The sequence below is a fragment of the Cottoperca gobio genome, chromosome 5 (genome assembly GCF_900634415.1).
Source record: "Cottoperca gobio chromosome 5, fCotGob3.1, whole genome shotgun sequence".
NCBI classification, from domain to species: domain Eukaryota; kingdom Metazoa; phylum Chordata; class Actinopteri; order Perciformes; family Bovichtidae; genus Cottoperca; species Cottoperca gobio.
This window is the reverse complement of record NC_041359.1, coordinates 18050379-18185112: the sequence shown is the minus strand read 5'-3', so window position 1 is coordinate 18185112 and position 134734 is coordinate 18050379. Positions and strand designations below refer to the sequence as shown.

The following is a 134734-nucleotide window of genomic DNA, read 5'->3' as shown; positions in this document are numbered from 1 at the left end:
TAAACTAGAGGTTAAGCAGCATTTCCAAACACACACATTTCTCCACAGATGGATTTCCAACAGCTATTTCTATTTTGGCTCTGGTTTCAATGTGCAACATGTCATAAGCTCAGAGTCTAAAGAAAGTCTTATAACATCTTAGTCACTAGTCACTCGTCATTAAAGAGTAAGGTACTCCAACAAGATGACTCAAACTGAAAAGGATAATAAACCTGAACATATAAAGCCTCGCAGTTGGAGCTCATAAATCTTCAGTCGTGTGTGTATCCAAGCCATACGCTCTGTTTCTATAGTAGCATCACAAAAAGTGTATTCATTTACCTTAACAAACCTGAAGGTGCTGACTCAAAAAGCAGACTCGAACTTCCCCGCAGCGCGAGTCAATCTTTGCAAATTAAATGAGGCCTAAAACAGCGCTGCTATGAAGTGGAAAGAGTGCCACTTAGGGCCTTATTTAAAATAGAAGTGTTAAGAAATGTGGACTGAATGTAATGACCGCACGCTAGTAGAACAGGTGTCACAATCTTCCCTAACTTTCCAATCACTTGCCGTTCCATCTACAAACTGTGTGATGTTGATCAATAACGCATTAGGCTAGTTTGTTTTAATCAATCTGTATGGAACAGATCCCTGAGGCAGGTTGATTGATTCGTGACATTGTGACGTCTGTTTTGTGGTGCTTGGCCCCGAGTGTGTTTCCGTGTGACAATACAGGATAATTAGGTATAATTCAATTGGCTATTATCAATATTTTTTATAATAACAATGTATCAAATCGCAATGTGAAAAACAATCTATACCCCCTCTCCCTTTACATATCTTTATTGTAAGTTTCAACTAATTGTTTAGCTTTCCGGCCCACAACTTTACTGCTTCGGTTCACTCTCTCGGCTCTCATAGTGTTGTTTTCAGAATTTTTAGCTGTTTTCTGGGGGAAAAAAACCTTTAAATCCACTTTACACTACCTGCTCAACAGACAGACAAAGTTAGCATTTAGCTGCCAAAGTGCCAGATATTTTCTTAGGAGACCAAACACAAAGGTAAAAGAGAGTGAATACTGGACGTGTATTCACCAGGTGCCAAGAAACATGACTCTGCATGAATGATAATGATACTCTGTAACTGCTGGATGTGTAAATAAGCAATTGTTTGCTAACAAGTTTGCTATATCAGCTTAACTGGTGACAATACGTCAATGTTGTGTTCACAACTTGTTTCTGCTGACCTATGTGGTCAAAATATAAGTTATTGCATGTTTAAGTTTCTATATTAATGTCAATCCAAAAATGTATACAATGCATTGAAAAACAACCTGTGCCAAGTAGATCTAGCTTATAATACAATAATCTATTATTCAATAAATGTACCTGCTGCATTATTGTTCTAACTTACTGACACAAGAAAGTAAAAGGCATGCATCTATACATCTGTGTGAGTAAGTAGTTTTAGCATTTGTATTTTAAAGCAGTAGGCCTATGGGATTAAAGCTGCAGCTCTGAGTTTGTGTTTGTGGTAGCCAGCTTTAAGCAGTTGTATCGGGGTACTGCAATGCTTTTCTGCTCATTACCAGAGCATGTGGTGATGGATGCACAAATCTGCAGAGGTTACTTTGACCCAAAGTGCTGCACGCCTCCATCCCTCCGTCCCTCCGTCCCTCCGTCCCTCCCTCCCTCACTTCTCCCCATCTCTCTGCATAAATACCGCTCACCCTCCTTCCTCTTCAAACATATTTACATAGCTTATATTAAATATATGTTAAATAGCACATCACTATTTATATCTCCTCTAAATTATATCTCATAATTATTTTGATTATTTTTGGAAAAATCTTTAAAAAATAATTAATGCATCAGTCCCATGTAATGTTTAACTGTCTCTCTTATCTGACATATAATAATAATAATAATAATAATAATAATAATAATAATAATAATAATAATAATAATAATAATAATAATAATAATAATAATAATAATACATTTTATTCAGAGGCGCCTTTCAGGACACCCAAGGTCGCCTTACAATGCATTTAAAAGAAACACAATCAAACAGTTAAAAAAAGACAGAAAACAAATTATATATATATTTAATTATATATATAACATATATTACTTGCAGTGTTTGCATCAATAAAGTGTAAAGGTGACATCGATTATTTCTTGCGAGTAAATTCTCACCCCTTCTGTTCATCATTCCACCTGCGTCTCTCTCTCTCTCTGTCTCTGTCTCTCTCTCTGTCTCTGTCTCTCTCTCTCTCTCTCTCTCTCGGTCTCTGTCTCTCTCTCTCTCTCTCTCTCTCTCTCTCTCTCTCTCTCTCTCTCTCTCTCTCTCTCTCTCTCTCTCTCTCTCTCTCTCTCTCTCTCTTTGCTGCAGTGTGGAATTTTTCGAGCCCAGCGAGCGCTGCAGTGTGCGATGGCGTAAAGGAAAATGAAAAGGAAGGAGGAAGGATGCAGGATGAAGGGTAAGTGCTACTTAACTCAAATCACAAATAAACCTGAGCCATTGGGATGAAGGACCCACCAGCTCATCTAAACTCAACAAATCCAGAGGAAAACCCCCCAGACAGGCTTAATGATACCGAGGCAGCTGAGGTGGAGAGCCCCCAAAACATCCTGAGGAGGTGGAAGTGTTCAAGTCATTTTAAACTGGATAACATTGAATTGTACAGCATCTTTTGGTAATTTACACATTGCTATTAGCATTAGCACATTCATGTTGCCTAAGTCCTAATGGTATCAAGAATTCAAACATTAAACATAACAAAATACACAGAAGATGAAATTTGGGATGCACAATATATATCAGGCCGATCAATCATCGGCTGATAATGGGAACTTGATATTAATATGTAATATTCAGATAATGAAATTATAGCCAATAATACAAAACACAGCGTCTACACACTCCCATACAGTACGTGGCGGTATGCACCTTTACAGTTGACTGGAATCTGCCAATAAACACAAAGAAGAAGACAAACAAGCACAGCACTCTGACTACAGAGACAAACATGTTGTTGTCGTTGTGGATGTTTTTCACAGCTTCAGAGGGAGACAAAGTTTTTGGCAGTTCTTTATGGACTTTACTAGAAAACATTATTGAACATTGAACTGAGTCAGAACTGTTGTGAAGTCAGTTAGATTTAGTTAGGGCAGAGATGTGGAATATTAAATCCTCCATCACTTTAACTTAGCCAAGTTATGAACTTCTTTTTAAAATATAGAAATGATCAGTTATCTTATCTTTATCGGCCACGAGGAACATGCAAATGATCGTTTATCGGTATCAGCTGAAGAAAGTCACATCTTGCATCCTTAGCTGAAATACCTTTTTGCTTACTGAATGTGATAAAACAATATACGAAGCAAAAGTAATGAACACAGTCAGTACATAATGAATGAATGAATGAATTATGAGTCTTCATACAGTACATCAGGTGCATTTAGTTATGGATTTGTCCTTAGCATTAGTTCATCACAATTTAAATATCTTCTTGCTAAATTACCACCAATGGAAAACTTATTACTGCTCTAAATGAATCTGACCAGTGACAGTTTATTCTTTTGTTCATTCACTTACTCACATCACATCATTTCCTAAATTCCAAGAAAGTGGGCCCACATGTTCCCAAGTGAATAGAGTGAGAAATAGTATACACATAGTTTTCCTTTCTTTTTAAGGATTTGCATAAGTAAGTAGTCTCTGAGGGCCAGTACAAAAAAAAGTCAAGGCCCGATTGTAAGTACAGTTAGTTTGACCATTTACAGATTACTGATACACAGAGTGCAACTGGAGGATGTGTCTTAATTCTCAGCAGTAGATAGTTTGTTAAGGACGAATGCTTCCCAGCAGTTAATCTGACAGAAAATCCGTCATGACACATCCGACTGCAACATTTTTGGTGTGAAAGTGGAGGAGGTGATTGTAAATGATATTCTGTGATTGTGACGACTAAATGGAAATGTCTGTAGTTTGAGGGCAGTTTGTGCGTAGATGTCTGGGTAAGGTTATTGCTGCAGTGTGTTGTTGCGTGAGAATGATGAGGCTGTAAATTGTGGTGAGAGAGAGGGAGGGTGGAGATACACCACAGATCATTGTCCTGCGTCACCAGTGTCATATACTTACGGTATGTACGCTCAGTATAATTGTATACAGCTGAACTATAACTACAAATAACACTTTTCTTTGATGACAAACGACACTTAACATGTTGTAAAATGGACTGTAGTTTGAATGGATCGTGTACAGGTAGATGGATTACACTAATATACAGAGAATAATTGTGGGAAGTCTTTAAATCGGTAAAACAGTTTCACTCTACTGGCTGATTTCTTTCACAGATTGACTTGATACCCAGCCCAGGCTGTGGATATATCAGGGAATGGGGTTAGAAGTGATGGTCAACACATTCATTGAGCAGGTTTGACATTAATGGCTATATGAGCTATTTCCAGGGTAACAAAAAACAATCAGCAGGGATGTGCGTGAGAGAAACCTTAGCCACTCCTCCCTGAATCCCCCAATCGCTCTGTCGCCTTCTAGTGCCAAAGGAAACTAGATCCAGTGAGCCTTAGTGACAGAGGGGGGTTTATGGGAATCCCGGCGGGCTTGGGACCTGGGCCAAAGTAGGCCAATGCCACAGGTGCCACTCATCTGTTCTTGTGTGCACAAGCCGAGGGACACTTTCAAAGCAAACTTTACTAAAAGAGAAGAGAAACAAGGTCTAGAAAGGTTGTAGTTAGGCAAACATTTCAAAACACAGTTATTAGGTAAATAATTTACGAGGACCAAATAAAGTATTCGTACATGGGACACTTTCTTAAACCCAGCCTTGATTTTACAGCTTCAAATATGAAGTGTATTCTTTCCTCTAACCAGCTCTATAGGAATGTGTCTGAACCTCTGGCCTATGTACAGTAGTTTCAGCCTGTCTGACTCAATTTGTCCCATGTGATAATCCCAGGGTTGCATAACCCTGACACCCAGAGCCCATCACCACTACCAGCGGTAAATCCCAGAGATCAAGAAAGGGATCAGACAAAAGGAGGACAGAACGAACAATGAAAAGACAGAATGACATAGAAGGGGCCGTGGTTGGAAAGTTGTCTGACTGGCAGGCAGCAAAGGGCATTTGGCCCTCTCCTCTGAGAACGCAGACTGGGCGAGAACACTGTGGCAGCAGACAGAGGACACTGCCAGAGAAGAGAGTGGCTTACTCCGTGAAAAGATATTTGAGCACAAACTCCCAAAGTACTTTGTGTCCATTTGTGCTGTTAGGAACACGAAGGTGGCAGGGCTTAAAGGAATATTGCACCCACAAAAGGATCATTTGTATATCAATTCCTCCCACACTAAAACCTTACAATTAAAAACACTTCTGCATAAACTGTACTTAACAGTGCAAGTTTTAGATTCTTTGTTCACAATGGAGGTTAGCAAGAAAAACAAAGTAACACTGGGTGAGTCATCGATTACAAATTATTTTTTTGTGGTCGAAGGAAGTGAAGAGTTAATTATGCCAGCAGGAGCTGTGCTAGTACGAGATAATGAAGAGAGGCTGATAAGAAGTCAGGAGATGTTCTAACCTAATCCGTATTTCCCACCTATTCTCCCAGTCTTCAAAAAGAAGTTGTGCGGAGAAAAAAAAGAGCTGGAAACTAGGACAGGCCTCCCTGGGCGAAAGGTTAAGTGTCTGAGAAAGTTAGAAAAGGAAATGATTCAAAAGGAGCAACCCAGAATTCTACTTAGGTGTTGCAAGATGGAGCGAGGGACGGTGGAAATAACCTTCAGAGACAATGCTAACAGCTCTTCAGTACGAGAAAAAGGGAAGTAAATTACAGCCTGTGCTAATGGATAAGAGCACACATTTGCACTTAACAGCTTAAATACAGCCAGCAAGGAGAGGGACGTTGAGACAGAACGTTAAGATACCTCATATCCTATGTATCAACCTGTCAAGGTTCATTTTGCAGTAATGACCTCCTTGCTGTACATTATCCCTCATGTAGAACAAATGTAAAAAGGCAGTTGGCCACCTTGTAGGTAGCAGTATAGATGTGCATGTATGCTGCGACAGAAGTGCTTTTTGGATGGTCGAATTCCCCCCCAATATGGTCAGCTTTTAATCTCACCTTCCGAGTGTGGCTGTTTGAATCGGATATCAGCTAGTACAAACTTGTTTTTCTTTTTTTTTAAAGTGTTACCCCAGCCTTAAGTTAGAGAGATCAGCAGAAGTTGAGGTATTTACACATGCAAGACTCCTTGTCTTCTTTCCAATCTTTACGTCAGTGTCTCTTGTTACTCTTACGCTCTCCCTGTGCCAAACAATTTGTCTCCAAGGAGCGCGCTCAGACTCACAGAGGCCCACGGAGAATTCCCTCGAGGCTGTCTTGCATATGACGGAGGTGAAAAGTGAGATGTCAGAAATCAGCCAAAGTCAACGCTCAACTTCCCCTTGCTTTAGAAGACACAGAAACGCGGTATATGTGTGTGTGTGTGTGTGTTTGTGTGCGTGCGTGCATAGACAGCTCTCTCAGGCATTTATCTTCTGTGGCGAGCCGGTGTGTCAGCAGAGTTTAGTTGACCTAGAACCCCTGCAAGCATCACCACAAGGAGACGTAACAAAAGTAAGCACATTCAAAGGGGTCAGAGACACCGTTGGCATTTGCTGCTAGAGATCTCTTGCTTACATAACATTCAGCGAATCTGATCTACGTCTGCACGGTGGAGCTGCACAGCTCCCAGCAAACACGCAGAGGGACACCATTGATTCTTTACAGGGTTGGCTCGAGAGAGAAGAATGAAGACAGAGCTCTTGCAGAGGCTGAGTAATATTTATTCTTTCTACAGTGGAGGGTGAGAAGTTCTTTGAATGGGATAATTATGTGTAAGATATGTAAGGCTGTCTAATGCTGAAATACTTGATTATAATGATTATGAACAGAGCTTATGAAAAAAGCTATATTAGTACACCTATTGTGCTTCAGTGTAATGCACATATAAAGAGCACATCACATTATACATGCTATTCTGTGACCCTGTCACATCTCCCTCCTCGTTGTCTTCACTGTGAGCTCTCTAACAAAGGCAGGTGGGTTCAGGCAGCTGTTCCCACAGGAGGGTTGTTTCCCCCCCTATTACGTAAAGATCATTTCTTCTGTGCCGGCACATTCCTCAAGGGACATCATTATAATTGTGCTTCTGAACGAGATATTATAATCTAAAACGTATACATATAATATGAAACGATTATTGTTTTAGTTTAGAAAATGCAATTTAAGTTTGTATTACTTGAGACAGTTCATACACTACAGCTACACTATTCATTTTTTATTTTCTTTACTCTGTTTGGCATGCTATGTAATGATATTCAAACTAAACAAGCTCATGCAGTAATTTGTGAATCATGTTATTAATACACATATGATAATATTGATTACATAATCCACCGCCTCTTAAATATTTCCCATTTCTTGCGTTCTGTCTCCCTCCCCCAACGCCCCACACTCAGATGTGTGTAATTTATTTGCCAAAGAAGACAAAAAAATGCACAATAAACAAAGTTAAAGAGGAATAAGACTGATAGAATTATTGTTTAAAAATGTGATATTGCGACAGCCCTACTCCATCCATATGTTTACCTATAAGATGTTTTATCTCTTTATTTACTTTACAGACATCTGAAAATGACTCATTTCTATAAAAATGTTTCCTCAATCGGGTCAAATTTTCTTCAGATATTCAATTAAACACATTTTGGAGCTTTACCTGAAGCTCTTACCTGCGAGTAGCTCCCAATGTGTTTATGTCAAACTTTAAATCACAACTGGATACATGCAGCACACAGCACAAAGGCTTTTTAGACTGACATAGTAGTGCTGCAGGTGTCACATGATAGTGTGTGTCTCTGTGTCAGGGCCTGAGCGCTTCACTTATTCATCCTAACCCCTTCAGCCTCTGGGACGCAGACACATGGTAAACTTACACCAGGTAACCTCTGACGTGCGATGGCTCAAGGGATCAAGTGGGTTACCTAACACTGCAGAGCGCCTCGCACGTTTAATATGCCCGTACATTACTATGTGCGTGTGCGTCTGTTAGTGAGTGAAAGATAAAATGAGTTCAGTGAGATAATAATACCGACCCGAAAGGTCCCGAGAGAAACGGTAAGAATAGAGTAAAATGATCTCATCTCACACTGACCTCCGCTATGTTCCAACACGTGTGACAGACGAGAAGACTCGACCTCGATTACTCTGATAATTGGGGCATCACTGCTGTCAATTATCACTGCTGTTAATTAGTAATCTTAGCAGAGGATACTCATTTCAAAGGAGATGGATCAAGATCAAGTCCTCAATCAAGATGTTGATTGAAGCGAATGGAGAAGGAATTTTACTGGCAGGAGTTTTTGTTTTGCCAGCTTCAAAATAGAAGCATAAATTCTAACAATGTTTACAGGGGGCCTATTGGGACTATTGCCTGTTGCTTGTTGTTTCATTGGATGCAATAATAGCTGTCTACTGCAGCAGTGTAGTCAAGTACCTTTTGGCAAACTTAACCAAACATAACTAAGCTAACTCTTTCTTTCTTTCCCTGGCTCACGAAACTGTCTGATCTGTGTAAACAGCGGTCAGGGCCGGTGAATGCATGACATTAGGTCTACATAAACACACACAGCGAGGAGGATGATTGGTATTCTTGCAAATATGCGGTTGCTTCACCTGGTGTTTATAAAACCTCCTATCTGCTGATCTGACAGTCCTACCACACTTAATGTCACCTGGCAAAGATGCCGAACGCTGCCAGTGACTCCCTGCTGGCCACAGGTATTTAACAGATGACACCCCTGTCTCTGTGAGTATCATTGGGCTTTGGCTGGACCAGGTTCCCTATCATCAGAGGACTTATAGGAAACATGAACTGTTTATCTATGTTCTGTCAGTTGATATGCAGCACTGTGAGGGCTTGGAAAATAATTGTCTTTTTGCTGGAGTCAATGCTGAGTAAGACTCTTTCTGTGGCCGTCTCACAAAGATGTGCAAATGCACACTGCCAACACCCCTGTGTCTTCTTGATCTGCACAACAGGAAACAAGAGGAACACGTTGATCTGGGGGTCACAGCAACAGAAACCTCCGACACATTGCAGCAACCCCTCGTGCCGGCATCTTTAAAGGTCCATTCCCATGCTATGAATAGAGACTTTCCAAGATACAGGTCGATGGGAATTCTTACCCTCATATAGAACTAGTACTGCAGGGCCTTTTCAGTAAAATGTCTCCTCCACTGTGGCATGCGGCACACTGGATCGCGTTACATTGCTGTGTTGAGAACAGGACAACCTCGTTAAATATTTTCTACCAAATTACATCTTTACAATTCCAAGAGCAGAAGCTGACAGGAGATCAGCTGCTGGACTTGCTGGATAACAAACAAGAGAAAGTTCTGACCAATTTTCATCTCCCCAGCTTTCCAGAGGTATTTCAGTTTTATACACTGAATTCTTAAAATGATATCTATAAACTTAAACTAAATCCTCGTCTCGCGCAGAACAATTCGATGTCAACAGGAGACAGGAGCTGCAGCTATACTGCAAACAGAACTTGACTATAGCCTTCACGTCATTGTTTTTTGCTGACAGGAAACATTTGAGCTAATCTATAACTGCAATCATGAATGCTGTTTTAAACATTTTGGGCATGTTTCCAAAGACACAGGTCAAACGCTGAAATAATGGAAAGAACTGCACTCTACTGATAACTAGACTGAAACGAGTTCCTTCGTGGGAAATGAAAAGGAAAGCGAACCGAAAGGGGAAACTTCAATGTTTTGCCCTTATGCACCTGATCGGAAACAGAGTACAGACAGATTTTGTGTTATCTTAGATGAGTCACAGACAAGAATGGTTGGAAGAACACCAAGACCTCACCATGCCATCTCCTGCCTTCTTATCTACCACATATTATGAGAAAGAAACAAGTATTTTAACAATGGACCAAATGTACCCACTGTTACATTTCACAGCCCTGAAGGAACTCTAAAATAAACTGTAAAATAAACCAATTTGAGTTGAGTCAAACTCTTAACCTGTTACTGTCATTTTATATACCATACAATAGCCATAATCACTCAACCTTTACACTAGTGTCTGGCTACTAAAGCATGAAATGTTTAAGAATCTGCATGACTGGAGTAAATTAACGTTGGCATTTGTTTATTTAACTGAAGCTGGCAATGAAATGAACCAGCTTCAGGTAAATAAACAAAACAAGTCCTTCTGATACAACTTATCAGATCAGTCTAAAATACAGGTTTTCCAAGATGGAGTGCAGAATAAACCAAGTTTAAAAACAAAGTCTACATAGATTTTAACTCATCAAAAACCAAGGTGGAACGGCTTCCCTAATGAGTCAGTAACACCACAAAGAAAAAGGGATGGGAGCTGTTGCACAGCACATTTGAAAGAAAGCACTTTTTGTGTATCCGTCTGTCACTTTCTTTGACTTCCGTTCATGAGTTCAATGGCCCCGTGACTTCTCTAGGGCAGCACACTGAGGACAATCTAAGGTCTGAAAAGAGGAAGTGCACTTGGGAGGGGTGCTCATCCTGTTCTTTTTCGGCAGTGCTGACGAACAAACTCGACATAACTGCTGAGTCTACAACTGTAGTACAACTTCTTGTGTATTAATCACAACACTGGACACACAGAGGAGTCCACAGCTGAAACAAGTGAACACAAAAGGCCTTTTTCACAGCCAATATGCTAATAATTACATTAATTAACAGTCGCCTTGATTCAAATTCTCCACGTTGTTTAGACATTCATTATGAAACAGGCGCAAGTTTGCAATAGCTGCGACCACGTACGCGCATGCATCCAAGCGTTCATGCATTCACACACACACAACCTCACAAACACTTGACCCACTTGCTGAATTTCAGCCGCCAAATGGTGGGGACATTTTTACAGACCGATGGACCGACAGAGCGAGCTATAGAGCTACTGGTTGCACCAAAAAATCTGTGTGTGTGTGTGTGTGTAGCTTCACATATAAACGGATATATTTTCACACAAACACAACATTGCCAAAAGCTTCTTAAATCTCTGCCTGACCACAAATCATCAAAATGATGTGAAACTGGTGAGTTGTATGTGAATCATGAACCCCACAACTGTGTCATTACTGTAAACTCGCAAAGGATTTGTAAGACAACTTTACCACTAAATCCAGGTAATGCAGTTAGCAAAGATCAGATCACATGACTTCTTCCTTAATTGTCAATGCAACAGTCAAATAATTATGGGTTACAGTACCACAACACATGTTTTTGTTTTGCTGGTTTGTTAAGAAATGTTCTGCCAGATTTCTGCAACCACTGCCTTGTATCATGGTCACAGTCTGTTACATAATAAACCCACAGTGAGAAGTTATATTTTGACTCATGGCAAAAATGTTGTGTACAGATAATCTCGTCCTTCAACTTTTTCCTGTATCCTTTTTCTGCTGAACGTTAGCAAATTATTAACACTGAACGTGATATGCTAGTCAACATTCAATCTGCATAAAACAAAGAACATTACATTTTTTACAGGATACTACTTCAACAGGTTTTTCTGACTAATTATAATTGTTTTGAGTTATGACTAAAAGTTCAGTTAAGATTCCTTAACCTTTTATCTTTCCAAGTTTAGTCTTCCATGAGATAGGTGTGTATAAATAAACTAAGGAGTGGTGTCTTAGCTACGGGACCGTCAGAGACAAAGAAACTGGTCTGGTGAAATACCAAAAAGGGAAATGATGGTGAATAATAGACATCAGAGATAGATACAACTTGTGGAATTAGACTCTGTAAGACTTTCTTTGCAGAACCTGCAATCTCAACGAAACTCTCTGGAATTCACAATTTTAAAATTTAAATGTAAAATGAATCATGACACCAGCTAGTAATTGTTTGTGTACTTGAGTCGATAGAAATGTGTCTATAAATGTATAAAATTTGTTTTGTTTATTTAATTTGCTTGCTATATACAGTGTACATACAGTACGTCGGACACTGCTTCTGCAACTGTCAATGTTTCTCTGTCCTTGTCCCTTACAAAATAAACAAACAAATAAACAAAATATAATGACGCAATGTCACATACTTACAGCTTGTAGCCGAAGCTAATTTGCAATGCCCGCCCCTACATGGGCCTTTAAAATATTAGAAACTCAACAATAAAAGACATGATGTCACAGTTCCCTCTTGAGTTTCAATCATATGATTCTAACATAATATATGTTTCAACATAAATCAGTATCTAAGATAGCTCCAGAAACTATAGTCAGGAATTAACTCTTAAACTGTATTTCTTTTTAACACATTTGTTACTACCATAGACACACACACTCACACTCACACTCACACACACACACACACACACACACTATACTACTCCACTACTCTATCTATCTATCTATCTATCTATCTATCTATCTATCTATCTATCTATCTATCTATCTATCTATCAATCTATCTCTCTATCTATCAATCTATCTATCTATCTCTATATATCTATCTCTCTCTATCAATCTATCTATCAATCTATCTCTCTATCTATCACTCTATCTATCTATCTATCTATCTATCTACCTATATCTATCTATCTATCTATCTATCTATCTATCTATCTATCTATCTATCTATCTATCTATCAATCTATCTATCTATCTCTATATATCTATCTCTCTCTATCAATCTATCTATCTATCTCTCTATCTATCTATCTATCATCTATCTATCATCTATCTATCTATCTATCTATCTATCATCTATCTATCATCTATCTATCATCTATCATCTATCTATCTATCTATCTATCTATCTATCTATCTATCTATCATCTATCTATCTATCTATCTATCTATCTATCCATCTATCATCTATCATCTATCTATCTATCATCTATCATCTATCTATCTATCTATCTATCTATCTATCTATCTCTCTCTCTATCTATCTATCTATCTATCTATCTATCTATCTATCTATCTATCTATCTATCTATCTATCTATATATCTATCTATCTATTTATCTATCTATCTATCTATCTATCTATCTATCTATCTATCTATCTATCTATCATCTATCTATCATCTATCTATCTATCTATCTATCTATCTATCTATCTATCTATCTATTTATCTATCTATCTATCTATCTATCTATCTATCTATCTATCTATCTATCTATCTATCTATCTATCTATCTATCTATCTATATTGTTGACATGTAAATCCAGGAATAGTTAACTGCCCTGAGATGAACTGCAGACTGCACTTGTTTTTAAACTTTAACGAAGCGCTCAAGATCAACAATTTATTAGACAACATCGCCATCTGGTGCACGTTCATGTTAACTGGTTTTCTGTTGGTGGTAAGCGCTGTAAGAACATGTATGTCGCTGAAAAACATCCATGTTCATTGTAGTATCAGGCCTACCGCTATACACACAAGGAACAAGAAACAGTGAACTTTAAACCCAAATATTTGACAGATTAGGCAAGTGACAAGGTACATTAGATTATTAAATTACATTGGCTTTACTTGAATATTTCCTGATGGAAATGCTGTAGGCTACTTTCTATTACCCTATTTCTGTAATAGTTTTTTAAGCTGTGTTACTTCACAAATACAAATATTGCATACAGAACCTGATGTGACACAATGTGATGTAATTAAAAAAATGACCTAACCAATTACCTAACCATAATTTAAAAACACCTTTGTGAAACTTGAATATGCTTTTAATATTTTGTCCCGAATTATATATACTGCAATCTAATACATATTCATGAGAAGAAGCATGCTGACATGCTTTTTTTAAACCCAGTGGGTCAGCCTTTAAGGTAGAAGTCAAACATATTCCTATCAGATGTGCTTATTAGCAATATTGTTTTATTTATATAATTCATACAAATTCAGGTATACACAATAGCAGCACATACAGAATAGATATAAGTGATACAAATTACATATTAAGAACTGAGCATAGGATGAGAATATTAAAAGACAAAAAGGATACAGATATAAACATATTCAGTCAGAGGTTTCAGGGAAAACAGCACCATTGTTTTTTTTAAGCTTATTATTTTTTTGTTATTTAATAGGCCTAAACTAAGTGATTAAATCAGAGAAAACTGTACAGACATAACTCATTCATAGGAAAACACATCACCAAATTCATTAAAGAGATTGAGAATATGATTTATAGTCTCTTCAGAACCATTATGAATAAACTCTCTAAACTGTTTTTTGAGAAGTGTGTCATAGTTGTTCCAGAGAAATGTTTTGTGAAGTGAGAAATTGTGAACAAAGCATAAGAAGGCTTATTAGCAATGGTACCTAGTTGGAAATAGAAAAATAAAGAATGCCTGCCGAAACCCGGGATCGAACCAGGGACCTTTAGATCTTCAGTCTAACGCTCTCCCAACTGAGCTATTTCGGCGCACATAGTAGAGCACATTTAAAATCCTTGATATACCTCACACCTGTATACGTATGTATATAAATCATTATTATTTTTGGAGCGTCGAATACATGTTTTCTTTCAAACAGCCAACGCCATTCTAGCTAGCCGTAACACTACCTAGCTAACGTTAGCTACACAGTTCAGGTAACGATCATCTTGACGTGAGTGTGGAGAAAGCCAAAGGCTTCTTATCCAACAGGACTCTGGCTTTCGAAGAAAAAGCGATACCGAAACGAAAAAATACAAACAGCAACGCCAGTGGGGAATAAGCGTGAATGAACAAACTCTTACATTTAGCCGTGTTCAGCTAACGTCCGAGTTGTTCTAGCTAACGTTTGAACACAAGATGGCGCCATCGGTAACCATACCGACCCACTATGAAGTGTCCATTCCGTGGAAAGGAATCGCATACATTGTACATTCTTACGGATTTAGTTGTATAATCGATCGAGTTGTTAACATAACGTTAACCTCTGTCCTCTAAATAACACTTGATTAATGATGAAACCCACGAGGCTTATGCGTAGCCTCATAAGATTTTTGTTTTCGTTTTCTGTCTCGCTTCCTGTCATCATCTTTCCATAGTTGTGATGCATTTTCAATGTATAACGTTATAGCTTGCTATATAAGACTCTTACTGTAGATACTCTCGACATGCATTTAAAATGTTGCCTTTTAATTTAATTCACAATGATAGTTAAGAGAGACAGGTAAATGCAGGGCACAATGTAGCACAATGACATGCAGCACATGGTCCGGTCAGTCGGATTGACCCCCTGGACTCACTGTCAAAACATTTAGTTATATATTTATTTAACTCATTTAGTAGGCTACTATTATTTACCATATGCGGTGTTCCATTTGTTCACACACTTAGTCAACGTTATAGGCCTATTTAGCCTTTTCTGTATAGATTCAACATCTCGGCAACAGATAATATCAAAATCTGTTAAATATTGGTCAAATCAGAAGGCCTGCACAAGAACTGGGACAAGCAGGTACAGTAAAGCCTGAAGCTCTGCCAGTCTATTGTTCTTTATTCCCAACCATTAGGCTACTGAGTCACCGGTTGAATGTCCATTAATCACAAAAGATGGGGAGACTATAGACCTATTTAATTGTTGGCTATCCTGTGTGTTTTTTGAGTATAATGGGCAGGGGAAATATTGTAAGACTACTGGGCCAACAGTGGTAGAACACAGTAAAACGCTTGCTAATGGTATCATCCTGCAATTTGTTTTTCTCTTTTTTTTTCTAATGGGGCTCTGCAGTGATGCAGTGTTGTCCCTTTATTAGTCATATGTCCTGGTTCCAGCTTCTATGCCTCCCTTCTCTTCTGTTTCCCCCCTAATCTCCCCTCAATGCTCTCTTCCTCGCTCTCTCTCTCTCTCTCTCGCTCTCTCTCACGTTTTTGTTCCTGTCATCCCCCAAGGTGACTTTCCTTCCTTCACAGACACTGCAGCTGTTCCTTGCTTTGTTCTGGAAGGCCTGACTGTGGATAAGAGATGAGAGAGATGCAGACTGACAGAATAAAGAGAAGGAGGACCAAGGGAGGAAATGAGGGTATGAAAGAGAAGGGCAATGGCGAGATTATGAAGTAGAATGGAGGAATCTAGGCGGTTGACTCAGTACAATAATCAGTAAGGCAACAAACACACAAACACAGGCCTCATGAGCAGATCAATTTGTTCTGGTAAGATAAAATACAAAGTGTCAACATCAAGAGATTGAGCTGCCTCGACAGATGCTTACCTGACTAACAAGTTTCATCTTCATTAGTGCTGGTGATTAGCACAGTTGTCACATCCCAGCGAGAGTTCGATACAGTCAAATACTGCAAGTATCTGGGACGGAGTTTCTAAAATTAGGGATCAGAGAAACAGGGATTGGAAACAGGAGATGTGGAAAGGGAGGGGCGGCTGGAAAAGGAGTGAGAGATTTGGGCCATATAGTCCAGAGGAAAAGGGATGGAGGACTGAGGAGGATGAATTCAAACAGTTCTTTGTTAAGACTGTAGAAATACAGCTGCAGCTACAGCAGTGACAGCCGTCTATTTAAAAAGATCTCTTACTCGTGAAATAAGAGTAACAAAATTGTCATATTTCATTCTTCAATCTACAAAAGTTCTTCCTCTGTATTACTTTTGTTACGTGTCTAAAATCTCATGATAAAAGACGACACCCATATGTTTCTTTCCAGTATCTTAGCAGATAAAATGCATCTTCACAGGCATGTATTAAATACATGTTATGTCATAGATTAAACATAAATCGTGTATGAACTGACACAGAGATGGATCGATTCTTAGATAGATCATCTTTTTAATACAGATTCTGTTCTGTTCTATACAATAACACATAATATAAATCTTATACAATACTAATATTTCTCTATACACGTGGTCATAAATGTACAGTACAGTGTACACACATACAGTATTAACACAAATACACTTACATGTATCTTCTCTTTACAGTAACTTTCCAACTCACTCAGAGTTTATCACAATGGCTGATTTTCTGTCCGGCAGATGATTGTGACCAAATGAAAAACAATTTTCTTTGACTAAAACCCAAAACAGACACTTCAATATTTACATCCCTGAAAAATGTACATGAATACACAATAATTATTGTCTTCTGTCTGGCTCGCAATGTGTAAAAGAGGTGAGGATGAAGGAGATAGCCCAAATCCCAAAGACGCTCTCCAAGAGCCCATATAAAGTTGAAAGTGTACTCTATCTACTTACTGACATAAATCTTTACACTCTGTAACACCCATTATACAACGGCTGATTGAGGGCTGGTTTATTGTTTTATGTCCAGCAGGTTGGGAAATGGAAACATGAAGCCCTGAGGAGAAAGAGAGACACGGATATCGTGTAACATGTCCAGGACTCCAGACAGAGGCCTTTCTGCCTCTGCAGTCATTCAAAGTGTTGTCCAAAAGCAGTGACTCTGCCCTCCAAGCAACAAGCAGCTAACACGAGGAGATGTCCCATGTCAGAAGTTGTTTTGCTCCACGTTGGGATTTCTCTGGTATAACATGCTATTTTACCTGCAGTGACTACAAACAGTTTTAATTAAGTTACCACAAAATGTTGCCCTTTGATTTTCACTTTAAAACTGAACTGATACAATGTCAGTAGTATTACAGTGGCCTGTGTAGTTACAATTGCTCCAAGTATTCTGCTTTTATATTTTGCCCAGTGGCCTCTTGCTGTTAATCTGAAGATTAAGTCCCCTTTCTTCTCTCTTCCCCCAGTAATCTAAACCATTAATAGAAAACCAACAATTCTGTGTTCACATTCTCTTTGCTCACATCCTAGGGGTCATTGCTTTTTCTCATTATTTATTGCACAAATTCACGGACACACACGCTCATTTATTCCTTATACATCGCACACACAAACACACATGCGTACATGCACACATGCAGACACAATCACTCATCCTCTCTTACGTCAATCATGACTGTTGCTCACAAAGTTTATTTAAAAAAATAAATAATAAAGTCATGCCTTTTAGCTTTAACTTGCACACATTCTTCTAAAAGTCTTCTAAAAGATGGTGCTTACTGGAAACGAAATTGGAATTTTTTTTTTTTGCAGTTTCCTGGTAGTTTCATATAAGCCTGTAAACTTTAATCTGAATGCTTGTATTTACCTGCCATTAATTTGCTATACCATATACAGTATGTGCAAACACTCCAATACATTGTTGTAAACATACAGAAGGACAATCAGCACCACAAGAATATATTAATAACTCAATTAAGGCATGAAAAAATGAGGGAACGAGGGAGAAATATAGACTTCCATTATTATTTTTCTCACTGAGAATATCTGTGCAGGTAGATATTGGTGTGCTTTCACAGATAATGACTAAATATAGGTCAGTGTGCATTTTAAATGTGTGTGTGTGTGTGTGTGTGTGTGTGTGTGTGTGTGTGTGTGTGTGCATATGTACATGCACATGCAAGTTGAAAGTGCACGCCAGAGCAGTAATCTATGCATTTTCTGTTGTCTAACCCTTATCCTACAAGTGGCGTGCACGCTAGTATTTTCACTAGCCATGGCTATGGTGTTGTCATAATGCTTGACCAGTGTTGTCATGGAGACACAGTGGCCACGTTGTCTGTCAAACAGTGGATTAATGAGGGCCTGTATGAGGAGAGCAGAAAGCAAGGCTCTAATTAGAGCTCAGGGCTCACCTGTCTCCACATATGCATGGAACCAGTGGTCATGGGATTTGTCCTGACCTTTGTAAACTAACTGGTTTTACTCACACCCATGCACACAAACCATCTCTCGCAAATTGGTAAGACACATACAATTCTTCAAATTCACACACACACACACACACACACACACACACACACACACACACACACACACACACACACACACTCCCACATGCAAACACACTGAAGACCAGCCTCATTCCCTCACTGCCTCTGTGAGGCATCGATCAGTGCAGTCACTGGCCTCCACCCGTGGCTTGCGACTCTTCCTTTGGCCTCCCCCCTCCACCCAAGAGTTATGAATAACTGTCCCCCCGCTGGGAGCCGGGTCCACCTGTAGAAGGGACACTACCCTTTTCTTGACACGTGTTTTGAGAGCACGGCGCAGCTTCTGCCTGGTGAAAGCGTAGAGCAGAGGATGAAAAATAGTGGTTCCATACGCCATTGCCAAGAAGCAGAGGCGCAGCCGCACCAGGCTGTCGCTGGGACCCATACACAGGATCAGAACATTGACTGCGGACAGAGGGGCCCAGCAGCCCATGAAGGTGGATATGATGAGTAGGGACATTTTTAGGACACGACGTTGCCGTTCTCGACGGTCCCTGTGTCGGCGCACTGCCCGCCTCAAGGCGATGATGGCAGAAACCGAGGCCTGTACACCCATGGTGGAGGCAGGCAGTGGTGTGGTGGCATGGGTCTGGGTTGAGGCTGAAGCTGGGGTTGGAGAAGCAAGGGAGGCCGGTGTCGTGGCGATGGGGGTGGTGGCAGCAGTACTGACAGTAGTGACTGTTGCTCCACTGTCAGACATCACCTGGGGCATGGAGGGGAGTGGTGGGGGTGAAGTTGGTGTAGGGGTGGGGGAGGGCATGAGAGGAGGATGGGTGAGGTTCTGGTTCTGGTTGGAGGACACAACCTCTGTGGGCAGGCTCAGGTCCTTCTTCTTCCGTCTCCTGCAGCGTATCCTGCAGGTGGAGTCCTTTGCACGCTTGCCCCTCATTATGTGGGAGCCTATGCGAATGTTGAGGGCCCGCAGGATCCTGGAGTAGGTGAACAACATGACGGCCACAGCGATGAAGAAGCATGGCACTTGGAGTAACAAGTGGTAATACATAGCCAGGCCTGTGTAATATCCCTGCCCTCCTACACACAGCAGTGTCCTGTTCTGCCATACTGGAGTCAGGTGGTGTGAAGGGGAGGAAGGATGAGTTGAGGGAAAAGAGGAAGGAGAGATGGAAGAAAAAAAGGGCGTCGGTCCAGTGGTCTGAGAGTTATTGTACTGTCCTTCCGGCTCCTCATCCTCACTGTCCTCAACCCCCGAAGAGAAGAAATCCCCCTCAAGAAAGGGCAGGAAGAAGACGGCCTAGGGACACGGCCCACACTGCTGCCAGGAGCAGTGCTGCACGCCTGGGGGTAAGTAGACGACTGGCTGGACGCACTGAGATGTCGTATCGGTCCAAACTGATCACCAGCACATTGACTGCTGTGGCCACACTGGTGAATGTGACACAGGCCTCATGAAAGCAGCACAGCGTAGCCAGGCTTCCGACTCCACTTTCATTAGCTGGTAGCAGGATCACAGCCACAGTCAGTGGCAGACACAGCAGACAGACCAGTATGTCCAGCACATGGAGGTTGACTGTGACAAGGTTGCTGACTGAATCCACCAGGTTGGACTGAGCACAGTAGAGCACAAGTACTGTCAGGTTGCTGCTGAAGCCCAACACCAGCTCCAGCAGCAGCACAGTGGTTAAAGACACCTGGAAGCCCAGAGGGTAGGGTGTGCTCCAGCCTTCCTCCACCCCCACTTCACCCCTTCCATCCAGCAGGCCTACCCCCTGACCATCGCTGGTCTCTAGGAGGTCACGATAGCCTTCGGTCTCCATTGACGCCACAGCACTCCCTCACACATAGCAACAGCGGCCGCCACGCCAGACCATGCTCTGTCTTTCTTTTTCTTCTGGCTCAAACGAGACAGTGATGAGGATAATGGCCAGATCTGTGGTTGATTCTGTGAAAAAAGAAAAATAGAAAAGAGACATAGAAAGGAGAAGAGGAGTAGAAAGACAGAGGACAGAGAAAGATCAAGCCGTTATTAGTCAGCCTGTCTCATATTTACTCAAAAATAACACTGCACAGCAAGTACAAGTCAAACTTGTCAGATTTCACAAGTGGAGAGAAGCTATGAGTTGACACAACGAGGTGAAAGGGATCTTGGCACGCGATTAGAGTCGTGGGGTGCAGTTCAAGCTGCTGCTGATGACCCACAATGTCTCTCTGGGCTCAGGCAGTTAAACAACAACATGCTTCGCATAGACAATGGTAACAGCTCAGACAGGAATTGGAGCAGGAAGTCTCCTGGGGGACATTTGCAAGTATGAGCGCATTAGGCAAGGACTCAGCGGAGGATGTCCGAACAGTCTACACATTTTAACAAACCAATGAGGATTTATTTCCTGACAGTTCATATACTGTGCTAAATTGTCTTACGAAGACGTAACTATGCCTCTCATGAGCAGGAGTGGGTGGATGTTTAACTCATTATTACACAACACACATTATATGGGTCAGAAACAAAGCTTGCAGTATAAGGAAACATATAGAAACCAACTAGACCTGCACTGTTAAGGAGGCAGTGACACAGTACATGTTGTCTAAAGTAGTGAGATACTGTACCTGTACCTGCTCCTCCATCGACAGCCCACCGTGTGAAGACAATAAATACCTGTACTAATCCAATAATTGCCAATTTGAAAAATCCTCCTGTGAAGTCTTGTTTTTTTCTTCCCACAAGCAGAATAAAACTGTCAACTTCTACCTCCAAGAGGTGGCAGGGACATTGGTGGGCTGGTAGAGAGGCTGTGCAGTGCATGTCAACATAACAGGCCCCCAACTGAGGGTGGCAGCAGTTAATAGTTCTCACAGGGAGACGTAATGAAGACGAATGGATCAATGATCCACAGACAGTGGCACATAAACAATGCTATCAGAGCAAGACCAGCTCCCCTGGCATCATCTCTCCACACCCCCTCTGTTTCATCTGCTGTCCTACATCCCTCACATCACTTCCTACTCTGTTCCCTTTTCAGTTTACTGGCTGAGAGTGACTACTTTGCATGTAGAGCATGTTAATAATGGCTGACTGGAAGCTCTCCTGTGCGTGGGAATCATATAAAGTGTTGGTTGATTATATGAAAACACTTTTCCTTGAGTCTCTGAACCAGGAGCCACAGGTGTGTCCTTACAGGCAGAGTTGACCTCAGCCTTTGCTGTCAACATTTTCTCTCCCACAGCTTCTGTTCTCACCCTCTCATTTGCCCTTTTCCTTTTGTTTTATTTCACAGTTTTCTCTCCCATTTGTCATGTTGAAAGGAACCGCAGGCAGAACAGGACTCAGTGTGAAACAGTGGTCTATCTTAATCCACTAATGGCTTCCATGGGGTTTTCGGTATTGCTGGAACATTGATTTAAAGCATCATCGATCTGCCAATTTAACAAGCCTAAGGCAAGGGAGCACAAAAACACACTCTCTATTTCCTCCTCTCACGGGTAGGCTATCTTTGGTCACATTTTGAGCGATGCATAAAATAGTTGTGAGCTAATTTGTTTTATTCCTTCCTTTAACACCAACCGCAGTTAAAGAGTTGGTTTCATTCATTTACTTAAACACAGGTCAGAGTATCATGCCGTACAAGACTTTATTGAACAAATATAGTGTGCTTAACATGTTGTAAGTAGCTTCAGTATTTGTAGTATCACAAATACAGTCAAAACAACTATTGAACAGACGGATAGATGGAAATGTGCCATAATCACAGACATGGTTACAATGTAATCAAAATCCATTGTGTTGACAGTCTTATGCAATAAGGTGGACATGAAGGTGCTACAGAGAATCAAGGAGCAAACAAATGAACAATTTATGTTTGACAGTTAATCCCTTATACCAATCACAGAGGCAATATACATGTCAATACTGCATTGACCAAGCAGTGTGTTCCATCTCATGCGAGTGTGTTTGTGGCGTGTGTTTGAAGCACTGCAGTAAATTATTGTCAGGACAAGAATTTAATTGTGTGCTACCACATAAGTAACACTAAAGAAATTATGTTGAAAGTGTGCCGCGAGGAAACATTTTCATATTTTACACAAAAATCAACCGTGATCTGATTTTTAAATACGTGAAAACCAAACGGAGACATTTGTTTTTTTTGAGAAAAGTAAAATGGTATTCTGCAGTCACTGATTTGATCCATCTCATCAAACATCAGGCCATCATCCGTTTCTCTCAACAGTCCTGCCAGTAATTACAAAGGGATGATTGTGTACTGGTGAAATGAGCAGGCTGAATCGCTTTCAACAAGAGTCATTTATGTTACTCTATGACTAAGAGAAACAATGAGCCACAATCAGTCATGTGATAATGGATACTCTGTACTGTGTGATGAACTAGTAAGAGAATCAAAGGGCCACAAACAAAAGAGTAGAAAAAGAAGTCTGTGTTAGCGTGCTGTTTGGGGGCAAGACAAAATGTCATAAGCCCTTAATATGAACAGCTGTGACTCTGACCTGCAGGCAGCCACAATATTCTAGTATTTACAGGTTGAGAGGGAAGAAGACAATTAAAATGTGTAGACAGGATGGTGAACTCAGGGGTGCTTTTATAATGATCACCACCACTGTTGATGTCTTTCAGTGGGAATTGTAAATACTCAGGCTGCAGATCAGTTTTAGACAATTTATGCTTCTGTTAACTGAACAGCAAGGTACAGAGGACTCAGTTTATAATGCTTTGGTTGTATTTCTTTTTTTTAAAAACCTGTATTTATACGGGAAATGAGAGAGATACCATAATAAGTGCATTATGGTCTATGGTTGCAACCAACCAAAGTGTTGCATGTGGGCACGTTGGTGCACTTTTGAGTGAATAGTGGCAACAGAAAATAGCTGGAAACAAGGTGAAACTTCAGCCCCATGAATATCAGCCTGTGATTGACAAGTCAGACAGAAGGGAAGAGGCAGAGCAAGCTTAAGGCATGTACTACAACACATGTTATATTAAGAAATGACCCATGCAAACATGCATTCAAATCTAAATAGTTTTCTGACAGCTCCGCTTCGGTAGTTAATCCTGAAGACTAACAAAGCCTCAGCTCTGTTGAGTTCTGGGAGTGATTGTCATATAGGATGGCTTCATTTCAGTCACAGAGTCTTAAATTGGTTTTGGTAAACCCATGCGCCCTCTCTTCGGTCATCAATCAACAGCATCATTCGCAATCACGTATTGAAAGCTACATAATGTGTCTGGTTGGCTCAGTGTGGAATTCAAAGAGAAACTGTCATCAACAGATTTTACTTGGGCTTTATGATTTCATCAAATCTGGTGTCTCAATGACTGTAGATTATGTGCTCCAACACAACAACAAATAACTGGCAGTGTCCTAGTCTGCACAACTTCCTGCAGCCTGTCTATGTTATTATAGGTGTTGTCGGGTAGTAGATGACAGGTTGTCAAGCCCCTTTCCGTAATATCAGAGGGTAAGTGCTCAAGATCCTGTTATTAGAGTGAAAAGTTTAGTTCCTCTCTTTCAATTCTATTTTTTCCTTTGCTTGTGTAATCTTGCATGCGCTCCAAGCTATCCCTGTATTTAGCTTTCTCTCCTGACAACACGTTTCTTGCCAGAGGCTAAATTACTTCTTCCCAACACAAAGACAAACAGTAGCTTTCGGCCCAGACGGCGTTAAAAACAACACAGTGTAAGGCATTTTATTATCTTTGCATAATTGTTAGGTGTGTCTTGGTGAAATAACACAACATTACTACAATGAGAGGAAATGTCAGAGGAAGAGGATGGACAACATCCAACAGTGTGTATTCTATAGTCCATGAGCAAGGCTGAAATACAGCTGATATGCCCTGGACTCCCAAGATAACTGCAGCAAAACACTGCAACAGTTTTATCAAAAGGGTGCAATCAACATAGTGCCGCAGCAGCTAGGTGGTTGCCAAGATTAATTCAAGCCACAACTTGTCCGGTATTACGTTTTTGAAAATGAGTATTACTGCTCTCTTTTGCTCGTTCTTGTTCCACACTATAATCTTCTGTTAAACACACCTGCACAAAATTGCCCCTGCCTTTTAGAGCCAGAGATTATTCCACACAAAACGGACTCTCAAAAGCCAATTGGACTCGTAAATACTCAACAATGTCACTTCTGTAATCCTACCTCAATGGTTAGAGACACTTCACACACTTCACTTGTTTCACACAAGATTCACCTCAGATGACAACTGTACTTCCAGGCCAGTGCACCTGTCTGATAAACAACACACACAAGGGTTCCTAAGGGATGTCGGAGATGAGGCAGAAAGGGTTTATTAAAGCTGTCACGTTGTGTCATGCTACTGTCCGTTGTGCTGTTGCATGCCGGGTTCTCAATCAGCTGCTGTAGAAAGTGCTGATCCAGCACCGGAACTGAGGGCGCTCTCCCATTTTCCTCTCAGTCCTCTGCAATCTAGATGTGACAATGGGGGTCACTACATGTCAGACTTCAGTTTGCTAATTATTTAAATGTAAGCACCGGCTGTGCCCTCTATAAAATGTTGTGCTCAGTTTGCATATGTCTGAGGCTGTAACAACTTTCCACAACTTGTCTCTATCTGTTATAAATCATTCATGTGGTGATTAGTATATGGTGACCGTCTTGGTATAACTGTAAATAAATAAATACACTTTAAGTGCAATAGCTTAAAGAGGAAGCAGGACCACTTAAGAATGACAGATAAGCAGCTCACACTTCTATAAGCTGATATTTCGGCTAACTAATGTTATCTGAAAAGCCTGGTTTAGTAGAGCAAACTGGATTGCTTTAAGTAAGTATAGTCTGTCCTGTTTGCAGGAGTTCTTATTTTTAATCAGTATACCTGCTGCTGTGGTTTGTATTCAGCAGTTGGAAATGATCTCCAACTCTGCTTGCGCTTGCGTCCACCTCAGGGACGGAGATTGTCAGTGCTGTTTACATGAGGACAACAATGACCAAAGTAGATGCATGTCATTTTTTCTTTTTTGTCTTTCAAAAATGAGATTGGAAAGAGAAAATGCTGGCAGTGCCTGGTTGTTCAGATAAGGGAAAAAGGCGTTTACAAGAGGACATTGTATCTAACTACAGATGCACAAAGCTGTTAGTGTCGCTGCATTGTATTGTATGTTTATTGAGGTTACTGTCCAAGGAGAACTTGTTATCGGTTTCTTCTTTGATGGATTTTTTCTTGTAAAACTGGAAAATGTCAGTACAAAATGGTGAAAACGAGAAAAAAGCCTTTGCTCTTTGATTTTATGGAACTGACACCCAAAGTTGACATTTAGAGAAGAAAGGGAAACAACAGGAGAGAAACAGGTGAGTGAAGGAGAAACGAGAGAAAGCAAACAGGATGATGGCGCATGCAGCACGCTGACTCATGGCTGTCTTAGGTATTCCTAATGTCCGCAGTGAGACAATCGATCAAAGGCTTAATTTTTCCACTCGATTCATCCAGCAGCGCTAACAGCAAGCAGCCACCAGCTGGGCAGCAGCATCCCTGGCAGGCTCCCAATAAACCAGCCTGGACAGGCCAACAACACAACCCGCTCAGTGAGAGCAACAACACCCCACCCTATTGCAGCTTCAGGAACTTCAGGTGAGAAACAGTTTGAATGTGCAACAATTGCAATATAGTTTGTTTATTACAGGCGTACAAGTGTAACTCCTACTCTTTAAATGAGGCCAAGCAACACTTAACACTGTACAATGAAGAAAATGGGTTATCATAACTCCTGCTAAGCTCGCCGAAGACACACAAGCACAACATGTAGTCCACAATGTACGGCTAACTGCCATCCGCCCACACAGCCACCCACCAACCAGCCCATGTCTCTGCACGCGTTCCCTGCCGATATAGCGAAGATGGATTGCCATCTGAGGTGAATGACATCTTGTGTGCTTAAGAAACTGCTGAATCCCATCCACACTTATGCCTGAGATGAGTTAGGGAGAAAGGGACGGGGGCAACGGGAAGGTAAGATGAAAACGGGGGGTAAGTGCAGTGAGGGAGTGATGGATGGGAGGGAGGCTTAGGGGTGTGCAGATGGATGCTGAGCTGTGTGCTCGCTGGAGGGGAATGTTTGTTCCGTGGTCACAACCTCTATCCATCTCTCTTTTCAATAGTCCCAATTGCGCTGCCTCGCCTCATCATCCATTTTACAGCCAGCACATGGCTCTTTTCTTTTACACAGTGCAATATCTTTGTGTAATCCTGCCAGATCGTTTGGACAGACTATTCTGTGATTTTGAATAATAAATTGCAGAGACTTAGTAGGTAAAATAAATCTCACATGTCCAGTCACTTTGTATCGCACCATTCTGACAGGCTGCTACAAGAACATCAATAAGAAAGCTGCAGGTTAATTATCACAGCCTGTAATCTGTAGCAACATCTACGTTTGTACAGGAAGATCTTGGTCTTTAGACAGCTCTGGTCCACAGGGTGCAAGGCGTCATTATCACCTGACAGCGTGTTCGATGGATTTCATTTGCCTCCACACATTCATTAAAGACACTCCTTGGTATCCTATATCCAGCTATGACGCCCCAAGCCTGTAATTTTGCTATTAAAAGCACCACCCATCGATGAGCACTAATCAAGGCTACCTTGCAATCACAGTTCTTTAAAACAAGAAGAAATCAAAATCAAATGTGAAAGCTGGCGAAACGAAGCAAAACTGAGTTAGAACAAGTGGAGACTGTTATGTAAATCAGTGGTTTGGAAGGCTTTTCACATATAACATCCAACATAATAGCAATGATTAGTAAGAATGATGTAAGAGGGAAAAAAAAGGATCAATTGGTGAGATATAAGAGCGTAATTACTGGTATACCAGTAATTACTCGTACATTTCTCATGTGTTCTGCAGTGATTGGATATGATTTGCAAAGTATCTCTCCACCTCAACAGCCCTCGTCATCAGGAGTAAATGGATTGTCCCAATGCAGACGTCAAACAGAAGTAGTCAGTATGCTGCAGCCACCTGTGTTGATTTGTGTTGTGATGGAGTGTTGTGACAAGTCAAGTCACAATGGCTTTAACGCTGCTCTAGTGACAAAGCAACAGCTGATTGTGTGACAAAAGACCCGACTCTGTCCCAGTTTAGCCAGAAAAAGCTTCACATGCGTTCATTGCCGTGCCGAACTTATCCATACACAAACAATGAAAATCCCTCAAAATCAGGAGATGTTGTCAGTAGAGTTGTTTCAAATTAGGCTTGAGACTTTGAACAGAAAGCCTTTGCTACAACGTTAGGGCGAAGCAAATAAATCAAATTGAATTGCATTATGGGAAGAGTAGGATCCAGTGTTTTCTGGAACTTGACTATTTCTCGGATCTAAAAGTCAAGATATCTTGGACTCGGCTGCTTAGATTTTAAAAATCTGTCAACTTTAGCAAAAGTGCGATGCTGAATCACTGGACTGTCCCTTTAAGGCGTCCAAAAACTCTCTACTACATATATGGACAAGTCTAAACGCTACACAGTGTAAATAGTGTAAAAGAAAATAAATCTTATCTCTATTGCATGCACAAAATGTATCGTCAAAGCTCTCAGTTCAAGATACTCTGTCTGTTTACAGAATGTGTAGACAATAATCTGGGTGTGTGCAGTGGAGACAAGTGTGCAGCTGCTTTGATTTATTTTATTTGACTTTATAGAAAGATGAAAACATTACATTTTTTAAGGTGCCCTTTGGATTTTTCAAGAAAACAAAGATTCAGTTTTGACCTAATTACTGAAATGCATTGTTTGTATTCTGGAGGCCTAACAGACGTGTTGAATGCATTTCCTTCCTCATAAAACGTTGGGTGTAAAACACCAACAGGGATCCACTCATAAAGACATTGCTCCATAGTGCTGGTAGTGGTCAAATACTCCAAAGGACAACTTTTACAAGACATTGCAGTGAAACACAGATGAGGAATGTTCATCCTAATCAAACTTTGCTTGGATCAGTGTCTGCAGAGAGAAGAATGTCTCTATGTACCAGAAGTGTAAGAGTTCAGAAAACCCCCAAAAACGAATTTGAATGCAATGGAAAAGGACCAAAGGAGTAAGTGGAACTGATGGGGTACTCGAAAAACAAAAGACGGAAGTTATCTGTGACAGGTTAAAGTGATTAAGCAATTTCACTCCAGAAGGCAATTAGTGCTCAATTAATGCCATTTATCTTCTGCAGACAGGACATCATTGGCCAAGAGGGGAGAACATCACTGCAGGCATCTCTCACACCATAATGACAGACAGGGATCTAACCAGAGGGAGGGAAGACCCACACACACACACACACACACACGCACACACACACACACATACACGCACACACACACACACACACATAACCTTAAACAAAAATTAGGGATTCATTTTCCATTCCCACATGAAGAGGATACATAGGAACACCAGGAGGGCCAAAGTACATGAGATGCATACTAAATACTTAGTGGTGTCAATTAAATCTCATTTACACATACACCTAATGTCTGTCGGCTTCCAAGTAATCAAGCATGTAATAAGTCATATAAAACATACCTAAATACCCAATAAATATGCAATAAAGCAGCTGTATTCCTGTTTATTTATCTATGGGTGGCCACACTGAGTCTATAAAGTCTTTGTGTATGGCTCTTCTCTTCCATTTCACTCTGGTCACTCCACTCTGCTCTGCCAATGATTTATCGGTCCATCTCTTCTCTCTATTTGCTCGTCATGCATCTCACTTTTTCACAATTCTCCTCCTCCTCCTGTCGTCCTATCTGGTGCTGAGATCGGCGTCACCTCTATGTTTCCCTGCACTCATGCACTTCGAGGAACATTGTTATTTCTTGTATTAGGTAAGAGAATTAAGTGCACCATGCTTTTAATTTCACACGGGGAACATGAGCACGCTGACAAGAAAGATGAGCAACTTCAGCCGTCAGTAATCAATACACAGTTAGTGGTGTTTATCATGTTTCGACTTTTTTTCTGTTGTTATAGTCCAGAGGTGTGACAACTTGTTTGTATGGCCTCGATCAACTAAGACGTAAGGACGTGGCCCATCCAGTCAAAAATATTGTTCTAAATAGGAAAATAGAAATATAGTCCTTAAATACACCTGTCCTTTAATGCTGCTGTTTAATGCTTTTACGACATTAAATGAGATTACTTTTAGTTACCGCAGTGACATTTTGCACATGCTCATTCTATATCTGTCATGTTTACAGTCCAGCCAGTTAAAAATACAGTAAATAAAAATGAATTAACAGTTGTATTGTTAGTGAAACAAAGGCTAAGGTTTAGTTTCGGGGGACGCATATTAAGTGGGTGGGTTGGAGATCATCCCCCAGGAAATTATGAGCGCGAAACACTTCGATCCCGGCATTCTGGTGAATTTATATGCATGAATATATAGTGGAAAAGTCTTTAGGCGGCAGGTGACAATTCAATATATAATATATAATGGAATATAATGCAGGCATACTGTATTGCTGTATTGCACACAGCTGTACTCCTGTACATCAACTTTTCTCATTTATCCCTGCTGAGTTATCATACATGTAGCATGTGGCACCTGTTCACTTCAATGATACAATAATTCATTTGACTAATTTATAAACCCTGGACTTTAAAAGCTCAGATGTGTTTCAGCAATATTTCCGTTTTCTGTGTGTGTGTGTGTGTGTGTGTGTGTGTGTGTGTGTGTGTGTGTGTGTGTGCGTGTGTGTGCGTGCGTATACCCCCCCCCCCCCCCCCCCCCCTGATATATCATGATTATGGCCTTGCAGTAAAAGAAAAGCACTTTTGGGACTATTTGTGTAACAACGCAACTATTCTCAGACCTTCAAAATGAGTGTGAATCAGCAGTGTAGCTGTGCTGTCCTTTATATAAACATATCACAATCATTTTTCACAAGCTAAAAGTCTATAAGCCATTAAATTATATTCAAAATAAATCCAGCACAGACATAAACTATATTGGAGCTTTTTATGACAATAGAGCAGCTCTTACATAAATCTTGTGTGCTTCTTCCTCACCGTTGTTGTCCCATAATAACCTCAGCAAGACTTTGACCATCTCCATTTTTAGCACCGTTATATATGAAAGGTAAATAAGACTCATCAGATCAGAGGTACAGTGTTCCTTTGCTCATCGCGCAACAAAATATGAAAGCTTTCTCAAACTAAGCTACGGCATCTTGCTGGAGAGTGACACGTGTGGTGGAATATTTCCCTACCAGCAGCATCAAAGCTTCTCTATAAATACACGCACAGACACAAACACACAATGACCCACATGCAAAGCAAACACACGGGCTGCAACCATGAGAGTGAGTGGAATTGGGAATGTGTTAAAACAATTATCCCTTTGGGATTCTACATGGAAAAGAGAAGTAAACACACACACACACGCACATGCACACACACACACACACACACACACACACACACACACACACACACACACACGGACAAACACAGACAAACACACCCAGCCAGAAAACATCACTAAGAAGATGGGCTTTAACTCACTCTTTTTAATCTTCTGCATGTTTGTACTCAGTCTCATCAAAAAAGTTAATTTGGAGGTGAGTTTCATAATATGTGCTACTTAAGATCAAGATGAGCCAATTAACTGCAGTGTCCGTTCAAAAGACTGATGGTTTGATAAGATTAAGAAGAGAATAATGATGTTTGTAAAATATGGTCACATAACCTTGCATCCCAGAATGCCTTACAAGCTGCAATCTCATTTAGTTTTTAATTCTACCTCCTAGGCTAGGCCTACACCCTGCAGATTATAGTATTTCTTTTTTTTTTTAGAAAGTCTAAATAATCTGCCAGTTGTTCACAAATTACATAACCACACTTATGAAACAATAACACTGCACCAGTATTTCAGGTCAAGTCGAAAGTAGAAATCAATACGTTGCCCCATGTTGTGGGGTATAGCACTGGGTGTTACAAGAGAATACGATGAATTAGAGAATTCAGAAAGTATGTGAAAGTGGGAAAGCAATAACGTGAGAGAACGTAATAATTGTTGCAGGGGGGGACACAGTGAGTGGGGACACAAAAGTAAATATAAGCAAACAATTATAATATTAGCAAAGTAATGTTTAAAAAAAACCTCATGGAAGCAAAACATTTCATGATTTGTAATTTGGTAACGAAAAGCACTGGCGATAATGTAAACAGACAAGAGTTTGACATTGAACTAATTGGAGAATATGTTGCTTTAGTGTTCAGCAGATAGAAAGCCATCTCCACCACCTTCCAGCCACACGTTTCCATTTCATACCTCATCAACAAGAGAGCAGTGCAGGAAACATGCTTTGCCACTGCTCCATATTCAAACACAAGATACGGCTGGATTACAAATAACACTAGATTTTGTAGATTTTAAAACCATTACTACGATTATATTGGAAGAAACAATGAAAAGAGATCTTAATGAACACTTTGCTACAATATAACTCCAATGATATTTTAGATTTAAAATTCACTGCAGAAGTCAGGCGGAGGAAATGCAAATTTTAATTTCCATTTTTAACAGTTTTTTTGTCTTCTTTCTAATGAGGATAAATAAATGCAGAGGCTGCCTGATAAACAATCCTTTGAAATCATGGTCTCGTGGGGTTATGCCAGTTCAAGACCAAGATCAACTCATCACGTGCACTGTGGAAAAATGTTACCTTATTAAAGCATTAAATGTCAAAACATAATGGTGAACTCAGCCGTTGCTCTTAAAAACGATCAGCCGGGCCACCTTCGTGTCAAGCGTGGCGCATGCATGCAGCTGAAGCATATCCACAATCCCTGTGGGTCCCTGGGGAAATGGGAGACTTGGAGGATCAAAATGACTCGAAGTCAACTTGGATCGAAACACATTTTTTTCCTAATCAATAGATTAGATTTTATTTCCCTCTCGTGTTATCTTATTGTTGCTGCACAAGAACAAAAAAGCCCAAATGGTCAGAAGGTTTTTTTTTTTTTTTTTATCCCACAGGTATTCACATCATGCCTGAATATGCAAAGAAGCAATTCAAATGAGCTGGGGACATGTCCCGAGGATGTTTTGAGGCCCCTCATAAGTGCTGGTCTGACAATGAGGTGATTTGTTATTGTCGCCTCCAGTCCGGAATCAAAACAGGTTTGGACTGTCTTGTCCCTCCACGTGACAGCCCACCATTTAATTCGTTTTTGCAAAAGACTGTATCCATCCCCTTTGATCCCCTTAAGTCTCATTTTAAATACATCCTCACATATTGTATTTGTAAAGACAAAATATGATGATTTTTACTTGGAATTAAAATATGAGTCTTATTAGAAGAAGTGCTATAGTCGAGTGTTAAACTTACCAGTTTGGTGAGTGGGAATTCCCTTTACATCCTACTGCAGGTGTTGGTGCGCTGCGCTATCTCCAACACTGGACCCCGATTCACTCCAGAGCTCTCCAGGACAGCCGACTGTCAGCCAAAAACGTGACTAGAATAATTTGCCTCCGTTTTGTCATAAATATTACAGCGGGAGGGGGGAGAACCCTCCACGGCAGCAGATGAAGAGCGCAGCAGTGGCTCACAAATCAGGCAATATCACAGTGTTTCGCTGTTTTTCTTTTAATTCCCCACTCAACACGGCGCGCTACACCTGTCCACTTTTATGCAGCAGACTTGTGCAGCATCCCACACACGGACCGGCCAAACGCACGATAATGCGCTAACCGCTCGCTGGAGCGCAGTCGCTCCATCCCATCGACCAATACGGTGATCTGCAAGCGCAGGGGGAGGGAGGGAGGGAGGATGGAGAGGGGGCTTTTGTTGGAAGGGGGAGGAGACAGGGATGCAGGAGGAGTGGGGGGCTGGGGAGTGTGTGTGATGGGTAGCCTTCCTTCCACAAGGACGACCTGAGATTCCTCAAGGGTGAACGCTACTCCGTAGTAATTCAAAGAGATCTCCCAATTACTTGCCTCTCCCTCCCTCTCCCTCATCTCAAAAAACATATTACACACACTTCACCTTAACTCGCTCAAAGGAAAATTAATGGATTCAGGCTTGATTCGATAATATCAGTCTCCCCCCAGTGTGGAGGAGGCTTTTGAAGGCTTATGTCCACGGTGTGCTGCACACTGGAGGCTGTACAGTGATTGTCTCACATCAGACTCTAAATTTCCATGTGGCGACTTCACCGCTGGTGGAGGATGAGCTAGATAAAGAGCAGCTTCATGAGGCTTAAAGCCATATTTCACCTGAGATTATCATCTCATTGTAAGGTGCATCCTTGCATCTGCTGTACTACGAGCACTCAGTCACTAAGAGCTGCGTGCAGGCATCAAGGTCACTGACTAAATTTGTGACCTTGGGCACGCGATAAATATGAGGTCGCTGTCACTGCAGTTCTCACGCTGAATCACAGACGTTTGTTTTAGCAAGGGTCTTAAATTACTGTGCTAGTGAATGTGGGAGATAAACTGTGCAGAGAGAGATTTATATAAATGGTGTGAACACCTGGAGTCTCTGAGGAGAGCAGGGTCAGCAGATGTCAGCTGTTAACTGTTCAGAAACTCCCATAGTGCAATGTGTGCTAAAATCCTCCATTAACATTATTTAACACAGTTTATGTTTGTTATTTTCAAATGGATGTATTACAAAACCGGACTCTGAATTGGTAAATGGTTCCTAGAACCTGTTACACTTGCATTTGAAATGTCCATGTTTGACCCTTGTATGTTAATAAACAGATGGTGGAATAAATGCTGTTTATATAACCTTGAACAAGAAACATGTCATGCCTCTAAAACTAAATAAAATCAGTGTTTGCCCTCACGCACCTCCACCCACCATCCACCCCCTAGCTTTTTATATTCCATCCGATTCTTAACTGTGCATTTCTCTCGTTTGTATCAGTATTATTATCATCATGATCTTTAGAAGTTGTATGCACTCCAGTTTTTATCTGTAGAGTGTTATGTTTAAAGCAATAGTTTGACATTTTTGGAACAACGCTTATTAGCTTGCAGTGAGTTAGATGAGAAGCTAGATACCACTCTCATATCTGTCCGGTAAATACACGGCTAGTCAGCAGACGGTTAGCATAAAGACTGGAAACAGGGTAACAGCTAGCCTCGCTCTTACTGAAGATGCCTCCCAGCACCTCTAAAGCTCGCACATTAACATATAATACCTTGTTTTATTAATCCATATAAAAAAAAGGAAAGGAAGTGCTGCAGGAGTCCTAAAACACGGAAATGAGTTAGCACTTCCATCCCCTCGCCTCAACGTCAAAGGGTTTTTAGTTAGATGCCTGAGATAAGGTCTGTGGTTAACACACGTTTAGGAGATGGTTGCTAACGAGTGGCTAAATGAGACTACAGAGGTTGTCGGGGACATTTAACACGGGGACACTCATCTGCTCAGTGGCGGTGACGTTGAAGTCATGCGACCGTGGTTCGTTTATAGCCGAACTCTCGCTTTTTACTTCTACCAATTGTATTTATGCTTCAAAAATCATAAAGGTGTTTGCCACAGAGCTTATTTTCTGCAACACAAATTCCCATGTAAAAATCCTGTTGGCTTTTTATTGAGGGAACAAGCGCGATGCTAACTTCCAGTGTTGGACTTCAAAAATGAAGAGGGGGTTATGCACCGGACTATTTCTTGGCTGGGAGCATTCATTTCCAAAGGTATCTGAGGATCTACAGAAAAGATCTCTGGTACAAATAGGTGGAACCCAAAAGCACGACACGGATACGGACATGTTGTGTGATGAGAACAGTTCAAGGTCAAAACCGGGAGATCAGTCATACAGGCAAACAAATCCGACAAGGAGCAGGCGGGTAATCCAAGGTCCAAAAACAGGCAGAGTCAAAACCGATCAATAATACAGGCGAAAATCAAGACAGGAAACACTGGAGCGCTTGGCAAAAACACAAGACAATCTGGCAGCAACCAAAGGGAAGGGAGCCGGTATAAATGCTGAGGGGCTGATGATGAGGGAATGAGCTGCGGGTGAGGAGATGGGCGAGGAAACCCAGGTGAAGGGAATGAGGTAATTGCAGGGCAGGAGACTGAATCTGAAATGACACGAGAGTTAGTGATACAACAAGAAACAAAAACCAGGAGTCAGTAGTATTCGTGACCACCACTGGTTGCCTAGCAGGCAAAAGACTACACGAGTATAGCCACATACATCCAGCTAAAACATAACACTCCACTGTGTCGAGTTTACAGATTCATTTTTTCGAGAAATGTAATGTGTTCATTTGTAAACTTTAGAACCGATTTTCCAGTTACTTCCTGTCATTATGCTAAGCTAAGCTAAGTGAGCTGTAGCCATATACACCACACAGACATGAGAGTGGTATCTAACTTCTCATCCGACTCACGGCAAGGCTTTAAAAACTGAGGATTGTAACAGTAAATTGTATTCTCCAGGCCCAGGTTTGGATCAGGGTCGACTGATCTATTGCTGTGCTTCATGTGTGTGTGTGTGTGTGTGTGACTTTGTGTGATCACAGTTTGCACTGAACACCTCATGGTCTCAGTCTAAAGAGTTTAGCAGTTTTTCTGTCCCCGCCCCCCCAAACCCACTTCACACCCCACCACCTCCGTCACCATGTTTTCTCTTTTCCCTTACACATTTTACGGGACAACAAGGTCCCCCGTTAGCCCACAGTCGCCTATTTCTTTCCCGATGAACACAAAAACACAGTGAATTGCCCTTGCTACTGATCTGAATCTCTTGTGAAAATAGTCACACACAAATGCAAAGCTAGCCAGTGATAAGGAGCATCTGCCAAACACCCACATACCATATGTCCGTGTCACTCAGCCAAGGAAGAATACTGAAAAATACATCTAAACACGCACACACAATACTAGAAAATAAAGAAACATGTACACGAAAACACATACAAACTATCAAAAATATTTATACATAGTACATAGTGACATAGTGAAAAAACTGCGGTACAAGCACCAATCAGAGCAAGACTCTGTGCAACCTGACGTTACATTCTCTCTATTGTAATGTATCTATGTGCAAATGTATGTATTTGTAGCTGCTTATAATAAATGCTGTGTATTTAGTGTTTTAATGTATACACCTTCTCTTGCCTCCATCACCTTATCTATTTTGCTTATTTCCTATTTTTCCCAAAATGCTTTTCAGCAACATGAAGACAAGAAACATGAACTTGTTAAAAACTCTGAGTCTAGCGAGAATCTTATATATCTACTTCCTCTACAGAGGTTTCCCATATGGTTGTTAAATGTCAGTGCAAAATGTTGAGGCTAAAAAGAAACATTCGCTTTTTGATTTTTCAATATCAAAATGAGTTTTCTGTGAAGCTGCATTGTATTTTAGCTGCAACGGAAACATCTCAACTTGATTCCTACAGGAATGAAAAAAAAACATAGCTCCAAACCACAAGATGCTTGTTAATTTTTGTCTTTAGTATGTAAAGTAGAAACAGAATCCCTACAAGCTCTAAGGATGTTTGTTCCTGTAGCCGGTAATGTACAGTACTGTGTACGTCCCCGTTTCATCCCTGGAGAGAGAGATTTTCCCTACAGGCATCAATAACGCTACAGATCAATTTTCTCCCTGTGGCTTTAGTTTTGTACTTTCTTTTACAGTGTAGTGAATCAGTTCAGTAATCAGTCTGTGGTCATGTTTGGTGGAAATTAAACCTTTATTTAGTGATAATGTGCAATGTTTAATTGTAGACTCTGTGGTGTGGGTTATTAAGTACATCCCTGTCCGACAGCATGTCTGGCAGTGAGGCGCGGCATCAAATACCCGAGCATAGCTTCTTGTAAACATGGACACATGTCAAGACCTGGGGCCCAGTATGGCTTCAGCCCCACTGACCGCTCGATCGAGAGAGAGAGAGAGATGGCCTGGTCACACCAACGCCACCACTCACAAACTCACACACATGCACGCCAGATCTTAACCCACTGGTTTCCCAATTGTGGTGCACACACAGGTGTAACTAATAACATGTAAATTGCCGCATCACAACTTCTGAGAACCAAGCCATCGTTAATGTTATTCATTACACCTGGGCTTTTACTATATGACACGTTAAAAGGTGTGAAAAGGGTCAATGGCTCTGATTAATTTAGCGTGTAATTGCATGCTTGAATGTGCCTATTAGCATTCGACACAAAGTAGCCTGCAGCTGAGGCTGACGAGGATACCATTAGTTTTGCAAATATTTGGTCCTAAACCAAAGTTTTTGATAAACACAACTTTAGACCAGATGGTGGCACTAGATGAAGGATCAGTGGATCAAAAATGTTTAGAACTCAAAGTCCGGGGACCATGAACATCTATGCAGAATTACATGGCAATCCCATCTGATGGTTTGAGATATTTCAGTCTGGACCAAAGTGATGAACCAATCCACATCGCTATCCCTAGAGCCATACCACTCTAAACTGTTGATGCTCATCGTGCTCACATGTCAGTCAAATCCAACATTTATATAGTCTATTTACATTCAAAAACTTTTCAAAAACTTTTTAAAATGCACACCAGAAACTGACAAATATTTGTGAAAAGAGACAATCTGTTTATGTTCTTGATGGTGTTATTTAAATTAGATTCAATTAGGCTACTTTTGTTACCCCAGTATTAACATTTTCCTGTATTTCCAATTCAAAACTTCTACCAAAAACGTAACGGTGTAACAGGTATTAAATATGTTGAGAAATATAATTGGGATATGTTTATATTCAGACACAACTAGGCATTTCCCTTAAACGTGACAGAAACATGCGGTGGACACATAATTATAGTTGACCTTATTATAGTTATAGACAGCATAATGGCCAGCTGGAGAGTCCCATACAAGAGGGGGAAAGAAATGTGGAAAAGAGAGTTAAAATGCCACGATGCCTCACCGTGTCATTCACTGACTCAGTTAAACTTCCTGCTCAAATGAAAGGCACTCCAACATAAGAGGCAAGATTGATTAGATAGACCTGAAGAGGCCAACATGAACAAGGAGTTCGCTTTCACTGAATTCCAACTGATACAGAAGAGCGGACTGAAGTGCTTTGATGTAAGTGAAAAGTTGACACAAGAGAAGAGAAAATTAATTATCAAACTGTGTGACCTGATAACCGTATGCATGAGATGGTATGAGGAAGAAGAAGGCAAAAAGGAAGGAAAAATAAAAATCTTTGTGGAGCCATCGTGGCTTGACAAAATGACCTTGAGCTGAGGTTTGAGGGAGGCAAGCGCTGAGCCAGGGGCATGGGGCAGACAGAGAGGATTATGGGTGAGGTGGAGTGAGCCAATAAAAGAGAGCTGAAGAGAGAAAGAGACAATAGATAAAGTGAGTGAGGGAAAGAAAGAGATGAGAAAAGGAAAAGAAGATCTGCAGCAGCTGTTTGATCAGAATCTAACCAATTACACTCGTGCATTATGAATAAGGAGAGACAAATTTACCTTTTTCCAGCATAAAGAAGGGGAAGCAGGGCACACAAAGGCCGGCTCACTAAATGCCACCTCTGAAGTGTATTTGTATAAGCTCATAGTGTCCTGCCTACGGAGGGGGTAGACTGACATCCTCTCAGTAGTGTACCCAGGAAGTAGCCGTGGACCTGCATAGGGGGTCTAGTATTGACTGTGTCACCATGACTGTGTGACCCGCCACGGCTGGCCAGTCACCTTTAGCTGCTCTTTTGTGGCCACTGTAAACTTGAATTTCTTTGACGCTGCATCCCCCACTGTGAGTCTACCGTCTGTTGCTTTTCAAATAAGTGTAATGGGCTGTGAAATTAGTTTTATCTCTGCGCACAATGTGGCTACACAACACTTCTGGACTCTCTAGTTTCCCTAAAGGCCGGGTTTGGGAAATGCATTTTCACTTTAAATGACATACAGTTTAGCCACTACAAAAATGTTCAGACCCTCAATTTACATAAACATGCTTTAGTTAAGAAATAACACATTTGACCAGAGTGTATAGGTTTCCATAAACATTTATTTTCATTTGATTGGATGATATTTTTGTCTGGTACGGACAAGTGGGCACAGGTGTCTGCATGACTAGGCATTCACCTGTGTTCCTCCAGTCAAATCCAGTCAAGACATTTCTAGTTTGATTGAACCACAAAGGGACTGTGTGATGGACGGAAGATGAGCCGCGCACTGACCTGTCACTTCAACCCCCACTGCTTCCACTCTCGGCCCCTTCCTTATTGACCCCTGCCTGTGCAGTGGGCTCTCCCTGGGCGGCATCTGACATCCACAGCCCTCCTGTTTCTCGTCCACACGTACAGCCTGTCACTTACCCTCCCATTCCCACTCAGCCTCACTTCACTTCTCCAGCACGGCAACAGTAGGACCTGCCTGTACCCCTCCTGCATGCATAAACCCGATAATGGCTTGTGGTCATCCTCCTCAAACATTTCAACCAAGCCACTACTTCTACAAACTGGTATCTGTGTTTTTTTTAGGGTGCCATTTTATTCAGAGTGAAGATATTACTTGAAGCCTGCCAGAGATAATATTCTGAATAAGAGAGACAGCGCCCTGGAGCCCAGAAATCCAAACTGATACATCGCCACAGACAGCTTTCATATATCCATCTACAGAGACAAGCGGGAAATAATCTTCTGTCTCACCTCGCCAGTCTTTCTTCCATCTCCACTAAACTACATGTTTCTGCCTCCGTGTCATCCCTTCCTCTGTGTGTTTTAAAGTTGAGTCGTTGCAACATATTCATTTAAAGGGAGCCTTACTTTACACAACTGTTAATGAATCAATAGGCAATCACTTAGGGAAGCTGAAGTGGTCGCATGAGGTTGGTTAGGGAGCAGAGACCAGAAAAGTCATTCAGGTAATGATCCCAGGGGTCCACAGCATCAGCACGGTTTGAGTCATTAATGGGATGAATGGTTAAATTGAAGATCAAAGTGTTTCAAAGCCATTAACCCCAAATGGAAATAGAAGTGAAGTAAAGTTAAAAGCTGAGCACAAACTTCACTTATACAAAATTTAAAACTGAAATATGAGCTGGAAACTGCAGAAGGATCACACTGACAAGGACGTCTGGCAGCTCAGTCTACTGGCTAAGTGGGGCCAGAGGTCAACAGACTGCGCTGCAAAACCATGTGGGAGTAGGGTGACATTGCTGGTAACACAAACAAAGTGAGAAGATTAAGGTTTGTGGAAATATGAGTAAATGTGGCAGCGATAACATGCTGATGTTTAGTATGCACCTTGTTAACCATCATAGTTTAGCGTGTTAGTGTAACAGAGGTTTGAAAACGTGTGATTCAGTAGTGGAGGTTCAGAAACTCACAGGTAACCTCCCTCAGTCATGAGAGTTATGTCCAAGGCTGGTCGTTTATCTCAGGGATCAGCACAAATGTACCAAATTCATATCGATATGTCCTCTACTGAATATAATATCCATTATTATGTTTTCATTAATTACCTAAAACTAAGAATCATGTTTTCAGTTAGCTTAGAATGAGCCCTTTATAGCAAACAGGGGGAGCGGGTCCTCTTCCACGGAGCCAACCATGTTGCACTACTATGTTTCTACAGTAGCCCAGGAAGGACAAACCAAACATTGGCTCTAGAGAGGCCCTTTCAAGTTTTTACATTGAAGTGGCAGCTTCCACATACAGTATGTTCTTCTGCACGCTTGGAAAGGGAGCACAGTGCTGTCGCGTTACATTAGCATGCTAACATTTGCTAATTAGGATTAAACACAGTAGCCTATAGTTTAGACTGTCATTAGTTCTGTAGTTATTTGGTCAACATAAAGTGTTGGACAAAGAGAAATGTTGACCTCATGATGGCGCTAGATGAAAAGTGAGAGGATCACCGACGTCATAAGGATCCATCGCTGGAGGCACGCAGAGCAGAGCACTGAAATTGCCTTTGCATTAGCTGTCATGCTTCACAATCACAAGCTTGGCCACCAGCTGAATAGTTACATCCAATCATACAGGTGTACAGCGTGACCATTGCAACCTGACACTTCTCACCATCTATCTGCGAATGTGCTGATGTGCCATTTGCTGCTGCAGCTCCCTGCACCGACTCAGCCACCTCCTTGTGCTACTGTTGATTTAACTAAGATTTAATGTTCATGACTGTGTGTGTTTATTCAAGGAAGATTAGTTTTCCCATTAATGCTCTGACTCTTTGAGAGCCTCCTCAAAGTAGGGGCATTTTCAGGAAAAAGTTTAATTAGTGTTTTTAACTGAAACGAGACAAACACATGAAACATATCATCAGAGGGATCAAGCTGCATTGACAACCAGGACATCCAGGTCCATCTTACCATTCTGCTGGACCGCACTATCTACGTGTTGCGCTAGTTCCAACGAGCAGGAAGTGCTTTACAGGATCCAATCTCTTTGCCATCTCCCCCTCTCCCAATAACCAACAATTTCCACCACTTTCTGCTTCCTAGTCAGCTGCAAAATTGCAGATTACAGATTTACTTACAGTCAAGAGAGGGAAGTGGATCACTGGAGGGGGAAGATTGAAGGAGAGCGAGGGAAAGATGAGAGGGAGAGCTGAGAAAACTAAAACAATCTCAGGCCATCAGTAGTTTGAGCATATATTGAAATAGAGCAGCTGAATGACAGCAAGGAGCGATGAGAAATGGCATATGCTAATTTCGGTTTATGTGCCTGAAATGTCCCATGAGAGGCTTATAATAATGCTGAGGCATTGTGACACTCATGTGGCCTGTGCTCATTACCGCCATAATGAAGAGAATATGTTAATAGCTGAATCATCTGCTAACAAAGTAAACAACACCTTCACTGAGGAGATGGACAGGATAAGAGTTGTCCTATTCAAACATCTGGAACATTTGAAACCGTCAGTTTCTATTTTTAAAGGTCTCTTTAAATATAGAATTATTTTTTTAAACACACCATTAAGCACAAATCTGCCATGCATAAACATCTGGACTTAAAGTCAGGGAGATATAAGGTGAGCGGAGGTAGGCTGGTGTGTAATACCCATTTCTAATTGAAACTGCTTTGTGTGAAAGTGCTCAGTACAGCCAGGAGTCTGGAGAGGTTAACCAAAATGCTCAGATCAATAAACTGAATAAATGCTTAGACTGGCACAACTCTGAGTGCTCAAATAAAAGACTCACAGGACAGGAGGAACTTCTGATCCCCCATCTAGACTCACAAACTCCAGGAGATAAACGAGAGAATACACGGGGGTCAAAGCATTGAGGGGAATCTGCTGTGAACAGCACACACAAGCTTTACAGTAATCCCTCAGTTTTCTTTCTTCATTTTTCTCCTGACATTCACATTTGCGCGTATACATGAGCAAGTGCATGTGCACCTTAAAAGGACACACACACACACACACACACACACACACACACACACACACACACACACACACACACACACACACACACACACACACACACACACAAACAAATAGTTCCTAATGTTTTGCTTAATGAGCAATACGTTTGAATAAGTAGGACAGAAATAAAGATAGAAGTGATACGGATCATATGCTAATATGGCTGAAAGGATAAAAGTGAGATTGAGCACATTTCTAGCATGTTTCATTGCTATAGCAACAGCCTTTGTACTTGCAGAGGAAAGTGGGTGGCAGAAAAAAAGAGCAAGATGGAGAGTGAGAGGAGTGACGGAGAGAGAGAGGGAGACTTTGGCTTGCTTCTCTCTCTTGGCGAGCTTCTACCAATCCAGCTCTGTGCCAACGCCAAGACCCTTGGGCTTTCAACAGTCAAGGTCACTGAAGAGGAAAAATGAACAACTCCTAAACGTGTTTCTGCATACTCCACATCTGAGGGAGGTGATGATGAGCAGTTCTGGTTCACACAGACAGGGGGAGCCACCATTGTACTCATGGCATGTGCATGATTGTCCTCCACAAGACCCACTACATACCAGCAGAAGGATCATGGTGGCTGTGAAATACCCTTGAAGGGTCACCAATGATAATCCTTATTGTGTCTTATTGTTAATCTTCCAGAGAAAAACGCCACATAATATCCATTTGTCTGTATTTGAAAAATATATATACAAATAACCCTGAACATGCTTCCTGTTGCAAAAACTCATCATGCTAATAACAAGAATTATTCTGATTTCAACGTTGATGGCAGCAGAACTGCTGTTATGGTGGGAATTACAAAAACACCACTATAGTTCAGCACATAAATGCAGTCAGGGGGGGGGACTTAGTTCATATTAAATTACAATTCAGTTGTAGGCAACATGCACAGATACATTAGCATACGTCTGTGAAGGACAACCTTGAGTCACGAAATCAGAGACTGTGTGTGTTTAGAGAGAAAGAGCCTAGCAGAGTGAATATCAAATTAGTTAAGGTTATTAAAGCTCCTCTTCTTACATAGAGACCTAAGTTTGCAGTCTTAAACACACACACGCACACGTCCTTTGAAAGACTTGCGGGACTCCACTGAAGTCTTTTGGTGTCTTGTGTAAAGCCGACTAGTTACGCTGCTGACTTCAGTGACGGCTGCTATTTTTAGGACATGTGAAATATATCTCCAAGACACGAATCATGATGAAATATGCTTGTGTGTCATTGCTCCCCCCACCCACTCTCACACACACACACACACACGCACACACACACACACACACACACACACACACACACACACACACACACACACACATTCGTAACAGATGAGAGAAATCAATCATGCTGAGGGAAAGGCGTGGAGCGTGTGGAACATACTTAAATTCATACATGTAGGCCCACAGTATGTTCGGCACAAGCATGGTTGTTTTTCCAGTGTTTGAGTTAAACAAAGCATTTCCCAAAAACAGTGTGGGTTATATGAAGTGTATGAGCTTATAGATTCATAAAAACAGCTCATTACATAAGTGGCTGATGAAGCTTCAGTGCTTAGGCTCAGCAGGTAACTGTTACTGAGAGAAGGCGGCCCTCACGCTGTGGTATCACAGCTTGCTGTTGCTTTGAAATTCAACAGTGCTTAAGTACATTTGAAACTAAAACACAATACACATTTAGTGAGACGGTGACACTGCTCTTATGCGTTTTCTGGTCCACTTTGCTCACAGCAGTCCTCTATACAATCTATTTAAAATAGTCTTGATCAAATCAAATGTATTTATATAAAACCATTATCACAAATTGCACATTTGTCTCAGTGTGCTTTACAGACTGTACAGGTTACGACACCCTCTGTCCTTAGACCCTCGCACCGCACAAGGAAAAACTTCCTAAAAGAAACCCCATAATTAAAGGGGGAACAATGGAAGAGACCTCAGGGAGAGCAGCTGAGCAGGGATCCCTCTCCCAGGTCTTAAAAAATGTATATACATAATTTCTTTGTATTGTTTGTTTCTACTGTAGCTGTAAATACATTATATTGTCAAGAATATGTGGAATATGCATATTTTGGACCCTTAATTCCAACTAACTACTGTATTTAGGTGCAATTTTGAGGTACTTTTGTATTTCCTATTTTCCATTTCTTATGCAACTTTATATTTCGCTCCACTACAGTGGGATTAACTGTACCCTTTTCTTCACTAGCTATGGTTGGTAGTTTTATTTTATTTTTACGATTTCACCCAAAGAATATACTCTAATATACCAGCTTCTTAAATATGACATTTAAATGCTGCTTACACTTCATTGCATCATTAATAGTTATATTTTAATTGAAATGGAGTATTTTTATATTGTATTATTGTGCTTCCAGCTTTGAATAAGCCGTTTGGGGAAGGTCCTTTCCTGTTACAACATGACAATGAATCTGTGCATAAAGAAATGATTTCTTGAGTTTGGTGTGGAAGAACTTCACTGGCACTGGAGATGTAAACCTCCAACAGAGACCAGGCCATATCACCCAGCATCAGTGGCTGACCTCACTAATGCTGTTGTGGCTGAATGGGATGTAAACAACGTCTTGTGGAAAGCCTTCCCAGTAGAGTAGTTGCCATTATAGCAGCACATTAATGCAGCAGAGTCCTGTCTTTGTCTCTCACCTGCAATTTGAGGCCTTTTCCACCTATATACCTTTACCTCCACAATCACTGTCAGCTTGTTGCGACTTTGACCTTGTCACAGTGTGCATAATCTGTTAAAGCTGTCAGCTGTCTTGCCAACACATGCCAACCCCCAGCATGATAGAGGTGCTGACTGACATAACTTTTGAAATTAAGTCAGGTAAAGGAAGAGCATGAGGTGACGACGCAGCTGCGCGAGGCCTGTTGGTGTGTGATGAAGTGGATATGGAGTCGCCGTCTTCCACCAGGGGAAATCAACCGAGGGCAGAGAGCATGAAAAACCAAGGGGGAGAGAGGGGGGAGTCGTGGCCAACAAGCAGAAAATCCTCTCATTAATAAAATCAGCTGATGAAATTAGAACATCTTGATCAGTCACACACACACACGCACACACACACACACGCACACACACACACGCACGCACGCACACACACACACACGACGATTTCTTATCTCCTAATTCTTCTTTAACCCCTACATTGACAAGTTATGTAATGTATTTGGAAATATTCAGTTTTGTGTTATGCAGATAAATGAGGCTGTAACATTTTATTTTGTTGTCAAACAGACTGTCAGCGAATGAGAAGGACACAGGTTCGTGATCAATAGCTAAAATCAGAAAATTCACCAAACTTGATTTTACTCAAACATTTAGTTTATTAGAAAGGCCTTTTAAAAAGTTATATAAGACTAAAGAAAGGTTTGCACCACAAAAACACATCTTCAAAACACAGTATAAAAATACCTTTAACAAATAGCACCTTCTCTCTGGCAGGTAAACATGCAATCTTGATCAGAAACACAACTTCCCCCAAACAATAAAATACATTATGTACAAAATATGGGCATAATATTGTGCATGATTCTTCATATTTAATACAAATGATAAAATTATATCCATAATAATAACCCAATATAGATGAGCTGCATAGCTATCATGTAGAGAAGTGTGAGGAGTTATTTCCAAGGGTTCTGGAAGTAAAAGTCCTTTTCATTTACTGCATATACAATATTAGGTGACTTGCCGTTAGAGCACTTTCAAGGCTTGGAGGGGGGTGGAAATCTTCTTCTTTGATAAAAGATCAAGTACATCAATTTTTGAAGGCAACATTTTTTAGGAGGCTCAGAGGTAGAAAACAGGCCTAGATTGTTGCAGCTTGCAATGATGGTGCATCAGAATCAAATCAAAAAGACATAAGACCTAACGTAAGAAACCTTCATTAGCAAAGGGGAACGCTGGTCACATGTAGACCTTTTTTTCTTTCTTAATGTAATCAAGCCGATCAATAACTGCACAAATAAAATGAACCTGCCTCAAGTGCTTTGCTTACAGCTGTGGATTTGTAATACTCTTTGTATTCTATATCAGAAAATACTCCGAAAAATATATGCATCTTTTGAAAAAGTGGAACAAAGTGCTGGTGAATACCAAACAATGGGAAACAGTAGTGTAGAACGTGTGGAAAGAGTGTTTTCGTTTGTAAAATATGCAATTATTGTGACAGATTTAACAATAATTTCCACACAGAAAGACATTTCTTTGACTTTTCTTTTTCCAATGATAAGCGGAGTGACAGGCTCCATGTAAACACACATAGTGAGTGAGCAACACTACAAACCACAGCCTCAAAAAAGACCATTGAGCTAAAGAAACTTCACCACATTGGCACTTACTTAAGGATTATTGCATTAAACTGAGAGGTGAGTCAGGTCATTTGTCCACTCTTCTGTATGCAGACATAAGTCTTATTATGTATGCGCAACATGAAATGGATAAAAGTACTGAAAGTATTTAAACTGAGAAATCAGGATGAAAGCAAAGACACTCTTCTTCAGTGTACAAATGTACTACTGCATAAAAAGAAAAGTATTTTTTAACCTAATAAACACTATTTTGGCTTTGTTTGTTGTTGCATGGTTTGGAGAACATAAAGCAGGGTGGCACTCTGGTATCCTCTATTAAATCTTAGGTTTGGTTGGGTTTCCAGAAACAATAAATAAACAAAAACAAATCTTGAACATTGACATTTGACAAAATAATGATCTATAAAAGCTATATAAAAGGCTAACATTCCAGTGGCTGAGGAGGATTTGTCCTCAATCATCGTGCTGTCTTCAAGGGACGAGGACCTGCAACAGATCACTCGTTAGTCAGCCTACGTTCAATACCTTACATTAACTAGTGTGTGTGTGTGTGTGTGTGTGTGTGTGTGAGTCTGTTTGTGTACCTTCGGCCTCCCCAGAGCAGAGCTCCTCACACTCCTCTAGATGGAGGAAACGGTTGTCGTTTCCTTCACATCCACTGTAGATGAAGGGCCTGCAGGCCTGAACCTGACTGTTAAAGTAATACCGCAGAGTGTATCGTCCACAGCTCCCCTCCTCCATGGGCAGCAGGCACAGGTCTGCTGGAGCTGCAGAACACACGCACACGCGCACACGCACACACACACACACACACCCACATATGAAGAGTGTGCACAAAGAGGCACACACAGTGATTAAAGGGCAGGCCAGGCAGAAAAGAGCAGAGGCAGAGCAGCATTAAAAAGAGCAACAGGGGACCCAAAACAAGCATTCATAACCACGGAGATCAAAACTCAATCAAAACCAACCCGTTTATTCCAACAATTTGACATTTTCAGATGCAAAGTAAGTCATTAGCACAAATGCATTATTCTTTGTTTTTGTATTTCATTTTTACTGGATGCATTTATGCCTTTAATTCAACAGCAAAACAGCCTGAGACATGCAGAGAGGGCCAGACACCAGGCAGGCAGGATGGCAGAATTAACCCTTAATGAATCCCAAAACATACAACAGCAGATAAGCTGGTTTACCTTCCCCTTTGACACTCCTCTTGGACCTGACTGATCTGGAATTGACTGCTTTCAGAAGTGTAACTTTGGCTTTTTTCTGACCATCAACTCTTGCTGTTTTCTTAACGTCAGATGTGGCTGATTTGTTTGGTTCAACTTTGACTGTTTCGTCAGTTTTATCCTTGACAACCTCACCTGTCAACATACACACAGAAAACGCACAGGCGCACACACACAAACAGACACACAGCAATCGAGACATTCAGTATAAATAGAAAAAAAAAAAGAGAAAGAAATACATCAATGTGATAACGGGTTTAAAGATCATGATCTGAAATCATGAATCATGAAAGTTCACAGTCAGTCAGGATGGTGTGTGCTTGCAGCTGGCGTGTGTGAGAAAATATGCAAGGCCAACACGGTCTCGTAATGTCATGAAATGAGCACAAAGTGAAAACACATACACTTAATATGAGACACGCTCCCCCAGCGCAAATTGGATTATGTTGCCGATTGAATAAACCAAATTATGGGACATGAGAAAAAATTTCATATGCCATCTTCTGTTTTGTCTGTGGATTCCATACGTCCGCAAGGACACACATGCATGCGAGCGTGCACGTTGGAAAATAGCAAACGTGGATTTCAAATTCACATTTGTTAGCCCTTAAAATGCCAGTATGCTTCTTCAAAACTGCTTGTCGGATGATCATATATCTTCAGATTAAAAATAAACATCACAAGGCACCTTGTGGCTTTTATTTCGGGATTTTCTTTTTCACTTTCGAGCAGGAAGCAATGTGCTCATGTCACAAATTTAAACATGAGACAAAGTTGGTTAAGGGGCTTCTCAGTGTGTGGGAAAGTGTTATTTCACTGCATGATAAAGTCGGTCACAGTCTGAAACACAGTACCATCGCTCTGGTTGGCAGAGGGAGTGAAGTAGAGCAGCTCGTCCAAGGGGTCGTCGTAGGACTCGATGGAGTAGATGTGCTCATAGTCCGGGTCATTGGTGTTCACCACCACGCGCAGCTCACGGCCTGAGAGAAATGCAACGTCACACAGGTTAGAGATCCTTCCCCTGCGTCTGACAAGCTTCAGACAGGGGGAAGGCTCTCAACCATATCAACTCAACTCAAGAAGTATCTAAAAACAGGTGTATGGCAATAGAGCCTATTTGCTAATGTCTGAATAAGCTTAGAGACATATAATACATTATGTACATGACATAAACAATCATGGAGTTCTCTGTTTTCTCGCGAGAAAACCACCCAATGGTCAGAGATCTCCAGACGCAGCGCCACCAAGTTAAACCTGTTTGTTAGGGACGGACACACAGACAGACACACAGATGGAGGCCGACAGGCAGAGCGATGGACGGACACACTCACCCTCCTCACCCTTCAGGACCAGTTGCTGCTCTGGTGCAGGCCGAGCCCTGACCGGGGGCTGGGACCGATTTACTGGGCCTGAACCTGAGAGAGCCAGATAGGACAAGGAGGAGCGAACAGGGACACCGAGGGAGCAGAGACAGGATTCAGGGGGGGACCAGGTAAGTGTTACACAAGAGGGAGAAAAGAGGAACATTCTGGTAGTAAAACCTTCAGACACATGAGCCGACAACAACAACCCCAAAGCCCCACAAAAATCATTCCAGCGTTCCAACATACACACCAGCTAAAAGGATTTACAGAGTTTTTGTAAGATCAACATGGGGCAATCTTTCAAAGACCGGTTGTAATCCTTTAAGGACTCAAGGACGCTGCTGTATGGACTTGTGTCGCACTCAACTTGAGTCCAAGTCAAATCAATGCTGATTCAACTAAAGACCGCAGACTCAAACCATTACTGATTTGTACAACACATAACTATTTCTTAGGTAATAATTGATAAATAAAACATGAAATGTTTGTTTTGGCCTCATTCTCATTAACACTGCATATTTATTAACTGCTGCTTCACAACACTGATGAAGTTTTGAATTAATTAACACATTACTTAAAACTTTAGTAAAGCTGATCATTTTGAGGTTTTTACTTATTTTCTTTTAATCAATTTACTTTTAAATGTTTAATCTGTATCCTTCTCTCTGATTGGAGAAATGTGTTGTTCAGTCTTGCATGTTTGTATAATATATACAATAAAATGTAAAGAGTGTCACAAAACATCTTTACGCAGAGAAATAGTATTGCAGGCCATTTGTCAGATTTTTTAAAGATTTATCTTAAAAGATCCTGAACAATAAGCGCATTACACACCTTGTTACTTTGATCAAACAAATGCCACCAAATAGCTAAAGTGACTATGTTATCTTTGTGTGCATGAGGTTAAATGAACATTTAAACCACACACAAATGCTTAATGAGGGCAAATGCCAAAAGCAATCTAAAAATATATAATATATGAGTCTGACTGCTCCCAGTACAGACTCTGCAGCAGCATATGTGGTATAGCATACCGCTGTGACTCATGCTAAATCACAGCCCTTCTGTCTTCTGCTGTAGTCGAATGGCTCACTTACCTCCACACGCTGAGGATCAGACAGATGGACAGGAAGGAAGCAGAAAGAGAGGGAATAAAAAAAGGTCAGCCTAAAGAGCTATGTCATTGTTGCAGTTCTCTGCAGCTCCTTTCGTATCATAATATACTATATGTACAGAGTTAAGCAGCGGCTGTGACTCATATGCTGTGATCACTATCTGAAGTTCAACTCGGGGACAGCTGTGTTATAAATAAGCAATGCAAGCTGCATGAAAAGACTCACCACAGTGCTGACTCATCTCTGAGCGAACGTACTCTCTGACCTCATACTCCTGAATTCAAAGTAAAGAGTGAGAACAGACCCAAAAAAAACACACTTCCAAACACAACTCTAATATCAACTCTGTGTAAGTGTATGAGTGTGCCGTTTGAGTCTTTAGATTGAGCCCCGAGGTAAAAGGTTCAAGCACTGACCGTCATGCCTGGCTCTCCTCTGTCTCCCTTGGCTCCATCTGGGCCCAACTCTCCCTGCAACATGGACAGGTATTAGGACACACACGACCCACAGAGAGGCTTGCAGCACATTAATTCATTAGGCTGAGGCCAGGTGCAGCGCATGACCTACATGCAAAGTCAAAGCGAAAAGTTAAATCAGCTATTGCCACTTATACAGATACATAAAAAATGTCATTACATTTTGGTTTCTCAGTCTCTACGTCCTGTGTCCATGTATGGGATCCCTTTGAGGAACCATAAATTACAAATAAATATAGAAGAGGTCGAATAATATGTGGTTGTCATTTCAAATAACCCGTTATTGATCCATACAAATTTAACTGTCAAAACGATGAAGTGGCATCGAGGAGCTCACATGAACAGGGGAATTCAGTGTCCCTGAAGAATGGTTATTTTGGCACACTGTGGAATGTGTGGTACTGAAGTTCAACAAGTACTTCAGCGCTGTGTGACGGTAAGTTCTTTCAAATATTTTTGATTAGGGTCCCAAGAATGCCCTGACCTTGGCAAGTGGTTTACTATCAAAGATGGTTGCCAAGAAAATAAGCAGGAGAAAAGTGTTACACTGACCGACTCTCCTCGCTCCCCCGGGATCCCTGGGATACCACGTGGACCAACCATGGAGGGCCCGATTGGACCTCTCTCTCCCTGACACACAGGTAAAAGAACATTTCAACAAACAACATGGGAGCAGTAGACTTACATTACAAGTAAAAAGATAAAAAGTTTAAGAATTGTCCCACTGCCTCTGTATACACATTCTCAGGACATGTGGTATTTTGCACGTGTCAGTGAAAACAAAGAAAGATAAGCGTTTATGTTGCACTTTATTTCCACTGTTACTGTACTAACGCTGCTTCAATCCACACACACAGTTCATTTCACAGTGATGCAGACATCAAAGCTACAGCTACAACTTTCATACTGTCATAATGCAGTCCTGGGACATTGCGTAACTGCAGCTTTACAGTTTTTTTTTGTCCAAGTGTTTACTGATTTTTCATCCTATTAACAGATCAGATGCTTAGCTTTCCTTTCAGGCTGCACCAAAGCAAAAATATTTGTTTAGGAAAATAATGCAACTAGGTTGACTCAGTTTGGAAGAAAAAAAAGGTGCACCTATTAAAGAGACTCGATATAACCCTGCTCTCCTGTCACCAGCTTTCTTTAAATACTTGATATACAGCAGACAAGCCAGTCAAACACTGGGCCCATCAAACTGTCAATCATCATGAAACAATACACAGCAATCAAACAAAACCAGCTATCAGGTAAGGAAGAAAAAGGAGAACAAACCAAGGAGAAATACATAAAGAGAGCATTCTTTTTATAGCAGTCTTACATCATATTCTTAATGTCACAACTGTCAAAAACAAAAGTGTTATCTTTGTTGCCACTCACACACTTCTGACTGCTGCTATGTCTATTCTTGCTTCAATTAGAAATAAAAATATTTCCTAGATCACCATTAAATGTGTGCAGTCATAATTGATGATGCACCTAATTTCCTTATACCTCATTTCATTAAAGGAACACTTCACCCCTGAAATGATCGTTTGTAAATCAATTACTCACCCTGTGTTACCCTACATTCTTAATAAGCAGTAGACGAAGAATGAGTTGAAGAGAAGAAGTCAATTGCAACAGCAACACTATATCAAAACATCTTCTTACAAACTCTCACACAACTCGTAAAGCGTAATCCAAGTGTCACAGTTTCTCTCAATGCTTGGATTCTGTGTTCACCGTGGAGTCGTCCCCGGTAACACGGGGTGAGTACTGATATACATGATCATTTTGTGGGTAAAGTATTCCTTTAATAGACCTCTGTCTCCATTGATGTGACGGGTAGAATTTGCCACCATCAAGCCAAAGTAAAGATAGTCACCTTCTGTCCCTGAAGCCCCTCTGGGCCTTTAGCACCAGATGTTCCCTGAGCGCCAGTCAGTCCAAGGACCCCATCCACTCCTCTGGGCCCAGGGGGACCAGGTACGCCGGACGGACCCTAAATGAAGCAGAGAGACAGGTAGTAAAGGATCACGAGAAATGCTGTAGTTGTGAGGATGAGCGATGTTGTGCTTCTTATAGTACATACATACTAATATTGAGATTAGATCACTGCACTGCTGAAGTTGAAGTTAGAAACTCACCCTTTCACCTTTCTCTCCCTGAGTTCCTTTGGGTCCTGCAAGCCCGTCAAAACCACGGTCGCCCTAAAAACAGAAAAGAAAAAGTGGTTACACTTTATGTTTGGAGACATTTATAGTTTGTTAGAGAGAATATAGTAAAGCACATACCTTGGGGCCGACTATTCCCTCTTTTCCAGGACCGCCTGAAGCCCCAGAAGGTCCGAGTTCCCCCTGGAAAACACAGAGAGTATTCCCAATCTTAAGGAACACACAGAGGCACATAATTATCTGTTTTTCTACCACCGATATTACACATACCTGTTCTCCTTTTCTTCCTGGTAAGCCTGATCGTCCATGAATACCAGCATCCCCCTGAACTCAAACAGTCAGATTCATTCAGTTTTCAAGTACTTACCACACAGTATATGACTCATAAATGTCTGACTCATTCAATTTATTTACGTTTCACATATAATCTCAACAAAAGGACACTGTATCTAGCTTCACACACCACTAGCTATTAGTGAAATGTTAAAATGCTTCCGTCTCTTTGTTCATTATTTGGACAGAATAAAAACCTTGTGTCAAAATCCCAATTGGTGTGAACTTAGCACTTTACAATGTCTTCATTCATGCTATTTCTTTCTCTTTTCTCTTTACTCTTTTATCTCTTTCTCAATCCCACCTTGACTCCTTTGGGTCCATCGCTTCCACAAGCCCCCTTGGGTCCTCGGTCACCCTGGAAACACATACGTTCATCATTGACAGAGACACATGAAGAGGCTCGTGAGTCACAAAAGGGGATACGATGTTCCAAACACACATACACACATACATTCTTCTCACCTGCTAATCAATCTGAATCATTGTGCGCGTGCACGTAAGCACATAATGAACATGACTCAAAACAGTGACACATGAGGCAGAACTAGGTGCTTTCATTCTCCTTAAAATGGGTGTTGAGACAAGTGGCAATACAGCTGCAGAGAACTGTTGTCTGGTGCAGTCGTGCTAAATCCACACGTACAAGTGATAGAACACTGGTATTATCTTCAAATGCACCCCGTGACCTTTTTTCATCACGGTTTTTCTTTTGTAGCCTTTAAAGTTGGCTAGTGATTTCATCGTACACACCTAGCGGCAGCCTCCGGGTCTGAAAAGTGAAGCTAATGCAAAGTGCATTAAACTTGCATTCTCTCAAATGGCCCGCAGGGGGCGACTCCACCGCGAAAAGATGTCCGATTGTATCAAAGTCTATGACCCTATACTTCTTACTCGATTTATTACCTCAGTAAACAAGTTTATGGTCTTAATCGCTAGTCTAACCCTTTCACAGTGTGTTTTCAGTTTATGAAAGTTAAATGTAACACTTTGCCTAGATATGTCTTTTTCGGCATTCGGTTGTGCTTTGCTCCACCATCTCATGTCACTGCTGGTTACAATAAAACAAGATGGCAAAGGGTCAAAATGCCAACTCAAGGCTTCAAAATCGTAGTCCATGAGCCAATGGGTGACAGCAGGGTGACTACATCCATTTCTTATATACAGTCAATGGCAAACTCAAATAATTCAGCGACTGGCACAGAAAAATAAAAATAAAAATTGGTTAGCAATCATATCTGTACCTCACTATGGAAATATCTTGTAATGCCTAATTATTGTTTATATATATATATAATATATAGTTTGACATTTTGGTAAAGAGAGTTAGCGGAGATCATCATCTCAAATGAATGAAGCTACAGCCAGCAGTAGGTTAGCTTAGCACAAAGACTGAACACAAGGGGTAACAGCTAGCCTGGCTCTGCCTAAAGGTAACAACATTTGTCCACCAGCACCTCTAAAACCCAATATGATACATACATAACATGTACAGGGCGTTATGTGCGTGACTATATCTCTGTTAAGAGGTTTAGAGAGTTGGTAGGTGGAGTTTGTTAACTTTGGACAGAGCCAAACTAGTTGTACTTCACAAAATGTTTAAATATTATTTTAAAGCTTAAAATCTCATCCCACTGAGCAATTTAAAACGTTGTACCTTTTTAAACTGGTCGTGATTGTGATGCTTTATTTTGTAAATGTTTGTGTGTGTCTTCTCTCTGTACTTATTTCTCCTGCTGTACTCTGGTCTCCCTTCCAAAACAAATATTTATCTCAATGCGATTACCTAATAAAAGGTTTTTATAACAGAAAAACAACCCTCTGAATTGTCGCCTACAGCCTTTGAATAATTCAGTGATTCAAATATAAATCAAATGAATAAATGAAGTGAAAGGAAATGGCAATTAATTCTATCAGACTGAGCAAAACACAAATTTTCGGGTATTTATAATCATAATGTTCGGGTCAAAGCAAATAATCTGCATGGATATTTTTTTTCTTCACAAATTGTAGTAATAATCTGCAATCATATCAATGTCATTGGTATTATCGAGTTGTGAACCGCATCATCAGGTTGAAACCGCACAGAAAGAACAAGCATCATCTCATGAACACACACACACACACACACACGCACACACACACACATACACACACACACACATACACACACACACATACACACACACACACACACACACACACACACACACACACACAATACCTTGATTCCTCTCATTCCTACGATACCAAGCTCTCCTTTATCCCCCTTCTGCCCTAGCAGCCCGTCTTTTCCTGATAAACCCTGGAAGAAAAATCAGACTCTATTCCTCGTTCTGTCAATCAAAGAGAGAAAACCATACACAGAAAATGCTAAATCTGTATTTGTATGGAATTACAATCACAGACCGATTCACCAGGTACTCCATGTAGGCCAGCTTCTCCCTGCAGAGAGATGACAGAATTACAGTCATTACAGCAGTGAAATTATTATGTGTACTGTTAATTTTGACACTAATTTAATCACAATGATCATCCAGGCTCAGCGATACTTGCCTTCTGTCCACCAGGGCCACGGGCACCTGGGAATCCCATGGATCCTCTGTCTCCCGGCTCTCCCCTCAGACCCTAATGTCAAACACACATACAGAGAAATATGCATATTGAATCATGTGTAATATCAATACAGTTACATCTTATCTAATCTTTTGATTTCTGCAATATAAAATATTGTTAAAATCTCATCTTTTCCAGGTTGCGTTACAGCTTTTAAAAAAAAAATACTCAAAAATGTAAAAGATCATTGAGAAAAATGTTGATAATTATCATCAAGCACAAATGCTCAACATTGTTTAGCTTCTCAAATGCAACAAATCATGTAGCTTTCTCTGCTTCATACAGTACGGACTACTATCATGGACTGCTGGTTAAATAAGATGTATCTTTCGAAATTTATGAGGGTACATTTCCTTCACCAAATAATGAGCTAATTCCTCTGTAAAAACAATTAACAGATAACTCAAAAATTAAAATGATCATTAGTAGCAATCATAAAGCAATCACATATGTTCTGGCAAGAAACACACTCACCTGCTCCCCTAGAGGGCCCTCTTGACCCTTCACCCCTTTTTCTCCCAGCACACCTTTGGGTCCCCTGTCACTCTAAAAATGGAACAAAAGATACATCCACAACAAGCAAAACCAAATATACACTGTAAGAACAAAAGAGGATATTTGACTGGAGGCATCCAGGTGTTCACTGACCGTTTCTCCTTTGGTGCCCTTTTCTCCAGCAGGTCCTCCCACCAGCACAGTGTCCCCCTGTGAGTGACAGTACAGCTGTAAACATCTGGCTTCTCCCCAAAGCCAAAACATCAACACGCAATGTTTCATCCGCTTACCTTTTCTTGAGCGGTGTCACTTATACTATCGAAGCTCATCAACATTGTGTGTATTCATATATTCCACCTGCTCGCTCATGAAAGAGCTCTTTCAGACCAGCCACAATGTGTCATATTTTCCACTTACTCTACCCAATGTCTTCTTTACTAATATAAATGTATATATATATATACATATATACATATATAGAGAGTGAAAGAGAGCAAGCTATTTATTAGATATTAAAATGCACACACCTTCTCTCCTTTGTCACCTTGCAGCCCAATGTCCCCCTTGATAAAAGAAGAAGATTGAGAGCAAAACATTTGTTCAAGTGTGTCAATGTAGCAGAACGCTCAAGGGACGCAGCTGGCATGATGACACATCAAAATGGGGAGAGGACTCTTAGTATTTACCTTCTCTCCTCGACCACCACGAATGCCGAGGGGACCCTGATGAACACAAAAACACACATTATATAAATAAATATACAGTTTGATTAAAGGGTGAGCACAGGTTGAGTTTTAAAATGATGGACACTGCAACACTGTGAGGGAGGAGAAGGCCTATTGAATAACTCGTTTACAATCTAATAGATTGTGTCCGTTGTGAAGAACAGCCCTTTATGCCTGCATACAGACTGACTCTTGGTGAATTAGGCATTTCGAAAAACACAACACTGATGTTGAAAGCTTTAGTGGAGAGGCGTCGTGTTCCTGAGTGATGGATAAAAAGGGAACTTTTGGTATTTACCGTTGGCCCTCTCTCCCCGTCCGAGCCAGCACGGCCCTCCTCTCCCTAAGACACGACAGACAGGAAAAGGCACATGAATACAGTTTCTATCATCCAGAGGCAGATTCATATTAGATCACATCTTCAATGACACACTGATGTAACTGATGTCTTACTCTCAGCCCTGAATCTCCTCTCTCTCCTCTGAGACCGGGGACTCCGATGCCAACTTCCCCCTGGCAACAGAAATATGTACACCCTTCAAAAATCCATTAACATTTAGGCAGGTAGACAGTATGTGTCGGATTGCATAGTCACCTTGTCCCCCCTTACACCGTTGGTACCAGGAGAGCCCTAGAAAACAAAGTATTGATCGTATTAAATCATCACTCATCTGTTTCTGTCCATTTCAGACCTTTTACTTTTTAAAAACTAGAAGTCCAGAAAGAGCAACATCGCGCCTAAATAATATTATTTTAGCTGAAGCTAGCCACTAATCACAGTGTAATAAAAACAGGGTCTAAACTCACTGCCTCTCCCGGAGGTCCAGAAGGACCCGGGGGTCCGCTATTTCCTGTACGGCCGGCAAAGCCCTGGAGACCCTGAAAATGAGACATCAATAGTTATAAAATCACAGATATTAAGAGAGAAAGCAGTATTGTGAAATGAGCAGCTCCACACACCCTCTCCCCTTGTGGTCCAGGAGGTCCTAGTTGTCCAGATTCTCCACTCAGTCCAGGCGGCCCGGCAATTCCTGACTTCCCCTGTAGCCCAGGAGGCCCAGCTGGACCTGGAAGGCCTGGATCTCCCTGAAAGGAAGTGAGAGTTAGATTTTGACCTGTGGCACATCTGATTCATCACACTAACTGATCGGAGAGGAATCATATATACTGCACCACATGCTGTTTCTCACCTTTAAACCTTGAGGCCCATCCAGACCAGGAGGACCTGCCAGCCCTATGCCCTTCTCTCCCTGAAACACACATTTTGTCATTACGGTCACATGGATTGGGTTTGATTTCAGGCAAATTAATAAAACACATGGCAGAAGCTCACCTTATCTCCTTTTGACCCAGAAGACCCCTGTGCTCCCTGCATGAAGAACAAATACGAGGGTGTGAAAATAAGAATAACTGATTGTGGATTTTTTTAAAGACCCATACCAATGATGCATTATGGGAAAGAAAACAGAAACATGCAAACTATTGTTATTTTAAATGAATCATAATAATCATAATAATAACATTAACATAAGTACAGTTGCAGTTTGATTAAGTGGTGTTACGCATGTCTGCATGTCCACCAAATATCTGTTTGGCATTTGTTATTGTTCCTGTGAAGACACGTTTCATCAGTGTTGGTGTGTAATGTCAGAGGTTTGGTTGTCATTACATTTAATATGCCTCGTTAATCTCCAGGACAACAACTAATCAAAAACTCAAGCTTCAGAGGAGGTTGGTCTCAATTACAGTTGACACTTTTAGATAGGAGGTCTAGAGACTTTAATAACGCTGCTGTAGAAAAAGCGCTGATTGAGTTAACATTAAATCATCGGACTGACTTTGCAGAGAAGGAGTTTAACACCCGAGTTTAAAATGTGTGATAAATTCTGCATAAATGTATCTGTATCATTACATAGTTACTGCACATGTGTGTGTTTTCTAGATAACAGAAAGGCCATGACATTAAATATTATGTTAAAGTAGGATGCGATTACAAAACTAGGATAAATAAAACTTCCAAATTGGAGCCGATTACTGGACAGGCCCTCCAAGCAGAAACATCCCGAATATAAAAATTATATTAAAAGAAAAGATTCTAAAAAGTAAAGGAAACTAGGTACTTGAATAAAAAAGTGCATTGGCTAAATAACTGAAAACAGTGGCAGTGGATGCGGATAACTCACATCTTCTCCGGGCTCTCCTGGTTCACCATCCTCTGCCTAGGATGACGACAGACAACACAACGTGAACATGTTGTTGTGGTAACTGTCAGAATATGTGTTGCTCTGCAGCATGACGCTACTCACTCTCTCTCCTTTGTTTCCAGCAACACCTTTGTCTCCCCTGTTACCCTGAAACAAAGCAGTTATGATACAGTATTAATGAAAAAGCACTTGACATTTACACGCTCATGTCTAGTGGGAGCCTTCAGTGCTAATGCTTTCGATCAGACTCACCTTTTCTCCAGATAGACCTCTCTCTCCAGCCGTGCCGGGCAGTGTTTGACCACTAAGACCCTGCATCAATCATAACCAGGACAGAGATGTCAGCTGCATTCAGCTACTCTGTTCTGCTTCCTCATTTATCATTGTTTAGTCTTTTATCTCCGGACTAAGCTCCATTAATTCAGTATGTTGCACATTTACATTCTATGGAAAAAAAGGTTTATGTAGGTACTTCCACGTTACTCACCCTTTCTCCTTTTGCTCCAGGGGGTCCAGCCACAGCCTGTGAGATAAAAGTGGAGAAAATAATAGTAATACCTGCGCAGCAATTCTCGTGTTTATAATATACATAGTCAATTAAACATGACCATTCAAGAAACAATTTGCAGATATTGTCGCTCAGGAGTTACTTTGTGATCAAGTGCCACTTATTTTATTGGTGTCCTGTTATTCTTTAGGCCCTGTGTTGACAAAACGTCCATTAAAGTTGTCTGGGAATGAGTGAATTAAGCAAATAGGAAGCTCTAGTTCTTGCACTCAGAATGATTGAAACCAAAAAATGCTTGAAGCTGTATTTTAGAAAGCTTTACACGTGTCCGCTATCAAAGTCCATTCCAGCTATGGAGCTGGATGCGATGTTTGCTGTGTGTGTGCATGTGAACAAATGGTGGAGCTTCTGAGCAGATGGGCAAGTGTTGCCTCGTTATTCATCAAACTAGTGAACTCACTGACAGTGTCACTGTGGCTCTGTCCAAGGTGCTGAACCTGAGGCAGTCAGCAGTGAGGGAGCCGTTTCGAGACACTCATCACGATTCATGTGAACATAACAAACAGCAGGAATGGCAGTGAATACAGAGTACCTGACAAGCAAGCTCCATTTTTGTGTCTTTCTCTTCAGACACTTTTTACGAACAGAGAGAAACTTCAAACACTGGTGACCAGTAGATTTTGGCAATGAGGAGTTTAAATTGTTGTCTGGTAGTTAAGATGCATACTATATGCTGTGATCGCAACATCCCTGGTTCAACTTCAGCCGGACACCTTTGTTACACGTCCTTGCCCTCTCTCTGATAAAAATGACAGTATATGCACTTAGGACAAATATTCCCTGAGGCATAATGTTTTTAAAGCCTCACAAAAAGCTGTAGTGTAGCATGCGAGCTTGAGAACAGCTACCTGCTACAGCACATTTGATAAAAACACCCCATAGAGCAGGGCTATTCAACTTCATTAGCAAGTGGGCCGAATAGGAAAATCACTGGGGTTTGTGGGCCACACAATACTTTGTCAATGAATCACTACAAATAACTCTTACTTACAGTAGTGTTAATAGTTACTCATACATGAAATTAACTAGCCACGTGCATCCCCTTTTTTCACTTTATTTGTATCACCGAAAGCAACCAGTCCATTCAGAACAGTAGGAAAGCTGTGGCTACAAGGCTTCACACAAAAGTGCAAAATGTTGCATCTTTAAAACCAAGGAGACAAGAGTTGTTTTCCCAACAGGTCCATGTCCACTAATGTAGAAAGAAAGATGAATATAATAAAACAGTATTCACCACATTACCAGTAAGTAGCCCTGTTTATAATATCCTCAACACTTCCAAACATACATAAGGTGCTTTGAAAACAAGTCCATATCCATAAAATGAAATACTAAATGCAAATAGAACAGAGTGAAACAGTAGCATCAGACTCACAATAACATACATATCTTACACATGTTTACAATTTAACAGTGAGTAGGCTTATTTGAATCATAAAGCAGATGTGTCTTTGCATTTACACTAAGAATGCATCACATTAAGTCAGGTGATGTAGTCCTATAGAACTACAAACATGTCAGACTTCTGTCATGTTGGGCCTGTTTGAGTCAGTGAGAGAAATTACACTTTGGGGTTTTTTTATATTCAGAAGCTCTTTTATTAAATGATATGTATCTTGTTTATGTGCACGTGTCCGTGTTTACTGCGTTACTTTGCGCGCTCACATTCTCTCTGCCTCGCGCGACTCAGTCAGTCAGACACAGCGGAGGAGAGGAGAGGACTAACACAAAGCAGGGATGCCATCGTGGCTCTCTTGTTCCGGGCAAAAGCGACCAAAAGCCACTTGACTCCGTTAAAGGATGCTAACGGTCCCTGTACTTTCTTTCTCCGTTCCTCTGAGCCCACGGGACATCTGGCAGAAAACGAGCCGTGACTTGACTTGTAGTGTCGCTTCACGTTGTATTCTTTCATCACAGAAATACATTCGTTGCACGATAAACACACCAGATTATTACTTGTTGCGGCTGGCAAAGTAAATCAATATGTGTCCGTCCATTCGCTCTGGAAGTGACGATGTTCAGAATCAACTCTAGTGGAGTGACTTTCTCTGTGGCCCGCCAACCCAGTGTGCAGCTGAGATTGACTGAGCCGAGGGCAGGTGCGAATAGAGTGTGTTTTTTTCCGGACACCGCTGCAGCTCGGAGTGGGATGGAAACACCTGCGTTTTCTCCGCATTTGGTGTGAATCAGGCTTTAGTTTTATTTATACTATATATGCCAGCCAGATTTGCAGGCAACCTCTTGCGGGCCAGAAAAAGGTTCAGAAGGGCCGTATCCGGCCCGCGGGCCGCTAATTGAATAAGCCTGCCATAGAGTATGGGTTACTAACAGGCGGACCGCGGTGCAAGTCTGGACCCAAACGGCAACCTATACGGACCGGACCTATAATCAATAAATTATTAAGGGGTTTTCAATTTTGACGGGGCTTCACTCCGCTGTGTTTCGCGAAGGGCGGGGCTTTGCTCCCGACACACACACACACACACACACAAATACGTGCGCACACACCTAAAGTCAGAAACAGAGCGGAGGAAAGGAGAGGAGTGAACTAAAAAAATCATGCCACGCAATTATAGACTACAGAAGTGTGAGAAACTATTTATAGACCACAGAAGTGTGAGAAACTATTTATAGACCACAGAAGTGTGAGAAACTATTTATAGACCACAGAAGTGTGAGAAACTATTTATAGACCACAGAAGTGTGAGAAACTCCTTCTAGACTACAGAAGAGTGAGAAACTATTTATAGACCACAGACGTGTGAGAAACTATTTCTAGACTACAGAAGTGTGAGCAACTCTTTCTAGACTACAGAAGTGTGAGAAACTATTTCTAGACTACAGAAGTGTGAAAAACTCTTTCTAGACTACACAAGTGTGAGAAAATATTTTCATATGACAACAAAGTAAAGCTGGCAACGGAGAAAAAGGGATGTTTTTTGTGTTGTGGATGACCAACCACTTCCTGTTGTAGAATGTCCTTAAGAAGCTTTACTGAACATGCTCACACCTTTCTAAAGCACATACAGCCAAAATGACATTTCATCTCTGAAACAGCTGCTCCATATCTGTACAAGTGAGTCACTAAATAATATAAATGCTTAGAAAACATTGCAGTTTTGAATAGCTACTGAAATGCTACTTCATGTCATTATGAAATCTGGCAGCAAACCTGATAGACTCAAGTTGTGCATTACAAAAAGCTGCGCTCCAGGCTAAAAGGTTTGATTGCTCCTGGCTCAGATAAGGGAGACTCAGCACCACAGCAACAGCAAATAGGAGTAAAGTGCATATAATTTTACACACATTAGTTACTTATGTTTTGGTAGCAGTTTAATAAAAGTGTATTTGATTAAACTTGTCTGATTGGTGTTGGTATCTGCAGTTTAATGATGTTGATAATGTGAGTAAAAAAGTTGCATTGAGCCATGGCTTTTAAAAAGTGAATAACAGAGATGATTTTATGTGATGTGATGAGCTCTGCAGAGAAAAAGTTGTGAATGTATGTGACCTTCTCTGTCGTTTTCAGTCTCACCGAGCTGAAATTTGGCTAAATTGTGATCCTCATCAGCAGAATTGGCACAGACGTTGTCGTTTCGAGCTGATCCCTATTAGCATATGTCTGCAGTCATTCAAATACAGACTGACAAGCAATAATATTTCAGTGTGAGTGGTAAGGTAGTTTCCATTTGAAGGCCAAGAATCGTGCATGATAACATGATGATCACGGCAAAATATATCTGTCGAGAGTTTTCTCCTGGCTCTGTTTCTTATTACATCTAAAGATATAGTCTGACCACCCAGGGTTGTTGTTTACATCTCACCTACTACAATATATGTAAAATGTATACAAGAAAATCCAGACCAGCTTGTGCCACTTGCAGACTGACAAGGCTGGTAGAGGCTTTAATAGAACACTCAAGCCAATTATCCATAAATCTATGCAGGGATTTAGCTGAAATTCACATGTATGGTTGGCTCCTGTGTTATTTTTAGAATCGGAGGCACTACAGGCCTCCAAAAGGGTTTTTCCCCATATAGCTACAATTCTGCAAAACACTCCAGGGCTGTGCTGCACTAGATAATATAGACCTGTGAGCGTAGTGTGAACACAGGAAAGGGTGACTTGATACGTTCCTGACATGTGAAAACTCATTTTACTGGGTGAGCAAGTGCCAGAGAATTTGCTTTTTGAATGTCAATCAATAACAGTCGTATAACAGAGACAGCTTGCACGGGGAAATGGAGCTCTCGTATTACTGCCTAATCCAAGCTCAAAATACCCATCAAATGGGAAGGAATGTTTATGCTGGTTATTTAATATTACAGTGGGTAGCTCTCTGACAGACATAGTGTCAGAGATTGCCTAATGTCTAGATGCCGCTACAATCTTTTTAAAGTTGTTTCCTGATTCTGGTTAGCATGAACATTGAGAGAAATTAATGAAGTAACCAAATATTCAAAAATGTTTTCATAGAGATCTATTCTCACTTTTAATAGCCCAGATAGCAGAAGTAGCTGTGTTACCACAGAGCACGTTTGACACGTGTTTAAAAATGAATTTACAACCCGGGTATCCTCTCCTCCACAGACACTGTTAGTAAAGCTACAGTTGGTAACTTTAAAAGTAAATATTCGTCATATTTGCAGAAACTGTCACTATATCGTGACAGTAGTGCATGAGACAGATATCCTCATTACCAACTGCAGCTAAGTTAAGATAAGAGGTCTGATATTGGATCGGACACAGCCATGAGGTTAGGAATTGCATCTTTAATAATAGGAAGATAGGACTTTCCCTATCTTTGAAACTTAAGATAAGAGAAGCAGTTGGATATATCTCTGTAATGAGGGCCCATGTCAGCAATTATGTGGTGCAACTCCATCACAGCACAATATTATTGTGTTTGATGTTGCTATGTCGAACACAATTTCATGATTCAAACAGCCCAAATCTTTGCTTGCCCATTTTATTGTCTCTTCCGGATTTAACTAGAGGCTGCTGATGGATCCCCTCACCAACAGAGAATGTCTCTATATTCTGATGTTTTCTGTTTGTGAGCCGCTTGGAGCGCTCTTTATGTTCCTCTCTCTTCACCCTCATTGCTCGCACTGCTGCAGTCTACTCAGAGTTGTAATATCAGACAGCTAGCAGCAACATACGACCAACTAACAGTCTAACAGTGCGACTCCTGGACAACATTAAGACGTGTACAAATTGCAGGGTTTACAAGCAGCCCCAGCCCCAGGTGGACAAACAACAGCAGCCCGACCACGACCTCTGACGGAAGACTCAGAATAGGCATCAGATGAAAGCAGTAAGCTAATAATAGCGCTACAGAAATATTTTTATCAATTAAGGCAGCAAATCTTTCTGTAGCTGGGATAACATTGAATAAAAGCAACCGCAAAACCAATTTCATTGACTGTCCGCTTAGACCGAGGCTGATCGGTAGATACAGCATGTTCTCACCTTCCCTGGAGGACCGCTGTCTCCCTGCTCTCCCTTTAAGCCAGCCAGGCCTGGAGGTCCAGCTATGCCCTGAGGAATAAATTACACAATGATGACACAGAGGAGGACTTGATAAAAACAGCACATGAACACTACACACTGCATGCACAGTAGACTACATGAACACAAACACTCGCACACACACTAACACACCACATACCTGCTTCCCAGGTAATCCATGTGTTCCTTCTTTGCCAGGCACCCCATCTCTTCCAGGGACTCCTGATTTACCTGCTTGACCCTGTGGAGCAGCATATACTTCATCATGTTTAATTCAAAATGATGTCTAATCAGCCACACATGATCAATTAATATGGATCACTAATGGGCTCTTCTCTTTTTTATATATATTTATTTTATAATTATGAAGTATTATTACACAAACAGTTTACAACAAACATGAAACCAAGAAAATGGTTGTAGAGAGTTAGTCAGTTTCAATTAAAAGTCAGTACAGTGCACATGACATGCTGCAGGGATTGCTTGTTTTTCAGCTGAAGGTAGAACAAGGTACGACATGTTCTGTAACCTGTTTTTTAAAATATGAACACAAAAGGCTGCTGAAGCTGCCATTTGTCAACAAAAGCTTGGTACACATGTTTTGGTATTTTTATTGAATTACCTTCCCATGTTCAGTTATAATTGAAATGCCATTTTTCACTTCCTCACTTTGCTCCACAGTACAGAAACATTGGCAGCCAGATCAGGATCGTATACTCACCACCTGCCCTGACAGTCCTGAAGGGCCCTGTGGACCCTGCAGGGAGAAATAAATACTGTAGTTAGAAGGAACACAATATGATACACACCATCAGATATTTCATTAGAAAACATGAACGCAGTTTTTCCCTGAAGAGAAGCAGTGAAGACACTTACCACAGCTCCAGGTGGACCTGATGGTCCTGGCAGACCTGTGCTCCCCTGGGCCCCGGGAGGACCCTGCACACAGGAGAAATAAACTCACACTCTGTCCACATCCACACTCTGTTCTAAACCTTCACTGTCTAAATTGTAATGTGATAAAGTACTAAGACATTGAACCTCTCGTCTAAAAGATGCAAAATAGCAGTGAAGTTGTTTTTACCTGAACGCCAACACCTGGCTCTCCTTGAATACCCTGAGACAGACACACACGTTTTATGACTTAGTATGGTAGAATTTCAGTATACATGTCTTAACATGTAGCACACCGAGCTGCAGTTGACTCACCTTCACACCTGATGGACCTGGAAGCCCGTTGGGACCCATGGGGCCCTAATTGAAACACATACCACAACCATGTAAACTGCTGCTGTTAAGAGCAGGGCTGCAACTAACAATTATTTTCAATATCCATTAATTTGACAATTATTTTCTCGATTAATCGCTTGGTCTATAAAATGTCAGATAAAAATGTCCAAGGTGTTGTCTTTAAATGCCTGGTTTTGTCAGTGCAATACCCACGTATATTGAGTTTAATATGTTATATTTCAGCCTTTTCTTTTATACATGAGAATTTACTCTTACGATGAATCGATTATGAAAATAGTTAACGATTATTTTTCTGTCCAACGACTAATAAGTGATACTTACAGTTGGCCCCCTCATACCAAGCTCTCCTGGGTTTCCCTAGAAGCAAATACAAGTCATATACAGTATCTTCACATTAATGACTAATACTGCACACAAGCCACATTTTAAAGGAATATTTTGACATCTTGGAAAAGCTTATTTGCCCTCTTGCTGAGAGTTAGACAAGAACATTGATATTACTCTTGTGTTAAATTAAATATGACTTCCTGCAGTCTCCGCTGATTGCTTGGCAACCTCGTGGTGACGACAAAACTACAGGAAGCCAGTGCGCCCAGTAGCTTCACATTTAACAACCAGATATGAGAGTACCTTCTCATCTAACTCCAAGGCAAGGAAGAGAATAACTGTACTTCCAAAAATGCCAAACTATTCCTTTTAGCAACATATTTATGCATAAATATGTTTATAAAAGCACTTAAAAATATATATATTTATATTTTTATAATATTGGAGTCAATGATTGACATGAGCGTATCTCTAGGAAGCACAAATACACAAACACATAAACAGTCGTAACAACTGGTAGGACAACACAAACACAGAGGATCAACAATGTCAACAAGTAGACACTCACATGGTAAGCTCTGAAAAATCAGTGCTGTGAGAGAGATAAGCACACAACAGACAGCAGCGGGAACAGCTGCATGCACGATAAGCAGACTCAAGCGAACTGACAACACAGTCATTTTAGGAGCACCAAAAACCCAATTTCGTATTCCCCTCTACTATTGTACGCTGGCTCCTGGTGAGAGCGTCAGTTCAGGAAGTCAGCAGACTTCCTTTCATCTCCTCCAACAAATCTGTGGTGTTTTACACGTTTAAAATTCAACTTTTCAGTTTGACACGGACGCTTTGGGGACACGTGGTCTTGAATTAATATTTTATGAGGCACTGATCAAGGGTCTGACTCTTATCCCAGGCCCCAGCTCCCAGAAGGATGTTTACAATACAAATGCATTAAGATGAAAGTGGGGAAATTTGCCTAGGAGGTACATGACGATGTGTGCATCCTGATAATAGGTTGTTCTAGTCTCCTGTTGTTAAATGCGGATACATCTTTTATGCTATTTCCTGCCTAAGCTAAAGCCGACTAGTATCTCTAAGGCTTTGGATCCAATACCACAGGGACAGATTCTCCCAACCCTCCCACCTCCAGAGCTCAAGCATGCCAGCCAGCAGCAGAGAACCTACCGGTCTGCCTAGAACTCCTGGGAACCCAGGCATGCCCTGGAGAGGATGAAAGACAGAGGAAGGTGGAGGACAGATGGGTGGGGGGACAGGTGGGTTGGAAGAGGGGAAACAAACAACACAGAAAAGGAAATGGACTGAGATCAGAAAATTTATGAGCAGCGTGAGGAAGTAAGAGAGAGAGGTGTTAGCCGCCCAGCTGCAAAAGGTTACTGCCTAAGGATCTATGAAGCCTCGGTCCAAGAGGGGGAAAAGAGAGCTCCATCAGACAACCCGGTGGTTTGCTCTGAAGATAGAGCCTAAGAGGAAGCCTCTTTGCTGGGTTATTGGTTACTCACTGGTTGGCCTCGAGGACCAGCGGGCCCTGTTGGGCCCTGCTCCAACATGGAGGGAAGGAAAAGAAAAAGTGTGAGGAAGTTCTTAATACCTCTCCTCTCCTTTCTTTACATTTATTCCTGCAACCAACCACACAATCATGACAGACAGTACATCATTTGTGTTTGGGCTTTTAGTGGTAACTGTATATAGTATGGTTAGGAAAAAGATAAAACCTTAATGTGTCCTCTGATGTTAACTGGAATCCTGCTGGTTTAGTAGTTTCAAAAAGCTGAGCGGGGGCATTACGTCTTTCATATGAATTAGAATTCCTATATTTACATCTCACAATACTGTAAATTAATTGAGGCAAAAACACAATAATCAGGAATAGAATTAATACATTATTAACTATATATGATTGACTATGTATTGTTATTCTCATAAGAAAAAAAAACACACTTACCAAGTCTGTTGAAAGAAATATTCACTTAATAATTAAACTATATCATGCTCTATTGCTCTATTAAAAAAACAAAAGCACATATTGTCAATTTCACCTTCAGAAGTACAACTTAGTTCACATCAAGTACTTTACACTTACCGGTTTCCCATCCTGACCAGGTTTTCCTGGTTCTCCTGGTGTTCCCTAAAATAACACCAGAAATAACTTTATGAGTTTGTGATTGTTACAATATTCTACTCAAGATTACACCTGAGAGCCAGCTCACCTGCGAGCCATCGCGTCCGCTTTCTCCAGACTGTCCTCTGTCTCCTTTATCACCACGAGACCCTGCAAAACCCTGTGAGACACATTAAAAGTAGCTCAGTTGCATCTAAAAACATGCGACAGGGCATGACATAACATATGTGATTGTATTATTTGTATCAAGTGAAAATCTTACCCGTTCTCCTAGAGCTCCTGGAGATCCTGCAGCACCCGGTTCTCCCTTCTGTCCTACAACTCCTGGAGGGCCTCTGACCCCGGTCGTACCAATCAGTACTGAGTCAGCAGATGCTCCCTACAGTACATACATATACAAATGCTTATGAACTCCATGTGTATCTAATATTTACACAATGTGGAGTCTCGTAGTTTCACTGTTTTAATATAAAGGATGACCTTTACCTTTTGACCTGGTGTGCCGGCTTGTCCCGTTAACCCAATTTTACCCTAATAAACAGAAGAACATTTGAGTTCAGCATGGAAGTGTTTACATAAAATATGAATTTCTTCTCACAACCGTAATGTGGACACTCACAGATTCTCCTTTGTCACCTTTCTCTGCTCTATCCCCCTAAAAATGCAGATAAACAAGACATTAGCAGAATCACGTTCAGTCCATGAAATATATTTAGTTTTTTCGTTTTCCGAACTCTACTCAACTCACCTTATCTCCAGGTCTTCCAGCCTCCCCCAGTTCCCCAGCTCGACCAGGAATTCCCGGTATTCCTGGTTTGCCTGACTCTCCAGTGGGCCCCGGAGGTCCCCCTGGCCCTCGCTCTCCAATGGCTCTACCCGGAGGCCCAGATGCTCCCACGATTCCTCGCTCCCCTTGATCCCCTTTTCCTCCTCTCTCTCCTTGAAAACCACGGGAACCCTGGTGCACAACAGGAAATGTAAAGAGATAAACAAATCTACATTTTAAACTAAATTATGTTGAGTAGACATTTTACTAAACATCAAAATGGAGTGCACCATCTGGAAGTGCTTTGATCGTCTTCATCAAGTAAGAAAAAAAGAAAAACCCCTTAGTCATACTTACATCTGCACCAGATGGTCCTCTCGGGCCAGGTTCACCGCCGTCTCCTTTATCACCTTTCACTGCCTTCTGCGGTGGAGGAGCCAGCTGTATATCCTGCCTGTCCACAACCGCCTTCAGATCAGACACCTGTGTGGAGGGGAGGAAAAGGAAAAGGTTGGCAAGCGCTTCATAACTTTCAGCCACAAAAATGCACAAACACTCTGAAATATATGGTTTTGCTTTGAGGGATTGAGATAGTTTTTCATCTGCAGGAACATTAAATGAGGTTAGCAAACTCTGTAAGGGCAATATTTATTCTAAGAAGTGACAATTCAGTCATAAACTACGTCTGTCATTGGTCTACGACATCTAACCCCACATGCTGCTATGGATTTGAACTACTTGCAGTCCTATTTTTATAATGCCCATAAACCAAGAGCCAATCCCATGTTGGACCATGGCATCTCTGTTAATCCACTTTTACTGGCTGGAAGACACTTTTATTTTCAAACTAATTGACAAATTATAAATACATCCAGACGCTGTAAATGATATGGTGACACTTACAAGAGCAAATGGACAAATTAAAAGTCTTCATGACATTTTCTATTAGCAAGACCATTGTGATAAAATATTCATCCGTATATCTATAATAGATACATGAGTAATAATTGAGATTAAGGCAATTAGGAATGAATACAAATCCAGTTAAAATGGTCTTACTAATAGCTGTCTACTGTTTGTTTTCAAATGAACACAAATTCATTTTGACATTTTATATTTGACTAAATACTCATATCTGAATACTAACCAGGACAATTTTGGTGTTTTAGGAAATGTGCAAACATTAGCGGGAAAGTAGTTATACACACATTACATGTAGGTGCACGGCTTTAGGAAATAAGCATTGATGAAAAGAGTAACAATCAAAATTGTCCATCAAAAACAAATTTGATGTGTTGGACAGACATTTCCATTTCAAAAGGGATCATCAGGCTACGATCTGTTCAAATCCAATGTGAAAATGTATCTATCGCATTTAAATACAGCTCATAGCTCTTAAATGACATGAAATACTGAAGACTATAAACATTTATTCAGCGTTGAAGGCTCAACAAACTAAAATATTACAGAATCATTCAATAAAATCCTAATTGTGTGGCAGTCAACATACCTGGATGCCAAAGTTGGCCAGAGCCTTCTGTACATCCTGGTAAGAGAAATACACAAACAGACAACAGAGATGAAGAATATTGACAATAAATGATTCCACCTGAAGGTAATGTGCTGACGTCTTACCACTGTTGTACCAGGTTTGCCCGGTGCTCCGTCCTCTCCTGGGTCCCCCTGCCAATAAAAAGATATCAAAGTGTCAACACGAAACACATAAAACCTCACTCATGTCACACTTTCAACACAGAATACAGTAGGGATGGACGTTCAACTTACATCGTCACCTTTGAGGCCAGATGGACCTCTATCCCCCTGGAAGAAAGAAAGGTAAGTGGTAAAAAGAACATGACTAAATGGTTACTAAACTAAAGCAAGCTGAGACCAATACAGACTAGGACTTACTCTGCCACCCACAGCTCCAGGGATCCCAGGTACGCCCTGAAGGACAGAGCAAGGACAATGATAAAAACATCAAGAGATAAGACTGGGGGGGGCCGCAGTAGCATACAGGGACAGATAAAAACACATCTCTGCTGCTACATGTGGGAGATCGCTGCTGCTGGAGACAACATTACCACACGAGATCTACATCTCAACTAGAGCAGAGATTTTCAAAGTGGGGGCCGCCAGGGGGCCTCTGCAGATTGAAGGGACGGTGAGGTAAAATGCTAAAAGGAAATACTAAAATAAAAGTACTATTGTGCATGTGTATTATTATGAAGTATAATTTATAATAATATAACATATTGAAATCTTATTTGCTATGCCCATCTTTCTAATTGCCTGAAAGTCAAAACATAATTCATGATCAAGCGGTCGGTGTTGACCTACAACAGTCTAACGCTGCTGACACTTAGCTAGCTAACATTAGCTAGCTAACATTAGCTAGCTAACATTTGCTAGCTAACATTAGCTTGCTTATCATGAAAAACTGAAATTTTTAATATCATGTAATAATTAATGATTTAAATAGAAAGCGTTGCCAGCGTAAATATAAATATTATTATTATTGCATTAAAAAAAGTAAGGCAACAAATTCAGACGTTTATTTTTTTTATGGTAGTATGCAAAAGGACACACAATCATATTAAAATATAATTACATGTAGAGGAAATTGTTTGTGTATAATGATTTTATCTTCCACTAATGCACATTAGCTCCTGGAGGTCCCTGTCGTTCCTCGCATACAGCGCTTAATATGCATTACAAGAATGTAATTATCAACAATGTCTGCATGAATGCTGCAAAGTCATGCATACTCACAGGGGTTCCTGCAGGCCCCGGCGGGCCTGGGATTGGTGTCGCTTGAACTCCTTTAGTGTACACCACCTGAGAGACAGCGACGGCGTATTGTTAAGTAAAGATGATAAACTTTTAGTTCCATTCATAATGTATTTCAAATGTGTCTATGTTAGCAGCACCTGTCCGGGAGGACCAATGCTGCCAGGTACTCCAGGAGGCCCCGAAGGGCCAGAGGGTCCGACAAGGCCAGCAAGGCCCCGGTCTCCTTTCTGCCCGTCCCGACCCTGGAAAACACATTCTATTACACAACTGAGACTCTTTCTACGCAGGGTTACTTCCTCATGCGCTATATTAGAGGCTGAACTATTAAGTCAAAGCAGGTGGCCACTGCCACCCCTCCACTGATGTTCTAGAGATAATTAATGTGAATTTGCACATGAAAACAGCATTCTGACATTTGGTGCCTCTCTGGATTCCTTTCTGAAGTGGCTCCTTCTTAAAGGCTAGGCTTGATCATCAGAGGCTAGAGAATTTATATAGCTGCTTCTTAGAAGCCTATTGATTCAGCAGTGAGTGAGAGTGTGATGGTAATGTCAATGTCAGAGCAAACTACAGTTGATAAATACACATTTGAGTAGGGAAGTGATAAGTTTTAAAGAATGGAGGAACGCTGACATGTAATACAATAAAGTCAAAGATCAATTCAGGAAGCGGGGGGGAGGGGGGGAATAGGGCACGCTGACAGGACAGGATGTAGCGTTGAAACAAACTGACAACAAAACACAAAGAGATAATGATGTAAAAGGAGATTTGGAAACACTGACATCTCTTCCAGCTCCTCCTGATTCTCCTTTGTCACCCTGCAGATTAAAGACAGTAGATTCAAAAATACATACAGACATAATAAGCACAATCTTTATAAACAATTTCTAAAATAGACACTAAAGTATTGTTTGATTTTATTTTTATTATTGCTCTTGAGTCAATTGTGTTTGCTGTTTTTACATGATGTGTCCTATAGTATTAAAACAGTGCAACTTAATAAATCACAAGTATTTTATCACAGTGCTACACTTCAACAGATCATTTTACATGACAACATTCATAGGACGATCTCGGAGGGAAAAAAGTTTATAGATTTGTCACGGAAATTTGCCAAAAGATTGTTGTTGGTCAATTTAAAGTTTTATTTATGGCCAGATGATCGTATAAATTGACAAACAGCCACAAACCTTTCTCCCATCTTCACCGGGCACACCATCCTCACCCTATAAGTCACAACAAAATGCATTAGGGACGAACAAACAAACTGAATAATGGCCGGTCTGCTCCAGGAGCACTCAGATAATTCAGTACCATTGCTTTAGAGACTCACTTAAGACAGCCATTATGCAGCCGACCCCAAAATAAATGCCCTCACTGCTTTATTTATAAGGCCATTACCAAATAAGAAGAGAACGAGAACGAGAGAAAAAACAAACAGCAGTGAACAAGATTCATATGCCACTAAGAAAAAGGTTCCAACATGTAATATTACAGTATGTCGGGGAGAGTTTTTGTTACATTTAAGATGCTGAAGTAAATCAGCTATATTGGAGTTATATTATATATATTTTATGCTTCGCTCCCTTGAGAAAACTTTTGCTAAACATTTTCTAAATGTTCTAAAATAAGGTCAGTAATTCAAGCTCACGGAGCTCCAGGGAAAAATACTCTTCCCGTACATCCACTCCTTAATTATATAATTACTTAACCCAATTGTGAGGTGTTTGAATCCAATACCTACATGTCCATCAACGGGATTGACAAGGTCGGGAATGTGTGAACTGGCATTACTCGAGTTTAGGAAAATGTGGCCCTCTCATTCCGAAACAATTACTATCAAATGATTCATTTAAAATGTTTCCACAGACTTCATTTGAATCCCAGGAAACGCTTCCGATTCCAGATCTGTCCAACACCCATTTGCATACTTTGTAATAATAACAAAGTATAATATGGGACTGCCCAGATGTGAAACACTTTTGTTCTGGAGTTGATCATGTGCCATCGGATGTAACTGTAACCTGTATTCCTATGTAATAGTCTGAGTGGGTAAACAAGAATATTATGCTTGTATACTTATTTAAAAATGATCCATGTCCGGTACACCTGTATGTCGAGGCTGATGATTTGCTGTTGTACTCGATCTAACCTCAAGCATTGAAAAATAAAAAGCCATCATAAAAGGAGTTACCATTTTGCCAGGAGAACCAAGTTTGCCATCTTCACCTGCTTTACCCTGAAATATAACAACAAAGGATTATAGAATAAGATGTATATATATATATAAATACAGATATAAAAGGTTTTTGTTTGGGTGTGTGAACTCACAGGTGTTCCTGCCGTGCCTGGAGGCCCAACAGGCCCCGTGGGGCCCTGCTCCCCTCTAAGTCCCGGTAAACCCTGGACAATCAAACAAACGCACATCACAGTGAATGTTTTTATCTAACTTTTATTTAGACTACCTGCCAGTTAAGCTAAAACTGATTTAGATTTGCTCACGTGTTGCACTGTATTGTGGGGATGTGAGGACAGTTAAAAAGAGAGTTTGAAATGAATAATTTAGTAGTGACACTTAGCAGACATGACAGAAATGGCAACTGCAATTTGTTTTGGATGTACAGCAGCAGTAGTAGAGCAGTCATGTGTCTGCCCCTTGAAATGGGATTTAAACTGTAAATTGAGCAGTTCAGAATGATTATTATGGTCAATATTATATAAAAGTCTGGCCTGGAGATGTCGTTCCCTACAGTCGGCTTATACAACTGGCCACGGGAGTGAAGACTGAAGTTTAACATCTCCACAGTGCCCTCTGCAGCATGTACGCATAAAGTGCACATTTATGCAATTCAGGAGCAGATATGTTTTTATCAATAACGTGTTTAATACAGAATTGAGATAATATGATAAAAATTCTATTTCCTAAACAATTACAAATCTCACAAGTAAAGTGAGCATGACATGAAAATATCAGCAACTAATAACTAATACGACTCAGGAAGGATTAAACTCACATCTCTCCCAGGATCGCCCTGTTTCCCAGAATCCCCCTGTAACAGAAACAAATACATTGTGTGAGCTGCACACATACACCAGTGAGTCCACAAACAATGTGTTTAATAGTTTGGGGAAAAGATGGCATAAACTGTACCCTCTGACCAGGTGGTCCAGCAGCACCTGGTTTACCATCTAGACCAGGACGTCCATCTAACCCGGATGTTCCTCTTTCTCCCTGATCACACAGATGTTTACAGTTAGAAAACCACATTTAAAATTACAGTAAGAGAACAGTTTAAGTGGCTGGATTCAACTTTTGGCAGTGAAGATTTCTGCCATCCCACTGGGAATCGACTGTGTGGTAAACAGAATCCAGAGGAATGAAGCACAGCAAGATATTGATAAAATGACATGGTGTTCAGTAGGTAAGATTGTGAGGACCTGCCACACTGATTGATTTCAAACCTTCTCTCCCGGCGCTCCTCTTTCCCCTGCATCACCCTGGAAACATTAGAAGTGAAGGGTTAAATGTGTGTCAAAGGAAATGAGCGATTAAGTTATTTACAAGGGCTGGAATTCTTAGTCGACTGTCCTTGATTCTGGACGAAGAATCACGCGAAAGAACCTCTTTAAAGATGTGCTCATAAGTTTCTTGGAAATAAAGCATTCAGTTTGACAAAAGTATAAAAAAATGCCGAGATCGACTAAAGAAATCTTACTGGACTGGTCAAAATATCCAATTAGTCAATACTGTCCTAGTGTTTACAGATATCTTGTTATGACAATTGAAGCAGAGAAGCAGTGACAGAACGCAAACTCACTCTTGTGCCTGCAGGTCCCCGTTGTCCCTCAGGACCCTTAATAGGCAGCAGGGAAAGAACGAGAAGTCACGAAGGATCATCAGTCACGCATACCAAATCAACAAAGAAAGGGGTCAGTGTGCATACAGATGCATATACTGTACGGTGACTTATCAGATGCTCACAGAAGCATTTACAAATTGCAAGAATGAGGCAAACTCACTCGTAGGCCTGGAGCTCCGGGAGTCGCCGCTTCGCCTTTCTGACCTTTGCCGCCGTGCTCTCCTGGGTCGCCAGCTATGCCCTGGAATTCAAAATGATGTAAGTTGTAACTTTGAGCTAACCGTGACCTTTTTTTAGGAGTTCTTCCACAAGCTCTTCACAGGTACAGTACATACCGCCTCTCCTCTGTCTCCTTTCAGCTGGCCCTGGGCGTCAGCCTGTTGAGGAGAACACACACGTTAGCAGAATTAGGTTGAATTTTGGTGGTCGGACGTTTCTTTCAATGGTAAGAAGAAGCTGCAGACTGTAATTCCTAACTCTAGTTTACTTTGATCAAAACGGTTTATTAATTATAATTATGGTTCATTATGTTTTAAACATACAATACAGTGTGATACACTCACCACTTTCCCTGGTGGTCCTGGAGGCCCTACGGGTCCCTTGAATAAGAGAGTGAAATATGTGAATCCACTAACAGTAGATATAAAGTTATATAAGCACTTTTTAAAAATAAAGCAGAGGACTAACCAGTTCTCCTTGCTCTCCTCTCAGTCCCGCGGGTCCAGGGCTGCCCTATGATCAAACACAGATCAATAAGTATGCTGAGCAGCTGAGCCTCCTCACGGTTTCTTCTCTCAAGGCTTCAGTGCAGAAGCACAAGAGCATATTGAAAAGCTGTCTGTATGATAACACATAAATGTGTGCCTCACATTTCGTCCGTGCTCTCCTGGGTCTCCCATGTCTCCTTTCTCTCCTAGACGTCCTGACTGACCAGCCAGTCCCTAAGGGGAGGGTCAATAAAGAATGTCCGTTAACTTAACTTTCTGTTAATGTACCATGGTAGTTTTCAAATGTTAGAATAATTCTTGGCTCTAAAATGTGTCAGACACTTGTCCTACCCTCAGTCCTCTTTCTCCTGATTTCCCTGGAAGTCCAGACTCCCCCTGATGAAAAGCAAGTTTATAACAAGAGGTATTTGCAGTGACATGTACACAATATTATTTTTAAATAAACACACTTTTTATGAAGAGAGTGGACGTTAGATGACATCAATAAGAGGAAGAGATCATACTTACAGGTGTGCCTTCATCCCCCTTCTCTCCTCCGCCTCCCTATAAAACATAATAATAATTATGTATATATTTTAACTGGGAGGAAACCGTAAAACAGGAACGTGAGTAGAGGGTCAGAGAACATATGCAAAATTAATTGCTGAAAATGTTGTGTCATGCACACAAAGTGTTGCTTTTACCTCTAAAATGGCATCATTAGAAAGAGATGCATGTTGGAAGGAGCAGAAAAAAGACAGGCAGCACTGAGAGCAACATACAAAAACAATAACTGCTCGACTTAATGTTTTCAATAGTACAATGTAATGTCTTCCTTCCCTGTGTAAAAAGAAAAACATGATAACGTGATAAGATCACTGGGACTGCAGCTAACAGTAACTTTCACTAATCGTTTGGTCGATAAAACGTTACAAATTTGTGAAAAGTGTCGCAATTTCCCAGAGATCTTCAGAGACATCTTCAGTGCAAAGATATTCAGTTGAACGATGATATCTTAGAGAATACGCCTCGTGGTTGCATGTCTCCGCCATCTAGTCATGTTGCAGTTTACATGTCCGTCCAAAATGTAATCACTTCATCATTTTATCCCACTACACGTGTGTGAAATTGTCATAACTTGAAGGTATGCCAGAAAAATAGTTTTGTACGGTCACGGTCACGTATCCCTCAAGGCGTTCCTGAGATATCGCGTTCATGAGAACGGGACAGATGGACAGACGGACAACCCAAAAGCATGCCTCGCCTGTCGCTGGCACGAAGGCATAACAACTGAGAAAAGCAGCACATCCTTATATCAGAGAAGCTGGGACAAAGGAAAAGCTGTCATTTAATTATGGCCCAGCCCTATGTCCTACTGTACGTGGAGAAGTCTAAGAGGATATTGAAAAAGGTGTGGGGAGTAGTTATTGTTGAAGATTGAATTGTGTTACTTGTCCCAGTTAAGATTTGAACGTTGCCACGTCACATACACCGGTCTCACCTCTTTCCCAGGAAGACCAGGCTTTCCCGGGATTCCTGGCCGCCCATTCTCCCCCCTCTCTCCTGGTTCACCTGCGTCCCCCTAAAGAACAGTAATAAGACCCGTTTGACAAACAGAAAAAAAACAGAAAGGCCTAGAAACACGCACATAAAACACAGCAGGCATCTCACCTTGGCAGCCGGCCTTCCACTATTACCAGTAAGTCCCTGAGGGAAGAGCACATGTTTGATGTATTTTTGGTTTGACTAGTGAATGGTTCATAAATAATAGACGTTATTGGCAGGAATATATCACAGCAGCTGTAAACATTATGATGTGCCATTTGTTGTTCTGATAAAAGAGGTGTTACGCTGTGAACTTACTCTCTCTCCCGGCTCTCCTTTGGATCCAACAGCTGACCCCCCTGACCCTGGAGACCCCTTGCAAAATAAAGAAGAAGGAGTTGTAATTTAGACTGCAAGTCAACCACAAACAATTCCATATCTTCTAGAGCATCATCATCCTCGGGTTGCTCACTTTGTCTCCTCTCTGTCCCGCATCTCCCTTGTCTCCCCTCGACCCATCGGAACCAGACAGGCCTCGGTCCCCCTGTGGGAGAACAGCACGGGAGAGAAAACGCATCAGAGTGAAGGAACAGTGAGCTGTTGAAATTAAATGTTTTTCGTGAGAACAGAATTGGCTAGGTTACCTGTTCACCTTTCTTCCCGGGAAAACTGGGAGCCTGCATGATTTGAATAATACGGTTTCATCATCACGGGCAAAGACTGACAGACATTAAGTGCACATCACAATGAAAGGACAGATCAATTCATATATGTCATGATTTTTTCCCTTATCTGATAACTCACACTTCTGCCGGGCTCCCCGCGTGCACCTTCGTTTCCCTGGGAACAGACGTGTGAAATTGTTCTTTCATCTTTGCTTGGAAATTCATTAAATCAGATTATGAGATTGTCTGTGATGGAATCACGTTCCTATTGACCTGCTGCTTCTCGTATGAATACAGTTAATTTGATCAGTCTCACCTTTTCTCCTGACGCTCCACTGGGTCCTGGTAAACCCTGACGACAAATGGAAAGATTCATTCATGAGACCCCTCTCTGCATTTATAACAGTCAGACCATGCAGGAAATGTGAAACAAAAAGGCACACCGATGCCATCAGCCAATACTACATGGAAGTCTGTCACTCACTCTCAACCCCGATGTTCCTGCGAGGCCCGGCTTCCCTGGGTCCCCCTGCAAGACAACGTTATTCAGATAACAGGACACAATCCCACTAAAAAGGAAAGGATGTCAACAGTTGAACTTATCTAAGTTAAAAACTAAACCAGCACTGCTGTACTCACTCTCTCCCCAGTTTCACCAGCCGGTCCTCGCTCCCCCTACAAAGAGACACACGTCCAGATTCACAGATTGTTTTCAAGTCAGACTGAATGTTCTGTGACGGTTGTGTCTGGAGTCTTTCCAGGTCTTGTTCTAGATCTCTTCCCTCTTATTTGATCTGATTTACTGCATCTCACAGAAAAGAGTGACTGATCTTGTTGCATAAACAATCAGTGATACTCAACCTACTTTACCCGCGGGCCAGTTTATGAACACATAACAGACATTCAGGGCCTATTTTTAATTATATAAACAAGCAATATTAGTCTATGTTGATGTGTTTTCATTCACTCTGGCACCTTATTCACATTTCCCATTGTGAATCAATTTATTTTCATTGTAAATTAAGAAATGGTAGACGGGCCAACAGCACCCTGTATTTGATCTGTATCTGTATTGAGTCGAGTATCACTGCAGTACATTGTGTGATTTTTAAAATGATCCTACTGTAAATATGCTACAGTTACTGATGGTTTGGATTATTTGGGTAAAGTTGAGGGATTCCCATTACAACATTTCCACTTCATGTGCACAACTATGAACATAATCTTGCACACACAGACGTCTCATCTCATCCAAAAAAAAAAGTTCAGGTACAAACAAGTTCTTGTCATCATATCTTTACTGGATTGAAGAATAGCAACAGCCTGCTGCGTCTCCACCCATTTCTAACCAACATTTCTCAAAAGGAACAGACCTACAGTACGTACGATTGATTAGACACACATCTGGCTCAGGAATGTTGTTAATATCATCACATTTTGATCTTTTATTTTGTTATGCTCTTTGCAGTGGTAAAATGCACTACTACCTGGTGCCATGCCTATGAATATAGACCATAGTCATTACACCTATAAAACCCACACTTACGACACACTCTCACACACATATAGAAACCCAGACATGCACATACTTGTCTGATTCGCTCTCATTACAGTACTCACCCTGTCTCCCTGCGATCCAGGCTCACCTCCCTGTCCTCGGTCACCCTGTCAGAATAGAGAGTGACAGAGATCATTCTTCTGTAAACAGATTACAACAGGTGATGCTTCTTAACTTCAATTTACCTTGACACTGATTTCTCCTGGAGGGCCACGGAGACCCTGGAAGACATGAACAAAATGCTTGATCATAAATGTATTGATTCCATCAAGGTTATGTTTTAGTCCTGTCCATTCATGTTATTTAGCAGAGAATCTCAAAAATGACACATTTCAGTGAAAGTAGGTGGAAAGTAGGGACACGGTACGCAAAAGTGTTGACTGTGATAGCGACACGTTTTGGTCATTTATAAAGCACTTCATACCTTTGCTCGCAACTCCTAACTTGTTAGGACAGACTCATATTTGTGTTTCCTTTGCCTTGCTTGTATGGTATGCTAAAAGAAAAACATGCATATATCCATATAGGTTACATATCCTATGACATGCATTATGGAAACAGATGGAATACATAACATATGTGCATGACCCTGGAAAAGTTATTTATGCAGGGTTTCTTTTAAGCTGGAGTGTGGAACTTTTGTCTCCCCCTCTGGCAGTGAGAGAGATTACCATACGGGAGAGACCATATCGACGAGGCGGCAGCGGCTCGGGAGTACGGCGGAAACTACATTTCTGTACTGGATGCTATAGATAAAAAAAGAAACTCGGCATTCAAAGGAGGAATTAAAATCAAAGACATTGCATGGGAAGACTTAAAGAGAGCGGGGGCGATGCAGCGAGCTCACCAGCTGGCATACGTACCAAAGCGCGGGAAAGTCTCCACAGACGTCAGACACCACTACTCCAGTATACTGGCAGTGATACACTTAACCAGCGAAGTGTGAACTCTTTTGGCGAGGGCTTGAATTCAACAGATGTTCATTTATATATAAAAGTCCCACACTCCAGATTTAAATTCCACAGCATTTTCCTTTAACTGTTTTACAAAGATTGTATAGCCTCGTTAACATAAATGACTATAAATGTTTAGCTTGTAGTCTTATTTAAATGGCATATGCACAAAGCCACTTTGTGAGATCCTGCTAAATGTGATGGCATTCTGCCTATAGATGGCACTACAGCATTACGATGAATTCAAATGACCACAACATAACTGCCGTTAGCTAGAAGTCTCAGGATGTATGTATTCTCCAAAAATCTGTGCGGTTGTCAGTTTTGAAATTGTGATGGGTATAACGAGGATTGTGCAGGCGTAGCAGAGGTATGTGCTGTCAGTGCTTTCTTAGTACTTACAGTATTTAGATTGTGCAAAAAAAACAGACTCATCATCGTAACATCAGCCTTTGTGTTCAACCTACCCTGTCGCCAGGCTCTCCTTGCCTGCCTGGAGGTCCAGGCGCCCCATCACCACCATCGCCCTGAAAACCAACCAAAAGCCATTACTCTGAGATAAACACCTCACATGCTCAAAACACTCACACACTGAATCAATCTGCAGCTACCTTGTCTCCCTTGCTGCCCTGTGATCCTGCTGGCCCTCTAAGACCCTGAGCCCCTGGAAGTGCTGGAGTACCCTGATAATAAAAATGCAATTAGTAAATGCAAAATACACCCCCACATGCACACATTCAGAGTCCATCTGAAAACTAAACATGTCAGCACATAGTCAATGATTGACAGCACTTACTGGGGAGCCCTTCTCGCCCTTCACAGCCACCCCGCTGCCAACTCCTGGAGGTCCCTGTCAGCAAAGAGAGATAAGAGCTGAGAATCATTATGCTTGGGTGCTCCTCGGGATATTTCTGCAGTGAGGGGACAAGCTTGTGATGGTGTGACTCACCCTATCTCCTAGGCTGCCCTTGTCTCCCTGAAGACAGAGGGAGAGTGAGAAAGAGAGACAGAAAGAGAGACAGAGAAAGAGACAAAGAGACAAAGGGAGAGAGAGCGAGAGAGAGAGTGAGACAAAGGGAGAGCGACAAAGGGAGAGTGAGAGAGTGAGAGAGACAGAGAGAGAGAAAGAGAGAGACAGAGAGAAAGAGAGAGAGACAGAGAGACAGAGACAGAGACAAGAGAGAGTGACAAAGGAGAGAGAGAGAGAGAGAGAGAGAGAGAGAGAGAGAGAGAGAGAGAGAGAGAGAGAGAGAGAGAGAGAATGCTGAATATTGTTGATAGGAAACATATCTCAACATTAAAGGCAAACTAATAAGAGGAAAACTAAATGAGTGACATAATATAAAATAAGTAATTGGTCATTCTTCTTCATCTACAGAAAACCATTGTTTATATTACTGAGGAATTAAAACTGGTGTAATAGTTTGCTGAGTGTGATAATCAATACACCAAAAATAATATTAAACAGAGTGATTCATATACGTTTCCAGAGAATCTTCCTTCACAGATATTCACTAGAAACACCATCAGTCTGTCTCAACTAATACATATTTAAACAGTTTATTTTGGATGCAGTGGAAACTATATAAAAAAGGGAAGTCTGTATGGAGTCCCCTTTCTCAAATTTCTATGGAAATACATTTAAATAAAATCATTAAGATCTTTATAAAATACCTGACTTTCTAAATTAAAAATATACACTTAAAATGATATTGTGTAACAACAACTACCCTTTCCTGGCACATACAGTAAATTCCTGGGCCTCCACTGAAGAAAGAGGTAAGTGGCTCAATGCTACCACCAAGTGCATGAGTCTGACAATAACATGCTCATCTTGGAGCAGAGGGTGCAGTCCTCAAGACTCCATTGAGGATTCATTAAAGACTCAAAAGCTCCTCGAGAAAACTATTTTTATAGTATGTGGAAATCTAAATGACAGGACACATAGACTTTTGTCAAAGATTTCAAAACCACATCTGCCACTACAATAATCTGAATAGAGTGCAGTTAACATAACAACATTAAAGATGACAAAATAACAAAATAACAGAATTGTCAATGTATTGAAGACTGTAAAATGAGTTCTTGTAAATGTAATGTCTGTAAAATGTTCAGCAAAACCGCCTGAATATGCATACATATGCATGTTTTAAGCACCAATTGGCAGTGAATAATTAGAAATTCTGTTTCCATTATGATTACATTAGTAAACTGAACATGGCACACTGAGCTGGTGTTATATGTCATTCTCAAATGCCAAAGGGGTGACAGCAGCAAGCGATCTAACATCGGTAGATCCAGCTTTATCAGGGCAGAAAGATGCTTACGGCAGTTTCAAAGACGGCTAGTGTTGATTTGTCACTTGCACAACGTCAGAATTTGGGCGATAGAGTGAATCATTTTATCTCAGTTAGGGAGTGATGGAGTGCTCTCTCTTACGAGCCCACTAAGGCTAGTATTTGAGACAGGTGTATTTTCAAAATAAACTCTGTAAGAGCTGATACCATACTGAAGTTACTTTCTAAATTGCGTGAAATGGAGAGAAGCAGGGGATGAGGCTAACCTTGATGGAGTGTCCTGGTGTTCCTGGTATACCTGGGCGACCATCCTGACCAGGTGTCCCCGGAACAGCCGAGGCCACCTTTGGTCCCGTCGCTGCCCGGCTGACCATGAGTACCCTTAGTACGCATCACAAACACTGGTTACTATGCAGAAATGACTTAACACATCCAAAACAGCTACACACTGCCTTTCTTCTGCAGCTGGACATCAATTTACAGATGACAGTATGGACGGTCATTTAGGATAAATGTTGCCATACAAAGCAAATGTAGGATAGAATAGAAAATACTTTATTGTCTGCAAAAGACAGAGATTTGTCCGGCGAAATCTGCTATTAAAATGGTACAAACGCATCCTATTACATCCAGATAGGACACATTAAAATACAATACACAATATAAGCTACATTAAAATAAGCATCAGGCTACTTGATGGCGAGGACTGAATCAATGTTAAGTATATCAGTGTTTCCCCCAGGTTTACTGCTTTGGAGGGGTGCTCACCGTGTGACGGAGGGGCGCCCCTCCAAGACAATGGTAGGGGAAACACTGGATATAAAATGCTGTGGTAGCAAGCTGGCTGCAAAACGTGGTTGTCCTTAACGATTAAAATATTTTATGGTCACAGGGACAAACGATTTTCTGTGGATGTTTTTCTCTGCACAAGGAGGACGGGGGTCAAAGTCACTCCAGTTGTTCTTACCGGTATTCCCGGGATGCCTGCCTCTCCTTTCCTCCCTGGAAGACCCCCTCCTCCTATAGCTGAGCCCGGTTCACCCTGAAGCATCATCAAAGAACCACATATATGGACACCACATTAGTATGTCCAACAAAAAACACACAGACACACACAGTCACACAGACAGACAGACACACAGACAGACAGACAGACACACAGACAGACATACAGACACACAGACAGACACACAGACAGACAGATACACAGACAGACACACAGACACACAGACAGACATACACACAGACACACACACACACACACACACAGACAGACACACAGACACACAGACACACAGACAGACAGACAGACAGACAGACAGACACACAGACACACAGACAGACACACACACACACAGACAGACACACAGACAGACACACACACAGACACACAGACAGACACACACACAGACAAACACACAGACAGACACACAGACAGACACACACACACACACACACACACACAGACAGACAGACAGACACACAGACAGACACACAGACACACAGACACACAGACACACAGACAGACAGACACACAGTCACACAGACACACACACAGACAGACACACAGACACACACACAGACAGACACACAGTCACACAGACAGACACACAGACAGACACACAGTCACACAGACAGACACACAGACAGACACAGACACACAGACAGACACAGACACACAGACAGACAGACAGACACACACACACACACACACACACACACACACCTTTGATCTATGTCTCTTTCAAACTGGCACAAAGAAACTACAAACACTTGTGAGGTGGGAGAAAGGTTAGAAATGATCGCTCCGCTCACCCTTTCACCTTTACCGCCCTTTGACCCTTGTGACCCAGTTCCACCTAGTCCACCCTAGAAAAAATTAAATAAAAGTATAAGCACAACATACAATCACTGTAATTTGTATACAAATATCCACCGAACAACTCTGTAGATCAGGAGAACGCGTTACTCACTGGATCTCCTCTGACACCGGGCAGGCCCTGCATACCCTGCAGACATAAAAACATGTTGTTACCTCTACGTCAGGGGTCTCAAAAGAGACTGTGGGCTTTCCCTCAGACAAAGCTTGCTTGGAAAAGGGTACCGCCTCACCCCCTCTTTGTTTACTTGCTTAGTTACTCTGTCAATTCCTGGATGCCTATAGGATCATGATAGCAATATTTGATCCCATAGATACTCCACAATTGAGCCAAGATGGTCTCATATTGCTGTTTGACATAACTTCACACTACACTAAATACATAAAAAGGGTCTATCCAGTTATTAGTTTCTGAATCTGGGAAAGTGGAAAACACAGTAAAATTCCCAAAAGCTACCGTATGTCGTTTACCAAATCCCGCACATTTAGGCTATTCTATGTGATATTTTAAAACTAATATAACAAGTAATGTAATATTTTAAAACTTCTATTTAATGCGCCTCCCCTGAAACTGTTCGGAGCCCCCTGGGGATGCACGCCTCCTACTTTGAAAACCTCTGCTCTTTGCTAATACGACATAGATTAATTGATGATGGTCCGTGTACTCACTGGGAGCCCTGCATTTCCAGGGGAACCTGATCGTCCTGGCAACCCTGGAGTCCCATCAATGCCTGGAAAACCCTGAACAAAAAACTGCATCAGTTACATCAGTCATCATTCGGGACGTTTGTATAGTTTGGTATGGCCTTAGATTTACTCACTCGCTCCCCCTTTTCTCCTTTCCCCCCCCCTGAGGGGTCAATAGGGATAGTTTGGCCTGGTGGACCTGGACGTCCTTCAGGTCCTCTGGGGCCTTCCCTCCCAGGCACACCATCACGACCCTTCACCACACACACACACACACACACACACACACACACACACACACACACACACACACACACACACACACACACACATTAGTATGTCCAATCAAAAATCAGTACATTGCTGTTAATAGGTCAGTGTTAATAAAGGACTCACAGCATCTCCCTTGCGTCCATCTGCAGCATCTCTACCTCTGTCACCCTGTGGATTCAAACAAAAAAGATGGCACCTTAAGAGCTGAAAATACAAATTACAAGGAGAGTGGTAAAACATTTAACAAATGTCTGCACTGTACCTTATCACCCCGATCTCCCCTCTCACCCTAAAGAAATTGGGAAGTTGAAATTTAGAAATCAGGACGTTTTGATTATTATCACTGGCTCAAAGGTTTGAATTCAGTATGAAAGTACAGTTAGAGAACTCACCTGAGGGCACTGAACGCTACACTGCTCTGGACCTGGACCTACCTAAACAAGGACAGAAACACTAGGCATTACTATTTCAATGACAGATCATGGCAAGCTTGTAAAACAAGATTATAAATATCTGCATTTTCCAGGTTTCTTCTTACCTCTGGTATTCTGGCAATGCCACAAAGTAAGTCTGCCAGTTCACTATGTACGGTGTCAAACTGCGATGCATCACGGATATACAGCATGTTCTGGGTGCTGCCGTCCGTCACTGACCGACGCAGCTCCTCCGTATTCGCCTGGTCTATACCCACTGCTAACACTGTCACACCTTGCACACACACACGCGCGCACGGGAAAACACACATTTTAATCACAGAACAGAGATGGCTTTTTAGAATTTTATGTGTAGTGTACGAAGAATTGCTGTCAGTGTAAAGTGTGTCTACATACAGTTGAAATTCTTTTGAATTCAGAAGAAGACAAATGTACAAAAATATTTTCTAGGTTTTTCAGCTTGTTTCAGTGTTTAAGTCTGTCACAGGGTTAGTGACTTAATACAATTTATTAATATTTCTTTTATTCAAATTACATACACTTCTGTGGCTGAAATCTTGAAACTAAATCGTCAAGATGAAGCCAACTATAGTGATCTGGTGGGTGCAGGTAGTTACATCCCACCAGGTTAAAGCAAACCCCGTTTCATTCACAGATGATTGCAGTGTGACGGATTGTTGGTCTTCTCCAGCGCACCTGTAGCCCTGAGACTGCTGGCTGCGAGAGTCAGGTTGTCAGCTGATCGTTTGTCAGCGATGATGACAACGACACCAGGGACCCTCGGTCTCCGTCCACTTGTGGGGGTCAGAAGGTACTGCCTGGTGTATGTCACCGCCTCACCTGCAGAGGGAGACAGACAATATCACAACTCCTGAAAACACACACACACACACACCGAACAGAATAAGATATCTATCAGAGAGTAAGAAACTGACCAATGTTATTCCCGGGGGTTTCATCAAACGGTGTGGACTGGATCTCTTGAAGAAGTGTGTCAGACCTGCTATGGCGATTAAGCAGGAACCATATTTTGGGTCTGTAACCATATACTACAACTCCCACCTGAAACAGGCAGAAAATAATCAAGATATTGGCAGTAGACTAAAGATGCCTTGTACCTCCCAACAACTCTGGTTTGAGACTTACCTGAGAGTCTCGGGGTCCGATAGTAGTGAGCGACCCTGCTGCACTTGTGAGGAGTTCGCGCAGTGGTTTTGCGAGGCTAATCCGATCAGTAGATGCCGGCACCAGAAACACCACATCGAGACGCCCACCCACACACACTGCGAACAGATAAGTTTGTAGGGGTAAGTACGGTATCAGAAGGGTATTTATAGGTATGGTAAATATATAAAAAAGGTTATGCTGGTGTGTTACCAGTGCGTTCATCAGCAGAGCTTTCAGTTCCCAATCCATTTTCAAAGGTTGGCTGCACGGTAAAGCGGTAACGACGACCCAAACGCAGCCCATTCACCTGGTAAGAGCTGGACGCAGCAGGGAGCGTGACAGACAAGCCTCGACCAATATCTGAGAGATGTGAACCAGTTCAAATTATAGGACTGTAGAGCAGGCAGGAGTCTTAAAGAAATGAATTATAACACATATAATAACATGTTTCACCTGTCTCATCTCTCCAGCGTAGAATATATCCTGTGGCGCCAGGCAGTGGAGTCCAGCCAAGTCGCACAGCATTCTGGGTAACCTCCGCCACCCGTAAAGTTGTGATACGTACTGAGGGAGACGGGGCTCCAGCTGTATACACGGATACAGAGAAGCAGCATTGACATTCAATTTACAATTTCATCTAAAACATTTGTTGAAATATAAGGTTTTGCATATGGTGCCATATTAAACCGGTTCACACAGTATTCCCAAGCTTACTTACAAGTTCAAAGGCGAGTCAGTGATTCTCAAGGCTTTACTTAGTGACGAAATATTGGCATACTTTTAGGGTAAGACTTATACAAGACAATTACTGAGGCCTACAATGCAATATGTTATACATTTCTATATTCAGCTTTTGTGAACATTTGTAAAATAAAAAATCAAGTACTGTTAAATGCATCTATTGTTCTTTAGTTTTTCTAAAGCCTTACATTCATACTACACACTTTTGACAGTTATTCAAACTTGCCAGAACTTTGATATAATGTCTGAATATAGGAAGACGGGACTCACGTGTGGTGACTCTGACAGACACAGGGGATCCTTCTCTGTTTTGTACTAAAGCCATGACCCGCACCTCGTACTGGGCTCCTGGGTCCAAGCGGTCTAAATCCACTGCTGTCACATCTCCCCCCACCACCTGACTCTTCTCTTCACCACCTACAGCAGCACATAACAATGAGTAGTAAAACAGCCGTCACAGAAGAGACTTATTTCTCATTAAACTTGATGGTTTTAAAGAAACTTTGATTCTTGCACTAAGATGTGAGATCTATATAGTGGGTTTTATCACAAGAGTAAAATGGACCAGCAATAGATCTACCGTCGGTTCTCCTCCATGACACACGATAAGCCGTTGCTCCCTGCACACCAACCCAAGTGACTCGGACAACCTCTCCACGGGCCTCCTGGACTTGCAGTGACGTCACAGTCCCGACCACAGACTGATCCGACTCTGAAGGTCGGGACAGGAAACATTTAGTAAGTTATTCTTTGTATCCCCCTACTCACAGCCAAGTTTCTCACAAAAGACACTCTGGACAACAGCAATAATGTGTGTTTGACAGATTCAGTGTGGTACCTGTTGTGATAGTCAGGGTGGAAGGATTTCCCTCTCGAGAGCCAGTGAGTGAAGAAACTAATACGCTGTAGGCTGAATCTGACTGTAGTCCATCAATGGTGAATGAAGAGATGTCAGCTGCCACATTACGAGTTGTTTCAACTCCTGCACCAGCAAGTCATGGCAGAGAGATGGAAATGTAGAGATGTGTGTCTTACTCCAACTACAGATACATGATAGACGAGGCTGACCGCCAGATCACTACCCAAACTAAACATTTAAGTTTTACGATTATTTATATTGCCCTGTTATCATATACTTGGATGAATATTGTGTCTGCTTACCAGCATCACTGCGCCAAGTGACCTTATAGCCGGTTGCCCGAGTAGAACGTGACCATGCAATGCGTATCCTCTGAGCTGTGACGTCAACGATGCGAAGGCCAGCCACTGATCCCCCGTTGGGATTAGTCCTACTAGACAGTGTGACCACCTCTCCAACGCGTTGATCAACCATAGATGCAACACCAATTACCAGCGCTTGATCTGGCTGAAGGCCGTCGATAGTGAAGGATGTGGCCTCAGCCGCCAGAATACGGGACTGCTCTGCACCTGCAAGGCAGAACATGAGGAGATATACAATCATGCACATAAAAAACGGACTATTAAGTAAAGATATAAAACAAAGCTTCAAAATCTACAGTCTTTTCTTTTTAAAAGGAACAAGATCTAACAATACAGCTTTCGTGTAGCTTTAATTTGACGTAAATTATGAATACAGGATTCAAAAGGATAAACTCACAAACACATAACTACATATAGCACTTACTGTTGCCTTGTCTCCAAGTAACCCTGTAACCTGTTGCCCCCGTAGCACCTGTCCAGGCAATTCGAAGTCTCCGACTGTTTGCGTTTGTCACTCTGAGGTTAGTCACTCTGCCAGCACCTTGCTCTGAAATGAAGAACATACAGGGCCTCATGTGGAAAAATGTATCAATATTTTTAAGAAAGCAAGCCCGAGTATTTCCCTTCTAGAGAAACAGCAGGTTGACAAAATAAATCCCAACCAAGGCTATGGTCTGTCAAAGATATTCACAACTATGTAGACGGACACATATGTTGGGTAACGTGCCTTCAGCTAGTTATACACATGTATACATAATACACTCATTTACAGTATCTGTGAACAGCATTTAAAAAGATCCAGTGGTGTTGATATTGCAAGATAAATTAGAGACTTTGATCACAACATCTGTAGCAAATGTATGTCAAATGTCAGGGTAAAAAGCTTGAACAAATGACATTAAGAATTTGATCGGAGTTTCAGTCATCTGCTATCTGGGATTGGCCATTGCACACAGCAGTACAGTGTCACTGCTCAACACACCTGGTTTGATGTAGACAGTGACTGGGTCTCCTTCATTTTCTCCCACTAGCGCTGTGACACTGATACCATAAGACACTCCCACTGTCAGGTCTCTGAGGTCAAGGGTCGTCTGGTTTCCAGGGATAATCCGGATCTCCTCCGATCCCCCTGACATGACATTAAACAAACAGAGACACTATTTTCACAAGCGTGTTTTCAATCGTAATTAAGCGCTAAAAGAAATCTAAATGAATAATAAAATAATGAATTGAAATCAGTCAGTGTACCTTCTGTGTTCAGGATAATGATGCGGTACTGTGTGGCCCCGGCTACACCCGTCCAGCCGAGTCTGACAGTACTGCCCAGGGACTCCACAACTCTCAGGTTGGACACCCTCCCCACTGGCTGTTCCTCTGAAACACCAGAGGATTTAGACATTGTGAAAAATGCCGAAAATGTCAAACATTTCTACAGGAAAGCATATTCAGAGGTCAACTCCCATAAATCAACCCACAATGAATCAGAGTGCCCTCAGGCGGAGGTACTGACCTCTGGATGTGGTGGAGACAGGTGTGGCCTCCTCACGACCTTCAAACAGGGTGTACAGGGTGATGATATATTCTGTGTTGGGCTGAAGGCCTGTTAGCTCATAGCTGGTAGTGGTTCTAGGAAAGGTCAGGCTCTGGATACGGCCTCCTGGAGACAGAGCAACGGTCCGAGATCAGTGGATTTATTCAAGGAGTCAAGGATTTATTGTCATTAAGCAATACAGGGTTGCACAATGCAATGCAGGTGTAGTCTAATTATGATACACAAGAAAAACAAGAAAAATTCCTGTAGTTAATGTTCAATATATACCGACAGTATCAGTATATACGTCCTAATACTAATAAAACAATGAATGAAATCATCATGATACAGTACACATATATATAGCATATATAACAAGTGAATGTTTGAGCGTGTGCGTGACATGCACATCTGACCTTCCCCCTCCTTCCACTCCAGGCGGTACCCTCGAGATGACTGAATGATTCTCCAGGTGAGGCGAATAGTGGAGGGGCCGGTGGTAGCTGCTCTGAGCACCTGCTGCTCCTGACGCTCTGAGGGAAACACATACAATATAATTTGTATGTTATCATGTAATATGTCATAAGTAAAGCTTTATTCCCATCAACCTATCAATGAAACTTGTTATAGGATAGATTCACATTTCTTCAAAGAATACTGAAATGCATATATGTACACTGAAAAGTGTATTAGTTGTATAGTAGTTTTCCTGTGCAAAAAATGCAGGCTAAAGTTTAGCTGAAGGTCGCATGAGGCCTTAGTCTAAATGAGTCAAATTTTAAGGTAATCTTCACCTGGTGTACGTTTTATTTCAAGTTTACATAACACCAAAAGGCAGGCGGGTTTTGGTGAGGATGTAAAAAACAAAACTTTATACAAAAGAAAGTTAGGCTAGGCTAACTTGGCTAGCACGGCTAGTGGGCAGCTAGCAGCAAGCTTCCCGCAGGTCAGCACCTGAACTAACTACTAACAATGGACTTCCCCTGAGGAGCTTCTACCCCTTGCTTTTAAACAGAAATCTCCTCCTACAGACAAACCCAAGTTAGTGCATAATCAATTAAAACAAATAAGTAAAATCAGTATAGATAATAATATAATCAATATCTACAATATAGATCATTTAGGATACTAAAGGGGTACTAAACCACCCTCTGTCCCCTACTATAAAGCCCATTAGAAGCTCTTCCTGTTTGGCAGTTTGCGCCTGTGACCAGTAGGTAATATGAATGGGAGCTCAGTAACAAATTACACAGTTGATTGAAGCAAAGAAATTGCAATTAATTCATTTGAATGGAATGGAATAAATGTGTTGATGTGAATGATGATAGTATGCACACTGAAATGACTTACTATGTTAGCAGGTTAGCATGCTTAACCCACTATGTTGGGCAATACAACCTAGCAACACAACTAGGACTACAGATCTATTGTGCCACCAGGACAGAATAAATAGGAGAACTGCAGAAACTAGTATGTGCCTGGTCAGTGTGCAACCTTCTCTTATAGGGCACCATCACAGGTAAGAATCACTGCAACAACCAGTAACTGAAAAACGTTCAACATACATACAGTATGGAGAGAGTATTATATTAAGATGGACTTGAGAAATGCGTTGCTAAACTAATTGCATTGCCCATACATGCAACTCAGGTGGCTGAAGTGTGATTATGTAATCTCAAACATGTCATTTATTTTGTTTGTGGAAAGATATCATTTAATATAAACAACTCGAGCAATGCTGAATAAAGAAATGTTTTGCCAGCTTCTTTAAGCTCAACCAACAGTAACCAACATGTGACTTAATGACCACAAACACACGCCGCAGTAGCAGTTACTTGTTTAGATTTCATTTGATGCTTACAAAATGTCGCACACTTCTCTCTACTCAGATTTCTGCTGAAGACTAAGCCTTAATATAATTGAAAGGGTGAGACCTAGAAACCACAGCCTCATGTGCACGTCCTTCTGTAATTTGTATGTCACACCCTGACGCATCCAATTTAGTATGGCATCATGTCTTTCACTGAAAGCAGACAATTACAAGACTGATTGGAAAATAATTGTGATACAGTCACTGTCAATTGCCATTATGTAAAGTGTTGTAGAGTTTCAATTAGGAGTGAAAAGAAATATAAATCAGAATTGTAGCATATTACTGGCACCAGTGCGAAACAACAAAGAGCAACTAAACCAAGTAAGTGTTCATAATTATACATCCCATCCAAACCCACAATTCATCTGCACAACAGCCAGATGCAGCTTTTTAACATATTCACATACAAAATGTGCTCTGAGGGTTCAGGAATCTGTTGAAAAAAGAAAGAAAGAAACAACTGTTTTGGGGAGGAGGTGCCCATATTCTATCACTGACAGCTAAATAAAGGAGTCAGTAAGGTTTTGATTTTCTGCCCCGAGGCTGCATGGGTAGTAGACTTGGTTCAAAGAAATGCTCACACAGGTCAGTCTCGTGAACACTTTCTCTCTGTATGCTTCCACAGGTCTTTTCTTGTTCATGTGATGAACATGACAACAAATCAACAAGAAAGTGCCAGGTGTCAGTGGAAAGCACACAGGTCAAAACCAGACCAGACCGATGGCTGAGCAGCAGGCCCTTACTGATGTCAGACTATACATACACTAACACATTCAACATGTTTTGCTTGATTGAATGCCACAAAGAGCTATTGAAGTGGTTGGGAATGTGGAATAAGATAAACATACCAAAATCCATTAACATTTCAGTCTTTAATACTTAGTTTTTAAGTTAATGTTAGGCCTCCTACACCTAAGAACTTAATAGTATTGCTTAATATAGTAATGATATATTTGCAAATAAAAAGTAAGGCTTTATTCAATGTGGTCCTCGCTAAAACAAAAACTCAACATTTGTTCCTAATGAGAAGGAACAGGCGACTCGTCACAAACCACAGACATCACAAATAGTTGTTACTCTGCTGGTTTACACGGGAACAAACAAGAGAGAAACAAGCTCGGCTAAAGTTTAAGTTACGGGGGTGTGCAGTATGCACAGCACTGTATATGTCTCACTTGTTTGATAGCAGAACTAAGTCACAAAAAGGTTTTCTGCTCAGGACTCTGCAGTGACTCAGCCTTCATTCAAGTAACACTGGACTGAAGTGACACCATATGGGACTTACTCACGAGAGACAGATGGTGTGCGTGTATACTCAGTGTGTAGGTTTGCGAGAAATGTTCCTTAAACAGAGCTAAACAGTCATATGCCAAGGTTTTCACAAGAGAGACAAACAGCAGAGAAGATTGTCTCCATCTCCCTGTACTTAGCCGGGCACAAAAGAAAGCAATCACCTCTTCAACAAGCATTATTTTTACTGCAATTACTCATTTAAGAAACTCGAAAAGGAACGCATGATGTGGCATGTATTGTGGCATTTTGGTGTGTGTGTGTGTGTAACTGAGTTTTGAGAGGGAAGACGGTACAATGAACACAGAGAAACATACACAGAGAGCAGATGTTTGGTGTTGTGATAAACAACTGGAGCTACACTTACCGATCTTAAACCTGGCCGTTGCTACAGGGCCCTCAGTGTTGCCCTCGTACAGCGGGATGATGGTGACGATGTACTCAGTGTCAGACTGCAGTCTGGACAAAGTGTGAAACTCATCAGTAACCTCCACCGTCTCCACATTTCGACCTTTGTGAAGAGAAAACAACAATGATGTTATGTGTATGCCAATACTAACTGGCAGAAATGCCAGATGTTTTTTGGTGTTTGCTTTGTCCTGACCTGTAAATGGTCCCCAGACCAGACGGTAGGCCCGCGCACCGCTGACGGCCCTCCAACGCACACGAACACTGCCCTCTGACTCCGTCTCCACTGATAGCTGCTCCACTGCCTCAAGGCGCACTAACACATGCAAAAACATGAACATGTCCAACCTGTGCTGTACTGTATTACGTACATATACTGTGTCTAACACTGAGTGTATTATATTGCGTCTGCTGATTATGATCACATTATAAGCATTTACCATCATCGAATAGCAGAATCAAAGGCATTAACAATGGGTCACAGGATGGACTCACATGTGCGGGCGTTGAGGATGGACGGGGATGCGGAGTTTCGGGGGAACAGGGGGTAGAGGCTGACGACAGTACTCTGTGTCGGGCTGAAGTGACTCCAAGGTGACAGATGTGGACTCTGCAGACAGAGACTGCTCCAACAGCTGAGCTGCTGGCTGACCTGCTCTTCCAATAGACACAATAGACAAATCAAGTAGGCATGGAGGGCATGCAGAAGACCAATTACTGTTCTAATAGAAGTGACAAATTATACTATATCGGACGGATGCAATGTATCGATGACAATAAGGTTGTTCTATTCAATTCAATTCTATGTTAATACATCATGTACATTATATACTGTAATTTTAATTCCAGTTTAGGTTCTGACCCATTTGTTGCTGCATTAAAAAGGTTTACGCGTGAATTGTAATAGTTGTGAATAGTACATTTGGAAAAAACAACAATTCAGTAAATTTATATCCATGTATTTAATTGTTACATTTAGTTTTACAAAATGAGGAAAGCAATGTTTAAGTCAAGCCTGATGTTGTCTTACACATCAAATAATTACACACTTCCACACAGTGAGGCAAACAGCTTATTAATTAAACACTGGTTTCGGATCGGTACTCGGTATTGGCCGATAACCAAAGCCCAGGTATCGGCACTGAAGAAGTCGGATCGGTGCATCCCTACTAGATAGTATGTCATGAGGCTAATCAGCTGACAAGATATTAAAAAGTATGGAATGTGTCCCTCACTTTATTAACTTAACCTCCTTTTCCTCTGAGAGCACAAAGACTAAGTATGGCAGCCAACACGTGTGTGTGTGTGTGTGTGTGTGTGTGTGTGTGTGTGTGTGTGTGTGTGTGTGTGTGTGTGTGTGTGTCAGTTGCATGTCCTGTATGAACTTAGGTGTCTGTCAGTATCTGTCTTGTTTGTTTGAATTATATGAGCGAGTACTGGCAGACACAAGAACAGGTAGAAACATCACACCTCTCGTTACAGGATACACACTGTCCTCATTTACACTCAATACACTCGCACATGTGACAGCCTAACTAGTCAGAAGGAGCACCATGTGAGACTGGCACTCCTGCCACATGTTCGGAAGGAGAAACTGTTTATATCAGCCCCCAGGGGCCACTTTTCTCTCCTGAGTCACGGCATAAGCACCCAGACATCTTGACACTGTTTTGATCTATGCCACACCCTGTCTCTAGAAATGTAAGGACAAAATTACTTACGATCCGTGGCATAAGTGAAGGTTTTAACAGTCTATCTTAATTTCAAGTCTGGTGATGATAAATGTATTTGATGTTTTAGGTAATGATTCAGCAATAAAAAGTCCTTACAGACTGCAAGTGCCTGAAGGAGGCAAGGTGTGAGAGAAGCTCATGTTCCACATACTTCGCCTTGACTGCTGTACAGTCTCGATATGTTTGCAACTCGCCGCAAAAGGTTAACTGTTATTGACCACTATAGCTTCTTTGCCTCCTTCATTTCTACTGGGATCATTCCATCTGCCAAGATTGATTTTTGTGACAAGATAATTCTGCTACAACAGACAACAACAGTACTTGTTGTTCGAGTTCACTTGAAGAGATGTTGCTAATGTACTGTAAGTGTTACTGAAACACAAATTCACAAGTCAGATAAGAGGCGGACAGAAAGAGAAAGACAGGTAGACAGGAAATAGAAACAGAGGTATCTGTGTGCCTGACCTCGTGGTCCATAGGTGAGTCTGTAGCCCTGCACAGGAGACGAAGGCTGGTCCCAACCCACAGAGAGAGAGAAGAAGCCGGCCTGAACCAGGCGTAGACTGGTAACCCCTGGCAAAGACCCTATATGAGGAGGGGGGAGAAAAGACATTGCAGGTGTATGGCTGTGATAAGTTCAACATTAAGGGTTCTGTCTTGTGTGAGAGGCTGCGTTAGCCAATGAGTGCCAAAATCTGCAGTTCCTTGAATGGCCACTTGAGACTAGCTCCCAAAGCGAGTCAATACCCATAGACCCCTGTTAAAATGTCCAACTTTACAGCAGAAATAAATGTGTTTACAGCCTGGTACACACAACTGTTTTGGTCTCTATAGCTTATTTCCCATTCATTACAACTGTACCCTTTCAATAATATTAAGGCTTAAAGTTAAGCAAAACAAACGGTGGGAAACGTTGAGTGACAAATGCGGCCGTCACAGGTTGCTAGCCGCTGCGTCACCTGGGCACGCTCTTCCGACGATCCACCTCTTTGCACATTTTTGGATTAGCCGGGAGTTGGGCGGAGTCAACACAGCCAAGATAGCGATGGCAGGAGCCACCGGAATTGAGCTTCACAACAGCTCTTCTGGTAGTCACAGAGACTACGTCCACATGTTATACAGTCTATATGTAGAAGATATTTGCGTCCTTCATATTTTACTCACTGGTTCGTTGCTTGGCAGAAGCAGACTCCCCCACACTGTTGGGGTATTGGGCGATGATAGTCACCAGGTAGTCGGTTCCTGACCTCAGCTCTCGTGCGGAAAAAGTCCTCTGATTGGCGGAGAGAGTCTCCTGCAGGGACAGACCAAGGTCATTTTTGTCAGTCAAGCCTAAGACAAGTTTTTGCAAAGTGAATGACTGAAATAGATGGGTGAGCCATGACATTCTTCTATCGTCATCATGTCTGCCAGCGAAGGGAATTTCACTCTTTGCTATGCCAAGTTTTAATCTCTACAGCATCTACATGAAAAAGATCCACCCATAAAACATGTTTATACTCAACCTGACGGCCCGCGTTTCTCTCGCAAAGCAGGATTGACTTTGGCTCCGAAAACTGCAATTAGCTTCTTCAATTTAGGACATCTTTAGGTGTCAGGAATATTCTTCCAACACCTGGACTCACCTGACGCAGTTCTGCAGTGATAGGCTGACCCAGGCCGGAGAGGGGCACATACTGGACCACATAGCCACTCAAAGGCCCTCCTGCTGCACTCCAGCGAAACCTGAGAGTATCAGACGTCTGGGCTGTGAACTGAATGTTGGACGGACCAGAAAACGCCTCTGAAGGGAGAGGAGAAGGTGGAAGCAGGGTGAGATATAAATCTAATTAAATGCAGGTATAAAATCTGACAATAAAGTCTGAGTCAGACACATATCCGCGTGTTTTTAAAGGTAACCAACATACCATCACTAGCATAGACACCTCCTGCTTTGGAACACACTTGGGGGCTCACAAGAGGAAGAAGTGTGTTCAGCAGCTTAAAGTCCCCAACAAAGGAGGTGAAATCACTGCTGGGCTGGGACGAGATCTCAGACAGTTCATTCCTGTCTGCACTCTTTATACCTAACAAACCACAAAAACATTGGCAAAGTAAAAAAGAAATCAAAGTGGCTTATCGGCAAGTGTAAAAGAAAATCCAAAATGTAAGAGAGAGAGAGAGACTGCAGTTGAGACACCTACCGACTCCAAAAACATGCACTCCTTGACTGCGCAGCTTCTGTGCTGGTTCCTGCACGCTGTCTTGTGACTTCCCATCTGTGATCAGGATTGTGATCTGAAAGTTAAAGACCCACATACAATCACAAGAAGAAGTGCTATGTTAAATATGCAGTTTTAATTAATTACAAAACTACAAACAATGACTGCTCCTCAGACCTTTGGGACATCCCGACTGGATGCAGGATTGAAGAAGTTATCAGCGACAAACTTGAGACCGGCACCAGTGCGTGTGTTTCCACCCTTATAGTTCAGATTCTCTACAGCGTTGACCAGCTCAGTGTCAACCAGGTAGGTAGAAAATGTAAATTCAACTCTGGAGGGAGAGGAATGTGCATTAAATACATAATTCTGCACCTGCTGTAAGATCATCTTTGTCATTGCATGCACAGGAAAGTAATGAGGTAAATATTAATCCTGTCAGTCACCTGGAGGTGTCGCTGTATTGTATAGCGCCAAACCGGATCCCTGAGTCACTGATAGAGCTGGCAAAAGGCTTGATGATTCCGGCCATAAAGCCCTTCACCTGCAGGAAGTTAGCTCGGCCAATACTGGACGAGCCATCAACCAGGAAAACAATATCTGCAGCTTGCACATTATTACACCTGCCTGCAAATACAAAGCGATGGAAAATGCATGTGAGCACATAAAGATCGCTTGGGGCTGATAGTAGTTTGGAGGAGAATTACAGTCATTTATACCCTGAGCTTCAGCCCGTTTCATGGAGGACAGCAGGACAGCCACAGTGAAAAACCAGCTCCACATCTTCACAACCTGGGCACACAAAGATCACATAAACCTTTTTATTATGTGTGACACTATTTGAACTCAATACAGACCATTCTGACCACATTGCACAATTATGAAATTATACCACTTTTACATTTTCTGTAAATAGCAACATCTATTTTATATATTTTTTAATTTACATTGGATTGGAGGGTGCACACACTTTGAAGAGAACATTGACATTTTTCATTTACTTATTTTTGATCATTTATAACAAGTCTAGAGCTTAATATTTGTTCTTGTTTCTTGTTATTTTTTTAGATTTTTTTTATTATTTATATTACACCTATATTATTATATTATATATTTTATATATTATATTATTTATATTATATATTGTGTGGGGGTTGCTTTGTGAAGAATAAGTTGCTCTCTTGTGCAACATCTTTGTCTTCCTTAAACCTAAAACCAATACAAAAGACACTTTAAAAAAAGTATGCAGTTCAAATTCACCGAATATTCAGAGAATAAAACTTTGTATTTTCAGTTCTTTAAATTTGAATGAAAAGCCCTTTGGCTTCATTTAAATGTATTAGATCAGTCAGTGTTTTAAAATGTGAAGTGTCATTGTTATCCCTTAGTTGCATCAACTCTAGTGATTGCGTAAGACCTCAGCCTTCACTGTTGTTTTTATAAAATGTGACCAAACAGTGCAGTCCACTATTAACATACTGTGTCATATAGTGTGTTTATAGTGCGTGTTCACATAAATGAAGCATATATTCACTGTCTTACATCGAGACCATTTAAGTATCCATAAATATTTAATTCGATTTAATTAGTAGGTCAAAAAAAATAAAATGTTCAGTATCAATGGTTGCAGAGTTTGAAGGGCATGTTTTTATGACAACTACTACTCATCCATTCCTTGTGTCTTCATGTCATATGAGTGTTGTAACCATCTCCTGTGAGATAAAACACTGTTATCCCTACTTACTAATCAACTCCATCCTATTTCCTGTTCCTACAAGTCACCTGATCTTCTCACTTTCCAGTTTCCACCCATTAGTCCTTTGTTCCTCAGCATATGTTGAGGGTAGTTCAGTCCTGTTATTTGTCAGGGTGTCTATGTTTCTTTAGAGTTATAGCCATTGTTCCTGCCTGTACCTGTTCTGAACCAACTAGCATCTTTGATATCCTGCCTGCCAACCTCCTTCCTTTGAACACGTTGTCTTGTTCTAAATGTCTGACTACACACTGAATTCTCTTTTATTATACCAGTTAAGCTTCACAGGTTTGCTTAAAGTCTTATGTTTGCATGTTACAGTTTCAGTGTGTTAGCATTGTATTAGCACTCTGAATGGATCATTCCTACACTAGCATAATGTTCAAAACTGGAGCTTGTAGTGCAAGTTAAGGCCGGGATATGAAGCTGATCTGTCAGCCTAAACAAACATTAACACCTGTTAATATTATTCTGAGTGTTTCTATGACAAACCATTCACTCATAAAGTGTGTCCATTATACCGCCATGTACACAAATACCATCAAAAAACAGTGTTATTCCTTGCATAGCTTACTCCACTCCAATGTTGCCCTTCACTATGTGAGATGGTTTCCTAATCGGAAATTAGAAAGCTCTAATGTAATGATGAATTCTGTTTTATAAGCCCATGGCAGATGATCTCAAAATATGCACACTGAAGCCAGGAACAATATTACAATAACACTTAGCATGAAAACTCTGCGTCTATACCAACAATGAATTACTTGAATAATTATGTTTGTGAGTAATGAGCAGGATATCTGACATCCTAAGCACCCCACATCTTACTTCTGGGTGACCTTTCCTCTTTAAAACACTTCATTTTAGTGGCGTTGTCAGCAAGATTATTATTTCTCAACTGGAAAGACGGATTTACACGATCTCTCAAGAACAACACAGCAAGCATCACAGACAAACCTTTGGTCGTTTCATTGCCTTCTACTTCTGTCCGTCCTGACACTAATCGATGTATGTTGGAAACACATTGGGCAATGTAATGATGAATATTATCTGTTATTTGTTTTAGCCTACTATTAGGCCTACTTGTAGTGTTTATTGTTTTTACCCTGTAAATGTTCTTGCTTTGTATTTTCTTTGTGATGTTGAGGTCTAAAAACAAAATCCTGAATTTGTAATAACTCAAGATTTTTGTTTTGTTTTGATCATCTCTGCCCATACGCCTCATCCTGTTTCGACTGGAATTAAGAGTTAACAAAATAATCAATACAAACATTACATCCTTGTGGATTATATTTAAGATTACTTAAGTAACTATATGATTTTTCATCTTTTATAAAGTGAAAATTAAATTAGATTTGCTCCCTGCTTTGTTACTAAATAGATGTCTGACATTTGCTCTCAATAGTTGTGGTCCAGACGTACACCACAGATGGAAGTCTTTCTCTGTGACATTTACTGCATGTTGTGTCAAAAAAAAGGAACAGCCATTAAATTAGCTGAAAACAGATGAATGCATGAATGGTGTTTAACAAATATCTGCTGAGTTCCAAAGACGTGCATGTTGATCTGACAAAACTGAAATGACAAGATACTGTAAACTACAACCAATAGCCACTCATGTATGTTGAAGATAAACTTAAAATGAGGGTCCTAACCTGCATTAAACTGATGTTGAAAGCACTCGGATGCAAATATTAACCACCACTGATGTGACATTTATATTATAAAGGTTTGCTTCATGCTGCAATGTCTTCTCATTACTGACTAAACTTGTCACAGGTGTCTTGCATACAATCTGAAGAAAATGTATTTAAGATGAACAAATCTGCAACAATGCTCAGTGCCAAACACCAACTGGTTCCTAACATATTAATACTTTTAATTACAAATTAATAACAAATGTGCCTATACATTTTTAAAGGATATATGTGGTACACTAAGATACATATGCAGAGAGCAAAGCCAATAATGAAATGCAGCCTTTACATCTTTCTCCCGGTCTGAGTTGCCGTCATAGAGCAGATAAAGTCCTCGAAAGACCTTTGACCAGATTGGCCTCTTTTTGTTTCAGGAGAGAAGTGAATCATACCATTCTACAGAACCTTATGGACAATATCAGATCTTTGCTCTTCTTTGAGACATGATGTCATATATATATATATATATACATCAGTGTCAAGAACCACTGCTCACAAGTTATGATCAAAAACTATCACTCTCATCCAATTCCAGTAACAGCCAAGCTCTTATGTGATGAATCCAATATGCATGTGGGGCATTTCTTCTCATGACCACCTCTATTCACATTTTCACAGAGGTGATGCACGACACAGCGGCTACTGCAAATAGCTGACAGATGTTGAGCCAACAAATAAAACCTCTGATCTACTCTGTAGAGCAATGGTAGCTAGAGTAAACATCGCCAGCATCAAAACCATGAGAAACCATTTAAGTTGATGAAAACAAATGTATAATTGAGAGCAGCAGGACAACGGCAGACAGACATGATTTTCTGAGCCTGTATAGGAATGCAAGGAAAATCAACATCATCTGGAATTTGGTCGTTTCCATTGCCTGCCATTTGGTCAGGACACTGACCTGAACCAGACTGTCAGAGTCCTCCCATGAGAACGAGCCCACATGAGACAGCTGTAGTTGATACATGCCGACAGGCTTGATAACATTCACAGCAAGACAGAAAACTACATTAAAGGGCACCCACTGTGTTGTAGTGCTGTAATACAACTATTATGGCTATACAACAGCTAGTATGGATAGTTTGAGATTTTGGAAGATTGCTTTCTTGATAAAAGTGAGATGAGAAGATTGATACCACTCTCATATCTGTCTGATAAATATATAGCTAAGCCAGCCACATGTTAGCTTAGTTTAGCAAAACAGGGAGAAACTGCTATCTCAGTTGTTTAATTAGGAGAAAAACTAAAGAGCAAAAACAACGTTATGGTTTTAATCACTGCACCCAACCAAGAAATACGTATACTTTGGCACATAAGCCAGCTTTGGAGGCACTGGCAGGTGGAATTTGTTACCTTTGGACAGAGCCAGGTTAGCTGTCTGCCCCCTGTCGCCAGTCTTTATGCTAGGCTAAGCTAAATGTCTTCTGGCTGTAGCTAAACATTTACAGATATGAGAGTTGTATCAGTCTTCTAATCTAAGTCTCGGGAAGAAAGCGAATGAGCTTATATCTGGTCTTTTTATCAGTTTCAGAGTTTTTGTCCTGAACACGAAGCACACATTTAGCTTAATATGTTCCAAATGTGTGGCCCCTTTCCCTTTTTCCTAAGACTTCTGCAACTATAAAATTAAATTATGTACAATTAGCTCCTGACGGGCCACAACAGCTTGCTCACCATTGATGTTATTTTTCTTTTTCCTGTATGCAATCTAATGAAACAATGTTTATTTCTGGTTTCATTAGGTAAGCCAGGCTTTAAGACCACATGGTATAGCCTACCCACAGCCTATTTTGAGCACTTATCTTGGCTAACTTAACAGATCATAATTGAAAGGCATTAATGATTCGAGAGCCATTAAAAACACCAGAGGAAAACTAAAGCTGTTAAAAGTATCTCAAAGAAGAACAGATTGCTTCCTCTTCCTGGCACTCCCACAACATACCCACAACCCTTACTCTATTTTCAGGCCATATTCGAATCTGTCAGTACATACAATCCTGCTGGTATTTATCTTCAAATAAGTGTTGAAATAATGCACCGGGCTAAATCACATTGCCAATTGTGGGAGTAACCAACTTCCTCTTATATGTTCCTATTTTATTACAGCATATGTAAAGATATTCATCAAGTACATTCCTAGGTTGGCTTCCACACCTGGAATTTTAAAAGGATGAAGTAACTGATTTATGGCCACACCCACGATAGGCCACCTGGGAATAAAACAAAACACATGGGTTAAAAGGTCAATATCTTAGTGGCAAAGAGCTGCTAAAAGCTATCCTCAACTGGAGTCAAGGGAGGACTTAGTGTGAAAAAACAACCTTTACACAACACCATTGACAGAGGAAGAAAAGGAGTTTTCAGGGACAGGAAGAAAAAGAGATTAGGGCTTTTGGTGGGAGCTGTATAGAGGCTGCTTTCTGAAAGCTCAGCTCAGGCAGGATCACAGAGTTGTACTTTCAGTAGAGATGCCATTCTCCCAGGGGGGTGGCAGGCCACAGGCCACTGCAATGTGACAGAGTGCAGGATTGGGTAAGAGCCAGGTTCCCTCAGCATAACATCAGTCATCAGGGGACAGAGAGTGACACAAGTGGACAAGGGGATGGAGGGGTCAAAAGAGGGCGGGGTGTCACAGTAAATTACCACAGTCTCCTGCAAATTTGCTCACACACCAGGATTTTGTGTACTTGGATGCCAAAAGCTGCTGGTGGCAAGAACAGAAAAGCCTTACTATGAGGCCTTTCTGGGGGTCAAAATCAAGATAAAATGATGCTGTCACCTTTGACCTCTACCCTCAGGTCAATAACACCATGTCTCACATCTGCCAGTAATGGATTATTAGTCTGTTTCTTCATCCAAACTAAACAAAAGTAATAAAATCTTCTGTGACCCCATGTTGGAACAAGTTTCAAAGTATTTCACAAGCTTTGTACTACTATTAGCAAAAGCCAGATGGAATAAAGTAGTAATGGGTCATCTCATTCTCATTCAAAGACATGAATGAATGGAGACAAAAAGTAAACATTTCTAATTAATTGAATCCAACATAAGTAATTGAAGCACTAGTAACACTCAGAATACACACATATCTACTCAAAATAGAAGTTGCCTGCACAAGTTTTCCACAAAAAGGCACATTGTTGATAAAACTATTAAAAGTATCATTCCTAAAAAATTATAAAGAGCTGAAATGTTCTCTTGAAGAAACAGAACATGTTCCCTTAGAAACACATCAAACACATCAAACACACACACACACACACATACACACAGTAACCAGCAGCAGTCCTCAGATGACACACTTGGGATCAGTCCAGAAGCATCCGCTACTAAAGTGGCATGCCAAAACCTTAACCAAGCATGGCTGCATGTAAAGATGTAAGATGAGGGTGGGATGGTGAAGGTCAGACAGAGAGGAAGCATCTAATCACTCCTGCTAAAGGGTTACTCAGACATTATTAAAAACATGCCATGCCAATAGGGAATTTCTTTCTTGTTGCTGCGTGAGAGACAAACCACAGCAAAGACATGGATGCACTTAGAAGTGGAACACACAATTGAAACCAATCGGGACACAAAGGCAGAGGAGGAAGTGGAGGAGTGAGATGCCCTTCCTGTGTGCAGCATCATGGTGTGTAGTAGCCAAGAGTAATGCTCTATAACTAAATGGGTTCAGCTGAGGTCAACTTGGTTGTACACTCCCCAGTTGTCCTGTGCAACTGTAGATAACACTAATACAGAGTCAGGCAGTGTTAGCAAGGGCAAAGGAGTATAATTACAGGGGTTTTAATCGTTTTAGACATTGTTACATTGAAAAATGCATTACATTGTTTTTTAGTCTGATTACTCAGAGGATTTGGTCTGCGGGATTATGATCAATTAAATTTCAGAAAGGGTGAAAATGAGTGTTCTGCTCGGTCTTGTTCAAAGCCAAGTCTTTTGCTGCAGGGAAGCAATATATTGAAGAGTAGAGTATTGGCTACAAGTCAGATAAATGCTCTCCGTCCCTACAATATAAGAGTTATCGCTTACCAGCATGAACATGCAGAGCAAATTAATGGCGACATACATTGTAATCCATAAATGCAAATGATGAATATCCTTTAGAATAATGCACCTTACAAATTGTACACAACTTCAATACCGAATGGCACCGGTATTCCCATCTATTATTAGGCCAATGCACATTAGAAACAAGGACTGCCACAGAGCCCAGCGCACGAGCTCAGTTCCCCGCTTCTACCTCATCTTACCTGGGGATCTTTGCTCCGTGCACCGGGGCCACAGCCTGCCGCTCCTCACCTTTCCACCTGTGGCATATCCAGCCCTAGCTCTCCGTGCAGTGTCTGGGCAGACAGTAGTATTCCCAGTCCCCGGTGTCCAGTGTCAAAGCTTCAAAACAGCTCAAGGCAGATCCACGATCATCCACTGTAGTTTAATAACTGAACTCCTGTCGCTGCATCCTTGCAGGAGACTGTAAACGCGTGCCTTACTGAGCTGAATACATGCAGCAGCAGAACAGTCCAGACTTGTTGGGATGCCTGAAGGAGAGTCATAAGCTCTCCCTTTCTGCTTGTTTTCCCCTCCTCATTATCTTTGCCTCTTGTCCCTCCCTGCTCTGCTCCTGCCTGCAAGCAACCCATGTTACCAAGTGGAGCTGAAACATTAGCCTCATAATTTTAGGGGTTTTTTCTTCAGGTAGGCTAAAAAAAGGAAGCTAGGGGTCACAGTGATTTCAGGCAGATTGCCTTTATTTACGGTCAGCCCACGTGGTTTAGCCCCTGCTTAAATTTGAAGCAGGGACTTTCAGGTTGACAATGAAAATATAATGTTAGCATGCATACATACATTTTCTCAAAACATTTTTTACAAAAATTAAAGCTACTTGTATTACTGTGTATTTGATTTAAATGTTTTTCACTTCCTTTTTCAAAATTGCAATGGTTACCATTTACATTACATTATAAACATGTTAATCTGGGTTTAACTAATGATGCTCACTTGTTAGGATACATTTCCAGTTAAAGCAATTGTGACGTTACTACCAGTGTGCCAGGTTGAAAGAGAAATAGTTTAAACATTTTAAGAAATACATTTGCACACCAAACTCAGCAGACTTTTAAAGTAAATTGAGTGAAATGGAAATGTTAATGTTACATTAAATCTGAGGTTTTAAAAGCATGCTGTATGATGACCTGTCGGTTCAGGAATATGTGGTGGTCAAAGGATGAATCCTAAAGACTTTGGTGGTCCGCTGACTTTTCCTGTAGTGCCACTATGAGGTTAACATTTGAGTGAAATATCTCAACAGATGGATTGCCCTACAACACATTCAAGTCAACTTCTTAATGAACTTTATTATAATCCCCTGAATTTTCATCGAGGGCCATCATCAGGTCAAACATTTAAGTTAAGTTACTTTAAGTTAATGCAGCAAAACTAATAACATTACCACCAGCCACAGCTGTACTTCGTGATAAGTGCTAAATATCGAATGTTAACGTGCTAACATGCTAAAGTAAACAGTATACCTTCCAAACATTATCGTACTAAATCTGCTAGCATGGCTGTAGACTCTGTATTGTTTATCAACAGAAAAGTCTGTTTTCTGGTTATAAGAATCTATTCTTCATGATTTAGACGATTTAGACAGTCAGTCAACAGACACTCCTTGATTCTATTCCCAAAAAACTGTCGACCCACCAGCGTGTCTAAGGCTCAGCCTCTATAATTTACTTCAACACCAATTAGACTCCTCCATTCTTTACAGACAGCGTCCTACTGTTACCTCTAATTAGTGCGCTCTTTATTGCTACCATGGCAATACCTGTACAACTCTCTTCTACTTTTAATGGCGGTACTATTTCAGTAACATATTATTCTTATTCATGCATTTTATTTGGGTAAACTGCCACTTACCAGAGTCTGCATTGTGTTACACTCTTCTCTTGTCTGTGAGGTCCTGTCGTGTTTGCTATGAGATTGAATTTGGTTAATTAGCTGAAAAAATGGCTTCACTGTATGTTTTCTTAGATATAGGCTTGTTTGGCTCAATAAGTGATTATTTGACTGCTTATGAATATGATAGGATATATCAGCTATTTTACAGTTGTGTATTTAAAAAAGGCTTTTTCAGAAGGGGCCCCTGGAGAATGCTCTGCCCTCTGTTTTGCTGAAAGTCTAGCTCCGCCCCTGGTCTGTTGTAAATATGCCTATGCCTGCACCAATAAGACACATTTCTGTGCATTTATTATCGTAGATGAAGTCACTTAGATTCCTGATACAGATTGTTTTCTGAGTTTACACAGGCCCTCTAGCATTATATATTAGATTACTGTGGCATTTATCTTTCTCATGAAATGATTCATGTTCACACAAGACTTTTGTAAGTGAAGCCACAGTCGTAACATACACATTCTTACCTTATTGGTAATTCATTATGTTCTCAAATTGGATGTGCTCTTATTATATTATGTAGTGTTTGCCATATGGCAGTAATGCTAAGAGTGATACATGTTTCATGCATGTTTTATCCCCTCATTTTTAGGATTAAAACTGCCCTGACAACACATTTGCTGTTCAGATGGATATTGTATATCTGTGCGTCCATTGCTCCTTGGCCACTGATTTCAAGTTCAGCTTCTTCCGTGTACTTTTAGAGAGTGAGAAGACAGCACACAGAGCTCTAAAGAAATCTGTGTGAAGCAGATGTTCTTATACAGCTCTGGATCTTTTGAACCAGCCAACACAACTGAAACTGTAACCATGCTGCAGCAATAAAAACACATTCCAGCACTAGAATGCGTGTTCTCCCGACACTGCTTTTTTAGCCTGTGTTGGTTAGGGACAATACAATCAAGATGACTTGTGGTATAAACAGCTTCGATTAGCACTTTGCACACAGTTTCCCACCTTAAAATCTTCGCCTTCGCAAAGCATCATGTGACGTCTTAATCATAACTAGGCTACAACAGTAAACAGCCTAAAGGTCAGGAAGGTGCTGGAGGTGCATTTTTCTGGAAGACACCCCATCCCCAACTCTTTTGATTGATTGGTTCAGTAGCATGACATCAGTGGAATGTGGTTATAGGGAGCATCTTCCTGATCTGATGTTAACACTATTACAATGATTGACAATGTGAATGTAAAACAGGGGTTTACAAAACAAATCATAATAATAATAACAACTGGCATGCATGCTTAGCAAAAGAAAATGAGGGTATTATATCTCAATATTACAATATTATTTCATAAATGTGTAGCCAGGAAAAGGTGTCAGTACAAATATATCATAACCATCTCCAACAAACTCTTTGGCCAACAGTGAGCCATTTCTGTCAGTGCTATCACGTCTCATGCGAGGGTTCAATGTGTGGAGGCAGGCAGTAGGACCCAGCGAACCAGATATAATGGAAAAAGATGAGTGAAGTAGGCATGGAGTGTAGCTTGTTGTAGTATGTGAAAATGAACTCCTACTAGCAAGCTGCTGTTGATTGACAGGTATGAACATGTTTGTTATTTTAATTTTTTTTTTACGAGGGAATGGGTTAGAGTTGGATACTTAAAAAATGTTAAATCATCATTTCATTATATTTTGTCAGACGCCGCAGCGTATTACCAGATCATTATCCCTTTACTCAAACATTTATAATCAGCATCTCTTTGACAACTTTGATTTCAAAATAAGATCCCTACCAAACTTTCAAAGGGCGCTAGGACCCTGGGGAAAAGGGTGCCGCCATAGACTGTACGGGTGTAGCACAGCTTTGATATCATGATAGATATGTCTGTTGCTTTGTAGTTATTCCCATCTCAGCTTCTTTTTTAATAATTATTTATTGTTATTTTCACAGTTGCAAGTACCATCAACAGTAACGGCAAACATTCTTATATTTCCAACCCAACCCTACTCCTAAAACATGTCAACATGACTAAGGCCAGGTAACATGGACCTGGTTAACATGACTAATATATTGACGACGCAACCAGCACAAAACACTATGGGTGTGTAGTGGCTTTGCTCAGTGCAAAACTCCCAGACTTACTTATCCATCATCATGTCATCTGAGTTCCTTTAATGGTAATCGTACTACCATGCAGGTGCACACAGCTCCACCTCACCTCTGGGCTAAGCCCACCCAAACTTGAAAACCTAGCTACGCCCCTGGATTCATCCCATTTTACTTGCTGTTTTAGAGTTCTGTTTTTTTTTTCTAGATGACTAGAGGAATGTAAATGGACTGAAGGATGGCATGTGCAGTCTGTCCTCTGTGCTTTCTTTTGTGATTGACACTGATCTCCCCATTCACTCTCTTGTCCACTGATTCAACTGAATTTAAAAATGTATGACAACATGGAGGATAGGAGAGATTACAGGAGAGGGTAGTGTTTTTTCCCCCCGTGGGGAGTCATTTTCCCTTTCAGCTTTATAAGTATACTATTGTGTGGGTGGATTTGGTGTTTTCTTTTTCTGTGATTGTATATACATGTCTGTGTGCAGACTGATGACAAGAAACAAATCGGCTTACGTTCATGTAGTCTGAGACAGAGCTTAGAGTTTGTGTTTGCTTAGAGTTATCCTTAAAGCTTGGGTGCGTAATGTATTTTAAATATTTTTTTGTTATATCTGTTGAAATTCTCTTCACAACCAGAAAGCAATCAATAACCAAATGCTATGACTAAAAAAAAGATAAGAAACTAGTATCTGTGGCTGTCGGAAGACTGTAATAATTATCTGGGAGTGGCTTTGGAGGGAAGCCTGAAGGGACGGGCTGTCAGTGTTGCCAACTCGTCCACTTTCTCCCTAGATATCGTGACCTTTACTAGATTTAGCAACATTGGACTGGGGTTTTTCGGATGGATCCTAATAAAAATCTTGTTGGCTTTTCGAAATGTTACCTACCCAAGCTTTAAGAACAATTTATCTCCGACCCTGGCTGTGTTTCTGCCGCAGGGACATGAAGGATGGATGGTTTACCCCATCACAAGGCAGGAATTCACAGCCTCTTACCTCGTTCTTTCAGGCAGAGTTGGAAAGGAGAGAGGTGGATGAACAGCTCGGCTCTCTTGTCTCAATCGACTGCAGCTTTCTCTCTAAATGCCACCTGTCCAGGTGACAAATAACACAGTGACCTACTCTCACTCTCCATTACAAAGTCCGGTGATTAAACAGGGGAAAGGGGAGAGGAAAAGTAACTGTAATTATCCAAGCATATGCAATTTTATATTTTATGCTTAGACAAGAAGAATATATTGAAAACTGTCTCTCAATTTAACAGATTTAACAAGAGAAGAGTATATAAATTGCCAAGGTATAGTGGTGATGTCTTGCTGTATGGAGCTTCAATGTGTGCAGCAAATAGTGTGAGTGTTTTTACAAGCAAGAGTTTAGGAGATTTAATTTCTCCTTTCAAAATTGAAAGGTTGGCACAAAGGTGGCGGAGCTGAAAGAGCTGAATGTGCATCACACACTTTGCAATACTCTTTAAAATCAAAATAATGTGCCACACAAATGTAACCTGAGTTCCACAGATATTCAGTCTGGGATAAGATTAATGTCTGGGTTGTAATTCATTTTAGAAATACAGTCCAATAGACTTCAGGCTTTAGGTCAGTAGGGCTTGGAACAGTTGCCATGCAACCAGTGGAGTTAGAGATCCTGGTAAAGAAAAGTAAAAAAGTTCAATAGCCCCTTTAAAACAGTGAATTGTTGTTTTTTTATACTTTGGTTTTTGAGTGACATCATATCTCATTTCTCAGAAATAAAACCCCCAGAAACAGCTGAGAGGGTGTGCTCGGATCGGTATGGTAAGCATATGATGTTGGCGACACATTTGCACACACTCGGCACACATGGGCATAAATACGCTACACGTGCTTCACAGGAGCAAAACAAAAAAGAGAAGATTTCTAAATCAAATAAATCACATATAACAGTGATGGGTGACACATTCAATGCATTAAAATGTTATTGATAAGCGCAAAGTGAACCAAATGAACAGCTTCGACTGAAACCTGCAATTATCAGAAACAGAAACATATCAAGTTATTTAGCTTATTGTGGGGAAATGAGTCAGAAACTAAGTAAGTAGTCGTGGCACAAATTTCTTTTTTTATACTACCTCCGGAGGAGGAGGAGGTAGGAGGATTTTCAAATTGAACTAATACCAGCGCTTTGATTTTTATGATGTAATTTTATGGCTCTATTCAGCAGGTGTTGTATTTTATTAAGAAGAAGAAGATACAGTAGCTGTAAGTTAAGTCAGTGGTTCCCAAACTTTTTCTGCAGGGCCCCCCTTTTGTAGATAAGAATATTTTCGAGCCCCCCCTGGGAGCCCTGTCTTAAGCCTTGCCGCGCACCCCCTGCAATAGCTCTGCACCCCCCACTTTCGGAACTAGTGGGTTAAGTGACTGTTGGCTTAAAAGTCAGCTTTAAATATATTGGTAACACTTTACAATAAGGTACACAAACATTTTGAGTAGTTACCAGGGAACTAATAGTGAAACCATTAGTAAGCAAGTAACCTTGATAATTGCTCAATTGTTAATAACTACTTCCCTAATAAATCCAATGGAGGACTATAGAGTACATGCTGGAAGGATGTTCGTAATATTCATGGTGTGAATACGATGAATTGATTTTCTCCTCTGGTAACAGCTTATTTACTGTAACAACTTGACTTTCACAACTCTGTGCTATGATCTTATTGACCTTTAGTGGAAACACTGTGAGAGGCAGACAGAAAGCTGCAGCTGATTGTAATACTAAGTTTATAATAACAGAACATGTCTGAACAAACTGATCCATGTTCTTTGATGATTCACCAGTTCGGCTTGGTTGTTTCCTCTGTAATAGCACTGGTGGGCATTGTTACTCTTGGCTGGAGGATCTGACACATTTAAAAATATGTAATGGCAAAACCTCAGGATTAAACAAATGTGACAGTCTTCTTCAAATCCTTAATAAAAGCAAAACGAAGTAAAATAACACAGTGGGTCTGGCATCCATTTTCTCTTCAATCACAGTATCTCTGAGCCTCCAGCAACCAAAAAGAAATTATGAAATGACTTGGAGATAAACATTTGAATGCTTTAATTCATTTTTTTCTGGAAACACATAACTTCACATCTTGGGTGTGGTCCTGCTTTTACTTTAACACCACTTTATCTCTCAAGCCGTCTCATAACTCTCTATAACAACAGGGTTCAGAGGCTTTAAAGTCAGTGTTAAATACCGCAATGATAAGCTGTGTGCTTTTTTCCCCCTGTGTGTGTGTGTGTGTGTGTGTGTGTGTGTGTGTGTGTGCGTGTGTGTGTGCGTGTGTGTGTGTGTGTGTCTACACGTGCACTTCTAGAGTTTAGTTATTTTGTATTATTATCTACTTTTATTTCACACCCATGGAAATATAAACATAATAAATAGAAAATAACATGAAACAAAATAAAGTATGTGTGAGGGTGTGCTTTTCATACCAGTCAGAAACATTAAGGGAATTGACATTGACAGTCAAAGGGTGGAAATGTTGAGGTTTAGCTTAAGTGGCGTGTGTAATGACTGTAAAATCCCTTCTTTGATTTTCAGACAGATGACTAAGAAAATCCTAACACTGTGTTGTCTCAAAACAAACATTTCAACATCTGTCTCATTTGAATGTAACTGGGTTAGAGCTATTGGATAAACAAACAACTCTCTGAGGTCCTCTAGTGTTTCAAGGTAGAAGTACAAATTCACTTGACATGAGCAATTCCTGCAGAGAACTGTTTGTTAGTTTATTTTTGGTGATTATGCCACATTGTGAACAACAAATCCCTGTTGAAATCAGCAGGATAGCTAGCTAGCATTAGCTGTTAGTAGCCTCTGGGCAGTAGCTTACAGTCCTGCTTGGCTAAAAAACAAAGCTAACAGCTAATGTACGGCGGAGCAATTGAGTCATATTATGATTATAACACATATTATAATATTACATATTACTAAAAATTAGTAGGCTATTGGACAAAGGTAAATTAGTTATCATGATGTGTTGAAATGTAATCTTGTAAAATGTAATTTTTGCGAGAAACTTGAATAATTAATAAGTAAATAACGTTGGCTTCAAAGGTTCAATGTGTAAGATATGCCAGAATTTAAATTTAACATTAAAACAATTAACTAACATTATCAACAGAATGTGAAGAGGTAACAGTGTTAAAGATGTCACTGTGTTGTGTTGCAGAGACATTTACTGAAGTCAACAGCTAACTGACAGTACCGGCCCGTCCTGTCTAGGAGGCGAGAGTGAGCCACTGTCGCCTCCTAGACAGGGACGGGCCGATCTGCCCTCGGACCAGAAGGAGAAGAAGTGTAGCTGCCTGACTCAGGCTGCAGCAGACAACGTGACATCCATGATCCCTGCACGTTTTGATAGTTGATTTTGATTCAATCCAAAGTGGCAGAAACGAGAAAACGACTCGCAGCATCGCCTCGTTCCCAACACAGCCAGGAGGCTGCTTCGCTGGGAGTAGAGTTAGCGAGAGAGACGGAAGAAGGACGCATCTTTGACTGATTCAGGAGACTCTCCGCCGGCTTGTCAAACTCTCTGTTGCTGCACTTACACAGGTTAGACCCGGAGCTCCATCAGCCCGCTGTGACTCCCGGTGCTCGGACTTTTATCGGCCCAATCCGGACCTCCGGAGCGGCTGCATGCTCAGTCCGTGGATGTTTTGTTGGTTCGATTATAAAAAAAAAAAAAAAAAATGCATAGGTGCCTGTACTGTCTGTTGATATATTGCAATTAATGTCATTACACATGAATGTTGAGAAGTATGTCTCGGGTTTCTTAAATCAATAGTTTTTCAGAGTAATGAGATACAGATTAATATAGCAATGTCCATAATTGTAACAGCCTAAATCCCTGGTCAAGACAAAACAGTGTTTCATGTTCAGTAATATTTAACACAATTCAGTACAGTACCGGGCCAAGCCATTATACAAACTATCATAACGTAACGTTACATGGACTGTACACACAGATATTACATTACAGTAAATATATCAACACTAGAATAGGGATATATATATATATATATATATATATATATATATATATATATATATATATATATATATATATAGCTGTAGAATACAGTACATAATGTAAAGAATACCTTAGAATACCATAAATATGACTCACTACTACAACTAAAACATAAACAGGTTAACATACTATGGTAGGCTTTATTAATAACTGATGGTTTTGATGATTGATGAGTTTATATTGTATGGAGCCAGTAGTAGAGGTGAAATACTGCCCCCTATTTATTTGGAGCAGGTGGCTCTGAATTACACATTGAACCTCTGATCAGTTTATAATACGTAATTAAAACTACTTATGCCAAGAAGAAATGTAGTTAAAGCAAATATTTTAAATAAAAATACAATCATTGCTTTCCTAATCATTTGAATTGTGTGTTTTTTTGCAAATAATCGCTATAGTTGACAGTGTTACAGCTGAATGGAAAACATTCATTTCCAGGGAAAAACATTTAAATGGTGGTATCAATTTTAGAGCGATATAATTAAGAATATGTAAAAAGCTAACATAAGCAAAGAGAAGCTGTTTACTTTGAGTTCAGTGATATAAAATGTTTAAAATGAAATATACTGCACCACCAGTAGAGGGAACCACAGGATAATGACTGTTTCATTTCCAGTCATGCAGTAAGACCGACAACTGTATTGTTTAGGAGTTTAGGAAAGTATAATATTTATCTTGTTTTTTATGAATGTCATCATAACTGTGGAATAGAAAACCTATTGAAACTTTAACTGTGTTCACAGCCAATTAATGTGGCTGCAGACATAGAGACAGAGGTTGGTGTTACTCTTTATTTATTAAAATGTCATACTGAGAAGGCTGCACTGAATATACTTGAATATGAGAGGCTGCCAAAGTATCATGCTCATTTCATAAACAAATGTGAAGATACATTTTATTCAGAAAAGGGGGTATTGTACTATGTGTATCAGTAGTGACAGTATACCTTACACATACACAAATAAAATAGAAGTAACAAAAGTATTAATGGCAGTAACATTCAAGAATTTAACATTAGAAAAAAATATATACACAATTTAAAGAACAAAGAGTGCAAAATAGGTGACTAAAAGAAAAAAACTAAGTAAAATAGGAAAAAAACAAGACTTACATAACAAAATATGATTACTAACCCCCACAAGTTTGCGTGCTCATTTTTAACATGTCATTAAACTACATCGTCCCCAGAGAGCAGCAGAGATTCAGCCAGAGGTTTTAAGCCTATTTGAGATCATCTCATAATATTGTTCACATAGCCTTTTGTTGAGCAAATCTTTGTAGTTACTACCAAATAATGACCTCATATATAATATGAGGAAAGCAACAAGCAGGCTTTAGATCCTTAAAGCAGAACGACAGCCTGTCGTTCTGCTTTAAGGATCTAAAGCCTCTGAGTAAACTGCACTTCAACATTTACAGTGTGATTTCTTTTTTATATGGACACTCTGCTTGTTGTTTTCCTCATATTATGTATGTCGCCTTGTTCTGCAACAAAGCGACAGTAAAGTCATCTGTCCGCTCATCTGAGGGCGTCATTAAAAGAATTAAACGGTTGTAATAATTTTGAATATACAATGAGCTGCCACATCTTGCATAAGGGTGAAGTCTTCCACTGTTGAACGACACACTCATAGCTTTCGATATCAATTGTTTTCCACCCTTCTGGCTTACGCCCAAAGTTGCCGCCGTCATGTTCAGACCTGTCAGTTCGTGACAAGATGTGGAGCAATAATGAAACTGTTCCTGCCCATCCTAATGTTTTTGTGAAATTCATTCTGGGTTGTAATGAGTTATTGATGCATCATTATGCTTCAGTTCTTTGACATACACAGCTGGTAGCTAAGCCACTGCTGCTCTTTTATCAGACATACATATTGTGAGAGCGGATGAATAGTTTTCCATTTTTCTGAAATAATACACACACCCATCGAGATGTGATCCTTTCATTCCTCTGATAAATGAGTTCTGCAGTAAATAGCACACAACGAAAAAATAAAAAAGGCTTTGGGGATTCCTCGTAATGGGTGAGAGGTCTTTTCAATCCTCAAGAGCCCTTTGAATAGACTCCAGCCTGGCCCTTTTGGTACATAATCACATAGACTTCCCCCTATAATCCTTTCAGCCATGTTGGACACACACACACACACACGCACACACACACACACACACACACACACGCACATGCACACACGCACACACACACACACACACACACACACAACGATACACACTGAAATAGGGTTTTTCAGACATTTGCGTGTCGGGTGTGAAATTCAACCTCATTATTAAAATACGTATGTTTTTAATTTAGTAACTTTGCATGTTACTGATTTTCATTTGGTTGCAAATAAGCTCCTGCATACTGGGAAAAAATATATAAATGCAAAAAAATCCAATTTGTTGGATGAAGGTCTAGGACAGACACGTTTAAAATCAATATGTTTTTAGTTGGGAGTGTATTAATAACGTTACACAGTGAGTGGGAGCAAATTTTGATCTACACGTCCTTTTTCTGGAGTCAAGGTGTTACAACTGACTCAGACAGGTGTGTCCTGTAGAACCAGCCTGCTGCTGCCTGTTATTGTGATATAATATATGTAAATATACTAAAGATAAGCCTCCTTGTAAACCTGTTTGTTGATGTTCAGTTGATGATTTCCTTGTTTAAAAGTGTGATTGGCTTTTAATTTCTATCTCATGATATAATCAGTTTTTAAAGTAATAATATCTGAGAGAAACAATATTTGCTGCCATGTGTGAATTAAGTTTGAAGGGTGTACAACAGAATCTGGAGGAATTGTACACCGGTGGCTACTGCAGCTGGACTTCGTTCCCTCTGCCTTCCCATTAAAACTTCTGCCTCTTACCTTTGTTCTGATATTTCACAGGACAGATAAAGAGTTTAAGGAGGCCTCCGTGTATTTATTCCTGACTGCAGTGCGCTGCCATGTGATGACAGAGGTCTGGCAGCCTCTTTCTGTTTGGAGGCCTTCCCTCTGGAGGCAGTCTGGCTCACCTATCTGTGTGAGGCTCATAAAACCCTGGCTCTTGGCTGACGACCACGTAGATCATTGTGTGCGCCTGGTTGTGCATTTTAGGTTGTGTTTGTTGTGACTGTATGTGTTTGTGTTTAGCTCTATGAATTTGTCCTGAGGCTTTGTTTTTGGGAAACCAATTCACCCTCACCACACACTTCCACATACAAAGTTGAGGATTCCAGCGAGAGCCATTAGTGCGTCACAGTTTCAGTGTGTGTGTCTGTGCTTGTCTGAGGTGAATTAACAGCTTCAGTCACTCCACCGCTACCTTCCTCGCCCTCTGTCTGGTTTCTCTATCCACTCTTTTCCCTCTGCCTGTCATCCCGTATGCTCAGGGTCTTTGTTTGCGTGGGTTGTGTGTTTTAGGCTACTCTTACTGGGCAAACATGCTCCGTTTTCTTGAGTGAGGTTTTGTCACTTTGTCAGAGGTCCTGGCTTGACCCTCACACACACTCTGCCACATGTCCAAACACACACCTCAAACAAGCTCAAACACACTGTGTGTCCAGACAAAAAGCTGCTTTAATCAATATTCTTAAAGTAACAATGGATCACATGACTACTTGTATATGTAAGAAGTGGCTTGTAGGTATGAACCCACGGTGAATTATCACCTCTACGCTGCTTTTTTTTTTAACATCTTTCAAATCTTTGTTTGGCTATGTGACCTTTCAGTTTTGGTTCACTGTCACTGCTTTCTGTGGCTGTTTAGCAGGCAGCTGTTTTCAGTAAAACAAAAAAAAAACCCCACCGTACACTTCCTGCTCAGCACCAAACAGCAGACAGACAAAGTCAGCAGCTAGGTGGACATAGAACATCCATTGTTGTCTAAAAATGATTAAAAACACATCAGTGAGCCACAACGCTGCACTGGGGGACGTGCGCACTGTCATTTTGTTTGGGGTCAATCCCGTATACACCATCCTGTTGCTGTAACTACTCACTCGTGCACCAAATGTGTATAAATCCGCTTAAAATATTCCCAAACAAATCTACTACTCCCTATGTTTGCTATAAAAACTGCAGTGCCCAGCTGTTTTAGGAAATTACTAAGCCTTTTTAAAAATCTATTTATTTTTGACCCGCTTTTAAGGATTAACGTCTTTGGTAGGGAGTGTATGACTGTTGGAAAGTATCAAGAGAAGGACTAACACATTGTCGGTTTGGCTCTTTTTATGGTATTTGTTGGCAGTAAGAAAATATAGAATAACGTCATCCTTATCTTTTAACTGTCATATCACAATTGTATCATAGTATTTATGTAAGTGTATCAAGCCCTCCAGGCAGAGGTCTGCTCATCAGAGATAATGACAAAGCCAGAGAGATGGACATACAGAGAGAGTTCTGCCTCTCAAGAGCAACATTTTGTAAACTTTGAAGCTCTGAGTCTGTATATAGAAGCATGAGAAGCTCTCCTGATGTATGTACCGGCTGCCTGGCCTGTTACTGACATTGGTGCAGGCTCTCATGGGGTGTTGTCTTTGTGTCGGGGTCCTGGGCCTGGCACCCATCACACACAGGAAGCAGGCCCTGGCCCTGAGCTCCACATTAAACACACAGGAAATACACACAGGAAACCGTGTCTCAACCCCTTGTGCACGGCTCGCACGCTCCTCCGTTCCTGCACTCCTCTCCTCCAGATCCCAGAAGAGGGCTGGCCTCCAAAGCCCTGCTGCACACTCAGCTGACAACCTGTCTAATTTCTTTGCAGTGTGTACAGTCTCCCGTTCACCCCCCAACCCCCTCACCCCCACATCCTCCACATCCCCCGCTCCAGACTCAGACCTACCATGAGCCCTGGAGCAGAATCTGGTTTTTAGAAGGCAGGAGTCAGGGCAGAGTTCAGCCCTCTTTCTGTAAAAGGCTTGACAAATTCAGTATCATTGATTAAAACTCTTGCAAAATGTATGAAAAGTTTAACTTGCTGTGAACTTGGATTGCATGTGAAACCATCTGCCCTGTCTGACGCTTACATTTCTGAAGAAACAAGAAGAACTACCAATGACTTTGCAGACTATTTAGGTTGTTAAAATCTTTACAGCTTGAAATGAATCTCCCCTCTGTTACCTCCTCTTGTGCCCCCAGTTCTCTCACAAACTTTCTTTCCTCTGGAATTTCCTCAAGTTCTGGGAACATCGCACTCATATTTCCACTGTGGGAAATGTGTCGGTCCATTTGATTTCTAGTATGTAGAAGGGGACTTGTTAGTGGAGGCGTCATAATCCTGTAAAACTGTCCAAACAAGCAACAGCAAAGTTTTATTTATACGTGGGTTAGAATCGTGCAGAATGATAAATTCACCCACTAATCATTACCACAGCAGTCTGTGGGATCTGCTCTTAAGTCACATCGCCCTGTGGTGCTGCATAGATTTGTCAGGATTCATAAAAAATACCACAAAAAAGACATACAAATACCCTGATGATGAGTCTTTATTCCCTGTATTCCCTCCTCCTTTGCTCAAGCCATCATTAAGTCCTTAGAGACTACATAATAAAGACCCTATTTGTTTACTGTTGATTAATCAATGTCATGTTCAGCTCTGCTGCTTCATAGCTGGCTCTCCTGCTAAGAAATATCTGTTTCACTCTGGTGCCAAAAGCCCAAGGCACTTATAATGAATCTTCATCAAACCCGGATAAAAGTATTGTCTTTTGTTTTCTTCTTCAACCAATGAAGCCTATTCACATTGTTTTTCAGGGTCTTGACTTATTATATTTAAGAAAACAAAACTTTAAACTATACACTTTACTGTATTGTGTTTGTTCTGTCATTCATTACTTGTCAGCTGTGGGCCAAACTCTATTTAAAACTCAGTAAGTACTGTGTTTACCTTGTGTATATCCACACTATAATAACCAATAATGAAAGGTGCAACACTACATTGGTATAAGGGGGTGAATGAAGAGGCGCTGGTTAGTCCTGTGACCAGTGAGTGACCTCTGAGATGGAACAAAGTCACAGCACATCAGAACGAGCAGTCCTCCACGAAAGACATTGTTAGCCAATGTTGGGAAGTATTCTAAGTAAATGTATTAAATTAAATTAAATACAATTTTGAGGTACTTGAGATCTATGTCTTGCTAATTTATACTTTTACTTCACTACATTGTACTTTTAACTTAAGATAAGATAAGACGTAATCCCCAGGGAGAAATCCACAAGCTGCCCAGTAGAGTAAAGTCATTCAAATGAGCCACATAACGTAAGTAATGAACACATTAATGCATCAAATGATTATAATTCATTAATATAATATACAGTATTCTGAAATGTAACATTCTGCATAATAAATAATTGTACTTTTGGTACGTTTCAGTGCTAATACTGTTGTGCTTAGTAGAGTATTTCTACACTGTGGTAATGCTACTTTTACTTCAGTAAAACATCTCAGTATTATTTCACCGCCGTTCTTAGCTGACTGGTGAGTGTTTGAAGTAAAGCCGGGGATGTGACAAAATGCTCATTCCTCATAAACAAATTACTTTTTGACAAAAGAAAATTGTATTTGTCCAAAACCTTGCAACTGGTCATTAACTAATTAAATAAGAGGGAGTGCTTTAGTATAAATGTGAACCTCACTGTCGTCACATTCATCAACAGAGGCTTGTTTCCGAGCCTGCCCACCATCTGGTTTACATGTCTGAGTTTTCAAGATGGAGCCATCCATCAGTGAGATTGAGGTCTCCTGAATTTTGTCTCTCTCTTTCCTGTATTCTATTATCTCTGTTAGTGTCTGGGTTTCTTTCTCTGCTCCTTCACTGTCACTCATACATACAAAGGCAAACAGATAAACTGAGCACATTTAATGGAGCTCAGCTACTGAGGGGGAAAGTTCATTTCCTGGGATTAACATTAGAGCAACAATGCAAACCACATTTACAATTCATTCCTCACACACTGCATTACGTTGTTTTATTTAAATGTAACTATATGTGTGGCAAGATGTGCTGAAGCTAAACTTGTGCATTCAGCTTTTGTGAACCATATGAGAGAATGCTGAGGAAAAGCACAGATCAGGCTGCATCCTGTATGTGATCAGAGACGAAGAGGCACACAGGGAGAGCACACATGTCTCACAGCGATAAAGTGTGATAGATAGGGGAACGAGACGGAGTCACGGTCATGCTGGATAAAGACACGCGCTTTCTTTGATTCCTTTGAGCTTTAAATGGGAAGATGGATTGGGAGTTTCATCTTAAGAAAAGCCAGTGGGCTGTCCATATATCCTTGTGACACTTTGAGCGGTGACTTAATTGAAAACTGACTCCTGGAGTATCCGTCTTTTCTGCCCCCCCCCCCCATCAGCCCCCTGAGGTAGAGTGACCTCTCTGTCCAACCTCTGGTGACCTTGTGTCGGGACCCGAGTGCCTGATTGATATTCACCTGGTATTCATTATCAATCAAAACACTTCTCACATCAGCAGCCATCATTATATCTTAAGCAAAGTTCAACTGAAAAGTCTAAGATGTGTTTTATTCTTCTAATTTCTAACATAAATTGGAAATGTCAAGAAACTCTACATGTTATATGTAACCTAATACATGTGACAGCTTGTTTTCTTTCTCTTCGCACACCACCGGGAAGCCTGTGTGTGTATAACCCCACCGTTTCATTCCCTTGACCTGGTTTGGAGAATCAGATAAATGACAGGTTAGCTCTATGTAGAAGCTCATCATCTGTGCCTGTATTCTGTTACTCGGCACTGACTTACCTGACATGTGTTCAGAGAGCAGGATCCAGATGGAGGCACGACACATATGAATAGGAATGGTCATAATGATCTCTATTACATACAAGTACCACACACACACACACACACACACACACACACACACATGCACATCCATGCATCTCTGCACTAAGCATCTCAGCAGCATTGGAAAAAGTAACTAGTGAGAGGTCCCAGTGGCCCTCATTTTTCCATTTAGGAAAGTGTTTCTGAAATGTGCAGCGTGTTTTATGGGAATAAGGGAGCATGGGATATCAGCCGGATGTTAATGAGGCCTTACACTGACTGATAGAGCATGTCCCGAGGTACATTCTCACTTGCTACTCTATGTAAAGTTATTCCGCACAGCATCTCAGCCCAAAGTGATTGCTCCCTCTCTCAGGGTCTAACCTGGCTGACGTCCATGTGCTTAATGATCCAAAAAGTAAAGACCTCACAGGACCATTACACTCTAACAGCACTCTGAGTTTACACCCATGCAATGACCTGTCTTTAAATCACTCATCCCAAGTATATTCAACATAACCCTCATCCCGCTCACTTTTTCTAAAGTCACTAACTTCCCAACAGTACAGTGTAAACACCGCTGGTGCCAGCAGGAGACTGAGGACAACAGAGCAGAGAGAAATGATGGCGGTGGGGTTCAAGTCTCTCTGCACGGCTGATGTCATGTAACTTGTGTTATGGTTGTAACTAAAAGAGTACACCACGTGTGCTATGTATATGTATACATCTGTAGACAGACCTGCAACACACCATGTGTTCATGTTCACTGTCTGTATCTGATCCTGTGCCCAGACTCACCGGGTCACTTGGTGCTCACATAGTGTCAAAGAGAATTTGTCTGCTTGTGTTCTCTCATCAGTAACGTGAAATGAGGTGGCTGAGATAGAATGATATATCTTTATCTACAAAAAGATATGACAGTGACTTTCTGAGAGATTATGTAAGTGTCCCTCTACTTTTGCTTATTGTTACTTCACTTGAGTTTGACACTAGAAGACTGCTTTTACATTCATGCTGCAGGAGGAAAGTTTCTCTGTGCTCACCTTGAATCTGAATTGTACACATTTGATTTTGTGACATTATATCATCATTACGTCTAGAAGCCAATTATAGTGTAATAGGCAATGTGTGCAACATGTGTGATGTAGAAACTTGAAACCTCCAGCACACATGTTGTGCACATCTTGTGCCCAGCAGTTACACATATGAAATGAAACCTATTTGCATACTCACAGATTCTGGATTAGTTTTAATTAGGGAGAAGGAGTAGATGTTCATTTAAGTATTTTAACATCAAATGAACTTTGTTTGTGGGAAAAACAGATCACATTATTATTCAAATCAGAATATTTGATATATCTTGAACCGTCTGGAGGGAATCTGCAAGTCTCTTCTAAGAGTGTGTTGTGTGTGTTGTGTTGAGTGACAAATACAAGCGATCTATGCGAACAGTGAGAAAACACACTGGACTTATAATATGGTGCTGGATGGAGCCAGGTCATGTTGGCCCTCAAGGGGCCTGACCTCAGGGTTAACTACTCAGCAAAGTGCTGTAAGTCACATGTGTCATGTGTGAAGATGTGTGTCTCTCAGCCGAAGACCCTTCCTTCCCTGTTGCATTGTCTCATATGTGGAACCGGATGGGGCATCCAGCACAATGACTGCAACCATTGTCCATTTGTGGCCTGATGAGGAAAATCTGTTTAATCAGCTCAAAACAAGCAACTTTCAGATGTTAAACTATTGTTTTCTCTCTGCTGCAACTGTTAATCAAATCATCTATTTGAATATTCTGAACATTAGTAGCTTATGAGCGAGTTTCATCTGTAAAAACAGTCAAGTCATCCGACCTTGACTTTTGAAGGCAAATACTGGCGAGCAAAGCAAGTTTGAGTGTCTGCACAAGTAAGTGAGTATTGGAGCTGCTGATTTAGAAAGCAGGAAAATCCTGGTTGATTCCTGTCACATCCTCTGGGATAAACCCTGAGCCTTGAAGCCTGTTGTGGTATGTGGTGGGTGCGATGGCGGCGTGTCCCCTGGGAAATATTGTGTTACGCTGCTGGTTTTTAGATCAGAAATGGGATTCAGGATACTCTGGTGCCAGGATTGTTTGGATCAGTGGATAAGGCAGTGGTTTTCAGAGGAGTATTGATGTCACTTTGGGATGATAATCCTTGTCATCATGTGCAGAAACAGAGAAGACAAAATAGTGTACTACTTAATACATTTCCTTCCTTAAGGTGGGCCTGTGTTTGTAGGTAATGTTTATTTGTTGTGATCCGTTTGGACATATGACACATGATAGCACACGTTGAGACATTTGGATACATAAGCCAAAATACAAAATGACAAAAAATAAATTTCTAATGGAATACAATAAAAGTTTAGGCCCAGATCGTTTGGAGGAGATATTCCAAAGAAAATAAAAAGCAATAAAAGAAATGTGCATATATAATCCATGTGAGAAAGATTTATGTCAACTTGAGAAAAAGATGAAGTTGATAGTTGAGTTTATTTTCTCCCCCAGACCTCAAGCGAGCCAGAATTTAGGGCCAACTCTTGTAAAGCTTTCGATGCATAAGTGCATTTCTTCGTTCTGTGGTTCCACATTTGCAGGTAACATAAGGACTGAATCAGAAAAATACAGAAAGGCTTGAATTTAAGTACTTTACAAATCTTAAACCTCAAAATCAAATCTATTTTGCTTAAAGTGATGTTTGAGAAGCTTTAAAAATGTGTCTCCACAACTGTAAACCTCCTTCATGCACTATCGCACTGGTGTCTGTAATAAAGTCAAGTTTTAATTCCTCTGTTATTTAATTAATCTTCACACGTGATCAGAAATCCAGATATTACCATCTTGCACTATGACTTCACACTTTCTCAGAACAGGATTCAAAAGCACAACTTTCCATCACCCGTCTATATTTGGAGGTTTGTGTTGTTCTTTTGGGTTTCGAGTGGTACTGCAGGCTCCAGAGCGGAAAAGGAGAGAGAGGAGTGCGGTAGCTCCACGGTGACTCCTGACAAGCTTTGCTTTGTGTGGAGGGCTGTTTCCTACATTCACAGGAAACACTCATATTGGAAACAGATTTTCTCTGACAGTTGATTTGAGCCAAAGCCCGGCTGAAACCACTCTCAGCTGCTACAGCCTGCACGAGGACGGGGAAAATGAGGACGGGATTGCAGGAAGGGGGGCAGCTTTGAAACTCATCTCCCTCATCTTACAGGGTGTGGGGTATTTCTTTCATTATTTTTTGGGTTTTACGACCACATATTTTCTCTCTCTCTCTCTCTCTCTCTCTCTCTCTCTCTCTCTCTCTCTCTCTCTCTCTCTCTCTCTCTCTTTCTTTCACTCACTGCACCAAGCTGCTGCCTTTTCCTCTTCCTGCAGGGCTCACGTTTCACTGCTGAGTGCTGTTTGGTTTTTCAAATGTCAACACACAGGAGCCTGCCTGGGCGGAGGAGTTACCCCAGCCTCAGCGGCGCAGTGAGGGTCCATGTGGAGCCCTGGTCAGATGGAACAGTCAGGGCTCAAACGTAAATACAGCATGCGACACACCATCCCAGCACGCTTTTAAACCCTCAAACAGATGAAGTTAACATCTCAGCGTCGCAGTGCAAGCAGCCTGTCATCTATTGGGTACATAAAACTGTCAGGAGAAACCGACTGACCCTGGACTCAACCCAAACAATCTCTCTGCTGTATGCTGCATGTGGAGACACACATGTTGGGGTTATGCACGTGCAAGAACATTGGTACATCTATTATATAACACTGACAGTTTAAAATGCCCATTAAAATAAATGATTACAGTGCGGTTTTTCGATCTGAAAGCAATGAGAACATATTATTCTCAACCCTCATTCAATGTTTCTAGTACGCATTTGTTGTTAAGATGAGACCTCAGTCCCAACACCCTAATGTGAGATGTGGTTATGTCTATGTTGATGCAGTCAGTGACCACCACACCAGAACAGACGTTTGACCAGCTATCACCCAGTAGCCATTCCTCATGGGTGCTGTAGCCGGGATTACCATGGTGATAACCCTGAGGTCAAGGGAAGTGTGCCGGGGGCGGGACCCCCCACACAGCAGACAGGGACCCCAGGGGTCACACTGTTACCTCTCCGGAGACTATTGTTTACCTCATGTCATTTAAAAGTGGCCAAATGGACCAAACAGAATACAAATGTATACAACAAGCCTGCAATCATTTCTACTGTCTCAAGCTTTTTGGGTAGGAAATGCTTACAGTGCATCTACTGTTCGCTAAACACTGATATTCAAAATCTTATCTGATTGAAGTTACTCAGTGGTTTACAGTGTGGGAGGTTCCTTAAATATTAAAATGATTTTGATTAATCTCGGAATAAGATTTACGTGAGGCTTTGGCCTCTGGCGTCTGTGGACGCCAGGTGAGCTCGCCGCATCAACCCCGCCCCCAGGAGCCCTCTCTTCAAGTGTTCCCGTGCAATTTTGTTTCACTTTAATCCTATCTCTGAATGCTGAGTTTCTTTTTTAACTGGAGCATCCAATCCAGAAGCTTAGTTTCCGCCATACTCTGAGCTGCTGCTCCGTCGCGATGGTCTCTCCCATTTGGTAATTACTCTCACTGCCAGAGGGGGAGACACAAAAATAAACACTCCAGCTTTTAATATGCCCTTGATGGCTACATCCTTGACAATCATGATGAAAGGTCAGCATCCGCATGTGGAAAACTTGTAAAATGAAGAAAGTAGCCTCGTTATTTTTATAGCAGTGCAGAGGGGAGTTCAGCGAATGGTCAGCTGGAGTCTGTGATGTTGCTGCTGTGCTTTATCCTCGAGGATTTCTCATATTTTCCTGTTGGTGTTGTATTTCTCTTTCACTAATCCTCATCTCAGTAAGGGACCTTTGCTTTTAGTTCAGCCCCCCTTCTCTCCTGCTGTGTGCTGGTTTGGCCGACTTCATGTCTTTTGTCCTGCCGTGCTGGTGGGCCAGGCATCATCTTACCTTCCAGGTGTTCTCAATGAGCCGTAGGTATCCTAGCAACATGGCAGTGAGCTGCGTCTTGGGAAGCCGAGGCAGATGTGGGTGCGCAGTTCACCCTCCATCACCAACAATCACTCTCCCATTGAATCCTGGGGTTTTCCCATCATGCCTTTGCTGCATTTAATTATGGCACAACCCTAACAATCTACCCCATGCAGCAATGCACACACACATGCACAATTACCAACTGAGGACAGGAATAAACCGCAGAAGAGAGGGTGCATGTGCTGTCGGCTATGGGAAGGAAAAGGCTTCTCTCTTTGTGGGAGAGGGCGAGTGTGTTCGCAAAGCCCTAAACATGTAGTCAGCGAGCTGTAATCAGTGTTCGTGGGAGAGAGGTTTACCTTCCATCATAATTTATTCACAGGAGTGCCTCGCTGCCAAACAACATGTTGATTTTTGGACGGACTTCAGGGTGTGTGCTGTAACCTTCTGTTGGGAAAAAATGTGCACTCTGTGTCATTTTAAGCCTCTGCTCTTGTCTATATTTGAACATGAGAATCTTCACTGTGGTGAACCAGATGCTTTGGTCTGTTTTCAGATCTGGAGGTTTTCCTTGGCGTGGCCGGGTGATTAAATACTGGGAGAGAGGAGAGCAGCTGAGCAGATTGGATCTCTCACCACAAGCCAGGATCCCCAAACTGCCCTGTGGTCACAACTAGATGAGAGCTATTATCTTACATGACGGCTGTATGCAAAGTATTTTTTATTTCACATTTTATACTGAAGTTGATTTGTTGTGATAAAGAAGGAAAAACTAACATTTCATAGTCCCTTATCAAGTACCATATGGCAAACACATGCGTTTGTATAAGATAAGGAGGCCTCTGTAAATAACATACATCTGTTTAAGATAGCAATGCAAATGTAAGAAAAGCATTTCATCTCAGCGAAATGATTTGAAGCACTGAGCTACAGAAGCAGATCTCTTCAAACTATGTTTATACTGCACTTCCTATTTTCATACCACATATGTTCTATCTTGTATTCCCATCTTGCTATCTCCTGTATCTTGTCGAGGCCCGTCCGTCATCCCTGTGCAAACCTGAAAGTGCATATGGTTGTGATGTTGTTGGTCTGGCTCCAAGCAGAGTGGCTCAGTCCCCCACTACATTCAAAAGCTTTTCACACCTGGGTGTCAGGGGAGGAGCAGCTGCTGCACTGGACTGTGCACTCCTATTAACGGCTGTAATGAACTGTTCACCCGCTGGATTCAGATCAGCGCTACAACATCTATTTCTACGATATTTTATATTTGATCAGAAACTAACATTAATGAATAATTTGTGAAAATTCAACCAAGAGTTGCATGAGAAACCCGATACTGCTGTTACATCTGTACTAAACACGCAGCTAAAGTCAGCAGCAGGTTAGCTTGGCTTAGCGTAAAAACTGAAAGCAGGCGGAAACAGCTAGCCTGGGTTTGTCGAGAGGTAAAGAAATTCAATAAAAGACTTACGAGCACTTCTAAAGTTTGCCAATAAACCAATGATATCTCATTTGTTTCATTTGTACAAAAGAAATCTATTTAAAATGGACAGTATGAGACTTTCTCTAGTTGTTTTATTGAGTGGCATTAATCTTCTCACCTAACTCTCAGTAAGAAAGCAAATATATTGTACTGTGTAATATATTTCCAGAAATGTTGAAATATTCCTTTAAAGGATGTTTTCGAGGTTGTTTTCTTTCTCCGAACAAGTTTTGTTTTGACTTCACAGGATGTGCACTTCATGTTGATGAATACAGCGACCTTTGTGGAACACAAGCACGTAGATGAGCTGGTATTGGATATTTAATATCTCTGTGGTCACATTTCAAATCCTATTCATATTGAAGTCATTTCTTTCTAGTGCTTGGGCATGTTCGACTTCTAAAAGCCCCACAGCAGATGTCTACCACACTTTGTGGAAACATGTAGGCAGATAGAAACAGAGCTACAGAAAGAACACAGTGATATAGCTGTAAATACATCTTCATGGGGGGTAGCACACTATTGATTTAATTGATACCAGTACATTCTCTTGATCTGGATTATCCACTAATAAACACATACGAGAGCAAAGAACGAAGAAATCCAACCCTTTCTTTGTAGTGTGCGGTCTGATGCCAATTATCCTGATTGGACAGGGCCTGCTGTGAGAGGATGATTACGTCCCAGCACCAAAGCCACACACCATCAGGTGTGGGACCACATGAAAAAGCTGTAATAACAGATGGGTAGCCGGGGGGGTACAGGGAGTTTGGCCTTGGTGTAGTCCAGCTGTGACTCACTCAACACAATTAGAGTTTAGTGTTCTTCACAGTCAGACTAATTGAATTCCTTCACAAAATGGTGCACCATTTTCAAAAGTGGTAAAGCAGAGTACTCTCATTTATCTGATGCTTGCACCAAACAAGGTTTTACAAGGAGCTTTGCAGTAAAAACAAATATGTAGGATGTCTTAATTCCTTGGAAGGGCAGTCCACACATCGTGAAGGATAGCGGTGGACACGCAGAAGATTAAGTTGAGGCCAGATATAATTTTGGGGCAGCACAAGCATACACATGTTTGCAGAGGCAGCAGAGTTAACCACTCAATGATATCTGGGAACAGGAAGTATTTCCTCCTGCGGCCAAATATTTAGTAAAAGTCTAATTAATGTAAAGCTGCTATACACAACCGTTTTCAAATGATATAGAAAGTATCTTCTTCAAAACTCCCAAGATGTGCTTATGGTGCTCAGGTACACTCTATCATAAACATTGAGATGAGCCCCAGCCGTTCATCCAAATATGGTATTGGATACATAAAGTGAAACCTTTCCTCTCCATATCCGCCTCAACATATTGTTTAGACAAGTTGCTGTAAACGTCTGGCCATAGGGAGGACTGGCAGAAGTTAGCCACAGCGTTTAAACTCAGCAGTTCTTAGTGTTTCTTCAGCCCTCTCCTTATATAGACCTAGATCATCAGTTTGTTTGATTGCAGCATCTCATTTCCTCCAGAGCAGCGGACAGCGAGCCTCTCTGTAAGGGCAGCTCCTAGGGTGCACGAGGTCACTGGCTGCAGGCGCCTTTTAACTCCAGTGGACCCTTTTGTCTTTGTGAGAGTCCCTCTGTTCTTGTACTCTTAATATTGCCACACTTCCTTCTTATATTATTAGCAGCTAAAACCCCAGTTGTCTGTAGAAGCCTGTGTTGTAAAATGCAAGGCCACACTGAGGACCAGTCTGTCACCACTGACCCTATTGATCTTCTCCAACTACTGTGACATCTGCTCAGCACTAATTGAGAGTTTCATGTGTACAACTGTCAGCCACTATAGTGCCAGACTGTTGTAAAACTAATTCTCTCAACGGCGTTAACAAGTCTGTGTTGTTTACTGACAGGCACCAGGCAGGTACTAACAAAGAGCTCAGGACAAAAGTCCAAATAAGTGTTTGTAATTTACTTTTCCATTTTAAAATTCATATGCTAACTGGGCCACATCTTTTTTCAGATGCATGACTACATTCATCTGCCAGAATGTGAAGTTTTTCATTCCAACTTTTAAATATATTCTTGAAGGAATATTTGGACATGTTTGGGGGAAGGCACTTAGAGAGTTAGGTGAGGAGATTGATACCACTCCATATTTGTCCATTAAATAGGAAGCTTGAGCCGGAAACCGCTTAGCCTAGCTTAGCAAAAAGACAAGAGGAAACAGTTTTGTAATTCAAATGCAAAGAAAACATTTGTAATGACAGATTTGTTGTACCAACCCAATCAAGACACGACTGAGAATCCATATTCTAACGACTAAAAAGGTCCATTTCAATTCATTAGATTACTATGACAGGGTACACATGTAGCCTGTCGTCTGCACTGTATACCACATGGGCGTCAGATGTCCCAGCACAGAGAGCAGACTGAAGGACACATCACCTCAGGGTTCAGGGGTCGAGAGGAGCCACACTTCCTGTAGCCTGCACCGTCGGACCCCTGCTGAATGCTTTACTGGCTCTCTCATTGTTCAGATTTATCATCCCTGCCATTGATGTGGCCTCTCGCGGAGGCCATTAAAGACCAAAGAGCATCACCCTAAACCAGATGTTTCACCTGACAAAGTCCTCAGTGCAGGCTGTCACTGAAACATACAAAGTGCATGAAAGACTGATGGGCTCGTGAATAAGGTTTAGATGTCACCGGCCAACATAAAGCAGTGAAATGAAAGGATCTGTCTTGACATTCCTGCTATGGTTTTAATTTAAACATCCACTTCCCCCATTAGAAGAATGATATATACAATTAATTATAAACTGATAGATGAGGTAGGGAAAAGAAGTTAAGACTTAGATGCTTAATGCAAGTGTTCATCATTCTTCAAAATGAAATAAGTTCAGGTCACATTGCTATAATTACTTCCATGACTAAAACCAAACTATGTTGCCATTATTGTCACACTGAAAAATACAGTTGCCGGTTTTACATAATAGGAGGGCAGTAGGGACGATGTTAAGAAGAAGATCTCCTGTGTATTGGGAATCAATGTACTTTAATATGAAATATGTTGTCACATTGTACCCTGACATGGCACACTTGGCAATACTCAATTAACTGAAGTTATGCGATGGGGGGAAAATAGTATTCAAGACGTTAACAGAGCCAAAACTTCTGTCAACAAATATTTAACTAGATAATATTTTTTGAGACCTAAAAGGTTCATGAACTGAGAAGGTAATTTCCCCACTCCACCACCAACAGCCTAGGGACACGTATAGCATACAACATGCGTTCCACCTATAATTTAGCTGTCAGAATCCAGAAAGCACAGTT

General features: G+C 41.1%; 2 protein-coding genes and 1 non-coding gene across 3 annotated transcripts; all 3 read right to left on the bottom strand.

The window, feature by feature from the left end:
• Nucleotides 1–14417: 14417 nt before the first annotated feature.
• On the bottom strand, nt 14418–14490 carry trnaf-gaa (transfer RNA phenylalanine (anticodon GAA)). The gene has a single exon. It is a non-coding gene; the product is annotated as a tRNA-Phe (tRNA).
• Nucleotides 14491–17644: 3154 nt separating this feature from the next.
• Nucleotides 17645–33500, bottom strand: LOC115008890 (G-protein coupled receptor 22). The gene is given in 3 exon segments (XM_029432766.1): nt 17645–20116; nt 20118–20764; nt 33179–33500. Coding segments are annotated over 2 exon segments (1686 nt in total). The 5' UTR covers nt 20640–20764; nt 33179–33500; the 3' UTR covers nt 17645–18952.
• Nucleotides 33501–46512: 13012 nt separating this feature from the next.
• On the bottom strand, nt 46513–108397 carry col7a1 (collagen, type VII, alpha 1). The gene is given in 121 exon segments (XM_029432609.1): nt 46513–47992; nt 48091–48273; nt 48700–48873; nt 49593–49718; nt 50070–50153; nt 51200–51208; nt 51443–51491; nt 51634–51687; nt 52246–52323; nt 53564–53680; nt 53826–53888; nt 53973–54035; nt 54123–54176; nt 54490–54543; nt 56410–56490; nt 56595–56630; nt 56742–56813; nt 57276–57347; nt 57450–57506; nt 57824–57859; nt 57983–58018; nt 58320–58364; nt 58475–58534; nt 58617–58652; nt 58829–58900; nt 58982–59107; nt 59212–59271; nt 59355–59390; nt 60205–60240; nt 60328–60372; nt 60478–60537; nt 60713–60748; nt 66267–66335; nt 66466–66546; nt 67027–67062; nt 67182–67244; nt 67390–67422; nt 67515–67559; nt 67878–67913; nt 69069–69104; nt 69985–70029; nt 70112–70183; nt 70286–70402; nt 70510–70554; nt 70643–70678; nt 70772–70981; nt 71147–71272; nt 72300–72335; nt 72425–72472; nt 72575–72610; nt 72701–72736; nt 73562–73627; nt 73720–73824; nt 74365–74400; nt 74773–74808; nt 75777–75821; nt 75914–75985; nt 76597–76632; nt 76734–76814; nt 77045–77080; nt 77401–77436; nt 77603–77683; nt 77778–77819; nt 78006–78041; nt 78130–78174; nt 78312–78383; nt 78501–78545; nt 78678–78713; nt 79651–79731; nt 79821–79856; nt 80013–80069; nt 80167–80238; nt 80339–80371; nt 80499–80534; nt 80676–80711; nt 80844–80888; nt 80999–81034; nt 81980–82024; nt 82103–82138; nt 83338–83397; nt 83482–83553; nt 83667–83720; nt 83820–83846; nt 85434–85499; nt 85501–85548; nt 86135–86209; nt 86983–87036; nt 87141–87176; nt 87716–87787; nt 87868–87987; nt 88130–88174; nt 88269–88295; nt 88399–88440; nt 88545–88714; nt 89137–89280; nt 89376–89502; nt 89587–89723; nt 89818–89967; nt 90061–90192; nt 90619–90765; nt 90929–91060; nt 91187–91330; nt 91510–91776; nt 91994–92116; nt 92552–92698; nt 92818–92943; nt 93080–93226; nt 93517–93633; nt 96631–96774; nt 96868–96987; nt 97167–97233; nt 97235–97323; nt 98870–98989; nt 99569–99698; nt 100030–100187; nt 100312–100470; nt 100588–100681; nt 100783–100939; nt 101052–101232; nt 101325–101397; nt 108358–108397. Coding segments are annotated over 120 exon segments (9255 nt in total). The 5' UTR covers nt 101389–101397; nt 108358–108397; the 3' UTR covers nt 46513–47963.
• Nucleotides 108398–134734: the final 26337 nt, after the last annotated feature.